Source organism: Alnus glutinosa, chromosome 5, assembly GCF_958979055.1.
Source record: "Alnus glutinosa chromosome 5, dhAlnGlut1.1, whole genome shotgun sequence".
Lineage (NCBI taxonomy): Eukaryota > Viridiplantae > Streptophyta > Magnoliopsida > Fagales > Betulaceae > Alnus > Alnus glutinosa.
Window position 1 is genome coordinate 23,889,304 of NC_084890.1, and position 144,179 is coordinate 24,033,482.

The following is a 144,179-nucleotide window of genomic DNA, read 5'->3' on the forward strand; positions in this document are numbered from 1 at the left end:
GTCTTTTAGAAATTTCTTCAGTACTACTGGGATATGCTCAAGATCTTTATGCAAATTCTCAAGATCCTTATGCAGATTTAGAATTATGAAGTCTTTTTTGAAGAAGCATTATGACATGAAGATTCATTATGACATGAAGACTTTTGAAGAACCATTTATGATATAAAGACTTTATGTATGAATCATTATCAGTTTCCCTTTGCAAGTTTTTCTTTGCCTAATTATCAAGCCTAACCTTCTAAGTTAAAAGCATTGGCCTATATATATTTGGCTTTATTCCTCATTCCAAATTCATAACCATCTTACCTGCCTTTTTTCTTCTCTTTCTTAAGTGCTTATTTTACATATCCCTTCATCTTTGTCTCCCATTTACTCTCTCTCTCTCTCTCTCTCTCTATATATATATATATTAGTTTAAGTTCTATATTATCCACGTTCTGTTAAACTATTGATTAAATGACTAAATTTAGAGAAAACTTTACTTACCATCCCTGATCTTTCATTACTTTTGCAATCATACCCTTAAACTTTAAAATTTGTCAATTTACTGTATTCATTTTTAAATTGTTTTCAATTTCACCCACCCGTTATGATTATATGTTAAATCATGTTAAAATTTTTAAAAGACTTTATTTTTAAAAAATTTACTAATAAATCTGTAAGATCCATATTGTGAATTTGAGAAAAAGTTTGACAAAAGTGGTAAGAATAACAAGTATCCTTTTTTTTTTTTCCTTTTAATAATCATCCCTGATTAGAATTTTTTTTTTTTTTTTTAAAAAAAAAGTAACCAAACTAGATGTTAATCATTGATAAGCCTGGGCTTATATCACAGTAGTAGACTTCCTTTCACATCAAATGTAGAGCCTTCTAACCCCCCCCCCCCCCCCCCCCCCCCCCCCAAAAAAAAAAAAAAAAAAAAAAAATGCCAAGACAAGACATGCTAGCTTATTGAATCTCAGCAAAAGCCTCCAAAGGAACAAGGGAAAACAACTTCCATGGAAGTCGCACGTCTGAGCCGCACTGAATTCAAGAAGTCTTACAGCTTGAATGACACCCTTAATTCAAGGAACCCTCAGCATAACTTAAACCAATGTGTATGTTGTTTAGTTGTAGCCTGCAAGTTCGTATTCCTATATATATTGAACTGATCGATCGAGCTGATCGAATGCTCAGTAATTTAGATAATTACAACCAAAACTCTCTTGGTGTCTTCACTCTAAGATCCCCTTTAAACAGCTTGTTTTGAACAGCTTTCCCGACCCGGTGGCAATCAGCCTCGCAGAGGTCCCGCTATACTCCACAATCGGCGCCAGCGTCGTCGACTACGCAGTGCACCGCTCCTCCATCATCTCCATCTCCGACTTCAACTCTGCCGAGAGACCAACAACAACGTCATGCCTTTCATTCACCAAAATCTCTGATTTCAAACGTCTTGTTTTCCCTGTATCTTGAACCAAACCTCAGCACACTGCTTGTGGGCAGCAGCCAAATCATCCTCTGAAGAAGGCATGTCCAGCAAATACATGAGTATTGAATGAGTGAGTACTACTCATATATACCGCTTTTCACTGCTTTACTTATATGGTAATTAAGGTGGTCTCTCATTACCTTTTGAGTTTTAAAAATAAAATAAGATAGGAATCACCTTGCCACGTAAGCATAATGATGAAAAGTGATATTTTTTTAGGGGAGTGATCCTTACACTCACACTACACAACAATAGCACAACACCAAGGCACAATGGAGTGGGATTGTGCCTTGGTGTTGTGACATTGTTGTATAGTGTGAGTGTTTTAATCATTTCTCATTTTTTTAAGTGGTGATAAATCATGAGGAGTGATCCTTGCACTCTTTGTGCACAACAATGGCACAACACTAAGACACATTGGGGTGGGACCCAATGTATGAGCCCCACCCCAATGTGCCTTGGTGTTGTGTTATTGTTGTACATTGTGAGTGTTTTGATCATTTCTCATAAATCATTATTCGTATTGAATAACCATGGTACATTAAATACTACATGTATTGCATCTTGAATGCTGGGCAGCAGTTGATTACCAATATCTTAAGAAGTATTTGAAAATCCTTCGCCCTTTCCGTCTTTTTAGGATTTTTTTTTTTTAAATGATTGGAAAATAAGATTGATGTGATATAAAGTTGAAATAATTTATATGGAAAAGTTAAAAATAAATAAATAAATTAAGAATATTTTGAAGTTGATATTTTTTTTGGAGAAGTGAAAATAAGGAAAGGAAAGAAGAAAGTGAATTTCAAACGGGCCGTAATGTGATCCTCCCAAATGGAATATGTTGGTGCATTTTAATGTTAAAAAATATTAATATTTGTTTAAATGGGTTGTTAAAAATGAAAATAAATTGATAAAATATAGAGTTTTAATAATAAATGAGGAGCTAGAGAGGAGTGTGTATTTTGAGAAAGAAAAGGAAAAAAAAAAAAAACTATAGTTGATTTAGTTATTACGCAGAAGTATTTGTGATGCATGAAAATATCTACATGAATAATATAAAAATATTAAAAAAAAAAAAAAAAATTGACTAACTCTTTGTGGAGTAATGGTACATATTATCTATTTGTCTTCCTTTTGTCCTCCCAAAATTGATGTGGCTCTTAAAATTACCATTGGATCAAAATCCAATAATGATCTATCATAAATTCAATGGTCATTTTAAGAGTCACATCAATTTTAGGAGGATAAAAGGAAGACAAATGGATGATATGTAGTATTACTCCTCTCTGTGAGTCCATGACCAGATTTATATAACTCTTACCTATCTAAAGAATATTATCTCAATTCTTATTTTTATTCTTTTTAAGTAAAGAATGTCCCAGTTATAAATAATATAACTATAGCACATATATATATATATATATATATATATATATATATATATATATATATATATATATAGTGCACAACAATGTTAAACACCAAATCCGATAAATAAATAAAAACAATGTTAAACTCCAAATATGTCGACACCCATGCATGTTAGATTTCTCTGTCTGAGTTACACATGTTGGCTTTCATCCTAACCATTTTTGTGCAATAAAATCTAGGGTAAAATACATTTTTGCCCTATGGTTTAACACTTTTATTTTTTGTCTCCTTAATTTTCATTTATTTCGTAAGTAGTACATGTGCTACAAGAAAAGACAAAGACGATACCTGTGTCCATTTTTTCGTCCAAAACTGATGGATTTTTAATGGTGCCACGTGTCGCTGATGTGGAACATCTTTTTTCGTAATACAAGTACTACTTATGAAAAATAAGAAAACTAAGAGGGCAAAAAATAAAAGTTTTAAACCACATGAGTATAAGGTATTTAACCCTAAAATCTGTGAAAACTTAGTCAACTTACACCATAAAATGACGCCCTACATCAAAGCATAGCATATCTGATTCAGATATGAGCAAGTTGAGGGCTTAGATTTTGAGACTAAGAGTGAGGTAGGACGGCGGTTGCTCTGAGAGGGGACATCGATGTAAAGGCATTGAGACTGATGCTCCATTTGTTTCGGTGTAAAATGATTTTCGTTATAAAATATTTACTAGAAGTCATTTTTCTATAAAATATTTTTTGCCGAAAACATTTTTCAGTGTTCGGCGCATACGAAAACTCACAAATATTTTTTATATTTTCATTCAATCATATTAACTTATAAAAATTAATTTTTATTCACAACATAAAAATATTAATGTAAAATTATATTAAAAAAAAAACTAAAAATTATGTTTAAGATATATACATTGACTAACAATAATTATATATTTTACAGATTGGAATTATTTAAAAAAAATATATATTTTTAAAGAGGTCGGAATCTAGTCATTTGTGCCGGATTCCGGCTAGTTGGTTGTTCCGGCCATTCTGGCATGATCCCGACTAGATGGTCAGGATCTGGCACAATATCGCTGGAATTTGGCAATGGTCGACTGCTTAAGTGTGAAAGTCGACTGCATCGTTTGAAAGAGAGGGTCGACTGCGTCTGTCGTCTGGGGAAAATGATTTACGTTTCATTTTTTAAAATTTACTAAGCATTTTTTATCAAACGAAAATCATTTTTTAGTTAACTATTACTTTTACCCTCACCAAATATCAAAAATTGTCAAACTCATTTTTTTAAAATCATTTTACGGCAAAACAAATTATACATAAGAGTGATATAGAGACGACTGCATGCGTGAGTGAAGGTTAAGAAGGACCCTACCTTTAATAAAATAAATAAATAAAAAGAATAATAAATCCAGCCCAGTTTATAGCGCAAGTGGAATAATAGAAGCTAGAGGGCTATACCAAGATCCAGTCATTCAGTCTCAGATAATAGACGTGGCCCTTTAATCATTGACAAGCCTGGGCCTTTTTAGGCCTCAGAATCTAAGTAGGCTGGGCATGCTTTATTCAACTCAACTCAGATTAATTGGGTCCAAATCTGAACTTTCAGGTGTCAATTCTTGACCCCAAAAAAAAAAAAAAAAAAAAAAAAAAAAAAAAAAAATAAACCCATGCAAAAAAAAAGTTTTAGACATGTTAATCAATATCTTGATCTTGAAATAAAATAAAATAAACACAATATATCAAAGAGAGGTTGAGGTATCATTCTTGAATTGCCCCTATTTTATACTTGTAGATTTGTGCATTGGATAATATAATAAACTACCAACAGGATCATTCGTAATAGATTTGTGCATAGGAAATAATCATTGCCCAAATGAGAAGAATAACGTTAGCACTGGCCACCAAGAGGATGGAGATTTCGTGCAATTAGACACTGTCTTACTGCACGTGAGATTAAGATTGCCTGAACAGAAACTCGCTGCGCTCTAATCATATGGACGGTTGTATTACACATATATGTACAGGAATAGAGTCATAAGTTTTTGTGGGTAGGGACTATGGCTAATTTATTTTGTTTGTAAGAGTTAATTGGCTAAATTTTAATTTTTTACCTTATATTTTTTTTATTTTTTAGAAAAAAAAAAAAAAAAAAAAAAAACCCGCCTTATAATTTCTTTATAGTTTTTTGACGTGTATTTTTACCACATTAGAAACTTTTTTGACGTGGCAAATTTTACCCTCTTTCTTGTGGTGCATGTATCTATGGAAAACTTCACTAATAATTCTTGAATTTTCATTACTTTTGAAATAAAATACTCAAACTTTAAAATGTGTCAATTAAAGTTATTTATCTTTCAATTTTTTTTTTCAATTTCAACACTCCATTAAAATTTTTCGTTAAATCTTATCAAAATTTATAAAATATTCGTGTTTTTTTTTTAAAAAAAAAAAAAAAATCGAACATTGGTATGAGTATTTTTACAAATTCTGTTAAATTCTTATCAATACATAAATTCTTATAATTTTTTTTTCCTAAAAAATTAAGGGTATTTTGAAAATTTTACTAAGATTTAAAGAAAAATTAAAAATTAAAAAAAAAAAATCTTAAATTAAGATCTTTTAAAATTTGAATACTTTGATAATTGTTACTATCTATCAATGACTCAATCATATCTAGTAAAGACTGTAAAGTACAAGTGAAATCCTGAAAGAAGGATAAGGTAACTTCGAGCCACAAAAAGAAGAAGAAAGAAAATCCGTAGATAAAGGGCAAGATCTTAAAAGTGAGTGGCATTGTCGCCTTGAGAAGCCTTTTGACAAATGACAGCACCGAAGTCCATATCTATCCATTACACCACTCATAATTCTGTCTCATCATCCATATGATTTTTGTTGATGGTCCATGTCTTGTCCTTCTTTGTCTACGTGATTTTTCAAAAAGGAGAGCAAAATAATGTAATGAAAAAAATGGAGAGGTAGTAACGTGTTAAAACACTTACATTTTAATATTAAATTAAACTTATAAGCTTTTACCTATAGTTTAACATTATTTAAACTTAACATGCGATATTTATAGCTGGTAATTTTTTATACAATTCGCGAATCCGACATTAATCCGACACGAAATTAGCGTGTTAGGGTTAAAAGGGTCTGACCTAATTAATTAAATGAGTTGTGTTAAGATTGACCTATATAATATTTATATACATGTCTTGATACGACTCGAATCCAATACGTGAACACGAAAAAATTATAAATTTATTATTTATTTAATACTTGAAAATAATAAATGCAAATCAAAATGGCCATCAAGCATTGCAACAATCGATATTGTCGTGAGGGCTGTATTTGTTAATGTGTTTTAATTGGAGGATTTTTTTTGTTTTTTTGTTTGAAAAAAGTGTTTTGATATGACGTAAATGTGAAAACTATTTTTATATTTCTATGAGTGTTTTGTGTTTGGATTGTTTTTTTTTTTTTTTTTTTTGAATAAAATAACTAGAACTATTATGAATTAATTTGAAAAGGACCGAAGGCAAATACAGTGAATATAGGCATATTGAGACCCTACACACTAAGCCAGAAAAACTGACTTGAGTGCTGCCTACAAATGAACAAAATTACAATGACAGATGTTTGAGCCACTTGTTAACAATAAAGCACCCATAACAAAGAAAAGAGTGCTGATCTAGCTAACAAGTCATAAAAAGTCCAGTAAAATCAGCAAATTTAATATGCAAACTTTTTTTGTTAAAAAACTACTATAAAAAAAAAAAAAAAAAAAAAAAAAAAAAAAAAAAACCCAACTATAGAAAGCACCCAACACAAGCCGACATCAAAAGAGAAATTGCGCATGTCTTGTAGAAACCGGCAGAAAAAACATAGATTTGGCCTCAAAAGTAAATGTAGAAGAAGAAAACTCAGCCAAACTTTCACCGGCGAGAAGGACGGAGTGGTCGCTTCCCTACGAGACGTCTCTTGTTAGCCTTTTTTGCCTGAAGAAAGCAAAAATAAGAAAAAACATAAAGTTCCATAGCCCTAAAATGACTAGGAGACCCAAAGTTCTATAGCCTTAAAAGAACTAAGAGAATAAAAGCTCTACTGGATCTAAGTTAGGAGAAAACAAAAAACATCTATAACCCTAGCAGGACTATGAGAGAAGCACTATTAGGGGAAGGGAGATGTTGAGCCTCCCTCTTCCTCAAACACCTATCTTCTTTCTTCTTTCTTCTTTTTCTCTCTAGGCCGGCTCTCCTCTCCAACTTGTCACCTATTGTTTGTTAATAAAGTTGATGAATTACAAAAATAGAGAGGTAGTTAGGTGTTAAACACTTATTTTCTTTATTAGAGAACAGCCCGATAGGGTTACATTGTGTTTTTATTAATTAGTATGATTGTGTGCAATGATCTATTTATAGAGCTTACAAATAATTTGAATAATTTTAATGAAATATAATTTTAATCGAATATCTTCATTTAGAATAAACAGAACATCATTTATCACATTGAATTTATGTTCGTATCATATATTATAACATCCTCCTAGTTCAAAGTTCAGGTGTAAGTCTGTGGAAGCTTGATTTGCTTGGGGTGATTGCTCGGGCCACCCCTTGACGGTGGGAGGTGACTGCCCTACTCTCCCCTTTTTTTTAATTTTTTTTTCAGCTTTTTTTTTTTAAAAAAAATATATATATATATATATATATATATATATATATATATATATATATATATATATATATATATATATATTGTAAGTTTAAGTACATTGTTTAACAATATAAAATGATTATTGCTATTATTTTAATATCATGTGGCAAAAAATGCCGACCTGGCTTAACGAGCGTTAGTTTTTAGACGAAAAACACACGGAATGATCCATTTGAAATTTGCGAAAAATCGAAGCAATCAAATTTAACTTTTAAAAAAATCAAGAAGTGATGAACGAATCACGCATTTACTTAACGACTTATTTTAGATTCACCATATATATATATATAAACCCATGACCTTAGAGCCGATTTTAAAATAGCTCCCTCAATTTTCAAGCGTGCTAAAGTAACCATCAAACTATTAAATTCTGTCAAAAATGACATTTTTTTTATTATATTCCTATAATAATCTTGTCACATGTCATATATCTCATTAAAAAATAATAAAAATATTAAATTTAAAAATTAGGGAAAAAATTAAAATATTAAAAAAAATACAAAAAAAAACTAAAATAAAAATCTAAAGGGGTGGCTCAAAATGGTGACACATGTCCTGGCTTTTATGCATTTCAGCCAACTCGAATTACCATCCCATGTGGCCAATGTATCGCATGTGATACTTGTGCTTTTAATGCCACATAGGATAAGAAAAATATAAATAAAAACAAAAGCAAAAAAAATACCTCAATTTTTTTTTTTTTAAAAAAATAATTTAAAGAACAAAAAATTAGGAGAGGCCGACTACCCCCATTTTGGACAAGGGGTGGCTCGGCCTAGGGATGGGTTTGGCCATTTCAGACTAGTTGGTCTGGGGGTGGCTGATGGTCCTTGGGGTGGTTCAGTCACCCTCAACGCCAACATTTCCATTTTTTCCTCCTTAAAGTCTTTTGGGGGTGGTTGAACCATCTCCAACGACCATGAGGTGAATTCAGCCATCTCCAATGGTCATCTCTCTCTCTCTCTCTCTCTTTTAGCCTTTTGGGGTTTGTTGAACATAGCTACCCCAAGCCAAATGAGAGTGATCTTAGACATGAGTTACCACTTAGCCATAATGGAGTGACTTTGTTCTTCAAATTTATTTTTTTTTCGTTTATTTATTTATTTATTTATTCTCATCCTATTGGAAGTATAAGTATTACCTGTTATATACAAATATCACATAAAACACTTCTCGAAATTGAAGTGACTTTTTGATTTCGAATCTTACTGCATACATCAATGAGATATTTAACCCTAGAATTTATTTAGCCGAGTTTGAATTTGTACTATTGAAGGCCTTGTTTGATAAGAAAGTATGAGTTAGAGCCTAGAGGTAGTAATAAAAAGTGATAGATGTAATATATAGTAAAAATAATTTGTATGAAAAAATGAAAAAAAAAAAATTATATTATAGCGAATTTTTTTTATTTAAATAATAATAAAAAAATCATCCATTTCTAGCTATAAACTTCTCGTAGCTATCGATTTCTCTTGTTCTTCACTCATTTAAGTCGAGAAAGTAGACTCAATGAAAGCGAGTCATGAAGCAACTTTTGATGGTGATTGATTGAGACAAATTCCTTCTAGTCATTCCTAACAGTCTAAACAAACCTTCAACCTTAATTGACAAGCTCATATCGATAGTCCGATCGAACCATAGCAGTAGGCTGTAGCCATCCCCAACCACTGGTGTTATGAATATATCTATTCCTCTTCACCTACCTTCACTTTATTCCCATGCATTGTGGCACTGATAGAATGTTCCAAGTTTTTGTTTATTTAATTGAATTTCAAATACGGGTCAAGTTTGAATTTATCATTGAATTAAATATTTTGTTCAAATTAACTCATTTAATTTTATTTCAAACACGTATCAAGATCGAACTTCTTAATTAACTTATTATTTTTTATATAAAGTAAATATAATGATTATTTATCTTTTCGTAAATCCATATCAAGCATTATAAGTTACTTAATTATTATTAAAATTTTATCATTTGAGTTAATTAAATAAATTAACTTGAATCTTAAATAATTTAATCTCGAGTTTATATGTATGTAAATAAATTTATTATGGACATACACATTCAAACACCTGCGTGCGCGCACATACATATCTATAAATACTTACAAACATACTCATGTACATAAAAATCTCTAAAACTAAATTTACAACAACAATAATTCAAGTTATATCTCTTACGAGAATTCCATTTTACTTAAGAGATGATATTATTAAATTAAAATAATAATAATAATTGTTTTTGTAAAAATGAAGCTATACGAGTTTATACAAGCTTAACCGAACCGAGTTGAATTTATACAAATATATCTAATTTAATATTCAAATATATTATTGTTTTCACGAACGATTTATGTATTATTCAAACTGAGACCTAATCGAATTTAACCTAACCGGGTTTAATTGTGCTGCATCCGGTGCCCTACTCTTTTACTATATATGGAAAATAATCCTGGTCAATGCATGGTTTTGACTTTCTTGTGTTAATAGATCTGGGTTTCTTGTTAATTAATTCAATCAGCCAGTAACGTTGAAGAATCATTTTTTCCATTGAATTAGCCAATTAAGGCTCAAGTTTTCTCCGCCGCCTATTCTGATCGATGAATAGAATATATACTTGTAGTTGAATGATTATTCTTCCTGTTCTGTAAAGCCATCCTTTTTCCATGAAAGTGTACCCTAATTGGCACACTGAAATTCTTATATATATATATATAGTTCTTAATTTGCTGGTCTTAAAAAAAAAATTGAAAACTTAGACCTACTTCGATATGGAAAATTTTGGTCAAAATTGGGTTCTATTCCGTTACCGGTAACGTGTACAATAATGATAAATAATATAGAATCGAAAATAAAAAGTAAGAGGAAATTAAGATACAGATTTACATGGTTCAACAATGTGTCTACGTCCACATGAGTGCGACTGTATTTCAATATATGATTTAGGGTTACATCATAACATATTTATAAAAAAACTTTAATTGTACGGATGTATTTTAGAAAACCAAAAAATACTTTGTATTGTACCGTAGGGCGTTGCCCCCGAACCCTTGTTTCAACAATATAGCTAATAGAATAGTCGTGCTAGAGTAATAGTATTCACGCTCTCACTTTTCTACACTTAACTTTTACAATTTCTTAGATTTTCAAAACCGTTACTAAATCCGAGATGAATGTTTATTGGATTTTAATCAAATTGTGATTTAAAAACCACCTAAGAAAGTATGAAAATAGGTGTGAGAAACCGAAAGTGTGTAGCATTACTCATTGTGCTATGTCAGGGTTAAATAAAGCAAAAAAATATCTAAGTTAATATATAATAATAAATTAAACATAATATCATTGAAATTGTCTAACAAATATTTTAAATTAAACATAATATCATTGAAATTGTCTAACAAATATTTTGCATACATTGAATTGTAACAAGAGTAGTGGTAGTTTATTTCAATCAATTGTATACTTAAGTAATATTCGTAAAGACCATAGGATATTTCACAAAAGAGATTCAAACAAACTTAATGTACACAAAAAGATGTATTGATTATCTTATTGGAAAAACCTTTTGCTTGATTATGTCTGATGTAGTGAAATCTTCAACCCTCCTCACTTGATGTTTAGGTTTTCACTATAAACTAGGATGTAACATGTAATGCTAAGTTCTAATTTAAGATAAACATATATTTTAAATATAATGTCCTAACAAGAATAATTATAATAATCTTCTAACAATTAAGAATAATGGACGTCAATGTTTCAGTAAAATTATGAACAACTAGATTTGTCGTAACTTTTTTTAAAAAAGAAAAGAAAAAGGAATCTGTCATAGGACATATCAGTTAAAAATATGATGAGTATCAACGGTTGGATCAGCCTCATCTTACCTACATCTGTCCAACAAAATAGGATGTAGTACGTAGAATTACTCTTTTTTATTATTTTGCCAAGAGCTAATAAAAAGTCATGTTCACTTAACCCCTCAACTACTTCTCAATTACACGTTGCCTCCACGAACTATCAACTGTTATATTCAACCCCATTCAATTACCAATGATTCACAAAAATTCCCTTATGTTAACAAAGGTCATTTAAAGGGATGGAATATTGATCACATATCGGTTAAGCGATAAGCGATAGGCGATAGGGGGCTATAGCTCCGCCACGGTTGGTGAAATTTCATTCTGACTAACTTAATTTCAACATTATTGTTACCATCATATCGGTGGGAGGTAATGCAGTAGTCATTTAAGATTAAGAAAAACATTACTTGATTGACCAAAATTATTTTATAAGCAGTGGCTAAAATTAAGAGAAAGGAGGTAAAAGTTGAAGATAATACTGTTGAAAATAATCTCACTTAGCCAGGTTCTACTCAAATGTCATGGGCCTCCGAATCGACATTGACCCAAAAAGAAGTATGGACCCTGAACCCATGCGGCGTATCTCCTGGAAAAGAGCCTATTGGAAAAATGCGTGATAAGTTACCCTGGTAAATGGCTATTCTTAGGGACATGTGATCGGCAGCATACTCGAATTTGATTTCCCCTACTTAGTCTCAGGAAGAAGGTGCTCCGGAAACCAAGCTGTCAACCTGGCCGTCGAGATGGAAGGAGACGGCTAGGTTGCAATCCTGGATATCTTATACGATCCCGAGATATTCAGTTAGGATCTTACTCTAAGACAAATAAGAAAAAAAATCAAGATTCAGGTCCTAAAAAAAAAATTCAAAGTCAAAATCAAGCTTTGGCAGCATTGCTTGGACATGTTGGGGACGAAAACCTTAATTCTAGTTTGCTTGTATCTCTTAGCCTATAAATAAACCTTTACACCAAATACAAAAACCTAGATTGAATTATTGTGCAATGAACATATATTTATTCAGAGTTTGACATAAACATCGAAGTGAGACCTGCTGACACTCCGACGAGTTCTTTTGATTTTGTTTGTTTTGTAGTGATCGTGAGAACGCGAAGAGCATCGAAAAATATGTTGTCCACACCATACTGTAAACTGCTCTAACAAATACTAAACGGTTAAAATTGTAATAATACTACCATTTTCCTTCATTTCATACCAACTAACGTACATAGTGTGTTTTAAGTAGTTTTCTATATCAATAACTTAAAAATAACAAAATAAAAATTACTTAAAACCAGTGGCGGGGCCAAGAATCTGTCTTAGTAGGGGCAGAATTAAAATAATAAAATATAATGATAAATAATTATTTTTGTTCTTTTTATATACTACATTTTAATTATAATATATATAAGTACGGTAATTACAATCACTCACGGCTGTCTTCAGCCTTTTCTTATTACTTTTCATATTCACTTTTTAGTTTTCAGTCACAGCCTACTTTTCTTCCTCTCTTTCTCATTTCTGTCTTCTTCTTCTTCTTTTTCTCTCTCTCTCTCTCTCTCTCTCTCTCTCTCTTCTCTTTATGTGGTGATACTCAAAAGTTCATAGTTTAAAATAAAAATCAGAGACAGAGAAACTCAAATACAGAAACACTTACAAGTTACATGCTTACAGTGTAGGAGAAGCGTAGCAGCTCGACCTCGGCGACAGGGGACTGAAGAAGAAGATTTGAGGAAGATTTACGTGTAGAGGAAGATTTGCTAGTACCGTAGTAGCGTGTAGAGGAGGATTTGAGACGCGTCGATCATTCATGGTGTCTAATTTTGGTTTTGAGTTTTGTTTTCTTAGTTCAATATCAGCCAAAATTTGAGGATAATTTTTATTTTTTAAAGGTACTGCTGCCGCATGGTTGGGGCTGGGCTAAGCTGTCTTGAATTTTATTTATTTATTTTCTTCTGAGCAAATACAGGAAAATGAATGTTTTGATTTAACTTTTAGGGGCTTGTAGTTTTGTAGGAGCATTATTATAAGGGCATAATAGAGTTTGTGTTAAAAAATTACATAGTTTATTTTTTTTTTTCCAGACATTTAGGAGGGGCGGGTTATCTCCGTCATTGCTTAAAACACGCCACACAAGCTAATGTAATTATATATATATATATATATATATATATATATATATTTTTTTTTAAAGCCAATCTAAAATGAATTTAATAAAATAAGTGTGAATAGTCAAAATTGCCATTTGCCACAATTTAGCTTTGACGTGGAATGAGTGAAACTTACTCCCGTTGTCTGGGAGAGTACAAAAGGTGGAGTGAAGGACATCCCCGTGAAAAATGCGTACTTCCAAATCGTCGGTCAGAATGTGAGGGGCCGCTCGTGGTCCATACTATTTGATCTAACCCAAAAAAATAAAAAAATAAAAAAAAAAATAAAAAAAATCCACATTAATAACAAAATAAATGTTTATTCTTTAAAAAATAATATTAAAGATGTTTCATTTATTTATTTAATTTTATTTTTAAAGTAACCCACAGAAATATTAACACATTATTATTAATTAAATAGTAATAATACTCTTCGCACTCATTTTACACTGAATAAATGTAAAAAATAATATTACTCTTAATTAAATACGGTATTGTGTTCTTAGTACTAGTACATGTAAATTGATAATATTAGTTAACATAAAATTCTTTAAACAAAGATTCTCTATATTAAATTGTTCGAATTACGTGCATTTCAAACGATCGATAATTGTTCGAAATATAACACAACCGGAAGGAAAAATTTATACATTTTATGCATCGAAATAAAATTTGATTGGCCTTATTTCAACTGCCTTAGCTCATGAGTTTTGAATGAGTATACAAAAGGAAAAAGAAAAAGAAAAAAAAATAAAAGCTCAAATCTAAGTCAAATAAATGATTAACCATTTCAGTGAAAAAAGAAGTATTAACCTTTGAAAAATGATTGTTGTATAACACTAATAACTGTTTTTCAAATTAATAATTGAATTTTTTTATTAGTATTCACAATTTTTTAAAAACAAATAAAATTTTATACAATTTTTTTAATTTTATTTCAGAAAGTCAAATCATTTAAAAATCTTTTCAACTTTATTATATCTCAAAATTCGAATAATAAATTATAATTAAATTTAAATTTTTAAAATTCGAACAACCAAACATCACATAATCTTTTCGCACTAAATCATCAACAAAATCATAGGGCACCTCACCTTTCTAAGGTACAGACCGCTCCAGCCAGCAACTATTGGCCACAAAAGAACAAAAAGACAACCCTACCCTCACCAACCCCTCCAATTCACATATTATTTACAGCAAGACAAACCCAGAATCTGAAAATCTCTCCCGTCCCAAAATCGTCCAAAACTCCAGAATTCCTGGCCCCCATAAATTACCTTTGGACCATAGCCTATAAATAAATAAACAAATAAAAAATAAAGTCTTCGATATTTTTTTTTTTTCGTCGTAAGCGGTGACGGAAGCGTACCGGACAACCCGTCCCTGCATATTGTTGTGGCATTTTTTTGGTCCCCGTTAACGAATACCAACAACGACTTTCTGATTCCAATAATTATAGCTTTTGGCGCCGCGAGAACCCATTCCAAATTCCGATCCCCTCTCCGTCACATTCCTCGGCTTCAGGGAAAGCAGGTAAGAGCTATAATTATTCGCATTCTCTTTCTTTCTCTCTTCCGCTGCAACTTTTCTAAACGGGACGTAAAAGAGAGCTTTTTTTTTGTTCGTATGCCTTTTTCCTTTTTGATCTGGGAAAATCGTGGACTGCGACGAAGTGTAATGCTTTTTTCTTTTTGTTTGTTTTGTGGGTTTCTGTTGTTTGCGGTGGAAAAGCAATAGGTATTCTTATTGCTTTTATTATGTATTTGTTGCGTATTTTTTTTTTTCTTTCTAAATTTAGCTATGTGTGAATAGGTGTAGTTTTTAATTTTGTTTTTAGTTTTTTTACTATGTATTTACTGTGCACTTTCATGAGCTGTAGTAGTTTTCTGTTTTTTGTTTGACTTCTGTTTCGTGTTGTAGTCGTTTGAAAGGGAAGTAGAACTTTGAAGTTTTCATTTCTGTTTTTCTTAATATATATATATTATTTTATTTTGGGTCTAATGCTCGGTTTGGCGACTGGGAAAATGAGCTAGAATAAAGGTGTTTACAGATTTGAATGAGATTGATTATAATTTGGGACACAAGATAACAGAAGCTTTCGTAGACTTTTAGTGTGAGGTGTTAATTTTCCATCTTCATAATTGATTGAAATGGGAAAGGAGGTAATCGTCCTTATTTTTGAATTTTCAGATTAAGACGCCGGTGGAAATTCTGACAGTTTCATTTTCTTTGAATTGAAATTCTAATATTCATGATTTAATTCGTGGTTGTTTTGATAAATTGTGTAGAAAGTATAGCAATATGGGTCTTACTTTTTCCTGGATCAAATTTTTATAAATCATCACAACTAATTGAGAAAAACTCAGGTAAAATATTCCAAGTACATGTGTGCTTGTACTAGGCTCAGTTTATTCGAACGTGTTTTTTTTTTCTTCTTCTTAATTTAGTTCGCTTTTTGGGGTATGGTTCTTTGATTGCTATTCTTTCCTTTGAGGCTGAAAATGTTTTAATCTTATTGCAGGAATAGCTTAGTGTGGAAACTTAGAAGCATCAAACTCATATGAGTTGTGAAAGACAAATCCATTAGGAAAAGGAGAGTATTGTGGATTATGTGCTTTTAAGCAAAGAGCTTTTCCTGGTGGAGGAGTAATAAAAAAAAATGGCTTTCGAGCCATTGGTTTGGTATTGTCGGCCGGTGGCAAATGGGGTGTGGTCAAGAGCAGTGGAGAATGCATTTGGTGCATACTCGCCGTGTGCAGTTGACACTCTAGTCGTCTGCATTTCTCATTTGATTGTTCTGGGTCTGTGCTGCTATAGGGCATGGCGAATCAAGAAGGATTTCAATGTCAAGAGGTTCTGTCTGAGGTCCAAGTTTTATAATTATGTGTTGGGTTTATTGGCTGCTTATTGTACTGCCGAGCCTTTATTTAGATTAATCATGGGAATTTCGGTCTTAAATTTAGATGGGCAGACTGGAGTTGCGCCATTTGAGGTGAGTTCATTTTTTTTGATTCTTTAATGGCTTAATCTTTTTTTTTTTTTTTTTTAATCCTTTTATTGTTTCACTTGCCACTCCTATTTGGCATACACAAAATATGCAATTTAAATGCAAGTATATTCATCAACTTGCATCTATATGAGGGGTGCAATGAAGCCTAATCTGTTTTTGAGTGAAGACAAATCAAATTTTTTGTGGGTATTTCTTTTAGAAAAAGAAATTATTATCTCCTACCTTTTGTTTCTGGGTTAATTTCTTAGAATGATAATTACTGTTCTTTCACTGTTGAACATTTGTTGTTCTTTCTTCTTGCTAAGCTATTTTATTTAATTGTTTTTTTTTTCTCGGGATAGTTGACCAAATATTACAGATTTTTACAATAATTGTTGCTATTGAGGCATTAAGTTTTTAAATGTAACATATATGTAAAATGACATTAAAATAATTTTTTATTAATTCTACTTTTTTTTTAAATAATTTTTTTTCCTGATAATTATTGCAAAAATTACTGTCGTTGAAGGTTCTATAAATGCATAATTATTTTATTCTGCTTGCTTGAACTTTTCACTTGTTTCCTTAACAGTTTCTTAAACATCTTTCAGGCTGAGACATGAGATACTTTGAGATTGATAACGATGATTAGTATTTTCTTTTTCTTAATTACTTTAGGTAAAAATGATTACGAGGCAATTTATTGTTAGAAGAATGGAATTCTTCTAAAGTTCTAGTCTTTCCCCCTCCTAATTAAAGAATAAATTCTACTAAAGTTGGCTCTATAAAAATTGGCTTTTAAATTGATCCACTAAGCGATGCTGTGAATTCTCCATGCAATTGCTTCAGAATTTGATTTGTTATGTACAATAAGAAATCAAAATTTCTTGTGTTACTACTCTCCATTGTCCAATGAACTATCAGCACTCTACTTGTAAAGAAATAGGGGAAGATTTACTTACAAGAAGAAAAAAGTAAACTGGGGAAGAATCTGACCTTGAATTCCAAGTCTGTTGCTGCTATTCCACTAAAGCTGTCCGCTACTATTTCCTTGGTTGGAGGAAATATGTCCAAGTATGGTAAGGTGATGCATGCTGATTGAAATAGGTGAATTCCAAGTTTTGATGAATTGAAATTATCGCAAAAGGAAAGGAGCCAGCGGCTTAAGTGCTAGCAAATGAGGTTCGACCTATAGATTGGGCACCAAAGGATGAAGCAGGAAAGGCACTTGTTAAACAATTGCTTATCAAAAAGTCCATTTGATGCTATTGAATCTACAAAGCTCCATAAATTATGGCGACGCCTCAATTTCCTCTAGGCGTAGTAAAGGAAAGGCTCGCATGTTGTAGGGTTGTACGCTTTGGTGGGTTGTGGGTATACTATCGGGACTGTGGGTTTTTTCTCGTGTTTGGTTAGGCTCTATTGTGGGTTGTTTTGGGCTTTCTTTCTTGGGTTCTGGGGTTCTTTTTCCGTTTTCTGTCAGTCGTTGCAGGTTAGCTTTTAGTGCTTCTTGTGTATACTTCCTGTGTACTAAGGGGCGCCTTTACGCATTTTTAATAAATCTATTCTTACTATCAAAAAAAAAGAAAAGAACATTTGATGCATTTTAGTTGAACCTTCACATACAAATACCTTTAACTCACAAGACCAGGAAGTTCAAGTCTCCCACTTTCTGGATATAGTCTTAACTGGTTAAGTCTAAAGCCTGGTCAAAGTCTCAGATTTTCACTCTCTCCATTTAGGCATATGGCCTGAATGGAGTCTGAATATTAAGGTTATCAAGTTTCCGTGAAACTTCTTCAATTGTGAACAAGGCCATGCTTCATAATATTAAAGTGGAAATTATATTTTTTTCCTTTTGGAACGCTTATTATCTATTTTTTTTAATAAGTAATGCAATTTTATTAAAAACACAGAGGGGCACAACTCTAGTATACATAAATTATACAAGAGAAAACCCCTTTAAGAAGAAATAGAAGAACAAAAATCCACAAATTTGAAGATGGTACTCTCTTTCTTCGAGCGGCTATATTCTATTCCGGTTCGACATGGAGAGGATGATAGGTTAGTTTGGAGCATTTCCAAAATGGGTTAATTTGAAGTTAAGTCCTTTTATGAAGTGTTAATTAGACAAGATGACCCTTCATTTTCTTAGAAGAGTATCTAGCGTGTAAAGGCTCCAATGAGGGTGGCATTCTTTGTATGGAGAATAGTATTAGGAAAAATTTTGACGGATGATAATTTGCGAAAGAGGAATGTCGTGGTGGTTGAGTGGTGCTGTATTTGTAAGAAGAGTGGGGAGTCCATTGAATATCTGTTACTTCATTGTGAAGTTGCTTGTGATCTATGGAGTTACATTTTTAATTTTTTTGGGGTAGAGTGGGTTATGCCGCGAAGGGTGTTGGAATTGTTGACTAGCTGGGGCGATTCGTTTGGCTGTGGTCCAGCTAAGGAAGTTTGGCGATTAGTTCTGTTGTGTTTAATGTGGTGTTTTTGGCAGGAGCAGAATGCTCGACACTTTGAAGATGTAGAGATATCGATGTTGGAGCTACGGAAGCGTTTGCTGAACACGTTATATATTTGGATAGCGGCACATCATAGCTTGAGTGTTGTTACTTATGCAGATTTTTAAAATTTATGTTCTGTTCTTTCCTTTTAGGGTTCTCTTATATACTTCATGTGTACTAAGGTTGTGCCCCTTTGCGCTTTATAAATGAAATGACATTACTTATATAAAAAAAAAATCCACAAATTCAGAAAAGTTAGAAAAATGTGAGATATTATACACCATTGTCCATGTATAAAGCGATTTGACCATGATATTCTTTAGATCTTCCCTTGAAATCTCTCGATCTTTAAAACACCTTGCATTCCGTTTTGTCCATATGCACCACATTAAGCACAAAGGGGACATCCTCCAAACGTCCAAAACTTCCCAACAGACCTCTCCAACAAGCCAACAACTCTATCACCCTTTTAGGCATGATCCATTCTACTTCGAATAGGAGAAAAATCAAAGTCCATAATTCTCTGGCTACTTCGCAATGGAGAAGAAGATGGTCTATGGATTCCCCGCTCCTTTTACACATACAACACCAGTCTACCATTATGACATTCCTCTTCTTCAGTTTATCCAAAGTCATAATCTTCCCTAGAGCTGCCATCCACCACTCTTATCTATTCGCATTCACTTGTAAGAAAATGTGATGTACTAAAATGATTTTGACTAGATACCTCTTGTATCATTGAAAGGAATGGTTACTTGGTTATCACCTGCTAAGTAGAGGAATAGGAAAAAACAAGGCATTGGGCTTGGACTCTCAAATGTAATCTTGAATTTCAACCCATAATTGAAGTTACTTATTAGAAGATTTCTAGCTATTATATCCGAAATATTTAAGTGAATCTAAATTATCTCAAAACACTTGCCCTATATTTGGATGCATTAGATTTCAGTTTGATTGTTAGTTTAATTAGGGTGCTTTATACATTGAAACTTAGATTGGTTGAAGAAGCCTTGAATATTTCAAGCAAATATGAGGTTTCTTAATTTTTTTTTCCCAGTATTTCTTAGTCAATTTCAAACTATCTAATTTCACCGTTTATTGGCAGACTGTTTCTCTGCTCATTGAGGCTCTTGCTTGGTGCTCTATGCTGGTCTTGATTGGTGTAGAAACTAAAGTCTACATCCGTGAGTTTCGATGGTTTGTCAGATTTGGGGTCATTTATGCTTTAGTTGGGGATGCTACAATGCTCAATCTGGTTCTTTCAGTGAAGGAGTTTTATGATAGGTTTGTGTTGCTTTGGTTACTTGAATTTGATACCTCCTTGGCTAGACATAGTATGGCTTTTTATTTTTCAAACTACCCTCTCTCTCACTCGCGCTTTGTGGCAGAACAGACTAGAAAATGTGTATATATAGGGACTTCTAAGCAATACCTCCTATATCTTTTGAGTTCTTACTCTTATTTCTTGTTGAAACTCAAACATACATTCTTGTTAAAAAAATTATGTATGTAGAGTATAAAATCAAATATTTGACCAGGATAACATGTACATAGTAGTGCAATGATATTCATACCTAGAAGAATGCATATGAAAATGATTGTTGCCTGGATGAAATCATTGGGTTGAAGAAGATCAATATCTCCTTATTTTTTTTTATTCAAAGTATATATAGATGTGTGTGTATTGGAAAATCTGAGTTCAGGGGTATAATTATTGAACATTGGTTGTGGGGCAAGACCAACTGACAGTTGTATGTGTTCTGTGCAGGTCCTTACTATATTTGTACATCAGTGAGGTTGTTGTCCAGGTTGGTGCTCAAGTTGTTTTTTAGCCTTTCCAATATGGTTACCTTTTGCTGTTTCAATCAAAATTTGTAGTTGCATTGCCTTTAAGAGCTTGTTAGTATTTGGACTTGGTCTGGTAATTGGCTTTGCCAGCTTGTTAATCATCCGACTTGAGTAATTACAAATTAGGGCTATGTTTGGTAATCTCTCTTAACACATTATTCTGTTTTCAAAACCAAAAACACGCCTTTCTCAAAACCATTAGCAAATAACTCAAAACACAAATACTTTTAATTTTTTTTTTTTTAAAAGAGTGGTCGTGTGGCCATCCTCAGCACATGAGAGTAGTGGCCGCGTGGCTACTACAACAGGTATGGGGTGACCTCGCGGCCACTTAACCAGATCGGGGTGGCTGTTCAACCACCACTTTCCTCCATTTAGGGTGGTCACATGACCGCATTTTATTTTATTTTATTTATAAGTAAGAAGTCAACTTTTTTACACTTGTTTCTGTTTTCTCAAAATAAACATGTTCAGTATTTGTTACTTTGGAAACACAACCAAACAATTTTCTTAAGTGGGCCCCACGAAAACACACTTCTTACCCACCAAAAAGTCTCCTCCCCATTATGTCACATCAAAACATTTTTTCAAACCAAAAATAAAAAATACTTTTCAAATTCATTATCAAACATACCTTAGATCTAGTCCATGAAGTATGTAGCATATACACACACAAGACAAAAATAATACATGCACACTAGACAAATAACACACACACACACACACACACACACACACACACACACACACACACACACACATTTATATATAGATATGCGTGGAATGCCCAAAGTACAGCCTTAAGACAGGACCTTGGAAAGACCTATACAATAGTCTTCCTTCTGTCCACTTCGTTGAACTTTCACTCTGGCCTTTCCTTTCCTTTGGGATAAAATTCACTTATAAAACTAGATATTAATGATTCTTATTATCATTATTTTCATGTAGGTTTTGTTTGGAATACTTTTACTTGTGTATGTTCCTCATTTGGATCCCTATCCTGGTTATATGCCTATGCGGACTGAATCAGTTGATGCTGCTGCATATGATGAACTTCCTGGTGGAGAGCAAGTATGTCCTGAGAGGCATTCCAACATATTTTCAAGTACGTATATATCAGCTTATATGACCTGAATGCCTATCATTTAGAAAATCTCAAATGTCATTACATGCTGATGGAGATAGAAATCGTTATTCTTAGAATAAGAACATTATAAATCATGTCAGCTGCACTGTGAATGGTCTGCCAATGACATAAAAGCACATATTGAGCCTGTTCAAGGTGATTTTTTATTCTATTTAATAGTAATAATCATGCTAAACGCATTACTATTTTGTTTTCAATGACCTTAAAAATCCTGTTTTAGTTACATTCATACTTAATTTTCTTAAAAAGTAGACATGGGGGAAATTAGATCTTTCCAGCTGTCTTTTACCTACCTTCATTCTCCTTTTGTTGCATGCTAGATGTAGCATGGGGTGATAACAGATAGTTTTCTTGAATTTGATCTGAATTAATCTTTTTATGGTTGAGCTATTTTGTTAACTCATTCTTGGTCAATTGTTTTTCTGTCAGGTATATTCTTTTCATGGATGAATCCCATAATGAAGCTAGGCTATGAAAGACCTATCACAGAGAAAGATGTCTGGAAATTAGATACTTGGGATCGGACTGAAACACTAAATAATAAGTTTGTGATTGTTTTATTCTCAAATTGGTTTTTTTTTTCATGAGTTCTTGCATATGAAGGTTGCATTATAGTTTTTATTTAATTTTGTAGGTTCCAGAGATGTTGGGCTGAGGAATCTCGGAAGCTGAAACCATGGCTTTTAAGAGCCTTAAATAGTAGCCTTGGGGGAAGGTGAATACTAAGATACACAGCTGATGACGATTGTTTTGTTTTATATCTGGTTATATACTTTCTCGTTGTATGCAAGTATATATTACAGATGGTAACTAATAGAGAAATGTATGTGGTATGAACAACACGAATTATTTTTGCTTACTCATTCCTCTCATTTTTTAAAGAATCATAAACCAAAAATGGGAAAAACATGCCTTAGAATAATTAGTTTCATAGTTCGTAAATGCTTCCTCATTGATATAGAAATTATGATGGTGAAGAATATTCAAACATGTTAAGGTGATTTTCCTTTAAAAAAAAGATGCTTTTGGCCATGAAATGATTTCATGAGTTTAGGTTATTAATTTGCATGATGCTGTTGTCGTAATGTTCATAGATAGGCTTACGAACCTTTAATATGATGGATGAAATGCATTGGAGGGTTGACTTGTGATCCTTTTATGGTTTAATTAATATGGTGGAAAAGACTATAAAGAATTGAAAATTTTATATTCTGGGAGTTGGAGTGCTAATATGGAAGAAATCTGGAAGAAATATGCCATGGTCAAAACAACAGTTCTCCTTTTATTTTTTTTGATAAGTAAGAAAATTTCATTAAATATGCTTCTTTTGTCGTTATTATGGATGGTCATCTCATTGATATCCTCTTTTTGTTTCTTCTAGGTTTTGGTGGGGAGGCTTTTGGAAGGTAACAAGCTTATGCTTTTGGAAAAATGCTATTCTTACTCCCATTTTATAAGTTTTAATTAGATCAATATTTTGTCAAGTTTACTGTTGGATTATATTTCCTCCATATGCTTATTATAGTTGCTAAATTTCAAAATTAATCTGGTATCAGTTATTGTATCATCTAAAACTCATTCTTTTAAGAGAATTGTAGAATATATAAAAAAACTATCATTTTGATATTTGGCAAGCATGATGAGCATGTAGTGGTCATCTAATCCGATGGCGGGTTGAAAATACTATTGATCTTATGAGAAGTTATTAAATGGTGTTACATTATTAAAGAGTTACATCTGGTGTAACTTAAATCCAACTCTATACACAAACATAAATACATATATACTGGTTGTAGACCTGTCAAACATTATACGAAGTTTTGCAGCAGTAAGGTAACATGTTTTTGTTTTTGTTATAACTTGTACATTTATATATTTGTTACATTTTTTAAATATATTTATCAACTTGTAGATTGGCAATGATCTTTCCCAGTTTGTGGGGCCGCTCATCTTAAATCAACTCTTACAGGTTAGTTTGTTGGGTTCTCTGTGGCATCAAACTCTAAGATTCCCGCATTGCAATTTACAATTTGGTTTGCTCATCAATTATTATTGGCAATGTCAATCCTGTTTATGAGCTCAAGTTGTAATAGTCATGTTACAATATATATATATATATATATATTTTAATTTGTTTATTTACTTTTTATGGTAATTTGGATCCTAAAATTGACTCTTCTACATTTGGAACGTGCCTTTGCATTAGCCTTTTTGAAATTGTATGGGCCTGAGTGGATTGCAGGTTTCGAGAATGAGAAGAGGAAACTGTTTTTGATGGTTCTTGATGTCAATGTGTTTGGAAGGAAATAACTTAAAAAGTTGTTTTCAGAAAATAAAACACTGAAAATTTGTTTGCGTAATGACATTGAAAAAAATGTTTAAAACAATGAAAACTAAAAAATTGGTTGGCTATAAGTGTTTTTGTGATAATTTTTTTTGTTTTGGTTTCTTCCTTTTTTATTTTTATTTTTACTTCAAACCTTGGAAAAATACTTATTAAAAAAAAAAGGCCTTGGAAAAATATCTGATCATTATGTACTGATAAGGAAATGTGAGAAATTTGAATTCAATCACTTGATTAACATTCCAACATGTAGGATAACCCCTTTTGAATAACTTGGTACCTAAAAAGGGAATGATAAAATTTTATTAAGAACTAAAGATCTCTGTTGAATTTATGCCTATTGTCTATGGTGAGCATAGTTAAAATCTTATTCTGATCAATGAGTTCTAAATTTATGACCCTTTTTGAAAGCTAACATGGCTTGAATTGTTACTAGAAAATTTATGATCTAGGCTGGCATACCAACTCATTGTTGGTTTAAAATTTTTACAGTTTATGAATAAACTATCCGCTTGTCCAGATGTGAGCTTCTCTTTTCACATAAAAACTTTGGATCTTGTTTATGCAAGTTGAACCTATTCCTGTGCTTTGCCCCTGTATTAAGAAGTCAGTAGGAATGAAGGATTGAGCATAGATGGATGACTAACAAGGGCCAAAATGGAAATGCTTTTTGCATTTTCAAAATCCGTTCTTTTTTCTTTTTTTTTTGATAGGTAAGCAAAGAAATATATTAAAAAAGCGTAAGGCGCCCCTAAGCATTCCATTTTCAAAAACCGTTCTCTCACTTGGCAAATGAAAATTCAATATGTGGTTATATTTTTTTCAATTAGAAAAGGATGAAGAATTTCACCACTCCTTACTATGGCAAGGCGGGTATCGCGATTGCTGTTAGTTAAATTAGTTCACTTGTTACTAGTTAAGATGTTCATTAAGTATGTTTTATTTTAAAGATAGTACTTCATGGTTGGATGTATACCCTTCTTTGGAGTTTTGTGACAGTGAGAAACTATTTCCGCACATATTAAATAGGTCAAATGTATTTATGTGACAGCCTTGTTGAATGATCTAGAAACGACTATAATCCTTTGAAACCTTGTTCTATCTCCCCAAGTATATAACTTAAATTTATTTGGTGACTTATCTGCAGTCAATGCAACGGGGGGATCCAGCATGGATTGGGTACATCTATGCCTTCTCAATATTTGTTGGAGTGGTATGACATGAATCCCTCTGTTTTATTTTTGGGGTTATCTATGCATGCAAAGATATTGATTGCCTTCAACTATGATGTATGCTTGTCATAGTATTGCTGCTTATAATCCATATGTGCATGATGCAGATCCCATGCCTTGTGAATTGACTGGATCCACTGTGCTGATTTAGTTTTTTTAGCTTTCTGTTTATCACTCTTGCAGGGACTTGTTAACGAGTGATCACAAACCAAATCAAAAGTTTCTGATCTAGTTTGATAATGGATGAAAATTTTCTGGACCAAAATTCAACTTTTCTTTTTTTGTTCACTGTTTTCAGTTTTTTCTCAAACTTCATTTTAAATAATTTGAATGTTATACATTTGAACATCTAGATGTTGGGGTTATCACATAACTTTGGATTTTGGAGATGCAACTTGTTATACATTTACTGCCTATGAGGTCTCTCTTTATATGTTTCAAAGTGCTAAGTTGCTGATGTATTTCATTTATGCAAAACTTTCTTGGAATTTCCAGTGCCTCTGCAGCAAAGCAAAGTTGCAAATCTGCTTGTCTTAAGCTATTCCTTTATCTCTTCCAGGGATCTCTCTAACTCCATTGACTAGGTTATCCTTACTAATGTGGAATCCATATGTTGGGAGTTTAGGCTTTCAATTTTATTGAGGCTATCTTCTATAGACTTCTGGAGGTTGTAGATTCTTGTAAAAAATTTTGTCCTTGTATCCCAAGGGGGAAACTCAATTGGCTGGGGACCACGCCTCATGGAACATCTATAGGTCACTAGTTCGAAATGAATCTCTCATTCCCCTACCCTTGGGGCTAATTACTTATAAAAATAAAATTTTCATCCGTGTAGTTCTTACTTGAATGATCATGGGCATTGCTTGCAGTTTTCTTCTTGTAAGAATCATAAATTAATGTTGCAGTTCCCTTAGAGAAGTATCTATATGGTGCTTATTTAATGTTCTGTTTTTTATTTTTTATTTTTTTTTTAATGTTACTTTCCTCACGATTGAATTGCTGTTTTGGTAATTATGTCTTGTACTTAACTTATGCCTTTTGATTATGCTTTAGAGTAAGTGGATTTATTTGCTTTTTACTTGTATTGGGCACATCTTCTTTCTGCCTGCACCCTTCTCATTATGTTGAAAGTTTTAAATGAATATTAAGAAGCTCATATAATATCTGACCTGTGTTATTTGCTCCAGGTTTTTGGTGTCTTATTTGAAGCTCAGTATTTTCAGAATGTAATGCGTGTTGGTTACCGGCTGAAATCAACCTTGGTATTTTTCTTTTCATTTTGTTTTTTTTGTTTGTTTGTTTGTTTGTTATTTTTTGTTTTGTTTTTCTCCTTTTCCTGATCCTTATGATATGCTTTTGGTGCTTAGATATTTCTCATTTAGATTTGCCTGTCTTTTGGAATGTGTTACAGGTTGACTTTAATGCCTTAATGCCATGATGTTAAGGGTGCGTTTGGGATTGCGATTTTGTAGAAAAAAAATGCGATTTTAAACCAAATTGCAGAAAATAAACCGTTTGGAAACTGCGTTTTTAAAAAATTGCGATTTGAAAACGCAGAAAAGTGCTAATTCAAATCGCAGGCAATGTGGTACTTTTTTGAAAAAACAGTATTTTAAAAGGCTAACCTGCGATTTTAAAGGCCAAACTGCGATTTTGCCAAATGCTTAACTACGTTTTTAAAAATCACTTTTTTCAAATCGTACATTTTAAAATCGCTATTTTGAAATCACAAACCCAAACGGACCCTAACTACTGTTAGAATATAAGTGATTAAATACATTTCTTCTTATCAGCTTAAGTTTTTAGGATAAGTGGTGATTTAACAACTACTAGTGACAAACATAACTGTATCAAACTGGAGTTTCTTTGCTTTCTTCTAGGCAAGAAAGGGTATTTGGGGAGAGGATGAGGACACAGTTGGGGTTTGGGTTGTGGTAGGGGTTGACGATGTGGCCAAAACGTGAAATTAGTTTATGAGGACTATGGTTTTCCTCTGCTGTTGGGTTTGGCTGACAAAGTGTCAACTTATGTCATGGGCTTGGTGGCATGGAAACCTAGGTGATATGAAGAAACCCTCATGGTTGGATTATTCAATGATAGATCCTATCTGTGAAATGATTAGATTCATTGACTTTGTGTTAGTTTCTGGGGGAAGGATATTCACACTGTGATCTGGATGTCTAGAATTTGGCAATAGAATTTGTTGATTTTGGTTGGGTGTAATTGGTAATTGTGTGTGTTTACTGTGAAGGTCTCACTGATTTATCTTTTCCTATTTGGGTTGGGAGGTCAGTTTTACTGGATTGCTGTGGGATTATTGGAGTCATGATATTTTGATCCTGGTTCTACTTATGCAAGGCAAAGTTGGACTCACATTCTTAAAGAGTTCCATGCCAGCAATGAAGGTGTTGATAGTTCCAGTATATTCACATATGGTTATTACTTTTTGTAGATTGCCGTTGTATTTCGGAAATCTTTAAGGCTAACTCATGAAGCTCGCAAGAAATTTGCATCTGGGAAAATAACCAACTTGATGACAACTGATGCCGAGGCACTTCAGGTTTTGTTTCTCTGTAACAATTAAGATTTGTATTTTAATTACTTCATAACTGATGCTGTAAAAAAAAAAACCAAATTCAGTTTTTTTATATATATATTTATATTTGTTATGTCACTATTTTCTGTAGCCATCGTGCATGTCTACATAAATATATACTTACCCAAAAAAACTACATAAATAAATCTGTCAGTATACATAAATATACATATAAAATAAATATAGGTGTGCAAGTCAACTTCATAAATGTTTTCATATGTCCAAAACGGTGTAGGGAATTACATTGAAAGCAGTCAGATCACCCAATTGTGGCTTTACAGGCTTTGACATGAAACGTGATTTTGGTGTGTCTTGACTTTTTAGTTGCTAATAAGCATATAATACTCTAATTGGTAGGAGTATGGGGTGTTGCAACTTTCCAGAGCTCATTTACCTGCCATTATTCAGAAAATTATAAATGCCCATCACCATTAATAACAGAAAATTCTGTGAATCATATGTATAATTTGATTTGCGATTTACTTTCCTTTTTTTTTTTTTGATAGAAACTGAGGTTAATAGAATATAAATGATCATAATTGGCTTTAGAGCAGCAAATAGTGGAAGACTATAAATTCTTGCAGACAAGACGTTGTGACTGAAAAAAATTAATGGTCCGTTTGGGTGTTGGATTTTTTAAATCAGAATTGAATTCTTATTTGGTATTCGAATTTCGAGGTAAGCTTCTTCAGTTAATGTGCTTGGTAATCAGCTTTGTCTCTGTTTTTACTCCAGAAAATGAGATGTTTTCTATTTATTTTATTTCTTATTAGTCTTGGGGACTGAATGTTATTGGGTTGGAAACTTGGAGGGAGTTTGACGACTTAAAATTAACATGTCAATTAATGCCATAAGGCTTTACAGTCTTATCCCAGGTAAATCATTGGTCTGTAGGAAAAGAGAATTGACCGGAGTTTATTTAGTTTAGAATTTAAAGCCACAAGTGTGTTTATTCTAGACGTTCGCCACGTAAGATGACTACTCAGTGGCAGCAAGTATCTCGGCTTCCGATGGCGCCGGTTCCTCAGACGGACAGGGGGGTGCGGACAGAGAAGACCGGTCTTTCACCGGGTGATGAGAAGGATAGGTGTGCTCCTAGGGTACTCGTGGCTGGGTCGTGCTCCAGGGGCTTGCCGGAAATGTGCTCTGAAACAGAGCACGTGTCCCGGCAACCACTGGCGCCAGTTTTTCAGCCGGACAGGGAGGCGCAGGTAGAGAAGGAGGTTCTGGCAGATGGGAAGGTCGGGATAGTTGAAGAGCAAGTGGCAGGTTTGAGTTCTCCGAATGGGCAGGAATCACGCACTGTAACAGGATCTGAGTGGGCAGAGGAGAGAAAAGAGGAAGATTTTATGGAGGAGACCGAGATGGAGGAACCTGGCTGTGAGGGGGTTAAGTCGGCTGGACTGGTGGCAGAAAATGGAGTTTCGGGTCTTCTCAACCAAGGTATAGGGGAAGATATGAGCCGCGTGGTTGTGGAAAAAAATATAGGAGAGTTGGGGATCAATGGAGTTGTAATCGAAGAACCTGAGGGGGAAAAGGATAGCCGTCCAGACCCGGTGTTCCAGATTGAGCCTAGTCAGAGGCTTGAACTTGAGTCGGGAGGAAGGAAGGGAGTTGGATGGGTTGGGGGGGAGGAATCTGCTCATGCATGTAATTCTAGAGAGCCGGAGGGCTTAAAGGAGATGCCATCTGATGTTATTCAGTCCGGTTTCAATTCTGAAATTGTGATAGGAGGAGGAGGCGAAGATGTGGAAGGTTTTGCCCCGATTTCGGTTACACCTTTGGCAATGGAGATGGACAAGGATTCCAATGTGAATGTGTCTCCTAGATGGGTGTTGGAGAGGGTGAAGGGCTATTACAAATTAGTAGGAGTCTCATGTGACCAAGTTGAAGATAAGTTATTGACATTGTTTGAAGAAATTGAAGCCATGAGGGCCCAATCTTTGGCTGATTCATGGGCCATGGTCACCACAGTCTCAGGGGCGAAAGGCCAAAGGGAGATTAAGCGGCTGGATTGTTCTATTAACTATGATAAGAAAGGGGAGCAGTCTAATAGAAGGAGAGGAAAGGGAAGGGGCGTGACGTGTGTTAATGAAGCCTAAAATATTCTCTTGGAATGTAAGGGGGTTGAATGAGCTGGATAAAAGATTGCGTATTAAAGGGCTCATTAGAGAGTGGAAGGTTGATTTGGTGTGTTTGATGGAGACAAAAATGGAAGTCATCAATAGAGCGGTGGTTCGCAGTTTGTGGGGATGCCAACATGTGGATTGGTGTTATATGGGGGCTAGTGGGGCGTCAGGTGGAATTTTGATTATGTGGGATAGGAGGGTCGTGGAGAAGGTGGAGGAATATGTAGGACGATACCTTAGCTCTTTCTTTTCGTAACGCTGAGGATAATTTTCGTGGGCGTTTGGTGGGGTGTATGGGCCTAATGATGATGGGGAGAGGAGGGTGTTGTGGGATGAGATGGCTAGTCTGATGAGTTGGTGGGATAGGCCGTGGTGTTTTGGGGGAGACTTCAATGTGGTGCGGTTTCCGAGTGAGCGATCGGGAGAAGGGGGTTTTACTATAGCTATGGAAGACTTCTCGGAGTTTATTCATGAGCAGAGCTTGGTTGATGTTCCTATGCATGGAGGGCAATTTACTTGGTCCAATAATCGGGGATGGTCTAAAATTGATAGGTTTTTGCTTTCTCTGGAGTGGGAAGAACATTACCCTGATGTGTCTCAACGACGATTACCTAGACTTTTATCGGACCACTTTCCTTTGCTGTTGGATTGTGGAACACACAGAGAAGAAAAAAGACATTTTAAATTTGAAAACATGTGGCTCAAGTTTGATGGTTTTGTGGAACAAGTGCAACAGTGGTGGGAGTCTTATGATTTCCAAGGCTTGCCAAGTTATGTGTTGGCGAAAAAGTTGAAAGCTTTAAAGCTAGATTTGAAGAAGTGGAATGAAGAGGTTTTTGGTGATGTGGGGAAGAAGAAGAAGGAGTTATCGGAAGGTATTAAAGAGTTGGAGGGTTTAGAGGAGTCTTGGGGGCTTTTGGAGGAGGAGCAGGTACGAAAGTCTGACATGATCATGGAAATGGAAAAAACACTCTTGTTTGAGGAGGTTAATTGGAGGCAAAAATCTCGGGCTTTGTGGCTGAAGGAAGGGGATAATAACACTAAATTTTTTCATAGGGTGGCAAATTCGCATCGGAGGTACAATCATGTGGGAGCTCTAAGGATTAATGGGGCTATGTCTACGGATCCGGTGGAGATTAAGGAGCACATTGTCAATTATTATGATACTTTGTACACCGAGCAGTGTTCGTGGAGGCCTAGGGTGGACGGGATTTCTTTCTCTTCTATTGATGCGGATGAGTGCCTCTGGTTGGAACGTGTATTTGAGGAGCAGGAGGTATGGGAGGTGGTGCGGGAGATGAATGGGGATAAGGCTTCGGGCCCAGATGGTTTCTCTATGGCTTTCTTTCAGAAATGTTGGGCTGTTCTCAAAAAAGATATTATGGAGGTTTTCTCTGAGTTTCATAATAGCTGCCAGTTCGAGAGGAGTTTGAATGCAACTTTCGTCTCCCTTATCCCTAAGAAGGTAGATGCGGAGGAGATTAAGGATTTTAGGCCTATTAGTTTGGTGGGAGGGGTCTACAAAATGATTTCTAAGGTCCTTGCTAACAGGCTCAAATCGGTGTTGGGGAATTTAATTTCAAGCTCTCAGAATGCATTCATTGGTGGTCGGCAAATCCTGGACTCAGTTCTTATTGCCAATGAATGCCTGGATAGCCAGTTGCGGTCGGGGGAGGCGGGGTTATTATGCAAGTTGGATTTGGAGAAAGCTTATGATCATGTGAACTGGGATTTTTTACTCTACATGCTTCAGAGGTGTGGGTTTGGGGAGAGGTGGAGGAAATGGATAAAATTTTGTGTTTCTTCTGTAAAATTTTCTATTTTGGTTAATGGTGCGCCGACAGGTTTTTTTTAGAGTTCAAGGGGGATTAGGCAAGGAGATCCTCTTTCTCCTTTGCTGTTTGTGGTGGTTATGGAAGCGCTAAGTAGGATGTTGAATGAGGCTATGCTCCAAGGTTTGTTGTCTGGTTTCTCAGTGGGCATCAGGGATAATGAAGCTTTAGTGGTGAATCATTTGTTGTTTGCTGATGATACATTAATTTTCTGTGGGGCACAGGCTGAACATGTTCGAAATTTGAGGTGTACCTTCTTATGCTTCGAAGCGGTGTCGGGGTTGAAGATTAATCTTGGCAAATCCGAATTGGTCCCAATTGGTGAGGTGGATGATGTAGAGTCTTTGGCTCATATACTGGGTGTAGAATTGGGTCTTTGCCGATGACTTATTTGGGTCTGCCGCTGGGGTTATTGAGAAGGTACGGAGAAGGCTGGCTAGTTGGAAGAAGATCTATCTTTCCAAGGGTGGCAGGGTGACGTTAATTCATAGTACACTGTCCAGCATTCCTACTTATTTTTTTTATCTTTGTTTCCCATTCCTGTAAGTGTAGCTAAGAAATTGGAGCGGCTTCAAAGGGAGTTTCTTTGGAGTGGTTTGGGGGATGAGACTAAATTTCATTTAGTCAATTGGAATCGGGTTTGTTCTCCAATCAAGGTAGGTGGATTGGGAGTTCGTAATATTATTAAGTTTAATCAAGCATTGTTGGGGAAGTGGTTATGGAGGTTTTCGCAGGAACGAGATGCTTTGTGGAGATTGGTGATTGAAGTGAAATATGGGAGTGTGAGGGGAGGGTGGAGTTCTTTACCGGCGGCGGGGTCTTACGGTGTGAGTGTTTGGAAGTTTATCCGAAGGGGATGGGATAATTTAACCAAGTACTTGCGTTTTGAGGTGGGTGAGGGGTCTCATATTCACTTTTGGCATGATTTATGGTGTGGGAACAGGCCGCTCAAGCTTTGCTATCCAGATTTGTACTCTATTGCTCGTTTTCCGGATTCTTGGGTGGTGGATAATTTGTCTGTGGTAGGAGGTGTGGCTCATTGGAATGTTCCCTTTACGCGCTATGCTCAGGATTGGGAGGTGGAGATGGTGATGTCCTTTTATGAACAATTATACTCTATACGGATTCGGCACGGAGAGGTTGATAGGGTGGTGTGGAATCCTTCTAAGAAGAGGAATTTTGAAGTGAAGACTTTTTATAAAACTTTAGTTGGTCATGAGGCGAATTATTTCCCTTGGAAGGGAATTTGGCGTGTTCAAGCTCTAAAGCGGGTGGCGTTTTTTGTTTGGACAGCAGCTTTAGGAAAGATCTTAACTCATGATAATTTACGTATGCGTGGTATGGTGGTGGTAGAGTGGTGTGTTATGTGTAAGAAGCATGGGGAAACCGTTGATCATATCCTTCTTCATTGTGAAGTGGCGCGGGTTGTTTGGAGTTACTTTTATAGTTTGTTTGGGGTGGAGTGGGTTATGCCTAGTAGTGTTTTGGAATTAATGAGTGGTTGGGGCACCTTGCTGGGTCGTGGTTCCACTATCCGTATTTGGAAACAGGTTCCTTTATGTGTTATGTGGGGTTTGTGGTGTGAGAGAAATTCTAGGTTCTTTGAGGATGTGGAGGTTACAGTTGGGGCTATTTGTAGAAATGTGCTTCAGATGTTATATTTGTGGGTGTCTGCGCATAGCCCGGGTCGTAAGTCGTTTGCTGATTTTTTACTTTCATGTTCATTTATTTCCTCTGACTAGGGGCTCTTTTGTATACTTCCTGTGTACTTGGGTTGCGCCCCTTTGCGCTTTTTTATGAATTATTACTTATAAAAAAAAAGAATTTAAAGCCACAAGTGGGCGGCTAGAAGCTGATTTCCAGCAGAAATTTTCCTTTTTCCATCATCTCATTTGGAGCTTTCTTTTTTATAACATATTTCTTAAACATTTTATACACAGTATTCTTGAATGAAAGAGTGTTAAAGTAATTAATGTAAATTTCATTTCTATGCATTGTTATCTCAAGCTGGCAGTGAAGTAGATCTCATTGACCAACGGCCAACTAAGAAGTAACTATCTTTAAATTTTCTATCTTACCCAACATCTCAATATGAAGAGCACGAAACTCCAGTTACTATGTATGTGGATGCTTTTTATTTTTATATTTATTAGGAGGAGGAGAAAATCTCACGTACACGAAAAGTATACAAGAGAAGCAACCACCCTATTGGGGTCGAAAATCTAAAAAGTTAAAAGTATGTGGATGTGGATGCTTTTTGAGGGGGATTTGTTCTTGGAAATGACCATTTCCTCACCACAATTACCTCAATTTTCTTTTTAATAGTCTTTATATTTTATTAAATAAAGGTGAAGCCTCAAGTTAATGCATTTATCAGTTTGTTCTTAAACTTACAATCTAAATTCAATTTAATTACATTAAAGGAGAAAATGGTACTGTAGTTCGAGATCATATACTTGATGTAACTTTGGAGTACATTTAGGAGTACTATTTTAACTTTTGTTAGTGCTTTTCTCTCTTTGTAAAATAATTTGTTTGATTTGTTAATAATTTGTTGTTTTCCTTGTACAGCAAATATGCCAATCACTTCACACTTTGTGGTCAGCTCCATTTCGTATTGTCATTGCTATGTTTCTTCTTTACCAGCAATTGGGCGTTGCTTCACTTCTTGGTGCAGTACTGCTAGTTCTTTTGTTCCCCCTACAGGTCCAAGAGTTATCCTCACCTTACTTTGCCTTTTATCTTTGAAAGAAAAGTGTCCATATTTATATTGAATGTGGTTTAGCTAATGAGGTTTAGCTCAAATGATTCTTCCTCCCCTTATAAGAATACGGTAGAGGGTGAGGTTGTGCGTTCCTTACCAATCGAAAAATAAGTCATTTCTTTTGCAATTTATATTTGTATTTGGTGTGCCCTTGTCTTTATGTAGTGTCCCGATGCCATACTTGTAATTTGTTTCTGTTTCATCTTCTTCCTTTACACTGATCTCCTGATATTGTAAAGATTTATTTTAAGAGGTCAGCTCGTGAGAAATATATGGGAATTAAAAGCTTCTAATAAAAACAGGTCCCAGAAAAAATATAATTTAATTTTGGTTAACATTTGGTGTAGTAAGATAATAGTGGCTAGAAATTGCCTCCTGTGAATATTTGTTACTTTGGCATAATCACCCATGAGCTAGGGAAATCGAACATGCTGTAAAAAAGTGGAGTAAGTTCGGACTTTGGTACAGTTAGTATAACAGTGTTATATAATAGAAATAGCCACTTACAAGGAATGGAGGACATTTGTCTTGATGTGCACCTTGCTGTTCAAAATTCTATGTAGTCAAGATTTATGTCCTGAAGTTGTGCTAAACTGAAATATTATGTTGTAAAAGGCGAAAAACGAAATGAAAAATTTGAAGTTATTGTTTGTGTCAGAGTTTGACATGGCAATAATTGGAGACAATATGAGATAAAGTTGGTTGAGATGGTTTAATATCCGGCCATGAAGAACAATGACTGACAAAAAGGACTGTTCATGTTACGTGTGGATGCACTAGGGAAAAATGAAACAGTAGCTTGATGGAGTGAAAAACAAAGATGATATAGTGCCGTCCCACTATCTGGAAATGTTGCCCAATTGCAAAAATCTGATTTGTGTAGCTAGCCTAAAAATTGTTAGGGCTAAGTGCTGTGTGCCATGGCATAAAGAAAATAATGGCTTTAAATGGATTAGTACAACTAAAATGGGTTCGTGTAGCTGTGACTTCAAACAGTTGGAATTTGACTATGTTGCCATGCAATGTTGAATTTACTTTTGGGATTTTATGTTTGTATTTTTCACTTCCAATTCATCTCTTGGAACTGTAATTCAGCTTTTGAGAACTAGATAACATAGGATTGGAAATAAGCTAGTCACCAGTTGTGTAAATAATATCTTGTACTACAACTTTTAGTTTGTATATATTGAGACTGTTCTCCAGTTGTCTCAAATGGAAAAATCAGTTTAGAAGTGAAAAACTACATATCATTTGCGAAAACAGTCATTTATCATCAAGAGGGATTGCAAGAAGATGAGCTTACCTGCATGTTCAATCACATGCAGTAATTGATTGGTGCATGGTGAAGCTTTAATTAAGTTGGTGCAGATGCAGAATTCATCCAATAAAAATAATGATGAGCCCATGAATCATCAACAGATTCTTAGGTTAGGTAAATCAGCTTCAAGTTGATTGTTATCAAAAATATATTGTGTTTGATTGACCTGCAGTCTTTATTCTGCAATCGTGAAAATTAAAATTTGTAATTGTGAAAGTGTTAATTAAATGATTAAATTTACATCTTCCTATAAGCTTAAGCTTTTGGGATAAGTGATGATTTAATATGGTATTAGAGGAGTTCAAACTTTGCCTTTGTCAATTCATACCCACTTAATTAAAAATATTCCACATGATGAGCCTCACCTATTAAAAGGGAGTTTGAGCCTACACGTGAGTAGAAGTATTAAAGTGTTAATTAAATGATTAAATTTACATATTTCTATAAGCTTAAACTTTTGGGATAAGTTGTGATTTAACAATAAATTACCAATAACTTTGGTTATTTAGTTTAGCAGAATGAATTGTCCTCATTTACGTCTGTTTGCTGTATAATTCAGCAGCTTAGAAAAATAGTTCAGCACATTCCAAATATTTTACTCCTTTAATGACCACATTTCCCTGGCCAAATTTCAAGCAGCTGGATCATGTACTTCGGTATTACCCATAAGAGACTATTGGGGAAAAGATAGACAACCAAATCTTTCTTTCCACCAAATAAATGAGTCAAAGGTGATCATTTACTCTCCATTTCTTTTGCATATACGACACCAATCTATGAACATGACGTTTTTGTTACAAAGATTATCTACTGTAAAGATTCTTCCCGAGGTTGCTGTCCAATTGAAGAAGATCAACATTTCGGGGCACCTTAGCACCCAATATATTCTTCTAAGGGAATTTCACACCAATAGACCCGCCCAAATCATCACAAAACGGCCAAACCTCAAATGTTTCCGTACCATAATGATAAGAAGTGAACTTTTTTTTTTTTAACACCAAGGGTTTGGCTCAAGTGGTAAGGGCTTTGGTCTTGGTGGCATTTCCATCAGGTTTAAGGTTCGTATCCCCTTGGGTGCAAACAATTCCTTAGAGCTAGTTTGCCGGCAAAGCCAGAATATTACTCGATTTGTGTGGAGGGGGTGCTTTGAACAGGTCCGAAGTTTAACCGACGGGTGGATATACGAAGTGGCTCTGCTTTAGAGGGGTTACTCGTCATCAAAAAATTGTCTTTTTTCTTGGGTTGTCTTCCTCAGTGTTTCTTAAGAATTTTTTTTTTTATTAAAAACAAAAAGATAAGGCCCAAGGAGCATGGGGCGTTACAGTATATAAATAATCTTCTTAAATGTTCGCTGAGAGTTGCTGTCTATGCCGGCAGACCCAGATTACCCTTCCAGTCTGTACAGGTCTTCTGGCAGAATCAATTGTTCTGACATTTGAAGTGTTTTAAACAAAGGAATTTGCATCTTAAAAGTTAGAAAAATAGAACTTTTTATATGGGCTTCAGTAGAAAAATTGAAAAGGAATTGTCTCAAATGTTTGCTTCCTTTTATAACTTCTGTGATATTCTATCATCAAATTTGAAAATCTTTCACTTTAAGGGGCAATAGATCATGTCAATGTTGCTTTTTGGATCTAAAAATCTTGGTGGTAGGTAATCCAAAGTCTATTAATCTGACTGTGTTCTCACTGAATCAAATTTATAGTTATTTGTTTTGCTTGTTGTTTTGATGGTATTATGGCTCTATTTTGTTTCACATGTCCGCATCTGACATTACTTATTTAGTGAAATGGACCATCCATAATCTTTGTAGTTATTTTGTTGGAACAGACGTTTATGATAAGCAGAATGCAGAAATCGTCGAAGGAGGGGTTACAATATACAGATAAAAGAATTGGTCTCATGAATGAAATATTGGCTGCTATGGACACTGTGAAGTATGATTTATTTTTAGTACAGTTTTTGTGACTTTTTGTGTGATATAGGCATTTTAATCATTTTGATTGTCTATGCTGAAATGGTTCAGATGTTATGCATGGGAGAGTAGTTTCCAATCTAAAGTACTAAGTGTTCGGACTGAAGAATTGTCTTGGTTTCGTAAAGCATCTCTACTAGGAGCGGTATGTCGTATGATGTGTTCTATAATTACTGTTTGTTTTAATATAACAAGAATGCAAATTGTATTAGTATGTTCTGCTTTAGTATTATCTTAGATACACTTTATGTATTATAGTTGATTGATTTCTTTTTCTATTTAAGAAGAATAACTACTTGGCCAATTGGTAATTATAGAACTGTAGTCATGTTTTCCTGTTGCATGGACAAGTCCCATGTATTCCTGCCTAGCCCCCCCCCAAAAAGGAAACAAATGGATTACATACATGCTCATGGTCACCTGGATTTCTTCTCCTACAATTTTGACACAGGTCAAGATTTGGGGGAAAAAATGTTTTCATGGGTATTGTCAACAGTACTGTAGCCATGGCTAGATGTCTGTGTCTGAAATTGATATGAAGGGCCTGAAATTTAAGCTTGAAAGCATACTAAATAAATCACCATTTTGTGTTGGCATTGAGACAGGAGTCTTATAAAGCTTTTGTGACCATTTTCCTGAATGGAAAAGAAAAAGAAAATGATAAAAACTGAAGGGTCCTTGTTTCATGACCAGAGCTGTTAATAGTGTGTAGTGCTTAGTTCAGATGATAACTGATCACTACCTATGAACTTTTATTTATTTATTTATTTTTTCAGTTTTGTCATGTCTTTTAACATATATGAATATTTGGTTATGTTTGACGAGGCTGGTCCATCTGTTATAGACCCCTAGTATTTGGGCTTGTGATTGGCAAGTTTTACGTTGACATTAGCTGTTAGTTAGCTTGATAGTATTCTACTTGGGTCTTCTCTATGAAAGATGTTAAAATATTGGGACCATGTCCATGCTATGTTTTTCATTTTACTAACTCTTTCCCTTGTTTTACAGTGGAATGGATTTATACTAAATAGCACGCCAGTTGTGGTTACTGTGATTTCATTTGGAATATTCACTTTGCTTGGGGGGGATCTGACACCTGCGAGAGCATTTACTTCCCTTTCTCTGTTTGCAGTGCTTCGCTTTCCCTTATTCATGCTTCCTAATATAATAACTCAGGTTCTGTCTTCTTCACCTTGGTCCATATCTCACATACTACTCGAATATGTTTGTACGTTGCTTTCATGTGTTGGCAGGATAGATAATGATGGGAGTCATTTGACTGCTTACGCATTTTCTGCTCCTTGTCCCTTAATCTGAGTGGTAATGTATATTGCTTAGGTACATTGAACTGGCAGATCTTTAGGAAGATATTAAGTATAACTGTGTAATACTTTCTTACATTGCATTTTTTAATAATAAATGTTTAAAGAAATGCTTCTACTGATCAGTTATTGGAATATGAAACCCCAAGGGGTTGGCTCAAGTGGTAAGGACCTTGGTCTTTGTGGTAGTCCCATGAGGTCTAAGGTGAATCCCCTTGGGGCCAGCCCGCCGGCGAAGCCGGAGTATTACTCGATTCGTAAGGAGGGGGCGCTTTACCCGATCCGTAGGAGGCGGCCGTGAGATATCTCTTTTGGTTGTCATTTACAATGAAAGGATCTCTCTATCTTTTTAGCTCTATTTAAACAAGGGCATTGTATTCATATCCTACGTACTGCCTTTTAGCCATCTAAACAAGGAAGCTTGTGGGAGAGGCAAGTTTGTCTAACTATTATATGTTTTCACCAGATTCTAATTGTAATTTGGTGGATGGGATTTCAAATATAAGAACTTCATATGACTTGCCCTACCCTACATTTCAATAAAAAATTCTTATATATCATATATTTCGAAGTAACATTTTGCCAATGAGTCCAGCTCAAGTGGCATCTTCTCCTTGTTAGAAAAGGGTGGAGAGTGTGGTTGCAGGTTAAAGGCCCACTGGGAATTTGTATAACTTTCCAATAAAAATATTAGTGCGTTAAATAATTGCATGGAAGTTTCTTCTTCAACAGCTTACTTAAACTGCTCTTGATTTTTATTTTTTGTGCTTCTAGTTAGGCGTTTCTATTGTATACTTCTTGTGTACATGGGTTGTACCTTTGCACTTTTTTAATAAATTTGCGTTTACTAATAAGAAAAACAATTTACGGAAGCTGGTTGTGTTGTTTTTCCTGCTTCTAATGCTTCCTTGGTTTGGCAGGTCATTAATACCAATGTGTTGTTTCCTTGCTTCTAATGCCGACTTAGTTTGGCAGGTGGTTAATGCAAATGTATCCTTAAAGCGTCTTGAGGAGCTACTCTTAGCTGAAGAAAGAATTCTTCTACCAAACCCACCTCTTGATCCAGGACTACCAGCTATCTCAATCAAGAATGGATACTTTTCTTGGGATTCTAAGGTCAATTTTAAATGTAATTGCTTTTATCTGTTATTGTACATGCATACATTCTCACACATAAACACGTCAATATACTACCATGATATGTATGTTTCTAATTTATCCTCAAGGTCTATTTCTCGCTTATGAATCTCAGAGTCTTTTAGTTTTAAGAACCTTTGAAATAATTCATGCAACTATAATGATTGCATTTAAGAAAAACTGGCACTCAGATGTTCAAATTTTTTTTTTTCCCTGAAGCTCCCAGGTTAAAAGAATATTTTGAATCCTTTCAGCAAAATGGTGGGTAGTTATTGGTAGATTGACACTTCAAAATGTTCCTAAGTAGAGAACATTATAACATGAAATAAGTAGGGTAAAAATCATGATTTCTGATAGCACTATGGTACAAAGACGAATCCCCAATAAATCGTTTTTGTGCATTTGTGCTAATACCCTTTGTTTCTTGATAGTTGCTTGCTTGTATGATATCTCTATGTTGTCTTGTACTTTGTGAGAATTTGAGTACTGGAAGCTTTCTAGGGTTGCTTCTTTTTTCTGAAAACTTGCAGCCCTTGAAGTTCTTGTTTTTTATTTTTTCCTTCCAGGCAGAGAGGCCCACTTTGTCAAATATCAATTTGGATATACCTGTTGGTAGCTTAGTTGCAATTGTTGGCAGTACTGGAGAAGGGAAGACATCACTTGTTTCTGCAATGCTTGGAGAGCTTCCTCCAGTCTTAGATACCAGTGTTGTTATGAGAGGCGTGGTTGCTTATGTTCCACAAGTTTCATGGATTTTCAATGCAACTGTAAGTTGCAGAAAGCTTATATTTTGTACCAATGTGTATTTTCTAATATAAATATATGAAATTGCAAAACTTAATGTCAACCTTACAAACCTTTCTATTGATAATTCTGTTTGTTGCTTAAACTAAAAGGCTTAGGGCAGCTTTGATGGATAAGATTGGCTCAAGTGGTCATTTCTTGTTATTGTTTGAATTTGGTGATTTTCATAGTTTTTTTCTTCTTAACTTCACAGGTGCGTGATAACATTTTATTTGGATCTGCTTTTCAATCAGCAAGATACCAGAAGGCAATTGATGTGACTGCATTACGGCATGACCTTGACCTACTCCCTGTAAGTGTTTCACAATGTCTTATAATGGAAGTGAATTTTAAGGATGTTTCTCATACAGTCGCATATTATTTAACTGTTGTAACCTGTCTTACCTGCTTAATGAATAGGGAGGTGATCTTACTGAGATTGGTGAGAGAGGGGTCAATATTAGTGGTGGGCAAAAACAAAGAGTGTCTATGGCTAGAGCTGTGTACTCTAATTCTGACGTATACATTTTTGATGATCCCTTAAGCGCTCTGGATGCTCATGTGGCTCGACAGGTAACTGTTCATCAATGGATACACACACACACACACACACACACACACACACACACACACACACACACACACACACACGTGTGTGTATGTACGTATGCGTGTATTTATGTATGTGTATATGTAAACTCACACGCACACATATATGTGTTTGTAATATTATGACTTTGGTACTAATTGGATGAACATATATTTGTTATGTATTTTCTGTTCTTTTTTTTTTTTTGATACATTTTTTTTTGTTCATCTCTGACTATGTTGTGTGTATCTTGTAATTTCTTTTTCGTTTCCTTTTATTTTTCTGGACATCTGAATAGAACAATACTTGGCTTTTGAAAATTTTTAGTTCAACTGTTCTTTAATATTTTTTTTTTAGTGTTCTAACTTGCATTGTTAATAATCTTCAGGTTTTTGATAAATGCATTAAGGGAGAACTAAGAGGAAGGACCAGAGTCCTTGTCACAAATCAGCTGCATTTTCTGTCACAGGTCGATAGAATCATTTTGGTCCATGAAGGTATGGTGAAAGAAGAGGGAACATTTGAGGAGCTTTCTATTAACGGCGTACTGTTCCAAAAGCTAATGGAAAATGCGGGAAAGATGGAAGAATATGTGGAAGAAAAGGAAGATGGTGATAACATTGACGATAAGACCTCCGCAAAACCTGTCGCAAATGGGTTGGTGAATGATTTTCCAAAGAATGCAAACCATACAAACAAACCAAAAGAAGGAAAATCTGTTCTTATCAAGCAGGAAGAACGGGAGACGGGTGTTGTTAGTTGGAATGTCTTGATGAGGTAAAAAAATGTCACCTTCATTTCTATGCTTCAGTTATAGAACTTCATGTGTAATTCTTACTTTATAGAAAAATAAAAGTCAAATTTGTTCTGAGCATCAAAAGCATCCACCTCCTAATCGTGTGCCTCTCTAGTAAAGCTCACGTTTCACTGGTTGGCACCGCCCAATAACTTTAAGTTGTCCGCAACAGAGGCGTCCTACGCTCGAGCAATACCAAATAGGCGTTCTGCCGTATTTGGAGTCCACCACTACTCTCCACCACGCATTTCTCTCAGTCCTATACTGCCACAACCATTTGCCTAGAAGAGCGCGGTTAGACATCCTCAAATTTTTGATCCCCAGCCTTCCCTCAAAAATTGGAGAGCAAACCGTGGCCCAATTAACTTGATATTTAAATTCTTCGTGTATCCCTCCCCATAAAAGGTCTTGTTGAAGCTTCTCAATACGATTGGCCACACAAGCAGGAATGGGGAAAAGAGACAAGTAATACGTAGGCAGATTGGAAAATGTGCTTTTTATAAGGGTGACCTTGCTGCCTTTAGACAAATACATCATTTTCAAGCTTGCCAATCGACGCTCCATCTTTTCCACAATGCCATCCCAAATAGACTTGGCTTTGAAAGAAGCCCTTAGGGCCATGCCAAGATACTTCAGGGGCAGAGAGGAAGTCTCGCAATCCGCGATGTCAGCCAACTCAACCACATTATCCACATTTCCCACAGGAACCAAGACAGATTTGACCAGATTAATTTTTAAGCTAGAAACAGCTTCAAAACAAAGTAAAAGGGCACGTAGATAGCGAAGATGATCAGGGTTGGCCCCACAAAAAACCAAAGAATCATCCGCGAATAACAAATGAGAGATGTTAACCATGAGGAGCCTAGATATTTTGCTAGGCTTCTATGACCCCACTACAAACAGAAGGGGAGATAGAGGATCGCCCTGTCTCAGCCCACAGAAACTACTGAAGAAACCGGACGGCGAGCCATTGACCAAAACAGAAAAGCGCATCGAGGAAATGCAACGTGCTATCCATGAGACCCATTTCTCCCCAAAGCCACATCTACTCGACATGTACAATAAAAACATCCAATTGATGTGGTCAAAAGCCTTCTGAATATCCAGCTTGTATTTATCAAAAACTTCCAATTGTATTTATCAAAGGGCGGGTGGTTAACGTTGATCAAAAGTACTATTTCGAACTTGCCCACATATTATTTGTCCCTCTTCCCTCTTCCCTATTCCAGTGAGAGTGGCTAATCGTTTAGAAAAACTCCAGAGAGATTTCCTTTGGGGAGGTATTGGAGATGAATTTAAGTTCCATCTAGTGCATTGGTCAAAGAATCTGAAGGTCTCAGTGGGGTTAGGGGTGAGAAACATGATTCAGTTTAATAGAGCATTTCTGGGTAAGTGGTTATGATGGTTTGCTATGGATAGGGATGCTTCGTGGAGAAAGGTCGTGGACATCAAATATAGTAGTATGATGGGTGATTGGTGTTCTAAGGAGGTAGGGGGGACTCTATGAAGTGGGAGTGTGGAAATGTATTATGATGGGGTGGGATGGTTTTGCACATCATGTGTGATATGAGGTAGGAGATGGTTTTAAAGTGTTATTTTGGCATGATGTGTGGTGTGATGTGGGGAAATACCTTTGAAGAATCTTTTTCCAGAGTTGTTTACTATTGCATGTGGTAAGGATGCATGGGTAGAGGAGAATATGCAGACACAAAATGGTAACATTCTTTGGAATATTATGTTTACTTGACCTGTGCATGATTGGGAGGTGGAAGTGGTTTATCAGTTTTTTGAGTTGTATTCTCATAAAGTAAGGTATGAAGGAGAGGATTAAATTTGTTGGATCCCTTCGAGAAGGAAATCATTTGAAGTGAAGTCTTTCTATCAGGTTTTATCTACTTCTGTACAATCCACTTTTCCTTGGAATAGTATTTGGAAAGTTAAGGTTCCCCTGAGAGTGGCATTCTTTGAGTGGACGGCTACTCTAGGAAAAATTTTAACTTTGGATAATTTACGCAAGAGAAATATTATTGTGATGGAGTGGTGTTGTATGTGTAGGTGGAGAGTCCATTGATCATTTATTCCTGCATTGTAAGGTTGCTATAGAGTTGTGGAGCGCGTTGTTGCATCTTTTTGGTGTTGTGTGGGTTATGCCTCGAAGGGTGAGCTAGTTGTTGGGGAATTGGAGGGGGCAAATGGGCAACCAGTTTTGGAGAATGGTTCTATTGTGTTTGATGTTGTGTCTATGGAGGGAACGAAATGCACGCAATTTTAACGATTGTGAGAATGACTTGCTCAATTGAAGAAGTTGGTGGTACAAATCTTGTATACATGGACAGTGACATTGACTACTTTGTTTGATTTTTTCGATTTGTGTTCTTCTTTCTCTATAAATATGGGGTTTCTTGTATACATCCTGTATACTTTGGGTTGCGCCCCTCTGCACTTTTTTGAAATATACATTATTCTTTCAAAGGGGAGTTGAGATTGAAATAAAGTTCTTTAAAAAGAAGGTAGGTATAATGCTCGTAGGCCAAAAAGGTCCTAAACTTGATCGTTCTGGTCGCACTTTTCTGACCATCGGTCTTGATCACATCTCAACAGTCTTGGAAGAAGGCCATAGAAAAGCCATCAGGACTTGGAGCCTTATCTCTATTAATACCTTTCACCACCTCTAAAACCTCCCTTTCCTCAAACAGAAGCTCTAACCGATATAGGCCTCCTCTGCATCAAAGGAGTTGAAAGCAAGATCATCCAGTCTAGGCCACCAATTATATTGTTATGAAAATAAGGTCTCATAAAACTGAACAATATGATCTCTGATAATAGGTTGATCTAAAGAAACTGAGCCGTTTACAGACAACGACTCTATGAAATTGTATCTCCTGTTCGAGTTTGCAATCCAATGAAAGAACTTTATGCATTTGTCACATTCTTTTAGCCAAAGAACTTTGGATTTTTGTTTCCAACTAATTCCTTCTTGAAGAATGATTTTTTCCGGATCACTGACAATCAGGCTTTTCCTCAGCTTCTCTTCAGAATCTAACCACTCTCTTCCTCAAGACTATCAAGAGCGTGCAATTCTTCAAGCCAACAGCTAGTATGCTAAAGTATTCAATCTAGTTAATATCGGTATGTCAAAAACCATAATATAAAAATTCAATCCTCGGGAAGGGCCCATGAGCTTTTAAGGAATATTTTTCAAGGGGAATTCCCGTCTGGATTGGAAGCTAGAAATGATTTAGATAGAGTTATTGAGAAAGAAATTGATGAAAATAGAGAGTGAAAGATGAAAGGGAAATGTAAGATGATTGAGATCAAGATATTGAAAAAAAGGAAAAAGAAAAGAAGAACGATGAAGAAATAGGGTTGAATGGAGAATAAAGGTTGGATATCTTTCAGGAATGATTGAATGAGTTTAAGTATTGTAAAACATAATCTGAATGAGTATCTATTTTGACATTGGCAATTTAACTAATCCCAAATTTAGGTATGATGACCTATCAGCTAATCCTGTTCATAATGGCTCTTGTTTCTTTTTATTTTTACTTCTTTTGATTGCAGATTTTATTGGATTTTGTGGGTACAGGTATAAGGATGCTTTAGGAGGGCTATGGGTGGTTGGTATACTCTTTTTATGCTATATCATGAGTGAAGTTCTACGAGTTTCAAGTAGCACGTGGTTAAGCCATTGGACTAATCAAAGCATGTCGATGGGATACAATGCTGGTTACTACAATCTGATATATGCAGCTCTATCATCTGGTCAGGTATGAGTACAGTTAAACGATAATTGGCTGAAAGTTTTTAAAGTAAACTTTCCTATTTATTCATCTGCACGCAAGCTCCCTCCCTTCCGGTGGCTTAGGTGCCGTATTTCATACTATTTTGAGAAGTTGGATGTATAATGCATATTATAATTGTTGTGATTTCAGCTGAAAAATCTTGACTTTAAAACTCTTTGCACACCAAACCTATCTGGTTTCAGGTTTTGGTGACATTGATAAACTCTTATTGGTTGATCACATCAAGTCTTTATGCTGCCAGAAGGTTGCATGAGGCCATGCTTAGCTCCATACTAAGAGCTCCAATGGTCTTCTTCCAGACCAATCCACTTGGACGGATCATCAACAGATTTGCAAAGGATCTAGGGGACATTGATCGGAGTGTTGCTCCATTTGTAAATATGTTTCTTGGCCAAGTATCACAGCTTCTTTCTACTTTCATCTTGATAGGAATTGTGAGCACAATGTCTTTATGGGCCATAATGCCACTTTTGGTTTTGTTTTATACGGCCTACCTATACTATCAGGTATGTCGAAGCTTATGTCCCTGTTCTTCATGCCCTTCATTTTTATGGGAGTCAAAAGTTGTATTCATGTTGCATAAATTAGGAAAATTTTACTTATGTCCAAGGAAAGTTTAAGTTCATTGGCTACAGAAAATAGTTACTGCTACAAATGTTTCTTTGATTCTATCTGTTAGAGTAGTTTATCTTATCTTAAATGTAAGTGTGGGTAAAGGTGAAAAATGAGGTGTCAGTTTGAGAGTGTAAGTGTGTTTTCCTTCTTCTTCTTCTTCTTCATTTTTTTTTTTTTTTTTTTTTTTAATTTTTTTTGATATATATATATATATAAATCAATTTGTAGTTATTGAAATCTTTTTATTTCATAGTTGGCACAAGCACTTTTTTTAGTGATTTTGTAATTTTCCAAAAGTTCATATTAAGTTGGAGTCTCTCTCTCTCTCTCTCTCTCTCCTTTGATCAAAGCTGTAGGAGTGGGCTAGAGAATGTGAGGCAGCAATCCCTCTCCACGAATCCCTACCATGGTGGAGTCCATAAGTCTGCACCCCCCCCCCCCCCCCCCCCCCCCCCCCCCAACCTCTCTCTCTCTCTCTCCCCCATGTTGGGCAGAGGAACCACTTGGCTAGAAAGACTGGTGGTGATTTGGAGTTCCTCGCAGACCTTGATAAATTGGCTGTTGATATGTATTTCTACTGGCGGCCATTGTATTCTTTTTCTTTTTTTTTTTCTTTTCTTGTGAAGCACAATAGGTGTTTTTTAACGTGAGCATCATTTTTGTTTCTTTAGAGCACAGCACGTGAAGTAAAGCGCTTAGACTCCATCAGCAGATCTCCTGTTTATGCACAATTTGGAGAAGCACTGAATGGTCTATCAAGCATTCGAGCATACAAAGCTTATGATCGGATGGCAGACATCAATGGAAAATCTGTGGACAACAGTATTAGATTTACCCTTGTGAACATGAGTGGAAACCGCTGGCTCGGAATTCGTTTGGAAACATTGGGAGGCCTCATGATCTGGTTTACAGCAACCTTTGCTGTCATGCAGAATGGGAGGGCCGAAAACCAGCAGGCATTTGCCTCCACCATGGGTCTTCTTCTTAGTTATGCTTTAAACATTACAAGCCTGCTGACTACTGTACTAAGACTTGCAAGTCTGGCTGAGAATAGTTTAAATGCAGTTGAGCGGGTTGGGACGTATATAGACTTGCCTTCAGAGGCTCCACCTATTATTGAGAGCAACCGCCCCCCTCCTGGATGGCCTTCGTCAGGATCCATCAAGTTTGAGGATGTTGTCCTCCGTTATAGGCCTGAACTTCCTCCCGTCCTGCATGGGTTGTCTTTCACAATTTCTCCAACTGACAAGGTGGGAATTGTTGGAAGGACCGGGGCAGGGAAATCTAGCATGATCAATGCTTTATTTCGTATTGTAGAACTGGAAAGAGGAAGGATCTTAATTGAAGATTATGACATTGCAAAGTTTGGACTGAATGATCTACGTAAAGTTCTTGGAATCATACCACAGTCACCAATTCTCTTCTCAGGTACACTGATCACAATATTTCTTTAAATTGGGATGACAGCTGAGTTGCAACTGGCTCTTCCACGATTATTTAACTTAACATGGTTTTCTCTTTTTCTTATTTCAAATTGGACAATAAGTTAAGGAAGCTGGAGTTTCTCTTATTATTATTCTTGGGCAATAAGGAAGCTGGAGTTTCTATGACTACACTCATTAAGTGACTTGGTGTGTGTTTGGTAAAGTTTTTGAAAAGTGTTTAGGGCTTTGTGTTTTGAAAAGTTGAAAATTGAATAGTGTTTTCGGTGGGGGCCAGATTTGAAAAATGTTGTCTATGGGTCCACAGAAGAAAATTCGTTTGGTAGAATGAATAGTCTTTCTAAAAAGCGAAAGGGCTTCTTTCTTTGTTTGGCCTTAGTTTTAAGCTTCCTAAGAGGATGCTTCATACCTAACCATGATATAGATGCGGAATGGGTTTAAGTCCAACTCATTAATCAGCGTACTTTTGGGCTATTTATATTTCAGTTGTTTTAATTTACTCATTGTGTCATGGATTCCTCCAACTTTCAACTCTACCGTAGTTGATATAAGTATGACACAGTTTCATCACTTATAGGAGGCCATATTTTTATTGTACTTATAGGAGTCTTTACTTTCCTAGTTGGTTGTTATAATTGATCACAATACATGAATGAAGTCTGATTTATTCTAATCTTGAATTTAATTTCACTGTTTAGGGTCTGTGAGATTTAATCTTGATCCTTTCAATGAGCACAATGATGCTGACCTTTGGGAGTCATTAGAGAGGGCACATTTGAAGGATGTCATCAGGAGGAATTCTTTGGGTCTGGATGCTGAGGTGAATTTTAATTTTTCTGTACTGCATGAATTGGGTTGATGGATGAAAAACTCTGCCTCATAATTAGTCCATTCTGGATGATTTAGTTGTTTGATAAGTTTAACCCCTCCCCCTCCTTTTCCAGCGATAGATTGTCTTGGCATAGCATTGATTGAAATAGCCTCAAATCTATTAGAGGCATTGCTATAATTATCAACAGAAGTCCCTTATATTACTTTTCTTTTTTAATATTTAAAGCAAAATGTAACTGTTAGCCGAGAGTGATAATGACTTATTAATTAATTAGATTTTGTTGTATTTATTGTAACTGTTAACCGTTAGCAAAATGTACCTTGTATTTTTTGTAATAATAACTTATTAATTAGATTCTTTTGTTCTGGGAGCTGAGTAAATTCTCTCTCCTTTTATTTTTCACCAGATGATTTGGGTTGATTGGTGAAATGCTCTACATCATAAAATTTGTCCGTTCTGGATGATTTTGTTGTTTGATAAGTTTACCCCCTCCCCCCTCCCTTGCCAACAATAGGTTGTCTTTAGTATTTTCATTTGATAAAACTAGCTTTGACTCTGTTACGAGCCATTGCTATAATTATCAAGAGAAGTGCCTTATGCTCTTTGCTTCTTAACAATTTCAAGAAAAATGGGTCTGTTAACTGAGAGTGACCTTGTATTCTGTGAAGGTTTCGGAAGCAGGGGAAAATTTCAGTGTTGGACAGAGGCAACTATTAAGTCTTTCTCGAGCACTGTTGCGAAGATCAAAAATACTGGTTCTTGATGAGGCTACTGCAGCTGTTGATGTTAGAACTGATGCTCTGATTCAGAAAACTATTCGAGAAGAATTTAAATCATGTACAATGCTTATTATCGCTCATCGACTGAATACCATAATCGACTGTGACAGGATCCTTCTGCTTGATGCTGGTCAGGTATGGCTTCAATGTTTAGGGCTTTTGCAGCTCATTTTTTTCTTCTTCTGTTGTTATCGTCCTTTTGTCGCTGCTTTTGTATATGATGAATAACTTTGTTTGATGACAACTGCAAGTTTGAATGAGTTAAACTTGAGAGTCCATAGTCAGATTTTTTAGCCGATTTGGCTTGGTCTTCAGTCTTTAGTTTCATGTAGTTTTCTTTTTTTTCTTTTTTGGGTTGACGTGAAATTTTTGTGCCTTTCAGGTTCTAGAATATAGTACTCCAGAGGAATTGCTATCAAATGAAGATAGTGGTTTCTCTAATATGGTTCAAAGTACAGGGGCTGCAAATGCACAGTACTTACGCAGCTTAGTACTTGGAAGAGGGGAAGGAGAAAACGAGTCGGTAAGAGGAGAGAACAGACAGTTAGATGGACAGAGGAGATGGCTAGCCTCTTCCCGATGGGCTGATGCTGCCAAGTTTGCCGTTGCTGTTAGTCTTACCTCATCACAGAATGATCTTCAACGTCTGGAAATAGAAGATGAGAACAGTATCCTAAAGAAAACAAAGGATGCAGTAATAACTCTACGAGGAATTTTGGAAGGAAAGCATGACAAAGTAATTGAAGAGTCGCTTGATCAATACCAGATCTCTAGAGATGGATGGTGGTCATCTCTTTACAGGATGGTTGAAGGTACATTTGAAATCACTGGTTACATCATCCTTTTTACATGAGCTCAACCTGAGGTATGCCAAAAGAACAATTTACTCCTTACAATCAAATTCCGTCCACTGAATTAAAAAATTCTGATACTGCGACACGTTAAAGCCAATAAAATTATGACACATATCCTATTTAAGTCAGTGTCACACTAACGGAATCTGTTAATTCAGTGGACGAAATTTGATTGTGAGGAGTAAATTGTTCTTTTCGCATATGTTAGGGACATCTAAGTTCATTTTGATACCACATAGAGCAAAATGCAAATCGGGTAAACCACGTGGACTAATTTTGCATTTTTTCCTATGTTTTAATAAAATTTTACACATTGCATGATCTTGTTATCTGTTTTGAATAGTATCTCTACCTCAAATAGTGCACTGAACCTGGAAGAAATTCATTCCTCATTGTGTTTTAGTATGGCTCAACTCTATCTAATATTTTTATTTCCCTCATTTCCAGGTCTTGCTGTGATGAACAGGTTAGCTCGGAACAGATTTCAACGATCAGAATATGATTTTGAAGACAGATCTATTAACTGGGACCATGTTGGAATGTAGTCACTATGTCTGTTTTAGTTAACAGGCTTCATACTCGTACCAATGCCGACGCATTGACACGCAGCAGTGACTGCAATCACTCTATATTTTTGTTAAGTATCTTGATATATCTCCCAAGGCTTAAGATGCAGGGGAGAGAATTGCATGGCATTATAAGGCACACTACGTTTAATGGGCCCTTCGGTTCCTGACTTTAAATATATACATTATAGATAGGATGTTTTGATGAGTTTGGATTGCCTTTTTTCTATCATGTAATGTTGGACTGTAAAGCAAATTACTGAACTGATTTGTTCAAATTCAAAATGAGCCATGAACAGCTCTGCTTGTAACTGGAATGTTAACAGCACAATGAGTTAAGCTATTCTTATCAAGTAGTGGGCGACATGGAGGAGCTGCCAGTTCCTCAATACTGTTGATGAATAATTGCACATCAGGTTATGGCGTTAAGGAAAGGCCATTATCATCATGAATTCCAATTCCTTGGCAGCCAATGGCGGATCAGATTTTGCCATCAAAATTGCGGAATTGAAAATTAATCATGTTTTTTGAGTGGCCAATAGAGTGACATTTGATAGTTTGGGCATACATCTTACAGTTTAGAGTTCTGAAAAGCTTTCTTGTTTCAAGATAAGCTATTGGCTAGAGCGAATCTTTGTTGTTGACCAAGGAGAAACAGATGTGATAGACCATAAAGGTAAAGATTCCAAGGGGTAAAGACTCTTGGAAAGTGATACTCAGATCTGGACTATCACTTTAAAAGGATCAGGCAATTTAAAGTTTTTTTAGAATCACTTATAAAGTTCAATTTCACTTAGTATATGAACAATGCGAGAGTTAGAACTCATGAGTGTTTTTTTATAAACTGTCTACTTTATTTGGGCTATTCATTTTTTTAGTACGGGACTAAGGTGTTACAAAAAGGGCAACGAAAAATAATATTGAGGTGAAAAGAAAGAGTAATGTTATTCTTTATACTCATTTTATACTGGTTGACATTAGTTGACAAGATGTATTTTAAATGGCTTTTTCTTAGTCATTTAAAAGGAACAAAAAGGAAGCCCTAGCTTGAAAGTCGTGATAAATGAATGTACTATTGTATTGTACTGACGTGGTATTATTAATCTGTCCTTAGATCAATTCAAAAGAAAATAAATAAATAAATCAAATTAAACACTAAGTTGACAATGCTATGAGAATTATAGAATTAGTCTTCAAAAGAATCCCTAAGATTCTGACCCAGCCTTTCCAGCCTGTCCACATGCTTTTACAATGGCAATAAAAAGACTTGACACGCAAATGACGCAATACATATATTCTTTTTTTTTGTTTTTTTTTTTTTTTTTGTTTTCAAATTTCATTACATGCATCCCTAGTACCACCAGTTCAGACTGGGAGTATCAATATGTGATTCCTAATTCCCATTTGGTGTACTTGAAGATATCATTTTTCTTTCAGCAAAAATATAAAATCAGTCTAATTTATTCCCTGCAGTCAAATTCTGTTGACTGAATTAACAGATTCTGATAACATCACGTCATAGTCAATAAAATTATGACACGTCTTATTTAAGTGAGTGTTACACCAACAGAATATGTTAAGTCAGGAGACGGAATTTCAGTATAAAGAGTAAATTTTTTATTTTATTTTTGTTGTTATCATACCTCACCTCAAGTACTTTTGAGTTCATTTTGATATTACATGGAAGCTAATTGCAAATCAGTAAAACTTATTTTGCATTTTTTTTTTTTTTTTTGTTTCCTTTCTTCTGACCTTCATGTTTAGCTGCATGTTTCTTTTGCAGAACAAGAACACTCCTTTCTGCAACTAGCCCTCGTGACTCACGTCTTTATTCTTATTCGAATTCGAGTAAAATAAAGTCTGATACTTGTACCTCGTGACTAATTAGGCAGTGGTTGACGATTTGTCTTGAGCTGCTTTCTCAAAAAGATTTTTAATAATGAAAAAAAAAATAATTCTTGGGTGGGGAAGCAGCCAAATTGGTAGGGAAGATAGCATTTTTTTCAATAATATAGTTGTGGCTGTTTTATTTCATGTCCTTTTCATAGTCAGGATGTCTTACGTCAGCCGCGACGTTTGCAATCCTAACTTTTCCGTCTTGTCTCTCTTGGAAAGAGTATATATAACCAAATTCAACCATGCATGCCATAAGCTGCTGATATCATCTCTTCTGTGTGTCTGGTCGAGTTCATTCTTGTTCTGAAGCTGTAAAACATGACGATAACTCACAGTTAGAGGTAAATGCTCTAATAGTTATGGATGTTCTTCTTCAGAATTCACTGATATTGTTGCTATTCTTCTTGTTTTCACTACCTGTTATCTTCTCTCTTTGTTTGCTTAGGAAATATAAAAAGTGAGAGGAATTATAATAGTTGGTCTTGTCTTTCCCCTTTTCTCTGTTGTCCATTCCTTGATCAAGTTAGATTAGTATTTGCAGAATAGAGGTGGCTTTGTGCTGTTTCATGTTATATTGATGGGAATTTACACACACACACATATCCGATTCCTTTCCTGTTTGAAACACAAGTATGGTTTGCTCTTGTTGCAGGAGGTGCATTGTGAGCCAGTGAGTGGTTGTGGAGTAAATCAGAAAGACCAAGTACCCACAAAATTCTATCAATCACCCAAGAGATTTGCCTAGAAAGAAAGTGTGTGTGTGTAATGTGGCCTCTCTACTGAAGATTTGTGAAATAGGGATCAAATATGGCCTTTGAACCTTTGATTTGGTATTGTCAGCCGGTAGCAAATGGGGTATGGGCCAAAGCAGTAGATAGTGCTTTTGGTTCATACACACCTTGTGCAATTGATTCTCTAGTAATCTCTATATCTCATTTGGTTCTATTTGGCCTTTGCTCTTATCGAATATGGTTGATAAAGAAAAATACCAAAGCCAACCGGTTTCGCTTGAGGTCGAATTACTATAATTACATGTTGGGGCTGTTGTCTGGTTATTGCACTGCTGGGCCTTTATTAAGGTTGGTGATGGGGTTTTCAATCTTTAACCTGGATGGACAGATCGGCTTTGCTCCTTTTGAGGTTAGTTTTCATGTTTTCTTTATTATGTTGCTTTCTATCTTCGTCAAGACAATGACAGTTTGAAATCTTAGCATGTATGGCTTCAATTTGGTGTGAAAAGTTTGATGTGTAAACGTCAGTCTGATAATTATTATCTCCAATTCCGGCAGAAGGCAATTCTGATAATTTCTCTTGATCAATAAATATGACTCGAATGTGCAAAGTGACATTTCTTTCTCTTGCAGATAATTTCTTTGATCATCGAGGCTCTTGCTTGGTGCACAATGGTGATAATGATTGGCTTGGAAACTAAAACCTACATTCGGCAATTTCGGTGGTATGTGCGATTTGGAGTCATTTATGTTTTGACAGGGGATGCCGTGTTGCTCAATCTTATTCTTTCAGTGAGAGGTTATTACAGTAGGTTAGTTTTTCTCCCATTGATCAAGTGGAAAACTTACAGAATTTTACACACACACGCGCGCTTATATTTATGTTAGGTATAAAACATGTAGTTAGGAGACATGTTAGCAGCACTGTTTTATGGAGTAGGATACCTTTTGTTCTTGTAGAATGTTCAGCGCATAGTAACAATTTTATTTTACTCATGCAGATCTCCACTGTTTTTGTACATCAGTACAGTTTGCTGCCAGGTTTGTTTCCTTTGTTTTTTTTTTTTGTGCATTTTCAGTAACAGTTATGCTGGTTCATAACTTCTTGAATTAATTTCCATTTGTGATGTTTTATCCTATCACAACTGTAAATGGTCTTTGATCAAAGGCTGGGAATTGGCTATTGAAGCTTTGTACGGTTCTTAGGCTCCATGTAAAGGAATTAATAGTCACTAGCCAACACCTTGGAAGGCTTTAGGGACTTGGGCCTGGGACTAAGGAAATATACTTTGAACGACTATATATCTTCTCTAAATAAACATAAAATGAACAGTATTATTGTAAATCTATGATGGGAATGTGTAAATATGAACTTTGTAACAAGAACATCAACATTGTAGCACTCCTTGCTATGCTGCACTTAGAGTGCATTTGTGAGAAAAATATTAGCATGACCATACGCATAATCTGGCTGATTTCTGAAGGTAGGTATTGGGTACTTGGTGGTTGGCATCCTTGTTACCCACCTATAGCATGGGGCTGAGATTGGCAGTTCCAGTCTGGGTCATGAAGCCAAGCTGACTTGCATATCTGAACCTTGTCTTTGAAATTCTCATAAGAAATCATATGCCCCAAAAACTTAAGTTAATAGGAAATGGGCCATTATATTTGTCTAAAAAACTTAAGCTATTATAAAGTTGGACAACAATGTATATTGAGCTCAAGTAAAGGTGAACAATAATATTTACTCCACATATTGGCCGGCCCAAAAAAAAAAAAAAAAAAAAAAAAAAAAAAAAAAAAATGAGCCTTGCACATGCAAACCAGAAAGGATGAAGCTAACAGAATGGTTGTCAGAAAGATTTGAACTGAGGATCTCACACACAACCTAGCTTTAGAAACCATTTTCTAAAGTGGACCAAAATAGATTTTAACCTCAAATACACACTAATTCTGACAGGACTCTAGACCTGGACTAGTCATGATTTTATATTTAGTAGGCCAGTGCAACACCTTGTCCTCAGCTACTGTAACCTGGGCCAAGATTTGGATATTAAGATGTCGTATCTTTGTCAGAATAGCACAATTATGTCAGAATAGCACAATTACCTTTAGTAGATATTTTGAATTTCAGTTTTTTCTTTTTAACTCATTTCAAAGTATGTCAATACATTTTGATTTGTCTGTGTTGTACTGGTGTAGGTGTTATTTGGAATTCTTCTTGTTGCTTATGTTCCTAAGCTGGATCCTTATCCGGGTTACATTATGATGCAAGCCGAATCTCTTGACAATGTCGAATATGAAGCACTTCCTGGGGAAGAGAAAATTTGTCCTGAGAGGCATGCCAATATATTTGCCAGTAAGTACTTCCTAAACTGAGGGGTCTTTAATGCCAGGAGTAATACAATTTTATAATGGTTCACTTCTTGAGTTATTGTGGCTGGAGATGGAGCAAATAAAAGTACACAGTATAGACTAAGAGTGGCATACACTTTTAAATTTAGCATTGGTTGTGTTTGTGAATGATTTATGTCTCTTGATGTTCTATTTGATGTGCTAAAAAAAAAGAATCTTTTCCAAAATCCCACACCCATTACGATCCTAGTTGCCTACAGATTTCTTAAGCTAGAAGGTAGGATTTCCTCTGAACAGTCATCCCTTGTGTCCTGATGAAAGATCAAACCTGCAGTATTTTACACAATTGGGTATTTAATTGATATCCTTGACCTGCTTACCCTTTAGTGCCATTTCTGTAGGAATATATTTTGGGTGGCTGACTCCACTCATGCAGCAAGGTTACAGAAAACCTATCACAGAAAGGGATGTTTGGAAGTTAGACACATGGGATCAGACCGAGACACTTATTACAAAGTTAGCATCCCGTTACCACCTTTTCAAATGCTCTTCATGAATCCATAATCATTGTTAAACATGTATAACACTATTGATTTTGCAGGTTCCAGAGATGTTGGATCGAGGAATCTCAAAAGTCAAAACCATGGCTTTTAAGAGCATTAAATAATAGCCTTGGTGGAAGGTATGACCTACATTTTTCTTGATGTTTATTATCCTTGTCTAAATTTTGATTAGACTCTATGCTTTCAAGCATATGAATGTACTATAAATCTTTTCTGTAGGTTTTGGAGGGGAGGCTTCTTCAAGGTAGTGTGCTCATTCCCATGTTTGTGCCCTCTTAGTTTGTCTACAATTGTTCATGGTGGCGTTGTTGCTCATAAATCGTCATCCGCCTTATAGTATCCCTTGCAATTGGATGTCTGTGGTCTACCGTTTTGTTGAAAAAAAAAAATCATCTTCCTTCAAAGTTTGAAGGTCAAAATCAACTTGCCTGCCTTAATCTGTTAATTCTCTTTTTTTATTTTTTTGGGTACATAAATCTGTTAAATTCATTGTGCACAAATGTGATTTCAAAAACTGAAATCATTGAAAGGATCTTGGTGTGCCATCAATTAAATATTACTGAATAGGGACTTTTCTATAGTAGCTCTAAAGTTTACTATGAGCAGATATCTGGTTCTTATATTTTGTATGTGAAAATAGAAGTTCACTAAATGGGAACTTTTCAATACATTATCCACGTGGATATTAATGCTTGGACATCTGACTCATATTTTTGTGGATTATGTAAGAGTGACAGCTTGGAATGCAAGTAGAAAGATCTAAAGGGAACAGAATTTCTGAAGTGCTACATATAAAAGATAATGTTCACTTCTCTATTTGATCACTCTTTGGAGGCTTATAAATTCTTCATTGAACATCTTGTAGATTGGAAATGATCTTTCACAATTCGTGGGACCAATTCTATTGAACCATCTCTTAGAGGTCAGTGACTTTCTTGCGACAGTTTTATTGATAAATGGTGTGACCTATTTCATTTTATTTTGTGTGTAAAAGGGGTGTTTTTCTTCTATTTAATTTAATGAACTTTCATACCAAAAAGCCAGTGTGTTCAATTTCTGAAGCATTGAATGTTGTTCCATGCTTGTTTGATCAAATTCAATTGCATAGACATTATATCACTTGACCAGCTTTTGAGATCAATTTATAAACCTTAGTTTCATAATGAAGATGGAAAAGTTGAAGATATCATTAAAAAAAAGGAAGTTAGAAGCAAGGATGATATTTACTTTTTGAAGGAAAAATAAAATAAAATAAGGAACTTCATTTCCTAAGGAAATTAATTCAAGGTTTTTATATCTGTTTGTAATTGTGAAATGATTGTTAGAAAGATGGACTGTAACAAATGCAGACCAGAAATTATAGTCTCAGAAGCAGGCTAGAGAAATGAGTACCTGTTACAGAAGCAATTTAGCAACCAGAGAGTATGTTTCAGCATAATCCACTCCATAAGTTTGTGTGTAGCCTTGGCAACAAGACTGGCTTTCGAACAATCAACAGTACCATCGGGTCTGTATTTAATAATATAAACCCAACGACAACCCACAGACTTCTTATTAGAAGGTATGGGGACAAGATCCCATGTCTTCTTATGATGCAAGGAAGTCATTTCATCCTCCATAACATTTCTCCATCAATCATGAGATGAAGCATCTTTAAGACATGTAGGAACATGTGAAGCAGGGAGATTGGTTATAAAACAGGAATAAGGAACATATACAGCATGATAAAGAGGATGATGAGTGACACAGAATCATGTACCTTTTTGTAAAGCAATAGGTAACTCAGTGCATGTGTGGGGGGCAAAATCTGCAGATGAAGAAGATATTTATGGTGGCATGGACTAAATGGTCTATCTCTGACGTTGTAAATCCAGCACTCATATTTCTATAAACTTGTTGAATCAAATATTGCTGCATGATATCTTTCCAAATAGGATCAAGTATCATCTTTTTATTATAGGAAAAAAAATATTGAAGTACATGAGTCTTCATCAAAATTGGTCTATGGGGAATTTCATTGAACAATTGATATACATCATAAATTTGATTAGTGTTCTAACCATTGTTTTCTTGATAAGTAATATTTATTCATTCAAAGCACAGAGGGGCGTAACCCTAGTATACAAGGAGTATACAAGAGACCCTCTAAATTATATAAAAAGAAGAACATAACTCCAAAAACTCAAAAAAATTAGAGACATTCACACTATTCCAAGCCACTTTCCATGTATAAAGGGATTGTAGCATCATCTTCTTTATCTCTAGCAATCCACTCTCACGATCTTCAAAACTCCTTGCGTTCTGCTCTTGCCAAAGACACCGCATTAAACACAAAAGAGCCAACCTCCAGATTTGCAAAGCATGACGATTTCCCAATTGTCCCCTCCAACTTCCCAAAAATCATTAACCCTTCGAGGCATAACTCAATCAACACCAAACAACTGAAGAAATGCACTCCACAATTCTGTTGCAACCTCATAATGAAGGAATAAATGATCAATAGACTCCCCACACTTCTTACAAATACATCACCACTCCATCACAATAACATTCCTTTTTAATAAGTTATCCAAAGTTAAGGCATTCTCTAAAGCCGCTGTCCAAACAAAGAACGCCACTCTCAAGGGTGCTTTAACTTTCCAATATTCTTCCAAGGGAAATTTGACCTTACATTGTTAGATAATACCTGATAATACGACTGAACTTCAAATGTTATTCTTTTAGATGGAATCTAGCAAATTGTATCCTTGCCTCCATGTCTTACTCTTTGAGAATACAACAACTCAAAGAACCCATATTATCCACCACTCACACATCCTTACCACAAGCAATAGTGAATAATTTCTGAAATGAGACTTGCAATGGTTGTTCTCCACAGCAAACATCATGCCAAAACAGCACACTAGATCCATCTACTACCTCATATCTCACATATTTAGCCAAACCGTCCCACTCCCACACCATAGGGCCCCCCAAACTCCTTAGAACACCAATCTCCCCTCATATTATCATATTTAATACCCACTACCTTTCTCCACAAAGCCTCTCTCTCCGTAGCAAACCCCCACAAACACTTACCCAAAATGGCTCGATTAAACTGAATCGTATTTTTTACACCTAAACCTCCTGAAGTTAACGGAGTACATATAGTCGACCATTTCACCAGATGAAACTTAAACTCATAACCAATACCCTCTTCCCCCCCCCCCCCCCCCCCCTCTCTCTCTCTCTCTCTCTCTCCCTGGCACCCCCACAGAAAGTCCTTCTGGAGTTTTTTCAATTGATTAGCCACTCCTACCGGAATAGGGAAAAAGGGACAAATAATACGTCGATAAATTAGAAAGAGTACTTTTTATCAAATTTAACCTACCTCCATTTGACAAATAAAGCCTCTTCCATCCACCAACCTATGCTCCATTTTCTCAATAATGCCACTCCAAATGGTGGAAGCCTTATAGTGAGCACCCAAGGAAGACCCAAATACTTCATCGGCAACGATGCCACACCACACCCAAGAATGGTAGCCAAATCCGCCACATCCCCCAAATTGCCTATGGGAACAATCTTTGACTTAGACAAATTTGTCTTTAACCCTAACACTGCTTCAAAACATAAGTACAAACATCTCAAATTTCAAAATTGTTCCACATTAGGCTCACAAAAGATTAACGTATGATTTGCAAACAAGAAATGTGACACTACCATTGCCTCATGATTTCTCAATCCCACCGAAAACCCAAGTAGAAGCCCTCTATCCACCGTAGCAGATAGCATCCTACTTAATGCCTCTATAATAATCACAAACAAAAGTGGAGACAATGGATCCCCCTATCTTAAACGACATGCTAAAGAATTTACCTCCAAAATATTATCATCATGTGAGGGTTTTGCTTCAGGCTCCGAAAGTAACTTATCAACTTCCTGGCTTTTGCTTACTTCAAGATTATTCTCACGGTAAAGAATTGTTTTAATCACTTTTACCATGTTTTCATTTTTCATTACTTTTGACTCTTTTAAAGACCAATTCAAAACTCTCTTTTTGCACCAAATTTGGATTTATTTGAAAAGGATATTGTGTATAATTTGGCTTGTAGTAGTACTAGAATTCTATGTTGATATGTTGAGTTAGTTTCATTCTTCAATTAGATCTTTTTGGACACTGCAGTTCATCAATCTTGACGTTATCTGCTGTGATGATGAGATAGGTTTAGGGATGTTTAACTGAAGTATCATATCCATGAATAAGAGGGGTTTTTTTTTTTTTTTTTTTTTTTTTTTTTTTTTTTTTCTTAGTGCTTAATTCTGTTACATTTTAGCCATAAAATGAACCTACTATATGAGGTCTCCATGGCTTGTTTTTGGACCATAAAAGTTAATAACTTTCTGCTTACTGCCTGCAGTCAATGCAACGAGGTGATCCAGCTTGGATTGGTTGCATGTATGCCTTCTCAATTTTCGTTGGGGTGGTATGAATTCTACCTCATATTATCCAATTCATTTCATGTTTTTGGATACTTATATATGAAAAGTTTCTCTTTTAACACCTAATTTTTCCTCGGAAGTTAAGGCTGATCATCCACATCAGTCAAAAGGGGCAATATGTGGTATAATAAAAGGAATCCTGGGAATGATGTTAAATGAATTATGTGAAGGGTACTTTCAGTACGTGAGGGGTGTTACTAGATTTACATTTTAGGATAGTTTCTTTAAGTTGAGTTTATGATTCTTCTGAAACTATTCAAAATGTTGAGGAGCATGTTGGAGGTAAGGAGTTACAGGGAGGTTTTGGATTCATGTGTAGATTCTTCTGGTAAAGCAATAGCATGGTTATAATTCACATCATGTAATGATCAATTGTGGCTCTTCTTTCGGTAAATAATTTAGTGAAGTATGTTTCTTTGTGGTTTGTTAAATTTTTCATTACCTATTGAATTAAGTGTCTATTACACATTGATTTTTGTACTTGCATTCACCAAATTATGGCCTGGAAAGAAAAGATGACATTTTGAAATATTTTATGTAAAATAACAATAGAAATCTCTTCTGCTTTCTCTTTGAGAAAGATATGAGTTTTTGTCTTTATGAGCATTATTTTATAATTGTTCGACATTTACATTTAAAGAAGATTGACTGATTCTTTTATCTATTGCAGTCACTCGGTGTGCTATGTGAGTCTCAGTATTTTCAGAATGTTATGCGTGTTGGTTTTCGGCTGAGGTCAACTTTGGTAAAATCATTTCTATGTCAGCAATATTTAGATATATGTGGTGCTTTTGTTGATGTATCACTTTAAGTCTCAATTTTTTTATTTGGGGTTCCTGAATGAGTAGGAACTTTCTAGGGTAAATTGGATTCTCCCATCCTGATCTATGAGGTCAGTTACAATGTCCCTCCTAAACTTAAGTCTGAGAAATCAGCCCTTTAAACTATAGGATTGGTTGTAATATTTCCCTATCGTTAGAGTTTCTCTAAATTTGTGTTATATGTAACCTTAAAACTCGTGTATTTAATTATCACAATATTATAGATTACATGTTTATTTTTCTTGCATGCATTCCAAGGTCATGTCATAAGCATGTGGAATTAAGGTTAAATATGATGCAAATTAGGGAAGTTTTAAGTTTTTAACAGTGGAGGGGCATTGCAACTAATCACATACTATAGTGGGCTGATTGCTAAAATTTAGGGTGGACATTGCAAATGTGCCAAGTGTTTAGGTTTGGAACCTGCTATTTATCCAAAGTTTCAAAGTAGTGACTGTTTCTAGTTATAGGTGGCTGCTGTATTCCGCAAATCTTTAAGACTAACCCATGAGGGTCGCAAGAAGTTCTCATCTGGCAAGATAACCAATATGATGACAACTGATTGCAATGCACTACAGGTATCTTCTAACTACAGTGAATATCAAAGGCCAAATAAATTATGCATTCATTTTTATAGCCCTATGTAGAATTGCTTTTTCCTTTTGTCTTTTTCTTTTGAAAATCAATGATGTTATTTTTCATAGGATGAATTCAGAAATATTGTAAAACATAAACCATACTTCAGTCAACCAATAAAGTTTAAAGAATGTGAAATCTGTTATACATGGCAAAGTGCCTTCAATGAAAAATTTCATGCAATAGAATTTTGTTGGAGCAAATGAAATATTCTATTGTCATATGCTTCAAAAACTACTGTATGGAAGCCTTTGAACTTAAACATTAGGTTGTTTCTTAAACTCTTAACGATGTGGCAAGAGCAAGTTTTTAAGATTACTGATTCAGAATGTGATAAATATTTATAAAAGAGCTAAAAGTAAGTCATCAAAAGTTGAATTAAATCATAGTTCATTCAATGGTAGTGCTGAGAAACTGTGGTCCATTGTACTATGAAGCTATTAGGTTTCTATTCACTGGCTCCATTTACATATTAACATGTGAAATATAATTTTATGGGATAAATATAATTTAAATGCTATTTATATTGTTCAGCTAATCTGTCAACAACTTCACGGATTATGGTCAGCTCCATTTCGTATCATCGCAGCTATGATATGAGATTTAGTAAACTTTTCAGAAGTCATTAAAAAAAAAAAAGATAATCTAATCACTATGCTGCTTATGCTCAGTCATGTATCAGGTCTGATGTCTTAGATGGGGAAACAGACAAATTGTCTACAAATCTTAGAGTAGTCATTGGAAAAGAAGATTGTAATAATAGCATTCTAGTTGTTTTTGGGAGCCATGTAAATTGGATCCTAGGGTTTTAATTACGTTGTGTCAAGTATAAATGATCGAGAGTAGCACTTATGGTAAGATTTATTTTGTAGAAGAATCTTTCTTGTGAAGGTTCCAGTAATATAGTGCCTTCATTGGTACTTTTGAGCACAATAAGTGATTCATTGAAAGTGCATGTATGCATGAACATATCAATGTAGTATCATAGACATTACTAATGTAGATGGAAGGACATGTTTGTTGTTGCTTTAAAAAGACTTGAGACTTTCCATTTATGACATGGGTGGTTGATTTAAGGTCAATGAGTGATGCTAGGAGTACTACAATTTAATTACTTGACATGGTCATTTGTGATGATGCCAAGTACAATGTGTGGTCCCCACCACCTGCTCACAAGGATGGATGAGTGATAAACATGGCTTGACAACTCGGCAGTTATTTCAGTTTGTAACTGTTCTGGAGTAAAATTTGTACTACTCAAAGCATTTGTCTGAATCAATTTTTTGTGTTGCACTTTTGAAGTTGACTCTGAGGTGCCTTTAAATTGACTCAGAGGTGGGCGTGACTGAATCATCACTAATATGCTATTTATATTGTTCAGCTAATCTGTCAACAACTTCATGGATTATGGTCAGCTCCATTTCGTATCATCGTAGCTATGCTCCTTCTTTACCAGCAACTAGGTGTTGCTTCACTTCTTGGATCACTAATGCTAGTTCTCATGGTCCCCATGCAGGTTAGGGTTTTTTTCATTTTTGCCTTCTTAATATTCATGTTCTGAAAATATTTTTTGGTAGTAATTGCTCCATATTCTAACTTCAGCCTTACCGAATTGTTTAGTGTCAATGATGCAGCCCCCAGAGGCTGCTGATTTGTTGTTTATGAGAAAAATGAACAAACTCAACGCCATGGACAAAATAAATTTAATTTATGGGAAGAAAAAATGAGGATAATAATATTTACTGCTTATAAGGTACTTGACATTGTTTCAAATTTTTATGAACTTCAGTTTGTTGTTGCTCTTTCATGTTTCTAGCATTATTATGGATAATAATATTATATTGGATATTGAGTTTGTATACTTTTGATACTTGAACTTTAATTCTCGGATATTTCAATTCCCCTTTTTAAATTATGTTTAATGTCTTAAAATGAAATTGATCAGCTTATGTTTCATGAAACAACTTGTGAGAACAGGCCTTTGTGCTTAGCAAAATGCGGAAACTGACCAAGGAAGGACTGCAGTGGACTGACAAGAGAGTTGGCCTCATGAATGAAATCTTGGCAGCCATGGACACTGTGAAGTATGGTCAAATTTAAGAAAGGTTTCCCTTGAACATTTATATTGTTTCATTCTTGAAATTTTTTGTTTTGATATTATGCTGAAATTTTTTCCCAGATGTTACGCATGGGAGACAAGTTTCCAATCTAGAGTTCAAAGCATGAGGGATGATGAACTGTCATGGTTTCGCAAAGCACAATTACTATCTGCTGTATGGCCTCAAAACATAATCTTGAAAATTTACTTCTTGCTTGTATATATTAATTCGTGTATTTCCAGAGCATGATGATGTTAGTAGTTGATATTTAAAATTCCGCATCATCACTGTTGACATGTAGTGTATTTACAACTGCTTTGAGTTGCCTAGCAATCAAATTTGAGTGACTGCACTGCTATTATGAGCGTTGTAGGGGAAGTTTCATATTTTGTCTGGCTGCAAAATATGCTTTCACGGCTTGTGGTTCCACAGTGGCAAGAAATAATATTACAGCCCTTAGCCATATCAGTTTGAGATTAGAGTGCAGTGAAATTGGTCTTTATGGTTGCATGCTTGCCTATTTTTATTTATCTAGGCTTCATACTTCGCGCCACTTGATAGATTGCATTTGCAAATATCTAATGTACTACTTGAAAAGAGTGTAATGTTTTGGAACACTTCATCTTTACTATCGTTCAGAAAAAGTTATGGTGTTTATGTTACCATAATCTGTTTCTCTTGAATGCATCATGTACATACTTGATCTAGATTGGTAAAATAGATTTATGATGAGTAACTTCATATCCTATGATCAATATAGAGTAGGTAGAGAATAATAATGACGGAGGAGAGAAAGAGAATAGTATTCTTATTACTTGATATACTTTCATGCAGTTACATAGGTTAAAGAGAAGAGACTTACGAACTAATATGGAAAGAAATAATGACATATAACAATAAGATTAAATCAGAATAATAATAGGCATAAATCAAGGAGGACGAAATCGTATAGATTGTTTCCATCTCCAACATATAGAACCAAGACAAGGGGATTTGAAGACCAGCAATGGCATATTCATTTATTCCTTTATATGGTGAACTATAAATAGCATTGCGTGCAACATAAGATATGGTCCGCTTCAAAATCTGTATAGATGAGCTTATAGTCGATAATCAGATATCTATTATCCTAAAAGTATTCAGTATAGATAAACTATGCTTCTATATTGCCATAAAACTATCTCAGTCTTAGCTTTATGTTTTTCTTACTGGCTAAATGGCTTCTTTGCAGTTGAACAGTTTTATACTGAACAGCATCCCAGTTGTTGTAACGGTGACCTCTTTTGGGTTGTTCACTTTGCTTGGTGGGAATTTGACCCCAGCACGGGCATTTACATCACTTTCACTGTTTACAGTGCTGCGATTTCCTTTAAACATGCTTCCTAACTTATTAAGTCAGGTCTGTCTATTGCACCTCTGTTAAGTTTATGTATATTCCTGTTTGCTGTCAAAACCACATTATTTTTCATTACCTCATTTAGAATGGGTATAAATTTCATTTTCAGTTAATAGAATATTACCCTTGTGTGTCTTTCTTAGGTTAGTGTGATAAGTACCCGAGTTTGGGTAGTGACATGAGATGGGGATTTGATAGCTCCTTTCAGGTAGGAGAGACCACAATGATAGATAATGAATCCAATTAGGGCTGGATACAAACCACAAAGACAATTGTTTGAATACAAATTCAATAAATGAACCTTGCTCTCATTCTCATGTCTTATACTAACTTAAGAAATATAACTATCCATGTAATAAACAAACAACTTCCTATACAAGGACTCTACTGCTGTAGTGACAGCAACCCAACTACTCACGTTGCCTCAATTGTTGTAGTGGCAGCAACCCAGCCTATGATCTTCACGTGTGCCCCTCTCATGCGCCAGCTTTGTATCCACTTCCTTTGTATCAACTTCCATGGCCAATTAATGTGGGTTAGCTTGGTGTGGACGTGAAGTCCCCCCCCCCCCCCCCCCCCCCCCCCCCCCTTAAGAGGAACCATGTCCGCGAGGTTCATGTGTGGAAATTGATGAGGGGTTCAACCTCTTCAGTTCCACGCTTACCTTCCACAATTTCAATGTCGCCATCTACGAACTCCTCAAACCTTTCCTCCGTTGCAGAAATCCAATAGAGAATGCTTGAGGTGTTTGGCAACGATGCCCCGGTGTGAACTTTTCATTGCAACCAAAACACAGGCTTTTCTCCCTTCTTTTCTACGTCTCCTCCCACGACAGTTTCTTGGCAGCACCAGATGAATATGGGCGTGTAGTATTTGTTGGTACTCGGCTGAATATGTCGACATAGTTGAGTGGTTGTGCTTAGGGAAGCTTTCAGTCTGTTGTGGTTTCGGCCCTTCACCTCTTGCGGTCTTCGGGTCTCTAGAGAGATTATCATCTCTCATTCGTGCTAGCTCAATGGCATCACGGAGGGTTTTCGGTTTGAACATTCGGACGGCAGATACAATATCCTTTTTAAATCCTCCAATGAATGTTCCCATGAGTGTCTTTTGAGGCCATCCATCCGCCTGGTTTGCCAATTGCTCAAATTCTTGTTGATATTCCTGCCATGTCCCTTCTTGTTGAATTCTTGAGAGTTCCTCGTCATAATCTTCGACTTCGGTAGGACCAAATTGGATCAATAACTCCTTTTCAAATACTTACCATGTAATGGGCAACTGGCTCTCCTTGTACACCTTTGTTATGGACCTCCGTAACGAGGGATGAACGATGAATAGTTGGATAGTGGGTGCGTGTGATAGTAGGGGGAATAATATAAATGCATAATAGCCAATTCTAGGGAGAATATAATTGCCTACCTAAAATCCCGCTACTTAATAATGGGAATATGAATCCCTTATTTTTTGGGGAATATCAATCCCTTATTTCTCTCCTTAAAATTCTGCTCACTTTAATGGGAAACAAGTCACTTATTTCCCTCCTAAAAATCCTGCTTTTATTCTCCTAGTAGGATCCTACGTTTACAATGGGTCCTCTTGCCTTAGTCAGCCACTTTCTTCTCCATGCACTATTCTTTCATTTTTAGCCATGTTGTGCAGCTCAAGACTTTCCTTGGTAGGCATGGTATTCGGTAGCTCACTTCTTTCCTTCTTAGCCATATTGTAGACCCGTAACAGTCTTCTTCATTCATTGCCACCATTGATTGGCCTTGCTTTCTAAATGAAAGGCAGCCAATGACACCCTCTAATCTTCCGATGTTTGCTTGTAGTCAAAGTATTGAACTACCCAGTCCAACTAAACTGTGGGATCATCTCCCAAATAACGGGAAAAATCCAGTTTAGCAAAACCATTTGACCCCTTGGATCCACTCGAATGCCTGGAGGAATTTTCTCCCGACATGTGAGTTGAGACCTTCTCCTTGGTCGTAGACGACTCGCCCTTCTCAAGAGACTTGGAGAACATATCCTTCAGCTCATGAAAGTTGGCCTGTGAGTCTGTACTCAGTTTTTGCATTCTATCTTTCAAATCTTGTAATTCTAACTCCAATTTCTCGATACGATCCTTGTTGGTAGCGATGCTCTGATACCAAGTTGATAAGTACCCGAGGTTGGGTAGTGACGTGAGATGGGATTTGATAGCTCCTTTCGGGTAGGAGATACCACAATGATGGATAATGAATCCAATTAGGGCTGGATACAAACCACAAAGACAATTGTCTAATTACAAATTCAATAAAATGAAACTTGCTCCCATTCTCTTGTCTTATACTAACTTACGAAATATAACTACCCACGTAATAAACAAACAATTACCTATACAAGGACTCTAATACTGTAGTGACAGCAACCCAGCCCATGATCTTCACATGTGCCCCTCTAATGTGCCAACTTTGTATCAACTTCCACAGCCAAGTAACTTGGGTTAGCTTGGTGTGGACGTGAATTCCTACGTGAGACTCCATCATAGTGTGTCAACTCAATGGCCCAAACATGGATATGTGTAAAGAGTGGAAGTAAATCAATCTTTTCCAAGTGTCAAGAGTGATGTTTGGTAAATTTCAGGGTTTTTTTTAGCAATACATTTAGGCCAATGGAATTGATTACATGACCACTACAGTGGCCTGTTGGAGATTAAGGACAAATCAGAGCACAAGGACCTATAATGCTAATTGATTCCAAATGGAAATTTTTAGAGTCCACCCTTATATTTTTTTTCTTCTTCACTATGTGAAATTGAGTATTGATTCCAAACGATGTCTAATTTTGAGGACAATGCTATGCTGATTGATTCCAAATGATGTCTATATCTTCCAAATGGAAATTTTGAGGACAATTCCCTAAGAAATAGGGTAGAGTGAATGAAGTAGAGAAGTGTATATGAGTATTATGTAGTTGTATAATACTTTAAATTTAAACGGGAAGTTTTACAGGATTGTTGCAAGACCACTGCACAATCCAGCCAAGGGAAATTAGTTAGAAAGAAGGGATTCATGTTCGTGAACTCCAACTACTTAGGAAGGTGTTGTGGAGTCGGGTTGAGTAAAAGAGGAGGTATTTGCAACAGTTTGAGATAATATATATTGAATTTATGTAGTTCTTTTTTTACTGATAAGTACTTGTGAGTAGTTGTGAACTTTCACTATTCTGATGTGTACTATACCTTATTTCTTTATTTTATTTTTTTTTTTCTGGATACAGAGCGTAAACAAAAATCGTATTTTTACATGGCCAACATATCAGCAGTAATTCTTAAAACGATTTGGCAATTCTTTGAATTTCTCATGCTATTCTAGTTTGACAGGTTGTAAATGCTAACGTATCATTACAACGCTTGGAGGAACTATTCTTAGCTGAGGAGAAAGTTCTACAACCAAATCTACCTCTTGAACCGGGGCTTCCAGCTATCTCTATTAAGGATGGCTACTTTTCATGGGATTCAAAGGTCATATTTTAATATTAGATTTTATTTCGTTAAAATTTTAACTGTTAATTCGTTAACATTTTTCAACTATGGTTTTAGTATTTGATATGGCAAATGTAGACTCCCTTTTGACACCGAAGGCAGCATTGCCACCCGTTTCCATTAGATCTTCTCATTTTTGTGATTCTCAAATGTGCTTCTTTCCTATTTGATTCAGAATTCTTAACATCCCTATTCTATCCAGGCAGATAAGCCCTCATTATCAAATATCAATTTGGACATACCAGTTGGCAGCTTAGTTGCAGTCGTTGGCGGTACTGGAGAAGGAAAGACGTCATTAATTTCAGCAATGCTTGGGGAGCTGCCTCCTTTGGGAGATACTAGTGTTGTTATCAGAGGAACAGTTGCCTATGTACCGCAAGTTTCATGGATTTTCAATGCTACTGTGAGTTGCAGCTTGCTTGCTTTCTGATTGATATTATATTTCTTATCTATCTACTGCTTTTAAACTTCTCCTTGCTTTATACTTGTAGCAATCTCATACGACTATTCATGCTATTGACTTTCAATACATTCTGACAGGTGCATGAAAATATATTGTTTGGCTCAGAATTTGAAGCTGCACGATACTGGAAGGCCATTGACGTAACTGCATTACAGCATGATCTTAACTTACTTCCTGTTAAGTGAATTACAAAGTTATATCTTTGCATTTACTTCTAACTAATGATGTGCGTCAGTCTTATTATGAAATGGAATGTTTCTGTTAGTTACCACTCACATCTTTTCTCAGGGCCGTGATCTCACAGAGATTGGTGAAAGGGGGGTCAATATTAGCGGTGGGCAAAAGCAGAGAGTTTCCATGGCTAGGGCTGTCTATTCAAATTCTGACATATACATATTCGATGACCCTCTAAGTGCTCTTGATGCTCATGTTGCTCGACAGGTATCATATTATGTTAAGTGGTATGAGTTCACCCTTAGGTTTACTTGTATTCCTACTCAATATATCACTATAATCAGCAGTAGTTCTTTAATCTAGTTCTAACATTTAAGCTATCCCGTTAATTTCACTTTAAATTCTTTCATTTAGGATAATATCATTATAATCTTTGGTCATCTCCAGGTTTTTAATAGCTGCATAAGGGAAGAGCTGCGAGGAAAGACCCGGGTTCTTGTCACAAACCAGCTACATTTTCTCCCTCATGTTGATAGGATTATCCTGGTCTCTGAAGGCATGGTCAAAGAGGATGGAACCTTTGAGGAGCTATCAAAAAATGGTGTTCTATTTCAGAAACTAATGGAAAATGCTGGGAAAATGGAAGAACAAGAGGAAGAAAAGGAAGATGGTAAAAACTATGATCAGAAAAGCTCTGAACCAGCTTCGAGTGGGGTAGAGAATGAGTTTTCAAAAGATGCAATCTATAAAAAGAAAGGGAAAGGAGGGAAATCTGTGCTTATTAAACAGGAAGAACGAGAGACAGGTGTTGTTAGCTGGAATGTTTTGGTGAGGTAATATACTTATGCTACTTTAATGCTTCCAAATTAATTGTAGATCTTCAATTGTTTTGACAGATATTTTATGATACAAACAAAACTGAGCACAAAATTGTAACATCTAATCCACCCCAATATAATATTCATATCTGTCAGTGAAGCCATTTCTAGTCCAATTTAGAACCTTGGATGAAACTTAATAATGAAGTATCACATTTCACTCTAGGTCATGTACTTCTGGAAATGGAGTTGTATCAGTATTGAATGCATGCTAGACTCTGCTTGAGGGTCAAACAAAAAGACTTTGTCTTTCATGGATTACACCCAAATCTGATATGCTGATCCTAAAGTTCCCTGAATAAAGTAGACCGAATAACTGGAGAAACGAAAGCTATACTCCTCTAGTTGAAAATTATTTCTAAAAATGTTACAGTAAACCTTTGGTATCCACCTGTATATATCAGCCCAAGAGCAATAATCAGAAATCTAAGCTATATTTTACAGAAGATCTGGCCTGTCAAACACATGGTAGATCTACTCAGACAATGTTAAAATCTATGGAATACTTATTTTAGTGATAGATACAATGACTTAACGAGCGGAGCGTCAATTATGTAGGAGGCAAGGGATTATATATGTATGTGTTTATGTATGGATGTATGCAAGTATGTAGATGTATGTATAAAAGAATATTCATTAGGAAAGAAGAGAAACGGTGTGAATAGGCTGAGGAGAAGTGGGAGATGAGAAATGGTATCTGTACTGACCAGGATATATATCTTGTGCTTCTATTTATGCAACTTAGCAGTGTCTGCTAATTTTGGGACTTTAACTCTCCCCTGGATCCTTCCAAACCAAATTTCAATCATCTTCTATGCTCCATTTTCTGTTAGTTTGAAGCAAAATAGGATATCATACGTTAACATTATTTCTTAGGACATGGGTCAAATGTTTTAGAAAAAGAAGTATATTTAAGCAGGTTAATGAGGTAGGCAACTTCAAAACATTAATTATTTACCTTTTCTGGACCAGCAGTAGCTAGAAAAGCATGAGCTAGAATTTTACAGCTATGCCCCTTCTCGAGAAGAATGGTGGAAAACGATTCATGTGGCCTACCTGAAGTAGTAAGTTATGGGTTTCTTCAGTTAGGTAGAGATTGGATGCAGACTCTGAAACGATTCATTATTTAGTTTTTTCTGGATTTTCAGAAATGCGTGAACTGGAAATTTTCAGTTATGCCTGGTAATAGAGAAGAATGGTGGAAAAAAATTTCTATAGCCACTACCAAGAAGTTAGCTATGGGTTTATTAAGTTGGGTTGTGATTGGATGCATACTCTGAAACCATTCTGCTGTGATGAGACCTATTTCCTTTCTGGGTTACCCAAAAGGCCTTGGAAGTACTTTTACTTAATACAGCCACACTAACCATGCATCATGAGTCTCCTTTTCACAGGTTGATTTTTGTGTAAACTAATTTTATGGCCCTTCTTTCAGTCATTTTATGACTTGATATGTTTACGTTGCTCCTATCTGCAGGTACAAAAATGCACTAGGAGGCCTATGGGTTGTTTTGGCACTCTTTATGTGCTATTTGCTAACGGAAGTTCTTCGAGTTTCGAGTAGCACATGGTTAAGTGTTTGGACAGATCAAAGTACTTCCGAGAATTACAGACCAGGCTACTACATTCTTATTTATGCACTTCTTTCATTTGGCCAGGTGTGTCTCCAGTTAGTGCATAGTTGGAAACTATTTTTTTCTTTTAGAGTGAAATCATTCTGCTGCAGGTATTGATCTTACTGTCTGTTTTTTAACTTGTTCTTTAACTATTCCAAGAATCTGAAGTTTTTGGGAAGAGTCTATGTCAGTCTTGATAGGTAAAAGAAAAACCACCTATGTGAAAACACGTACAATGAAAATCATATCATTAACTCCTATACATTGGCAGAAAATGTATTGAAACTTTAGTGGGAAGGAAGCACTACATCATCTTTTCCTTTTTCTGAGTGTTCTAGAATTTAGAGCAGCAGAAAAAGTAGCAAATGAACAAGAAGAAGAAGATTTAAGTATCTGTAATTATTATAAGTTTAAAGCCGTACTTAACATTTGCTGGATTCAGGTAACTGTGACGCTTGCAAACTCCTATTGGTTGATCATTTCCAGTCTTCGTGCTGCCAAAAAATTGCATGATTCCACTCTACATTCTGTTCTACGAGCTCCAATGATATTCTTCCACACTAATCCAACTGGACGGATAATCAATAGGTTTGCAAAGGATCTAGGTGATATAGATCGCAATGTTGCCAACAGTATGAATATGTTTATGGGCCAAGTGTGGCAGCTTCTTTCAACTTTTGTTCTGATTGGTACTGTAAGCACCATATCCCTGTGGTCCATAATGCCGCTTCTGATCTTCTTTTATGCAGCCTATCTATATTATCAGGTATGTTCAACATTATACTTTTTTGATTGTATCCTTTGCTCTTTCACATTGTCTCACTTTCTAAACCTTGCTGTATATTGTTTTCTGATATGTATAAATAACATAAGACCAACTTGGTTCTTTTCTGCGGAGATTATTCACCATGGGTTCTTAATAACTCTAAGAGAGTGACAATTTTGAGTCTCCTTATCTAATGATCCTAGTAGTTCTTTTTAAAATAAAAGGGGGAATTTCATCAAAACTCTCTGGTTTAATAACTCTAAGAGAGTGACAATTTTGAGTCTCCTTATCTAATGATCCTAGTAGTTCTTTTTAAAATAAAAGGGGGAATTTCATCAAAACTCTCTGGTTTTCACTTGATTTCAATTTACTCCTTGGGTTTTTAAAATCGCATTTTAAATCTTTAAGTTTTTCACCCTTTTCATTCACTCATTCTGTCCAAAACTAATTAGCTGGCATTAATGGGGTTAATATCACACAAGCAAGTTTGTCACGTCTCATGCTACATGTTAAAAAATACCATAAAACTAAATAAAAGAAAAGGTGGCTCACGCGGCTATCGCAAACTGAGGGGGTGGCTTGCATGACCACCCCAAATATAAGGGATGGCTTGTGTGGCCACTCGCAATGGAGGGGGAGGCTCCCGTGGCCATTGCAAACTGAGGGGGTGGCTCACACAGCCACCCCCAACAAAGGGGTACCCGCAATGTAGGTGAATAGAAGGGGTGGCTCACGCAGCTAAACTATGTTCCAAGAATCTGAAATTCTTGGTTGGACATGGGAATAGATTCTATCATTGGGGATCAGCCACCTAGTACATTGTCATTGGAGTGTAGACAATATTCATTGTCTAATTTCAACTTATGATAATGTGCATATTCATGTAAGCCCAACTTATTCTGTTGTAATCATCTACCAGAAAAAGGAAAGAACTAAAAATGCTGCCAAATATTTTCATCACAAGCTAGATTGTGTAAGAGCATTTCACTTTCTCCTCGGAAATTATTTTTGACAAAATAATGGGAGATAGCAACTAGCCTTGGTAGCAAAGCTTTATTGGCACGATACTGCAGCCTGGATGCAAACTTGTCTTCATACTATTGCTGTAACATCTAACCATTAAGTAGCAAGAAAAGTATATTTTATATATTTCTATCAAATAAAGAATTCGCTAAACATGTTTCCAATTCCACACAATTTTTGTGATCATATATTTTTTCTGACAGAGCACATCCCGTGAAGTGAAACGCTTGGATTCCATTACCAGGTCTCCTGTTTACGCACAATTTGGAGAAGCACTAAATGGCTTGTCAACTATACGAGCATACAAAGCATATGACCGGATGGCCAACATTAATGGGAAGTCTATGGATAATAATATCAGATTCACCCTCGTGAATACTAGTTCAAATCGTTGGCTCACCATAAGGTTGGAAACATTAGGAGGCCTCATGATTTGGTTGACAGCAACCTTTGCTGTCTTGCAGAATGCTAGAAAGGAAAACCAGGTGGCTTTTGCATCTTCGATGGGTCTACTTCTCAGTTATACTTTGAATATAACAAATCTGTTGAGTGGTGTTCTGAGACAAGCAAGTAGGGCTGAAAATAGTTTAAATTCAGTTGAGCGTGTTGGCACATATATAGATTTGCCTTCTGAGGCTCCAACTATCATTGAGAGCAACCGCCCCCCACCTGGTTGGCCTTCATCAGGATCAATTACATTTGAGGATGTTGTCTTGCGTTACAGGCCTGAACTTCCTCCAGTCTTGCATGGATTGTCCTTTACAGTTCCTCCAAGTGAGAAGTTGGGAATAGTTGGAAGAACCGGTGCAGGGAAATCTAGCATGCTTAATGCATTATTTCGGATTGTAGAAATGGAAAGAGGAAGAATTTTAATTGATGCTTGTGACATTGCTAAGTTTGGACTAACAGATTTGCGGAAAACTCTTAGTATCATACCACAATCACCAGTTCTTTTCTCAGGTATGCATACTTTGACAACCCTATATTGCTCTTTTGATGGTTTGACATGATTTTATTTCCTCTTTTTGTGATTACTTTTTGCTTTTCAACACGAGAAATTGCTTACCTAGTAAACTTAAATCTTTGACGTAGAAATTTTAGTGAAGTTGTTGCCACTTTGGTCTTCAATATGGAATTATATGATGTCAATAATATTCTTAGCCTTCATTCTTTTCTTTTTCACGTGCAACATTTATGACAATGCAAATATAAATGTGGTAGACTTTTTAGAAACATTTTATGCACTTTTCAAATAGTTATTTATATGGTGCAATACATGATTGCATTCCTCTTAACCACTAATGAAGTCAGTTAATGTGTCTCTATGTGCTGGTGCATATGTTTGTATGTCTAGTCTCTAGATGCATTTTGTTACACATATATGTCGCTTTTTTTACTTCTTGGATTATTATTAAATTGATAATAAGATGATTAAATTTATTTTTTCCTACCAGTATATGTTTTTTGGGACAATTGTTGATTTAACATGGTATTAGAATAATGTTCTTAACTTCGAATACTGACTCCATACTTTACCTCATTTTTTCAGTCAAATATTCTATTTATTGGATCCTCGTTATTGAGGGAGAGGTATACACATAAGGGAGAGTGTTAAAATATTAGTTAAATAAATAAATCTATTATTTTCTATCAGTTTAAGTTTTTGGTATAACTGGTGATTTAAGAAGACCATCTCTTGTTTTGGTTGCTAATAATGCACGACATATATTCATTCTACACATTTTGGAACCAGCCAAACCATACTACTAGCTAACAAGAATTAGGAAGCAAACTTTGTTGCATGATCTCTTTTTTTTAAATTTCTGAGAAGTGTTATTGTAAAACCTCCAAATTTGGAATGCATCATTGTAATAGTCTTTTATTTTGTCTAGGAACTGTACGGTTTAATCTTGATCCTTTCAGTGAGAACAACGATGCTAACCTTTGGGAGGCTTTAGAAAGGGCACATCTAAAGGATGTCATAAGGAGAAATTCTTTTGGTCTGGATGCTGAGGTATAAACCTGATTATCCTTAGTTAATTTCAATGATCAAGGTTTATATGGTTGAGTGCTGGTTAAAAGCAAAATTTTGGTACAGAAATTGTTCATGGAGGTATCACTACAAGTCTACAACTAGTAAATGATTTTCCAGTCTTCCTACTTTTTCGCCATTCATGCAAGTGTTTATAGTATCCAGAAGTTCTTATGATTCTTAGGACCTAGTAATTGATGCACTTTGGTCTAAGATATGCCTTAAATGGGGGCCATTAATTGCACTCCAAGTTTTTGTGCTTGTAAACTTCTTGTACTTGTAAATGTCATGATATATTACCTTTCACTTTCAACAACCAAATCATGTTTATATGCATTTACTGGACTGTTACCTTGTACATTTAAACAAACTCTTGTAGTTGGGGATGGAAATACTAGCATACCAGCAAAAACCCAAGTTTTACAGGCTACCTTTTAGTCAGATTTCAATGAATCATTAACATGTATTTTTTTTTTTTTTTTTTTTTTCAGATGAAACCAGTTTTTTTGAATATCATATAAACATAATTTTTAAAGAAAAAGTGGTGGCAAAAGTGTCTAGTCAATTTTGTTTTAAGTTATCTTGAAAACACCAATTTCATTAAGTGAGAAATTTATTCGAAGTCAAGGGGACATTTTCATTTTACCTTTTTTCTTTAACTACCGTACGTAGAAATAAAAGAAATATGACTAATGCTAACCAGAAAAGTATTTTATCTTGAGTTGTGCCAAGGTCTCAGAGGGAGGAGAAAATTTCAGTGTTGGACAGAGGCAGCTGTTAAGTCTTGCCAGAGCATTGTTGCGAAGGTCAAAAATTCTTGTTCTAGATGAAGCTACTGCAGCTGTTGATGTTAGAACCGATGCACTTATCCAGAAAACCATTCGTGAAGAATTCAAATCCTGCACAATGTTCATTATTGCTCACAGGCTAAATACAATAATTGACTCGGATCGAATTCTTGTGCTTGATGCTGGTCAGGTATTCCAATAAGTTTAATGCCATTATTGCATAAGTTCTCTTTCCCACTTGACAGGAATATTTTGGCTTGTACAAGAGCATTAAGCTTGCAGCTTAATAGGATCCATAAAACAAGTTTGAGCAGCCAAACTCAAGAACCGGCCAGAAGATCACTAGCTGACATAAATCTTGATCCCTGATTTATTTCTGTTCAGTTAATACTTTGAACCATTCATTTCAGGTTTTAGAATATGATGCCCCAGAGGAACTTCTATTAAATGAAGGAAGTGCATTCTCTAGGATGGTCCAAAGTACGGGGCCCACAAATGCTCAGTATTTACGTAGCTTAGTACTTGGAGGTAAGGAGAACAAGTCCAGCAGAGAAGAAACCAAGCAACTAGATGGGCAAAGGAGATGGCTGGCCTCTTCCCGCTGGGCTGCTGCCACTCAGTTTGCACTGGGTGTTAGCCTCACTTCTTTAGAGGATGATCTTCAGATTCCACACATGGAAGACAAGAACAATATCTTGAAGAAAACAAAGGATGCAGTTATAACCCTGCAGGGAGTTTTGGAGGGAAGGCATGACAGAATCATAGATGAGGCATTAAATGAGTACCAGGTCCCCGCAGATAAATGGTGGTCTGCTCTCTACAAAATTGTTGAAGGTACAGTTATAATACCTCCTCAGCATACACTCCATCTGGGGATTTAAAAGCTTTCATGTTTCAATTTCCTTTGTGGTGTGAATAATGTTACTCTTCACACTCATTTCATACCGGCTGATGTGCCGTATTTTAATTAAAAACAAAAAACAAAAATGTTAGCCACTTAAAACACACGACGTCAGTCGGTGTAAAATGAGTGTGATAAATGTGTGAAGTGTAACAAACTCTTATGGTGCTTATAGAAATTGCATGAGAGAGAAAAAAAGAAAAGAAAAAAGAAATCCATCTGCCTTTCATCATCTGATGTTGGCTGTTTTGTTGCAGGTCTCTCTTTGATGAGCAGGTTAGGTCACGACAGGCACCAACAATTAGAATATGATTTTGAAGAAAGATCCTTGGATTGGGACAGTGTTGTAATGTAGAAACAATGAAACAACTTGGTACTTACAATGTCTTGTTGATTCAGAGAAGAGGAATCAGTAATATAGAAAGCACTGGCATTATTTATGTAGAATATGATGCCTGCCACTATGAATCATTTATGTAACAGTCTTATCTGTAAATGTAAATTCTAGTACTGAAGAATGGAAATGAGATATTTCTCTACTGAAAACAGGCATTTGAGGTGCCTGGCCTCATAGTGCATTCGAGGTGCTCAACCGCCTCTTTCAAAGTAAACTGATTACAAAAATGAATGAACAATAGATCTCTTGGAACTTGTTTATAAGACCCTTACAACTACTAACCAAAGGTCCAAAACCATCCGGCTGGGCTACATAACAGATGGATCCTACCAACTATAATATGGATAGAACCATTACAAACCAAAGGCCAAGGGCCCACTAACCTAATGTACCCATTACACTAGGCCTCTGAGCTGGAGAATAAAGAAATTAAGTATAAAAATCACATGAAGATTGATTTCGTGTCAGTTAAAGGGAGTGTGTGAATTTGAGACCTACCTAGGGGAAGACAAAAAGATAATGACATGTGATTTTAATAACTATGAGGTGGTGACTTTGTATTTACAGAAGGATTGAATTGCTTATTATTAGAGGCATTTGTTAGAAAAAGTAAACGAAAGCAGAAAAACAGAATGTTACTAAGGCGCGTTACAACGTCGCTTTCCTTAAGAAATTATTTGCTCCCACCAGAAAGGTATACAAAGGGTTACAGTAAAAATTTCTCCAGGATACAATGGAGCCTAGAATCCTCTGTTTGTTTAATTGCATTTTGCACTAACTAAAATTAAACTCGAACACTTTTAGATTTTTCTATTATATCAAGAGATAGACAAAGACTTTTTAATTTTAAATACAGAAGGTATCAGAAAAAGCACTGAAGATAAAAAAATTTTTTTTGTTATTTCTTTTTATTAAACATTGTACAGCAGTTACTTCTGTATAATATTGAAATAATTAGATAACAGTCATAAACTGCTTTAACAGACACTTAAATCTGACCATCATATCAAATAACTGTCTATGATTGATTAATAATAACCATTAGATCGTTATTAATTAATCTCAACCATTAAATCAAATGTGATTTGACCTTACAGTTTATTTATTTGATTGTCCAGTAAATCCAACCACTGGATTTACCTAAGAAGCATCATATGATTTAGATTAAACCGCTGGATCGATTGATCATGACTATCCAAAATTGAAAGGTCATGATTAGATCGCTCCGAGCAAAGTGCCAAGTGCGCCATCAAAGCGCCACTAGCGTCCACTGCATCACGCGCGTGCGCTTGTGCGTCCGGTGCTTCGCACCGTAATAGAGTATACATGTTAGAGTATACAACCAAGCATTACTTTAAATGCTTAAAGTGTGTTGGGCTTTATAAATGCTAACTTCAGTTTCTCTTTTTCCCATGTGGGACTATCTTCATTTAATGCTTTTTAACACATTCCTTTTAAATCATTCCCAAAACACAAAATAAATATATATACATATTAATTTTGAAAATACTTTAACAGCATTCTTACATATGAGACGTCAACACTAGACAGGAACTAAAGCTTGGCATTTGCTGAGTAATATGACCCACTTTTCTTTCTTTTTTTGTTGTCTTTTCTGACTTATAAGGAACTTAACCCACTTAAAAGTCTGGAATTTATATTGTTTGGGGTGTATCCCACCCCAAGTTCTTGTCTTCTATCCTCAAAGAGCTTAACTTTGCATGATGACAAAGTTTCTTGCCTATAAAGCAAAGAGGGGAAAAGACAATTTTAAAGTGTTCGATATTTTGTTATCTGCAACAAGATAACACACTCATACTAAAGAAACTTTCTGATCCCTAAAAGGTGCTCCCCTTGCATATATGTTTATTTTTTATTGATCCTAGAAGTGAGTATCTAGGATCGACCACATCAGTGGCTTTTCCGGACTCCTTAACCAGAAACTTTGCAGGGCAGGCAATCAACATGTTAGGATCTTTGTGTCCCATATAGGTTAAGTTTAATCTAAATTATGTGTATATAAGCTTTTGGGTAGAGGTGAAAATGTGGACAGATAATAACCCCTCGCATCCGCTATTTGTTATCCGCATATGCGGATGTGGATAACTGTTTTAGGAGTGCGTGGATGCAGTTAATAAACGCATTCGCATTCCCTTTATATATAATATATTAAATATGTTTAACTAAATTCACTAAAACGACGTCGTTTTGAATTTGGTAAGTTTAGGACCTTTAAGTTATATTAGGTTTTTCTCACGATCATCTTAAAATTGTACCTCACTACATTTACTTCTCTTTTTTTTTCTTTTTTTTTTTTCCTTTTCGTTTCTTTGGGTAATCCAAATCTCGATTACCTTATGAGACAATGACCCTCTATGACTGATTATCGTGAATTGTGTAACCAATGAAAATTTATTAAGCTTACATATAGAAATAACCGCATTATTTAATCTTGCATATAGATTTAGATGGTAATCTAAAATGCTCATGACCTCATATGCAGATAGTGCATAATAACCGCACGGATACAGATAGTAATCGCATGATGCGGATAACTAAAAGTGATAATCACATTATGTGGACGCGGATGTTGTTAATAACTGTATATGCATCCACATTTTCATCCCTACAGTCTTGGGCGCCCTCCCTTTGTAAGCCGGTTTTTAAGGGTAAGTGAGTTCTACCCAAAAGTTTGTATTATTTGGCATCAAAGTTAAAACACCACATTAAGAGTTTGAGTAACGAATGGAGCAACCTATTGGCTGGATTAAAATACTCAGAAATGGATCTGAACATCCATTGATTGGCATAAAATCAATTTTGATATGGCTATTAGGGACTCTTTCTCCAGTCAAGCAGCCGTTTGCAGAAATCATCATGGCCAAATCATCAAGATGACTTCTCGAAGTCAGCCCAACTACACCCCAAATAAAGGAGAGGCTTTAGTAGCACGCCTGGCTACTTCTCTTGCATCCTCCCTCCATCTCAAAAAATTTATCCCCGAAGGTGACTCTCAAGCAGTTATCCTCACCTTTCAACAACCCACTATCATCCAAGATTGGCACATTATTGATATTATACAAGATTCTTTAGACTCTATTCCGTCTGACTCATCTTGGTCAGCCCGAAAAGTCAACAGAAGTGCAAATTTCAGTGCCCATTATGTGGCATATTGGGCCACAACTAAATTTACCTTTAGCAGCATTCCCACCTCTTACACCCCTATCTCTTCTATCCCTGTTGCCAGTGGCAACGATCCACCGAGGCTTGTTGATCTAGCTTTAGCTTCAGATCGGGACTTTCATTAGTTCAGGCTTTAGCTTCAACTAGTAGTTTGCTATTTTTTATTTTTTATTTCCACTATCGCCTTTTGGCATGGTAGTTGTTGTATGTTTTAGCCTTTGCCTTTTGGCACAGCTTTCTCTGTTTCTCTTTTGAATGTATTTAAAAAAAAAAAATACTGATAGGTAAGTAGAGCCACCAAAAAAGAAAGGACTATCATCAGGTCGGTGTTAATAGATAGAACCGCCGTGGAAATCGGCTGCGGAAGCTTGGTTATATGTTATGATCCTTGTGTTCCAATTGGGTTAAGTTTAATCTTAACCATGTGTATATAAGCTCTTGAGCATCATTCCCTTTTAAGTCGGTTTTCAATATGAGTTCTACCCAAAAGTTTGTATCACAACTCTGCACAAGAGATCGTGACACCCAATTCAAATGAAATAGTTGGTGTTGTCTAGTTTTACGCTTGGTAGGAAAAGTGCAGAAGTAGCGGAAACATTAGAGGCGGAAGCCATAGGATCGATGGTGTTGACCGTAGGCTTTGGAACCATGAAAAAATATAGACAAGAACTGGAAATTGGCAGCTTGAGTTTGATTAGCTGCCCTGCGTGTATTTACAAACTGATTATGTAAAATTTGAAATGCTAAGGATAATGGTAAAGAATTACAAGATCTAATCTTCAAATACAGTTGAGACTAATTGATATTACAAAGTATTCAAATATGAATGAAAAAGTCGACATAGGCTTTTAAATTATCATTCAATTGACAATGTTTCTCCCAAACTTTCAACAGATTGCATGCTTTCCTTGTTGCATGTCCTCCTCCAAGCCTTTCACCTCCGGTTGTAGAACTTGTTATTGCTGCAGCAGACTTCCAGTGGGATCTTGCTCGCTTGAACATTACTAATCCTGTCAATGTTGGGGTCGATGCAAAAGAGCTGTTCCAGAAATACATAAGCATTTGGATTCAAGAGACGCGCCGCACTTTGCTTGGGTTGTGCAAATCACACAAGGTAAGAAAATGGTCAGGTGTCAAAAACCAGCACTCAACAAATGCTTTTGTTGAATATATGTACGATCGGCTGAAGGGGATGATGGATGAATATGAAGTCATCATTTTTCACTGGCCAGAATATAGATATCATTTGGAGAAGGCTATAGCAGATATTGAAAAGGCAATTGTCAAAGCCTTGTACATGCAGTATGCTGATGTTTTAACACCATTGAAGGGCAATCCGACATCCAAAATAAATATGGCCTCAAATATGTCAAGAAAATTGCCAAACGAAGTGGCACCTATGTTGTCCCAGATGGGTTCGGAATTATTTTGAATTCCATGAGAAGGATGCCGGAGATATTGAGGCCAGAAATAGAAACAAAGCTGATTTCCTGGAGTTCTTGCATACCCAATTACAAAAACACCACCAGAGAAGATTGTTTCATTGAAGTAACTGTGATGCTCAGAAGTTACTTGGATGCAGTTGTGGAGAAACTTGCAGAGAATACGAGGCTGCGGGGTGAAACAAAATTGAATAGCAAAAATCGCACACCTATAATAATTAAAAAAAAAAAAAAATGCCATATCTTTCATATAATTAAAAAAAAATGCCATATCTTCCATATAATAATAATAAAAAAATGTGTTATCCCAACATGCCATATCTTTCAAAACAGAGCAAGGAATGCAGTTCCCTAATATTTGGCGGCGGCTCCAAATCTGTCTCTTGCAGCGCATTCCCAAGCAATTTCTTCATCTCCAAGGCAAATACATCATCCAAAATAGAAACTGTAAATCGCAAGCCTTTATCTGACATGTTCTTCTTTCTCCTATTTTCTGAAAAACTCAATATCTCCTGTCCCATCCGGTCCCAGAAACTTCGGCATATTGCCATCAATACATGAGGTTCAACGACAGTATGGAGGTGATCCATTGTGCATATTAGCATATCCCTCAGTGGCTGCATTCTGCTTTCTACATCAGATTTTAGCACATCTTCTTCCCTTAAATTCTGAACAATTTTCTTCAATTTTGTTTCACCCCGCAGCCTCGTATTCTCTGCAAGTTTCTCCACAACTGCATCCAAGTAACTTCTGAGCATCACATTTACTTCAATGAAACAACCTTCTCTGGTGGTGTTTTTGTAATTGGGTATGCAAGAACTCCAGGAAATCAGCTTTGTTTCTATTTCTGGCCTCAATATCTCCAGCATTCTTCTCATGGAATTCAAAATAATTCCCAACCCATCTGGGACAACATAGGTGCCACTTCGTTTGGCAATTTTCTTGACATATTTGAGGCCATATATTTTGGATGTCGGATTGCCCTTCAATGGTGTTAAAACATCAGCATACTGCCTGTACAAGGCTTTGACAATTGCCTTTTCAATATCTGCTATAGCCTTCTCCAAATGATATGTATATTCTGGCCAGTGAAAAATGATGACTTCATATTCATCCATCATCCCCTTCAGCCGATCGTACATATATTCAACAAAAGCATTTGTTGAGTGCTGGTTTTTGACACCTGACCATTTTCTTACCTTGTGTGATTTGCACAACCCAAGCAAAGTGCGGCGCGTCTCTTGAATCCAAATGCTTATGTGTTTCTGGAACAGCTCTTTTGCATCGACCCCAACATTGACAGGATTAGTAATGTTCAAGCAAGCAAGATCCCACTGGAAGTCTGCTGCAGCAATAACAAGTTCTGCAACCGGAGGTGAAAGGCTTGGAGGAGGACATGCAACAAGGAAAGCATGCAATCTGTTGCGGAGATCCCCACAATAAATGGCAGAAGAGATATTTGGAAGGTCTATTAAACTCGGAAGCAAGTGCTGATTCTGGAGTTCAATGTCGGTGAAAATTTCATTTTTGATATTGCAAATAAGAGATTTCATCTTGTGATAAGAAGCTGAAAGAGTCACAGGATCCACCAATCTGCTCCTGTTACTTCTCAAGATAAGCTCATTTGTTTCTGCCAAGTGCCCTGCTGACCTCTTCTTGACAGCAGTCTGAAAATATCTGCATAATTTCAAGTGAGCCTCAGGACTTGAAATATCATGAAGAAGGCTGTATACCTTCAGGGCAGACACCAAAGCAGGAGCTACCATCCCAGTAGCTGGCTTGAAAACATCCAACATCCCTGATGGTGAAGATTCATCCAGAGACTTGTAGTTCTCAAAAACCAATGCAATGATCTGCTGAACTTTATCCTCAATCACCGCTAGAATACGATTCTCCAGATGGCTCAAACCACTCATGCCTTTCGTGATTAATACAGGCAGTAGCAAATCATGCACCAGGGCTAGACAGTCATCAGTGGGTGTAGCCACATCCATGACATAGGAAAGGTATCTTAATTTGGTGTATGAATCTGATACTCCATAAAAGGATGCAAACTGGGTTACTAGCCACTTCCATTGGCCGTGTAGCAACAAATTTCTCTCCTTAATGTCTTGAACTTTCATGGCAACTTCTAGCACAAAGTCATACGCCACAGTTTCTGCAATAGAAGTACACTTGAGATGATTATTGCCAGATTTTGGAGAAGCTCTCTCACTGGTCGGCTCTGGAGATGGTCTTGCCAGTAGTTCTTCTTCTGACTGTAACAATACTTTCCGCAAACTGAAATAATAAGGAGAAAAAGATGAATAATGAAAATAAAGCCAATTAAAAGCAATAAAAAAATAATAATAAAAAACTTCACTTTTTTAAACAAAATAGCGTGCGCTATCATTAATACTGCAAACAGCCCATATGCTTACAACTTGAAAGTAAGGGATAGGACCCCCCAACTCTCTAAGCCAGAAGGATCTGGCTTAGTAAAACAGCTGCTAAGCAAAAATACAAACTTTACAAGAAGAACACTTAAGCTTCTCTGACAATAACACTCATTCTCTAAAGAAAGATGACAGATCTAGCACTTTGCTAACAAATAATCCCATAAAATTTGAACCAAAACCACAAGCAGGATGAGACCGGAGAAACAAAAGAGAAACACCCAAAACAAACTGCTGCCAGTGGGGGAGGAGCCGACATGCCAGACGGCGGCGCGTGAAGGATACGTGCCGTCACCGGGGCCACCCAGGCAGAGAACCAACGCCGTAAAACCCGATGCGGCCGAGCATGGCCAGAAAAAGACGGAGCGTGGCTCTCACGCGCACCACAAAGCAGAGAGCTTCTAGGCGCGTGGGCGCCACGCGTCGATCACCGACAACCGTCATGACTGGAGCTTGCAGCGGCAGGGGCGGAAGACGCTGGGGAACATGGCTCGGGGGCGCGTGGTAGTGAGAAAACAGCGGAAAAATGTAGATCTGGCTTTCAAAATCAAAGAAAAAAGTGAGGAAACCGGCCAAAAAACTCCCCGCCGGCAACACAATCATACGCCACTCCAAAAAAGACATCTTGAGATGAAAGTTCCTGCCAAAATGAAAGAAATAACAAAAAGAAAACAAGCCACCATAGTCCAAAGAGGCTAGGGGAAATCAGCCACCACCGGATCTAACCGGGTGGAACAAAAGCTCCACAACCCTAGAGGTTAGGATAAAAACTAAACCCCACTGGACCAACCCAGGGGAACCAGAAAGAAAACACTACCGGGAGGGGGAGGCGTGAGGCCACCCCCTCCCGGTGAAAACTATGCTCACAGGGGAGGAACTCTAGAGAGAAAAACAGTTATTTTTCCTCTCTGTGGGTTTTCAGATCCTGGTGCAGTATCCAATATAAAAAACTTCACTTAACCACCTTCAATCATTTATCACTTTTCAATTATAACCTTAAACTTTAAAAAATATCAATTTAGTGTATTCATCTTTCAATTTTTATTTTTTTTCAATTTCAACAATCAATTTATATTTTTCGTTAAATTCTATCAAAAAATTTTAAAATACCTTTTTTTAAAAATAAAGAAATAATTTTTTTTTCTTCAAAAAAATAGACATGGTATGTTTGCAAATTTTGTTAAATTCTAACAAACACCTAAATCCTTGCAATTTTTTTTCCTTTTTTTTTCCCTTAAAAAATATGGTTATTTTAGGAATTTTGACACCCAAAATTTTAACGAATCGGTGAAATTGAAAAAAATTGAAAGATTGATACATTAAATTGACACTTTTAAAAATTCATGGGTATGATTGCAAAAGTAATTAAAAAAAAAAAAACCTTCACTTATCACGCCGATCTTTCATTACGTTAAAATCATACCCTTAAACTATTAAAAGTGTCAATTTAGTATATCTATATTTTAATTTTTTTTTCAATTTCACTATGCCGTTAAGATTTTTTCAGTCAAAATTTCTAAAATACACCTGCTTTTTCTTTTTTAAAATATTAAAAAAAAAATCAAATATTGAAGCATGAATATTTTTGTAAATTCTATTAAATCCTATCCAATACTTAAAATCCTTTAAATTTTTTTTTTTTTCCTAAAAAAAAATAAGGTGTATTTTAAAAAATTTGACACCCATCCGTTAAGATTTAACAAAAAATTCTAACAGATAGATGAAATTGAAAAAAAAATAAATTTAAAAAGAGACATGAATAAACTAAATTGACACTTTATAAAATTTATAAGTACGAATAGAAAAGCGATTAAAAAGAAATTCAAAATAAATAAATAAATAAAGGACTCACCCGAATGCCTCTCGAAGTATTGCACATTCATCATTCAAGAAATAGGGAGCTTCCATGCAACGATCCTGAGCCCACGAGCGAAGGCAGAGTCGACAACACGCATCATAAGAAACTACAGCGCACCAAACACCTTGCCCGCTTGCATGAAATGTGGGGAGCCGAGCAGGAGAAGGAATTGCAGTGCTAGAACTTGTGGAGGATTGCGCGAATGAAACTTGTGAGCTGTTGGCCGAAGAATCCAAGAATTCTTCTGTATCTGAGCTAGAGTACTGATCGCAATGATTGGCACCCACAGCCATAGCTGTAGCTGAAGGCGAGAACCCACGACCGACTCTGCCCGGAGATGGCAGCCGATTGCCTGCATTAACACTTGAAAACATCGTCATTCGTCGTCAAGCTTCTTCAAACGAAACTCTGTTCAGAAAGTACGTACGCTGTGCGGTACGGCTCTCCTTTTATAAGAACAAATTAATGGCGGTTTAAGAAACCAATTAAACTTCTAAGTTCTAATCTAACCGGAAAAACAACTTCAAATCCGTCCGTGATAATATATTAATGAGATCAAAAGGCAGTTTAAGAGATAGCCTCTACGTGGCATGCAGTGAGATGCAATACTAAATTACTTTATATTTTTTAGATTAATTTTTTATGGATAATTGTATCAATATTAATATTAGTCCATCAGATTAGTCTAAATTTTAAATTACTCCTTGTGATTTAAAAAGTTCATAGAGAGTCCTTGTATTACAAATCAATCTTTGAACACGTTTTTCATCCACCAAGTTAATAGATTCCGTTAATTAATCACGTCACATCCAATAAGAAGCTGATATGTGTCCATTATAATAAAATAAAAATATAAATAAATAAAACAAAAATATTTTTTTAAAAATAAAAATAGTGACCCATTTGCGGGTGGCCGCACGCTACTCCCAAAGGTATTTAAGGGTGGCCTGAAGGCCACCCCCAGCACTTGGTATTGTGCACCACCCCTAAACGTGATCAGGGGTGGTGTGCAACCACACCTTTAGTATTTCTTTTTCTTTTTTTGAAAAAAATAAATATTTGTTTTATTTATTTATATTTTTATTAGATTTTATTCATATTTTTATTGTAATGGACACGTGTCAGCTTCCTATTGGATGTGACGTGACTGACTAACAGAATCTGTTAACTTGGCGGATAGAAAACGTGTTCAGTGATTGATTTGTAATTATAGTTTACCACAAGGACCCTGCATGAACTTTTTAAACCATATTAAATAATTTGTAATTTATGTTAATTCAGAAACTAATGATGCAATTATTCTAATTTTTTATATAATATTGTTTTCGGTTTAGACATTAAAACTTGGACATCCTAATAAAAATATCCTTAATTTGAGATTAGAGGGGTGTATGATATAAATTAATTAATTATTTATTTATTTTAAATCTAAGATGTTACTCCCTACACGTAGCCTCTTATTATTTGATTTGGCATGTAAAAATTAATGCCTAACAAACCTCTTACAACAAAAATTCCCTCTATTAGAGAAAATTCGTTCAATATTATTCTATTAAAAATGATATTTGTCTTTAAAGCATATATTAAGATCTTTACATGTATTTTTAATAAGATTAACATAATATGTGTATTTTTAAAAATGCAAGTAAAAATCACGTGGACGAATAGCAATTTATTATAATGGGCTCAAAGAATTTTTTTTCCATCCCAATTTGAAAGAACATTTTGTCCATTTTGTCCTAACCTTTTGTTAAGAATTGGACAGAAGAAGCCTGAAGGGGCACTAAATTTCCCTTCTTTTTATTTATTTATTTATTTTTTAAACAATACATGGGGAAAACTAGGAGTGGGGGAACCCTTTCCTTGAAATAAATAGTAATATTATTTAATAGACTCTATACGGTTGTTGTATAACTTGATGACGTAATAGTAAAAATCAACAATTGAATCACACACTCGTAAAAAAGAAGAAGTAAAGATTGATTTTCACTGTCACGTTATCTCAGTTATATAACAATCTAATATCAGTCTACTAAGACTTTTAAAAGCTAGTTTGTAAGAAACTCCTATAATCTATTAATCTAGGTTGTAAGAAATTAATAGGAGAAACACAAAACCCTTCTAAACTTCCACTTGTTTTGAAACTACCCCCTAAAGTTAAAAAATTTTAAAACTTCTAATTTGATGCAATGTCCTCCTTTCGTTAAGGTTTGACGTTAAATCAGGGTGAAATGACTTTTATGCTCCTGAAACTTTTATAAAAATTCTAATTTACCCTTAATTTCAAATTAAAAATTAAAAAAAAAAAAAAAGAAACTTTGATTTATATATATATGACCCACCAAACCCCATCGTCGGTCTAGATTGTGACCCAACTGTGGGTCACAACACCACCAGATCCACAAGTCAGAGCTTTTTTTTTTTAAAAAAAAAAAAAAATTAAATAAGAAAAGTAGTAATAAAAAAAAAGTATTTTTGTCATTTTTTATACATCCGTTAGGATTTTTCTAACGGAAGGGAGACATTGCAACTAATTCAAAGTTTAAAGATTGAAATTAAGACTTTTTAAACTTTAGGGGCATCAACCTATAGTTCCATCAATCTCATTGTTAAAGCACTCGGACTCTTGTCAAAGAGTCCGAGCGCTAAAGGTCTCTTATCTTCAACCGAAGATAAGAGATAACTTCTAAAGTTTGAATTGTAAACAAACCGGTTAGACTTAGACTAGAACTCTAACCGGTTATATTTGTTTACATCAGAATAAGTTTAAATTAAACCTATCCTTTAGTGTAATCCTATTTCTATGTAAACTCTCCTAGATAGAAACCTTCTCTATCTCTCAAACTTTTGTAATCAGATTCTCTATATATACAAGTGCTAGCAAGTAGCAACAAGTGGAAATCACAGTTGAAATACAATTCAGATCAATCTTTTACTCATTATAAAACCTGTTATTCCTCATTCAGTGGATCCTGTCCCCACTGTCTCAGATTCCTCTAGATTCCATCAATCTCATTATACGTGTAAATGGAAAATAAGCTGATGCCTCTTCAAATGTTCCAAAATCAAAGCATATGTGTATGGGCACCTCATTTCCATGAGATATACTCTAAGGCCCTGTTACATGGGCAGAAATCATGCACAAAATTCATTACATCATTGCAACGGAAAGATACCCTCACATTCTTCTATAGTATCCTCAAGCAAGCACAATTACATTCTGTTTATCCTCAGTAAAGCAATTATATTTGAACTGTGATTTGATCAACATCCTCAAGTAAATATTATCCTGGAACAAGGTCTGTCCAATTTTCACTTCATCTTGTAATCTGGAAAAATATTCAACTTCTTGGTTTTTGTTAAGCAACATCACAGCTATCTCCCGGTTTGACATGGCTGTGAACAGCCGCCTCAATTGCCTGAGCAGAAGCACTTGAGAATCCCATTAATGCCTGGAATACAATGGGGAGGCTTGTTTTCAAGTTGTTTACTGTCATGGCCTTCGTAACGTGGACTGCATTCAGATATTTGGCATTCTCGCCGTCCACTTGCTTCTTTAACGCTTCCATTTTGGCACGCTTCACCGATACAGGATGCTTAGGGCTCAAATCGGAGAGTGTATTTGCAGCACGAGAGCTTCCCTCAAGTTTTATCTCCATCTCGGCTAGTGAGTGTAACTCCTTTTGCAATCTTTTGTCAAGTTTATCAGATTTCTTCTGCAGCTTGTATTCCTCTACCTGTTGCAGGAGTACAGAGTGGATGGCAGACAAAAGTCCTTTAATGGCCTCTGAGGCTACCTACAATGGAGTATCAAAGATATATATCATTGTCATTATCATTTTCTCATTTCACGACATGTGTAAGACACAAACAACCTGATACAAATTACTAATTTGTTGATTCGCCAACATGAGAATTCTGTGACCAAAGAGGTGGTGAGCTTAAACTGTGTATATAAGTTTGAAATATATGAACAGTATTCATAATAATCACTCGAATCTGAGATCATCAGTAAACTCAGTAACATCCTAGGCAAGATTCAGCAGAAGTACCTTATCAGGTAATTTGTCAAGGGAAAGCTGCCAAACTTCACATAGGCTGCGGACTGCAGATAAGTAACCACTGTGTTGATGGTCATCTTCGAGGCGGTCAATGAGTTTAATCCACTTGGAGAGGGTTCCTACATACTCCCTTTGAGACTTTATGAGTTTGCAGAAGCTGCTATACCAGTAAGTGACCTCAGTTTCAAGCTGAGCTGCTGCGTGGCGATGGTAATCTGTACTGAAGTCCGTGCTTGGGTTATCATGAAGATGATTCAACCGCTGGGAGATAAGATTCTGAACTAGATGACACTCGTTCATTGTCTTCCACATTTGCACAAGCCTGCATAAGAATTCAAGTATAGAAGATAATTTTAGGGCCAAAATCATGATCTCAATATGACATACTAGGAAGATATAGGGATCAATATTTTCACTAAATTTACACCCAAACGTATTTAAGGCCTGTTGAAAATCTCGTCACAAGGCAGGGGAACGTATGATAGCTAACCTATTTTTTGATAAATTCCACTACATTTGGGTTGAGGCTTGCCATTTTTCTCTTTTTGAAAAGCTGGAGAACATACTTTGGCAGGTAATACAATGTCTTGTATCCAATAGAAAAGGTCTGGAAGCTTTTAAAAATCCTGGTAACCCATTAAAACAAATACAGAACCATATATATTTATCAAAAGACTGGCAATATTAGATAGATGTCTACAATCACTTACCCAGAAGTCAGCATAACCAGCTGAGGGTATAGCTCGTTATCTATGAGCTCCAACATAGATGAACAGATCCTACTAATTGATTGTTGCAGACGTACTATTTCAGCCTCCAAACTCTCAACAGTCAATCGAGTTTTCTCAGTCTTGGTCCAGTCGTGGTTCTCATCCTCCTGTTTTTGCAGTAATAAGGACTTCCTCGCATACTCTAGTTTGGTCATTTCTTCCTCCTGCATAATGTGATGATTAAATCCATCATAAGCAAGTATAAATTAAAAAGAAACAACGAACAAAGAAAAGTAAGTATAATCGCATAGGAATTTCTTTAACACGACGTGTATCTAAGCCTTGAGAATTGCTGAATATTGACCCCATATTGAAATTTTCCAAAAGTATATCAAACAAAAGAATAAGAGGGCCTCAATCTTCGTATCAGCCAGATATACACCTAACAAGTAATATAAAACATCTGATATGTACATTTAAGAACCATGCACACTAGAATGATGCTTTCCAGTTGTGAGAAAGAGTCATGCCAGTATGGCAGTAAATATAGGTCATTTCCTTTAGATTTATAATTTCATCTTCTGTATGTTCATGGTCATCAAACAACCTTCAAAAAAGGAAAGGAAAGGTTAAGAAAGGGGAAATTTCCAAGTCATTTCATGCCAGGGTACCCACAACCGCCACAGAACACTCATAGAAATTTTATTTATTTTTTATTTTTTTGGGTAAGTAAGCAAATAAGTTTATAAAAGCGTAAAGGCACCCCTAAGTATACAGGAAGTATACACAAATGACACCAAAACAGGAAAAAAGAGGGAAGAGAAGAAAAACACCCGAAAAACACAAAAACAGGAAGAAACCCAAACACCCCAACAAAGCCAGCCCACAAATCCCAGAGAAAATCCCAGGAGGAAACCCAGACCACTCATAGAAATTACGGAAAATAACTCCAACAAATTCACACTACAATGATTCCAGATTAGCAGCACACTGGGATAGACCAATTAAAGCAATAAACCTTTTAGGTAAATGGCACCAGATTCTGACACAGGATACACACATTCTTACTAACACACTGTTGTCCAATGATGATCTTACCTTCACTTCCTTGTAAAGTCTCTGCTCTGCAGCATAAATTTTTTTAAGTGTAATGCAATGAGCTCCAGGCCTGCATGGTTCACTAGAGCCACAAAGATCAACAACCTCTTTGGTTACCAGAAGAGACTTGGAAGACCAACTCCATGACAATGCACTAAAGACCTTTGCGGAGTTCTTCCCTGTAAATGGTATGGTAATAATAAATTCCATGAAGAACTTGATAACAAAAATTATCAGCAGAGTGCTTAACAGGAGTATATTGATTCTTTGAGCAGAAACGAATTACACCAGAACAAGGTTTTCTAGAGCAAACTATTCACAAATGATCATATTAGGCGCCAAGTCAGTAGACCGGAATTGATGCTTAGATCTCAGAACCAAATAGAAACAACAACAATAGTGATGATGATCTAATCAATTAATTAATAATACATAGAAAATATTAAGGGACCAATCCCTGGTTTAGTGCCATGCTTCTGCATACGAGACAAGAATGAAAGAAAGATCAGGGGACCAATTTCAGAACCAAATCGATTGCAATTGTTGGTAAGAACCAACATATTTTATATGTTGACATTCCATAAGTAGGCTGTAATGGTTTTTGGTTGCGCTAATAAACACGAAGCGAACAAATATGAGATTGACAAAAAGAAATGGGCCTCTTTGGCTGTGTTTTCAGAAATTAGTCTCTTAAAACTGTTTTCAAAGAAGTAGAGAACAAAAAGACAATCTATAAGCATGATATTTTCAACGGTTTAGTTTGCCTTCAACAATTTATAAACATTATGTTCCCTCAAACAGTTTTTGAAAACCACTTCTGGTAGCACATTTTTACACTGCTCTTTGTTTTGTGAATTTAAAAAATAGAAAACTATCAACAGGCCATTTCCTCCCGGTGTCACTGAAGCAAAGATATAATAGTCCAACAACCAAAGAAATAACAGTCATCAATAGCAGAAATGTTCTGTGAGTTATACGAAAATTCTGACACATTTACATATTAGGATCTGAGAACCTAAAAATAATCACCCACATAAGGAAAGTGTCTATGACAGCAATACATTTCAGCCTAACATCCAAATACCAACTAATGAGTGCAAAATATTGCATATTTAAACCCCTTAATTTACATTAATTAATTCTTTAGCTGTGTCTTAATCTAATGTTCTGCCTTAGATTTGTGTTTTTAGTGTTTTGTAGGTTGCTAAGGGAAAACGGCAGCTTTAAGGTGAAAAATGCAAAGTTTTGAAGAAAGCACACTTTGAGAACACCTAGATGATGTGGTTATGTTTAACCAAATCACCAACAATTGAAGGTCCAGAATTATGCAGCAAGTGAAGTATGGAAACACTTTAGCACGATATTTTAATAAATCAACCTGCAATGATGGCTAGACTGCCTAAATCATTCAAACTCAGAAGGAACCATATTTCAATTACTATAATGGAATAACAAATGCCTCCACAAAGGCTGGAGGCTTGAACATATTGCATAAACAATAACAGAAGCCACAGAGTCCTTTATAGAGATGTCATTACATTGGGAATTTTCATGTAATTAGAACAATAAGATCAGTGGTAAAAAGATTTTAACAAACATCATGAACAACATTATGAAAAAGATACAAACATTATGAAAAAGACAATGTTATCAAGTGAAACTTCCACTCCATAAGTACTTACTAAGTTTCAAGGGAAAACACTGGAAAGTATCAGACAAAAATGCTAGATGAAAAGAGATAGTATTTACTATTGTTTTCTTTGAAACCCTGTGAGAGAAAAGTGTGCCCTCCATTAATGTCCACAAGAACAGCTATTTCCTTTCCAACAGCGGATGCTTTAAGGAAATAATCATCTAACTCCCTCATAATACCCTCCAATGTCTTCTTGCCCCTCAATACTACCGTGGGCATATCTGCGGTGTCTTTAGTGTGCCCACTCATTGTTGATGAATTATCATCATCAACCCATTCTACAGGCTGTGGCTTCTCACGAAGTGGATTTACAGCAAATTTCACAATAGCTTCCTCTTTATGATCTTCTTCAAATTCTGTCTTAGTCTCTACCCACTTCTCATCCTCAACTAGTTCTACAACTTCACTCTTCTTGTGATGATGATGTGGTGAAGAAGGCGTAAAAGGTTCCCAAGGGTAGTACCACGAGCTCTGGATTGGAGGAGGCAATGGGGTATCATCATCATCCTCTTCAATCTCTATGCTTCCTTTTTGGGAAGCTTCTTCCTCCCGATTATTTTCATCGAACTTTCTCAAATCAGGGCTAAAAGGAGGCGGTGGAGGAGGGGATGGAGGCAATGGAGGAGGTGGCGAGGGAGGCAATGCCAGGCCATAAGGGGTATTGTCAAGATCCAGTGACTCCAATGACTCCGACTCAGTGAACTGCCGAAGAGTTACTCCAGTATTCTTCAATGCTCTCAAATAAGCCAATAGGGCATCTGCAAATTCTCCCCTAAACCCAACCAACTGTTTCATTAGCTTCTTCCTCTCCTTGCAAATCTGCACCCTCTCATCCTTATCAATCGTGGATGCAACACAGCCCATTTTCCTCGATCTCTGGGACAGCAAAAGACAGTTGATAATATCTAGATCAACAGAAGAATATAAGACAAAGAATAAACGTAATGCAGGTCAATTTAGTCTGCTTCTATGCTCAGAAAATACACTAACTTATCAAAGAGGACAGCCTTGCAAATTTATAATGCATATCACTTCCTGCAAATTCATGATGTCTAGCACCTTTTCAGGTTGTTCCCAGCTCAAATGATCATCATATTGTACGAAGATAATCTTTAAAATCCTCCACTTCCAAATTCTAGAGTTCTTGCACCGAATGCACTTACACTTTTTTTGTGTTCCAAGAAAAACTCCCAAACAAGATGATAAGTAAACAAAAGCACCCACTTCCAGAATTTTCATAATTCACTAAACCACAAATCTGAAACAAAAAGTACATAAATAATAATCCAGACAGGTTCCTTTTATCATTGGTCTTTTTAGGTTTGAAAAGTTGAATTAGTCTTCAAAACCCAAAAATTCTATGTTCGCACACTACATGCCTAGCTAATTCTGATCATTCAATGACCTCAAATAAGGCCAAAACGTAGGCAAACAAGAATAACCATTTCCAAATATTCGAAAAAGCCACATACCCACAAAGCAGCAGAAGATAATCACGTAATGGTTGGTGCTATGGTCGCCGATTTCCCAAGTATACGAGAGCAAAACTGATCTTCACCCCGACATATCAAAACCCCAGGACATCTACAATCCTGAATCTGCTACTGCCGCATCAAAGACTCAAAAGAAAGGACAAAAAGAACACCAAACAAAAATACGCAGTTCCAAAATCTCCACAGCTCACAAAGCAACAAAATCAGGAATAAAAAATTATATAGATTTCATTTGTTTTTTCGATTCAACTGGGTTTCCAAGTACAGTCTCACAGAAGTTTTCCGATATGTTTAGCTTTATTGAAAAAATTAATCGAGACATGAAAACAATGGTTCTGACATGGAAACTGTGAGGGACAGAGACAAAAAAATATTTTGCTCAGCAAAGCACAGGAAACCCACGACTACAACTACCACTATAATGGCTTTGTATTGAGTATGAAAACACCAACCCAGAAAGGGGAATCTTCTCCAGGAAGAAAAGCCTTCCAGATAACCCCACTCCTTTTCATGCTTTACATATAGGGAAACATCATGAATAGAGAGAGATGAGTGAGCTCGAGACCCAAGAAGACCAAAGAAGCATCCAAAGAAGAGAAGGTGCATTTTAGCACGGAACCAGACCGGAGACAAAAAAGCAGAGGGAAGTTATGTTGGACCGTTTGGTTCTGTTATTTATTTATTTTCAAAAATAATTACTCCAATTTTATCTCCCGAAAAATAAAGAAAAACCATTGACAACATATGTGGAAACGTAAGCCCGAAGACTAATAAATGTTTTAAAAAATATTTTTAAGATTTAAGTAAGAGAAATGATCCATACACTCATTTCTTACAACAACTCCACAACAAGCTGACGTGGCTAGTAATATTTTATTTTATTTTATTATTATTTTTTTTTTTTATAAAAAAATAATAAAATTACCAGCCACGTCAGCTTGTTGTGGAGCTATTGTGAGAAATGAGTGTATGGATCATTTCTCATACTAAGATATGATACGTTTACAAATTCTGTACAACTATTGTACAACCTTTTTTTAAAAAAAAAAAAAAAATATCAACTATTGAATATGTTTGACTCACATTTAAGAAAACAGATCCAATGGTTGGTTTGAAAAAAAATTGTTGAAGTTATACATGAATTATATAAAAGTTGTAAACGTATAATACTGAATACTACACTCCCATCTCATCCTTATTCTACTGGACTGATAAATATTGTCACATTAATCTATAATAAGTGCAAGATGAGAGAGTAATATTCAACATTACTCAAGTCAAGTAACATAACTTGGTTTTGTTCTTTAGATATAAATCTCTATTCTTAAACTCAAAAACAAAAAAATGTAAAACAAACACAAAAAATAAGTTAGAAATATGTTTTTGCATATATGTGTGTGTATGAAAACATAATATTACCAAAAAAAAAAAAAAAAATTGATATGATATTCTTTAGTTTTTTTTTCAATCCATGGTTCATGAAATTCCAAACAAAGAAAACAAAACAATGTATTTCAAAAATTTGTCATTCTCTATTAACAACTTTCAAAAGCATGTTTTCTAAAACACCCTGGATAAGGTATAAAATTTTAGAACCGCAATTTTTTTTTTAAAATAATTCTACACACTCTCACTTTTTTACATTTATTTTCACACGCTCTCTTATGTGACTTTTAAAATTACTTAAAATTACTGTTAAATTTGGAATGATTTTTATTGAATTTTAATGGAATAATAATTTTAAAAGCCACCTAAAAAGAATGTGAAAATGAATGTGAAGAAATAAGAGTGTAGCATTAATTTTATTTTATTTTTTCTTGCGTGGCTTAGATAAAAATATTTTAGATATTGCATTGTTATCGAATAAAAAAAGAAAAAGAAACAGCAATATCATTTTTAATTTTGTTTAAATGCTGGTTGTTATAAAAACAAATTTAATAGAAACAATTAGATGAAACATATCTCTAAATATATATTTTACAGTTGTTTTTTGTATATATAATTCTTCCTACTTTCTAAAAGCAAAAATAAAAATCTCTTTTCTGACTAATAATTTTGGGTCCAGAGTGTAATCTACTTTCCCTTGTTGGCTTTTCTGTCAGTTTATCTCAATGCTTTTTGCTTTTCTCCACTTTTTCTATTCCTTAGTTTTCCAATCACACGTTACCATCATAATTCACTTTCATGTGTATTTTATACATATATGATACATGATACATGATACATGATACATGATAGAACCTGCTGATTTTTTTTTTCCATTTTTTTTTAAATCTTAATTTTAAATTTTGTAAATTTAAGATTCAGATTTTGATTCTTTCTAAGTGGAAGACGTCAGTCAATTTTTCAGTCAAAATACAGACGTAAAGATGCTAGCATGGCCATAATTAAAGATAAAATATGATACGTTTACAATTTTTATATAACTCAAACAATTTTGATGTTGGTTTTACATATTTAATAATTAATTTTTTTTTTTAATGCTGATTCAATGGCTGATTTTAATTACCACATCATCTAATTATATAACAGTCACATAAGAATCTATTAAATATAATTACGCTTTGTTTATTATTAATAATACTGATGTGCCACAGTGACAATTTCGTCAAACATTTAAACAAAAGTTGGAAGTAAGAATATACTTACCAATGAATGAGTGCAACCACGATTTTCTGTTTTTCTCTTAATTTTATAAGTTGATCAAACGAGCATCACAAAGTTGATCGAACGACCATAAATAACATACTACTTTGATCGTATGGCATCAATGGCACTGCTTGGATGATGTGGACGTCATTTTAATTTGTTTTTCTGCCACGTCAGACAACAGATAACTATATCCTCTATGAAATACGATACATTTACAACTTTTGAATAACTTCAACAATTTTTTTTTAAAAAAAAATAAAAAAACAACCATTAGATCTGTAAGACCCACATGTAGGAAAACAAATCCAATGGTCATTTCGAAAAAAAAAAAAGAAGAAGAAGAAGAAGAAGTTGTTAGAGTTGTACAAAGATTGTAAACGTATCATATCTCTATCAGAGACCTTCCTGCTTGCTCTCATTACTTGGCCTGACAGTCTGCTACTCTCCCCTCTCTTTAGCTTCCTCTTATCTCTGGATGCCTTAAAGGTAATTTTGATGAAGCCTTCGGTGACAACTTTGCTGTGGCAGCTACAGTTATTAGCAATTTTTCTAGAGAAATCTTTCTTGTAATGACTTAAAAACTATCTCTGATATCCTAATAGGTGAAGCTTTTGCGGCTCTTCTTACTACTCGGCTAGTAGCTTCTACAGGTATTGGAGATTTTATGCTTGAAGTTGATGCTCTTTTAGTGATTTTAGCTGTGAATCAGCCTCATCTTTTTTTTTTTCTTGGCATTTTGCTCCCTTTATTTCAGCTATTAGACTAGATCTCTCTTCTTTTCTTAGCTGGAATGCTACGAAACTCTCTAGAGGTGCCAATTTACGTCCACATGTTTTAACTGAAAGAGTTGCTATCCACCTTGTGTTTGGTAGCATTCCTATTAAATCTTCTATTCTTTATTTCATCAGGATCAAGAACAAGAAAGATCCACCGGAGCTTCTGTAACAATTATAGTATTCCCATATAAAATCACTTTAATAACAAATTTGTACCGAATAAAATGAAATTCACACTTTTCAGATCCCCATCATTTCTCGACCAAGTCATGGTAGCCAATTTAAACCCCCCTCCCCCCCACCCCCCAAGGAAAAAAAAAAAAAAAAAACCCAAAAAGCAAAGCGCCTCAAGCTCGTCTATACGTGAGACGAGGGTCTAGTTTTCTTTCGACCCTCGTCCACGTGGCACCAGGTATAATCTTTTTTTAATATTAAAAAAAAAAAAAAAAAAAACACTAGATTTAGACGAGGCAGCTTCTCTTTCCCCCTCATTTCAATTTTTTTTTTTTCTCCAAATTTCAAAAAATCTCCCATCCAAAGCTGCTGCTCACCACCACCCTTCACAATTGGCCACCGTCACCCTTCACAGCCGCCCACCACCACCTGTTGCTGTCGCCCACCGCCGATCCCTCCTCTCTCTACGGTCTCTTTCTCTACGATTCAAAATTTTCTTTTTTGTTTTCTAGATTTTCTCGGAAACCAAACAGAGTTGTAGGACTGTAATTTTTGGCGATATGATGTATTACTATTGAGTTATATGATTATTATTTTTTTCTTAAAAAACTTAATTTTTGCTATTTCATTGAGATTTGTTGTCTAACTATTTATATACACAATACAAGACAAATGGAGTGAGACCCATTTGAGTGAGAATCACCATATGGGTTCCACCCAAAGTGTCTTGTGTTGTGCACCAATCACTTCCTTTTAAAATATATTATTGACTTATTTTGTTGTGATTTCTCCTCAAATTTTTTAGAGTGCTTATAGGCTTCTATTTTTTGGTGCCATTCTTAAAATATCATCGTCTTGAGAAGCTTGTTTTTTTTAAAAAAAAAAAAATTCTTTTTTGAGAGAGCTGTTGCTTGCCCTCTAAGTGCAGTATATTTGATTTTTAGCTAGGATTCTTAGGTTGTCCGTGAGTGCCCGTGTTCTGAAATGGATATGGACCGTAAGAACCAACAGCTTCACGTATAGATGCAGAAACACAACCGTGGCTTTTTGCATCTTTTAGTGAATTTCTTACTTACACTGAATATCCTTCAGCCCAACTTTGACTGAGGACAGGAGTTAGGTGTAGTTGTTGGAGGGTGACTTCTTTGTGGTGATTATTTCAATGAAGTCAGCTTCTCAAGTTGAATGTAATTGACTAACTAAATTTTTTTTATTTTTAATAACTTTTATATGGACTTGTGACAACCGGCCTTGATTTCATAATGCGAAGATGATTGTTCGTTAACACATGAACATCTTGATAATGTTGTGCCTATCGAAATGGACCCTCAAAATGGTATGTTGAGCATTTCATTCTTACTTTTAATTTTTGTAACATATCTTTAAAGTAAATGTTATTATTCATAGTTGGGTTCTCTACACTACGTTTTATTCGTCTTGATATAGATAGAAATGAAACTGTAATTGATGAACAGGTGAAAGATAGTGTTAACAATTGTCGTTCCAAGCTCATAGATGAAGTTAAAAATGTTAAGGAACCTAAGGATGTGATTATATTTAGGTCCATAGAGAAACTTCATGAATATTATAGAACTTACGCAAAGTAAGAGGGTTTTGAAGTGGTGCAGAAGAAGAAGAAGAATAAAAAATGATGAAAATAGAGATGCACATTACATCACTCTAGGATGTGCTCGTCAAGGTAGCAAACCATCCGGCTTAAGTAATAGCTTTTGCAAACCTAGTAAAACAATCAGAACAGAGTGTAAGGCTACTTTGAATGCAAAGTTAGTGGGTACAAAATAATATGTGACTAATATAATTATTGGTCATATAATCATGATTTAAGCTCAAACAAAGTGAGATGTTTTAGATGCCACAAGAATTTGGATCCTTATACAAAAAGAAAGCTTGAGATAGATGATAGAGTTGGAATACGTATGAATAAGATATATAACTCACTAGTCATTAAAACGGGGGGTATGAGCATCTTGCATTTGGATAAAAAGATTGCCGTAATTATATTGCGAGGTCAAGACATCCTCGCATTGGCACAGGAGGTGCTGCAGCACTTCGTGACTACTTCAATAGAATGTAGAAAGTGAATGATGATTTCTATTTTAATATGGACGTGGATCATAAATGCAAGTTGAAAATTGTGTTTTGGGTTGATGCACAATGTAGGGCATCGTATGAAAATTTTGGGAACATGGTTACATTTAACACAACATACTTGACCAACAAATACGAAATGTCATTTGCCCCTTTTGTGGGAGTAAATCATCATGATCAATCAATTCTTTTAGGGGTGACATTAATTTCAAGTGAGGTTACAACAACATTTGTTTGGTTGTTTGAAGCATAGTTGAAATGCATGAAGGGCTGAGTGCTACGGGCAATTATTACAGATCAAGATAGGGTTATGAAAAGTGCAATTAATAAGATTTTCCCGAATGCCCGACATAGATTTTGTTTATGGCACAAACTGAAAAAACTTTCAGAAAAATTTGGATCACATTCATAGTACAATGCTATTAAGAGTGCCATACGAAATTGTGTGTATGATTCTCAAACATGTGACGAGTTTGATGCAAGTTGGTAGAGTCTACTTGAGTGTTATAATTTGGAGGATAATGCGTGGCTGCATGGTTTATACAGTGAACTGACTTTCTGGGTACCGGTATATTTGAATGGTGTATTTTGGGTCGATATGACTGATCTAAGAATCTCAGTCTTCTCTTTGTTCCATGTCTCTCTCTTACACTTGAAATAAAACTCCACTTCTTTTTATAAGAGCCAAAGACACATTTTTCTTTTTGGTTTGTCATGTAATAGTATTAGAATGTTTATCCAATTCGTGGGTCCAGCAGTTTGGTTTCACCTCTTCTTGTTTTACACATTGGACTCTATCTTGAGCATAGGATAGACTTCTTCTTTTGACCCACATCTAGGCTTTTACTCTTTGATTTCTTTTGTAATTCTTACATAACACAATTTCTTGCATTAATATATCATTTAATCTTAATATTAATATTTGAACAATATTCCACAATTAAATATAAAATGCAAGAATTAAATTATAATAAAGTATGATAATACTTATTTTAATAGGAAAAATAAGCACTTTTAAGCTATTATCAATGACTACCACAAAACAGAGTGAGTATGAATGCATTTTTTTATGGTTTGTGCACTCGTCCACCTCATTTTGAAAGAATTTGTAGATAAATACGATAATACTTTGCGTAAGAAGGTTGAGAATGAGAATATTGATGATTTCGATTCTTTTAATCCCACAATTTCATGTGTAAGCAGGCTTCCCCTTGAGAAGCAATTTCAAAAAATTTACACCCATGCAAAATTAAAAGAAGTTCAGAAGAAGATTACAAGTGTTCTGTATTGTAGTTGCTCTCTTTTAAAAAGTGTAGGTTGAATTAGTACCTATCAAGTGATGGAACGGGTATAAATTAATGATGCCTACATGAAAAAAGTATGTTTTACTGTTTATTATAATGAACTTTCATGTGAAGTTAATTGCAATTATTTTTGGTTTGAATCAAGAGGAATTTTGTGTAAACATGTGATATCTGTACTGACCACACTTGAAGATGTGGAATAGTGGATGTGATTATTTTAAATTGTCTGATGTATTAATTAGAGGCCTCATAAAATTGGAGCCGCCTAATAAAAAATATCAATTGCCTAATATTTTAGTTTAGGGAGATATTGAAACAATTGATATTTTAAGAGGACAATGACAATGAAATGGTAGTTTGATGAGGGAGGTTATGTATACTTTTCTCCAAAAAATAAAAATAAATCGAAAGCAATACTAAAAAAAAAAAATTGAACGAAAAATCTGAGTATTTTATTGATAAAAAATCATGAGCATAAAGCTCTTATATCACAGAGCATAAAGCTCTGCGAAATCATAGTCACAAGCTATGAGGTTACAAAATCATAAATACAAACAAAATTTTTACAATAAAGTGTTATCTATGACTTTCATCTTCCGCTAACCTATGTACAAAAATAGTTAAAGAGCAGATCTACTCCGAGCGGACTAGTCCTAAGATAAGGGTAGTCAAATATTCGAGAAAAATTTATTTAAATTGGCCGTGAGAGAAAACTCTTTACACCTAACTAACTTTCATCTCATAAATCGTCAATGAGGGTAAATCTAAAGAGAAGAAAATTATTATTCAAAGTAAAAATACTACCAACAAACATCAATAGCGGTCAGAAAGGAGATGAACGACACAACACAGAGGTAGATATACAGATGCATAGCGGATATGCCAAAATTGCCTATTGCTAATCTGGTCGGAGAACACCAACAAACAAAAGAAAAAACCAAAAATAGGAGGAGAATAAGAGCGAGTAGAAAAGCTACTCTCTCCTTCTCTCAGAACTGTTTTCTAAGAAGTGAAGTCTAGGGCTTGCAAGCAATACTAAAAAATAAAAAAACAACTTCAACAAAAGGTCAATCCGGTCCATATAAATTATGTTTTATTATATGCTCTTTATTTTCCTATGTATATCACACTTATTTCACCAAAAATAAAATAAAATTGTAGAGCACACTTATTACACTAAGGTAAAACTTAATTAACGGTCATGGAGTGTTGACGCAACACACACACATACAAACAATGTGCTTGTTTGGGTAAGTTCCTTAGCTTAATTGTCTTTCCTTTGCTTCTTTTGGTAAAATTTATAATTAAGGCCGCGAGTGAGTGTTTGTCGTTAGAGAAGTTTAAGGTGGTTGTTGCCGATATATAGTTTCACCACGGACATGGCGTATGAATCCCATTTTTTGTAGAGTTTGCCACCCACACTGTCCCCAACAACAGACCGATTTCATGGTCGGACAACCAGACCAATTCCATGATCAACCTCTTTCACCACTGGATGGGACACCAAAGATGGAGGAGACGAGGTTGTCAACGACAAAATCCTCTTTCTATAAATTCTTCTCTTCTAGTCTTTCCTTTGTTTGAGAAAACAATGATGTAATTAACACATGGTTTCAAATTGTGCATGAACTACATTTCGCCATGGCAGAAGGCTGTCGTTATATTATTAGCCTTTTCTACTCTCAAGGTACGTAAAATATATTGATCACTTATATATATAGACTCTATTTTTTGGGCATATCTCTTCATTGCGATTCACACCAAACACTAATTAGATGAATCAATCAGGTTTTAGATGAAATAATATGCTTATGATCTCCTGACCAGTTTTCATAATACGAGTACATGAACTAGAGACTACATGCTCTATGCAAGCATGAGATTTGTAATGTAGTATATGGTTCATGTACTCATATTATGAAAACTGGTCAGGAGATCATAAACATATTATTCCATCCAAAATACCTGATTGATTCATCTAATTAGTGTTTAGTGTGAATCGCAATGAAGAGATATGCCCAAGAAACAGAGTCTATATATATAGGTGATCAATATATTCTCGAGTACATGAACCAGAGACTACATTACAAATCTCATGCATGCATGCATGAGAAACATATGCTAAGTATATGCATGAGAAGCATATGCTATGCATGCGATTTGTAATGTAGTCTCTAGTTCATGAACTCTTATTATAAAAACTAGGAGATCATAAACATATTATTTCATCCAAAACCTGGTTGATTCATCTAATTAGTGTTTGGTGTGAATCACAATGAAGAGATATGCCCAAAAAACAGTCTATATATATATAGGTGATCAATATATTTTACGTACATTGTGGTGGTGAAACTATATATCGGTAACTACAACCTTAAACTTCTCTTCGGCCAAGATGTATGTATTTATAGACAACTTGGGAACAAAGCGACTGCTCAAAATACATGAAGCTGGCGTGGTGTAGAGGATATCAATTTGAAAACGACAAACACTCACTCGCGGTCTTAATTATCAATTTTACCAAAAGAAGCAAATGAAAGATGATTAAGCTAAGGAACTTACCCAAACAAGCACCTTGTTTGTTTGTGTGTGTGCTGCGTCAAACTCCACGACCCTTAATTAGGTTTTACCTTAGTGTAATAAGTGTGTTCTACAATTTTTTTTTAATTTTTTGGTGAAATAAGTGTGATATACATAAGAAAATAAAGAGCATATAATAAAACATAATTTATATGGACCGGATTGACCTTTTGTTGAAGTTGCTTTTTTAATTTTTAGTATTGCTTGCTGGCCCTAGACTTCACCTCTCAAAAAATAGTTTTGAGATCTGCTTCCTCCTCCTCCCCATTTCCTTTGCTACTCTTCGCTCCTACCCTCCCCCTTCCATTCTAGTTTTTTCTTTCGTTTGTAGGTGTTCTCCGACCAGATCAGCAATTTTGGCATATCTGCTATGCATTCGTTCATCTACATCTGTGCGATTCATCTCCTCTCTGGTTGCTGGTTGGTGTTTTTGCTTTGAATAAGAGTTTTCTCTTTAGATCTAACCTCATGTACAATCTATGAAATGAAGGTTAGTCAGGTGTGATGTGTTATCTCTCACGGCCTGCTATCATTATTTTTCTTTTAATTTGATGATTAAAGAGATTACATTTTCTAATTTTTAATAAACAATGCAATTTTTACTTGTGCATATTAAGGAATGAACGACTATTGGCTAATGTATTTTATGTTTTATAATATATTTTAGGAAAACTTCTCTTTTAATTTTCATTTTTATCGAATAAAATATTAGTGGGATGACAGTCTTAAATTATTTATTGCAGGCTCCAAAACAGCCACTTCCCCAAAGACAAACTCGCAAGAGGGTAACATTTCTATGATACCCAATGGCTCTGCATGCCAACAATAACAAAACCATAAAAAGCGTAGTACTAAGCTTATTACAGCAACCACGACCACAAGACCAGAACAAATAGCACCTATCTGCAAGTCCTTCCTATCATTATTAGTGGTAAAGTGATACCAACACCCTCATTTTTATTTTATTTTTTTATCTCGTCAGTCCCGTAATAAGAACAAAGAAACTAATGTAGTAGATCATCCCATGAGCCTGCTATAAATAAAAACATTTTATTTATTGCAGACTCATCGAATCATCTACATTAGTTTTTTTGTTATTGTTCCGGGAGCCACAGGATCAAAAAATGAGTGTCTTGGTATTACCATTAATAATGATAATAAAGACTTGCATATAAGTTCTATTTGTTCTGGTCTTGTGGTCGTGGTAATACGCTTAGGACTACGCTTTTTATGGCTTTGTTACTGCTGCCAGGCAGAGCTATTGGGTATCATAGAAATGTTACCCTCTTGCGAGTTTGTCTCTGGGAAGTGGCTAGTTTTGGAGCCTTGAATAAATAATTTAAGATTGTCATCCCACCAATATTTTATTCAATAAAAATGAAATTAAAAGTGAAGTTTTTCTAAAATATATTATAAAACATAAAATACATTAGCCAATAGTTGCTCGTTCCTTAATATGCACAAGTAAAAATTGCATTGTTTATTAAAAATTAGAAAATGTAATCTCTTTAATCATCAAATTAAGAGAAAAATAAACGGGAAAGTGGAGAGAGAAAGTGAGGGAACTTATTATCAAAACCAAACCAAAAAAAGTCAATTGAGTAGTTAGAAAATAAGGTAGTTGTACAAACTTTTGTGACAATATCGGAAAATGAAAGATTACCAATGTTTAAAATAAATTAGTCATTCTATTGTACAGTTTTGTATATAAAAAATCAAAGTTTATTTCCCTTGGCTTATATGTTTTTCACATACCAAATCAATCCTCTAGGATGTTGTGGGCTTTAGCGAAGGCTCTCCTCCCCATGAGGTACGATTATTAGCAACACTCTGGTTGATAGGATTATTTCTAGAATTAAGAGTTGGACCTATCAGTTTCTCTCCCATACTAGGAGAGCTTAGCTAATTAGAACTATATAGGTCTATTGGTCTTCCCTCTTCATTCTGATCCCTTAGGGGATCATTAAGAAAATTGAGCTAGTCTTGAGATACTTCTTTGTGGAAGGGTGATGATTCATATAAGGAGTTGTAAGGGCCTTGGCACTCTAAGTACACCGACAGTATACAAGAGAAAGCACCTAGCTAGAAAGAGAAAAAGAAACAGCCCAAAAAGAAAAATCCTACGAAACACCCACAGGGACCTAAGTCCTAAAGCACAAAACCCACTAAGAGCACTTAGAGCAACAAAAGAAAAGCCCAAACATACCCACAAAGACCTACCCCAGAAATCGATACCCACTAGGAGCACTCAACGGTACAGAGTCTGAGCTTTTCCTCTCCTACTCTTAGAGGACCCGCTTGCATCGCCGTAGTTGATGGAGCTCCTCAGATTCTGCAACTCTCTCCTCCCTATAGTCTTAAGCCGCTCACCCTTATTACCCCGAAGAAAATCATCTTCAATGGCATCCAACAACGCGAAGGACGTGTCAACATCCTCAACACCATCCGAATCCCAATCTAAAGGCATGTCGTGAAGACAAATGCCCAAGGGGTTAAGAAGAGTCTCCTTCCTCCCCAACCCAACCTTCATCCCCTTGATCCCACACAACAATCTCCCCAGACAGGCCAAAACCAACCGGCCACTCCTGAGATTGGATCAAGCCATCCGATTTGAAGATTACACCCTTATCAACAGTCGAAGAAGCACCACCACTCAAGGGGCACGGAACACTCAAGAGAAGGAATCCACACCGAAGAAAGCTAGACGGAGGAGGCTTACCCACTCCCCCACCTGGCTTCCACAAGGACTGGACCACGATCCCCCCCAAAACCTGAGAAGAAGCACCCAAACACAGCGTTGTCGGAGCACTGAAAGCTGTCACTGCCTCATCTAACATAAAAACATCCATCAGAGAAGTATTAGTGTTCGAATTTCGGTGATGTCTCAGGAACAATTTGGACTTGGACAGGTAGATGGGAGCCCCACTCTCCGACATCACCGGAAGAGAAAGGCGAATCCTCTCTCCCAACGCAGCCGTCCCCAAAGAAGAGAACACAAACCCCTTTGAATCCAAAACCGGACCCCCAAAGGTAACATTCACATTGCTGGAGGAGAGTAAAAGAGTCAAGACCATCGACCATGCACAAGCCTGGACCAACAACCAACGTCGTGCACAAGCCAGGATCAGCACCTTTAGGAGGAAAGGAAAACACATCAGCAAGTACAAACAACCCGCCACCCATGCCATCCGTCGTTGCCACCTCCTGTCGAAGCTCAACTTGTCAAACCAAAGTAGGTTGATCAAAAGACATCAGAATATCCACTGGAGAGGCGAGAGAAGAAACCCCACTGACAACGAGTATGACTTGGAACGCCGGAAAAGTACCAGTCGAGCAGTCCAAAGCTCCCCCAATGGGCACGACTACCTTCTGACAAACTAGCGGAAGATAAGCCTCCACCGACAGCGAGCCAGACTTGATCGCCGGAAAAGACTTAGTCGAACTGTCCAAAGCTTTCGGTGCTAGAGAACTAAAACCCGAAGTATCAAATTCCAAGCCTGCTGGGTAACCGTTAGATCCACAACCCGGACCATATCTCATCTTTTTAGCCTTCTTAATGTTGGGCTTAAAGCCCAATCTCCTGGAACCAGCCCAAAGACGGAGCCCTCTAAGCACAAAATACTTATAGACTCGGCCCAAACCCATACACTCCAATAACCGTCTCAGCCACAGAGGAGGTCCTGCTCCTGCTCAAGTTTGAAAAAATCTCACTTACCCAATCCAGTGAAACACCAGACTGCTAGAGAATCTTCCTGAAGAACGTATCTTCGCAATCCCTGGACCCCATCGAACACACCACCCTGCAACCTCTGCATCTTCGAGCACAGGAACCATCAACACAATGGTCTTTACCCAAAGGATCAGCCTCCGCCAACGGGACCATGGTATTAGTGGCATTCGCATCAGGTCTAAGGTTCGAATCTTTTTGGGTGCAAACAATTCTTTGGGCCACGCCCGCTGGCGAAGCATGAGTCTTACCCGATTTTTGTGGAAGGGATGCTTTGCACTCTGGGGTTTACCTGACAGGGTTGGGTACACAAAGTGGCCCTGCCTAGGAGGGATTTCCAGTCATTACAAAATAAAAAAATGCTGCTTGGGATAGTGTTTGTCTCCCTAAGAAATAGGGTTCCTTGAGTTTAAAAAAACATGAGGATTGGAATTGAGCAACCATGGTTTGGCACATCTTGAATATTTTTTTGGACTTCGACCAATCTAGTGGGTCTAATTGGGTCGGATCCTACCTTGTTAAAGACAGCAACTTCTGATCTCTGAGGCTTCCTAATGATTGTTCGTGGACCTCTTATAATTGATACATGACTTTCAATTAGTGCAAGTAAAAGTGAATAAATCTCAAGTCATTTGCTCTTGCAGTTTAGTGGTATTTCTCCATCTTCACAATTGGAGGTCATAGGTTTCACCCAGAGTCTTCTATCATTTCACCAAAAATATATCTAGATAGTCCTAAAATTATATTGTCCCAAATTGCATCATACGTGCTTCAAAGTGCAAAGGAACTCGACCCAAAAAATAGAGGATTCTCACTTTGAATGCATGGAATGATAAAAGAAAAAGAGAGAACATACATAAGCATGTCTAATTTTTTTTTCCAGTAAAGTATATTTCAAAAAAATAAATATAAAAAAACACCGAGGGACGCAACCCAAACTACACAAGATGTATACATGATACCCCCAATTCAAAGAGAAAGAATAACACAAATCTAAAAAATTCAAATAAGAACACTTAGACATAGACTATAACGTCACTCTCCTCATAAACAATCATAAAAGAAAAAGAGAGAACATGCACAAGCCTGTCTATTAACTACATGAAGTACAAGGCATTTCAACCTGAATGTTTAGGGTAGGGATCCATATTCCAATTCGCCCTAGATGGTAGAAGCAATACATCATGGAGAAAACTATATTACTCTTGTAAGTGGATCAACAAAGACACAGTAACAAAGAGGCAAAAAATCATAAAATTAAGATGCATGTCTTGTATGGGATAATTTTTTTTTTTGATAAGTAAGAGAATTTTATTAAAAAGCGCAAAGCGCAATCAAGTATACAGGGAGTATACAAGAGAGACAACTAAGAAGAAGAAGAAAGCAAAACAAGGAAATCGTTATAACTAATCCCTAGAGGTGCGAGATACGCAGCCGTCCAGGAGTACAAAGAATGAATAAAAAAGGAAATGAGCTCCTCTATTGTTCTTTCTTTGTCCTCTATTGTATGGGATAATTTCATTAAGATTGATGAGAGAACTCTCTGGATGGGAAGTCTAAGTGGCATATTCTCCACAACAAGGAAAAGCAGCCATTTGTTCTCTGGTATGATTCCTCACCATGTCATAGTCCTATGATTTGCAGTTAAGGGTAGATTGAATACCCTTGATAGATTGGCTTCGTTTTGCATTTCATTATGGAAGGTGACTTTTAATGTAATTTCTGCCCTCCACATAACGGAAATAATTAGTGTGACAGACAAATTGAACCCATAATCAAGGATGCACTTAATTTTCTAAGTTCATCGCAACACCAATTAGTTTACGCACAACTTGCCTAGATGGGCCACCTCCACCGACGTGGTTGGAAGCATTCCCATGTCCTCATTCCCCTAGTTATTGTTTCTCTCAGTCATATGAAATACCTATGATCAGCTTCTATCTGAGCCCCCTCCCTCCCTACCTCCCTCTCTTTTTTTTCCTGTGTTGCTTCCTTTCCTGTGCTCTTGTTGTGTTTGTTTCTTGTTTGTGTCTCTTGGTATTTTTGTTTCAGTCTCTCAAGTACTTGTATATGCTCTAAAAAATAAAAATAAAAGTCCAAAATACTGTGTTTCTTACAAATCAATACAAAACCTTATTTTTGTTTCTGTATATCAAGTACTTGTAACCACCACTTTCTATAATTTATGGTTCCACAGTTTCAGAATAACAAAGCTAACATTCCTTATTTCTAGTTCCAGAAAATCATTAACAAGAACAGCCAAGAAAACAACCTGAATTTTTTTCGTAGGTAAAAAGTTTGACAACCAACTGAAATAATGACATTTAAGATGAACAATGAGAAGAAGAGACTCAACCCACCCAAAAGCATCCCGTAATAGAGCACATTCATTTTCCAAGAAAATTGGAGCTTCCATGCATTCCATTTCCAGAGAATTGCACGCACGCTCTCCATTTCCAAAGATAACCTAGTAAAAAAGCACAAAAAAAAGAAAAAGGATATATGATAACAAATGAAGCAACTGCAGACTACACAATTTTCTTTTTGACAAGTAATAAACCAATCTCATTGAAAGCGTAAGGCGCCCCATAGTACACTGGGAGTATACAAAGGAAACACCTAAGTAGAAAGAGAAAAACGAACTGCGGCAAATACAAGAGTCTCCACAAAAATGATAGTGTTAGACTTGGGCAACTACAAGAGTCTCCAAAAAATGATTTGTGCCCAACACGAATGATATAGATAGACCATACCTCATTCATCGGCATCAAAATCTGAGGCAATATGATTTTGTCCTGCTATTAACAATTACATTTAGTAAGAACCAAAAAGAAGATAGTGACAAATTATTCAGAGAACCATTGCAATTTAGTCACTGATTGTGTCTTCCTATGAATATTGATTACAACAAAGAAACTGAAACTATATAGCGCAAGCCAGACATCAATTACTATACAGAATAAATATTGTGACAAAAAACAGAAAAAGCCTCAAATTTATAGAACTAAATCAACAGTAGTTGTCTATGTAGAAAAGTAAAAGAAATAATGTTACTTTTAAACAATACATTTTGATCCCAAAACAGTTCACACAGTCCACTGAAAGTATGATGATGCTAGATATTATGGGGGTGAAAATGCAAGAGGATCCTACAGGGCTGAAGAACCCAAGTAAACTCATTTGAGAGGACTTTTACAGCAACAAAAATATAAGCCGTTAGATAATAACACAAGAATATATCATGCAAGTAATAATGAATGATGGATTTGGAGAAAATTTTTCTTTATGATCAAATTAAACTGGCCCACATTGTTTGCCACCTCCATTAAAAACCAAGCATATAATTCTACTGGAAATTATCACTACTAATACAGGTAAAGGAACACATTTGCAGCTGTGGATTACTTTAAATGTAACCAGTCACCACTGCCACACAACAATGATTTTTTGTTACATAAACTACTAACAGAACTGTTATAATTTAGTGTCGAAATATAAACTTAGCAAAAACCCCCCCAAAGCTCACCACCCCATCACTCACCAGAACTTGCACATAGCGTGGCCCAGAGTTACATGAGGCAAATCTCCGGGTGCCCATCAGCTTCAGTTCCAACTGCAACCATAAAATCCATTTCTTTTCTCATGAATTCAAAATTATTATCACTCAAATAGTATTTCTAAAAAGTATCAATCTGAAACCATTATAGAACTCTATACAGTAGCCACGTTCTACGCAAGCTTTTATTCATGTAACCCTTATTCCGCTAGTAGTTTTTTTTTTTTTTTTTTTCAACATACAGGATGAAACAGATAGCATACTCTAAAAATAGCTTACAAGCACAATCAATGTAATAGCGAACAAATACATATAAAATTATCTCGAACTCAGATTTTGGACTAGATAAACTCCAACCTAACATGCCATTTCTATCAGAAGTACGCCTAAGCAACTATAAGAAGCAAATTGTTTGTAAGCAAAACAATAACAGTCCTCTATTAATCGAAAAATCCCTAGTAAACCTAAAAAGAGGGTACCTGATCCTATGATCTCCTTCAAATCTACTGAGGAAGGGCTGGTGTTGCCTCCGAACACGGCCAACAAGTACGCAGCGACAACCTTCATTTCTGCTCAATCACACGAGAAATCCCAGCCAATCACTATCAAACACAGAGAGAGAGAGAGAGAGAGAGAGAGAATACTTGAGGATGCTTGGGACATTGAAGGAGTTTGTGAGGCAGCAGCGTAGCGGCTACGGCTTGTTCGTTATGCGCAGGGATGTACAGAGGTTGAAGATGGTGTGAACGAATAAGAGGCGACGGAGAATGATTTTCACGGTTTACTCGAGCGTCTGGATGAAGGCCACGTGTAAAGAGGCCATCAAATCTTCTGCGTCCATTGCGTGAAGTCAGGAATCTAGTTGGAATTCAATTACTTTTCATTAATGCTTGTATTTGATTAGGTTTAAGAAAATCCCACTTCAACTACAAATTTAAAAAGAGGATTAATGCTTTCCTCAGCTTATTATTCATTATCAGAATCTTTTATAATTATTTGTTTAAATTTAAAAAAATTTGAATAGTTATAAGAGAATATTTATGAGATCCATTTGACCTAATAAGTAGTTAGATAATCAAATTTTTAGTTAGTCAAATAAATATAAATAATTATAGAAAATTTTAATTCAAAGTTCATTCCTAATGGATCAATATCTTCATTGAGTTCTTAACTACGGAGCTGAACTTTGGAAGATTTTTTTTAGTCTATATTTTATAATAAAGCGTTAAAAATATCATTAAATTATCCCTAACATAACCCTAAAGTATGGTTAAAAATATCCAAATAGATGTTAATATGATGTTGACGTCACTTTTTGCAACTTCCTTGAGATTTATTCTCTTATTTAAATGTAGGAAAGAAATTCAAAAAGACAGATGCGACATAATCTTTATACATTTTCTAAACATTTTTTTTTCAAAAAAAAAAAAAAAAAAAAAAAGTAATAGAGCAGACTTTATTAATAAAGACAAATTAAGCACAACATTTTATAGAGATAATATCAACAATACAATAAGGAATTCCCTTAATAGAAACCGTTTCTCGCTAAATAAAAATGACTTCATTCTCAAGACAATGGGCAGCCTCATTGGCAATTCACTTTGACATGAGTGACCTTCTAGTACTGTTGGAGACAACAGTCTATAGTACTACTCAAAGTTTGGCTAACTTATTTTTGCCATTAAGGATTGTGAACGGAATATATGAAGTCGTTTTAATAATAAACGAAGTGAATAAAAGACAACTGTTATATTCATGTCGTTTACATAGCAAAAAATGACGTGTATATTAATGTCGTTTTAATAAAAAAAACGACGTTAACCTAATGGTTCGTAACTCGAGCGTTGCTTTCCCACCTTTTAGTACTCTTCCACCTCTTTCACCTTATTCCAGCCGCTCTATCTCTCTCAAGAATCATGCATGCCTGTCTCCAACAAAGCAGCTTTTCTCTGTCACTCTCGAGGATGTTCGATCAAGGTAACATTCTCTTCTCTCTCATTTTTTATTCCCCTATTTCGTTTAAACTAGTGGCGAACTCAGACTTGGACAATTTGAAGGAGCAAAATTGAAAGAAAAAAATAAAAATTAGGAGGGCTAAAACTAAAAAATAAAAAAATTAGGAGTAAAATTATGTTGTTTCATACTAATCATAGTGTGAATTATTCTTCCTTTAGGCCTTCATCTAGTGGCAAAGAGAAATGATTCATGCATAACAGTTATGCACATATTGTGCAGGAGTGTAGATACATGAGGTGGGATCTATGAAGTAGCCGGTCTTACCACATGAGTCCGACTCCATATGCTTACAGACATGTGCACAACTATTGTGGAAGGAACACTGCTAAGTGAAATAAAAATAGGATCCCTATATATACCAATCACAAACTAGCCAAAACTTCAACTCCATAACCCTAAACTTTTGTTACCAAACACGTTTTTCCGGAATTCTTAAACCAAGTACGTACATGTTGCATGTAAACAAGAAGAACGTACATAAGAGAATGAAAATAAGAAGCTTCTTAAAGATAATTTACAGTGCACCAATGTTCTTAAGGCCAAGAACAACCCCAACCCCAATAATGTGACCCACACTCCCACATGCCAAGGTATCTGCAAGAGTGAAGCCAGCTGGGTCACCGGTCTGCAGCCCTGAGTCCCTCACTTCAAGCCTTAGTCCCGCCGTCGACTTCCGGTTTGCCGATGGTGCCAACCCAAACCTTCCGGCAAACAGCATCAGGGTTGTAGAAGTCACCATTATCTGTCCCGCAAATAAACTTCCAAATTAGACATATAGAAGTAGTTGATAGAAAAGAAAACTTATTCTTGAGGTTAATGGTCTCATATATTGGATAAATTGTAGATTCTACTTCTCAAATCCTTACCAAGTTTGTGGGTGAACCAATGAAGTCGCAGCGAGCACCCAAGGCCCCCTTTCCCTTACGCCTCATTGGTTGAACTGCTGCCTGAATGATGGGAAAATACTTCAGATTACAATTGATCAAAAACATTGAGTACTGTGGGAGAGATGAATGCCTTCCCTACGGCCATGCATATGCTCTATGCAGCTGACACGATACATGATTCACGAATTTAACATGAATCCAATATAAAATTAGTGAGTCAAGATTGAGCAATTTGATTATTTAATTCAGGTAAACGTTGATATTATGGCTGACAATTTTTTATACGACCCCGAACTATGTGTGAAAATGCAGGTGGATAATAACTGCCCACATCCATTATCTGCATATGTTGATGCGGTTATCAAAACTCATTATCATGAATTGTATAACAAGTGAAATCTTAATTTATTTAAACTTAAATATAGTAACAACTGCATTTAGATTTACATAGTAATTCGAAAAGCCATTATCTCATATGCGGATAGTAGATAATAATCGTATGATGCGGATAGTGATCGCATTGTGCGGATGCAGATATTGCTAATAATCGCAATATTAAAACATTAAGATTGATGGATCTGACCTGTTTAATTAAATGGTTCGGCTTATGATTAACATATAAATAGTCTTATACCATTGATATGATTCAACATACCCAAACCTACCACGAGACATAATGACAGGTAATTTTTGACATAGTCGGTGAACTTGACATGAACCCAATACAAAATTAGAGGTTTATAAAGGTTGAGAGATTTGACTTGTTTAATTAAATGAGTCAGGTTAGAGTTGATCTATATATATAATTTTATACACATACCTTGACAAGACCCGAACCCGACACGCAAATAGGAATTGTCATCCCTAAGACATATATAACATTATAATTATGCCTCAACACAACCAAAATCTAACAGCCAACATTTAAAACCAACAATTTTTTACACGACCATAAACAGTAACAAGATTAAACAGGAGACCAACCCAACTGATACACTGTACTCCAGTTCATTATACTAGGAAGAAGAAGATCAAACATAATCTCTAGAAGTATTAATACTTGAAAAGGCCAGCGATTAGTTTATCAAAAGGAAAAACAATTGGAAATGACCCAATCGACAGCTTAATTAGATTGAGAAAATTCATTAGAATTAATAAAGGGAAATTAGGGAAGCTAACCAGACTTCGAACAGGAGCTGCTGCTGCTGAAACTTTGGGACTCAGCCCATTGTATTGTGGGAGAGAAGTCACGACAGTTGTTGCCATTTTCCGACGCCAAGGCAAGTTGATATCACAAGCCTCTCTCAATCTCTCTGACTCTCGATCTTGAAGTTTTATTATTTTCCGAATTTTTTCCCGAGTCCAAAAGTATTATAAACTACTCAATAATAAATGATCCGCTACAGCCACATGAGCAATTTGTGGCTTCAGAATGCGAGCCTTGGATACACTTAGATACTTTCTGCTCACGTGGCTCCGTGCCATTGGACTTATCCATTTTGGATAAGGTTTTTGGGTGCCTTATATCAGTTATATGTCATATATGACTTACAGCTGAAATTTCTGAAAAATATGTACGAAAATCCCTTTGTTTAGCTGGAAACGACCCCGTATTGGGGGAGATCCAGTGCTCTAAGTACCCAATGAAATCACCCTGTATTTTATTTTGTTTTTTATGGCATCATGTAGTTATAAAGATTCAGAACCAATTAAAAAAAAAATTCAGGTCCCACATGTTAAAATCCTGCCCCCTTTTTTATTTATTTATTTATTTTTTTTTATGTGTATTAAACATGATGTTTTACTAAATATCTAAGAGACTATAGGATTAAGAGAAATGTTATTTAATAGACTTTTATTTGATTTTCATACAATCGAGATGATATGACAGTGAAAACATTTTACTATAGCGCAAGTATTTTTTTTTTTTCATTATACTTTAATTTTAAAAAATTTTATAATAATTTTTTATATATATTAGTATGATTGTAATATATCATAGTAAATTATGGCTTCAATTCACAAAAATCATCTTAAGAGGGGTAAAAAAACATCTCAATAAAATGGGCAAATAATAACAAATAACATAGCTACGGGAGTTAAAAATATTTTGAAACTTATTGACACATGACGAAATGTTAAAGTTTAAAGAAAACCTTATAACAAATGTCAATGTTTGTCTCTATTATAATAAGTGAAAAATATAATAGACTCTAAACCAATTATAACCAAACAATTCATCAAATATGTAAAGCAGTAAAGCAGTTGACACATATATTTGGATACGAAGTGGAAACTATTTGAATTCAAAGAGAAAAAACACTTCGGGGCAGTCAAACTCAGGAAATCAATTATAACAAAAAAACCACGAATTACAAGAACTTAACAATCACAAAACCTTTACAGTCTTCACTCTTTTAAATTATAACAAGCGATCCATTTGTCTGCTTCTCTCCCAAAATGTCTGGAGAGTTCTTCTTCTTGATCTTCCTTAACTAGAACTCCAATTGGCTTCAATTGTTCAATGGTTGAAGATTGAACTAAAACTCTAAGAGAGATATATCATAATTCTATTAAGGTCTAAAACCCACTCTTAGCACAATAAATTCTATACTAGAATCCTTAAAGAAAGACTGCCTAGAAACCTCTTTAAATAATCTCTGGAAACCCTACAATAAGTCAGGAACATATTCCTAGACGGCGGTATCCAAATAGGCTAATCGCATGTCCGGACACCAAGCAAAAAGATACACTTTCTGTGACTTCTGTCCAGACAGGTAACCCTACTTGTTTTTGGACACATGCATGAAACAAATCTTCTCGGAAAGTTGTATCTGCTGGGTGTCCGGACACCTTGAAGAACAAAGGCTCTCGGGAAGTTGCCTCCGCTGGCTGTCCGAATATCTGGAAGAACATGATCTCTTTGTAAGTTGTGTCGGGACACTGCTTTTGGCTGTCCGAACAATGAAGAAAAACTTGTACTCTGAAGACCAATTTCTTCACCAAATCAACAACCTTTTGTCACATGTATGTAGCCAATAATAAAAAACTAACAAACTCCCCATTTGACCATTTTGGGACAAAAATGTGACAACAAAAAAATACTCCCCATTTTTGTCACAAAAGGACAAAGAGTAAATAAAATAGTCCACAAATCCAAGTCAAAAAACGTAATCCAGAAAGGAAAAAAGAAAATGTTCAACAAAAACAACAACAATCTTCATGGCGTTTCATCCCATCAATCTTTTGGAAGAATGTTGCAGAGAATGGTCCGAACGTTAATCTTGATCTGTGCAAAATTTGTCTCAATGAGTCGCATATGTTGATCCATAGACCGAAGCATGTCAGTCATGTGACTCAGTTGACTCATAACCTCAGCATTAGATGGCGCAGAAGAAGAAGATGTCGAAGGAGAGATAGGAACAGGCTCATCAAACACCTGAAACCGTTGAAACTGAGCATTGGATTTCATTACTATGGCCTTCCCAAAACATCCTTCAGGCATTTCAACAGGTTCAGAGGGAGGAATGGAGGGCAAATTCTGCTTGAGGATCTTAGTAATCTGTCCTCCAAAAGGCAAAGCAATGTTGTTAACTGCCTGTAGCTCTATCATGGTCATCACCATGTGCGCAATAGACAAAATGGAACCCTCTGGGTGATGGCAAAAATCAGCTGAGCCTGATCGAGTGGAACATCACTATTGCGAGAAATATGGTAGATATTTTGCATGACAATCCGAGCTAACAAACGTTCTACAGCTCGCAGATAACTAACAGGAATCTTGTTCCTATGTTCCTCCCACTCATACGCCCCACCAGGATTAAAACATTCCATAAGCTCTGCCATGGAAGGAGGAGTAACGAAATTTGGATAAGGCATGGTAATCCCAGAAGGGAGTGGAATGCCAGTGACCTCACTGGTGACCTCGAGAGTTACGATCAATTTGGTGCCGCACACTTTGGTGTCCACATATGGAGTATCATAGCGACTATAGGGTTTCAAGTTCATGTAAAACTCATGAACAAGCCGAGGATAGATATTCACTGCATTAAATACGCTCAGCCACCCATTCTATTGAAAAATCTGATAAATAAGCTGGAATGGAGGAACCCTAATATCGGACCTCAAAACCCCACGTTCAATCACAATCATACGATGACGAATGCGTTCCATAGCAGCATCAATTTCAGGTTTAGATCGCTTACGACTAGACATGGCCTGAATTACACAAAAAAATATACCACAAACAAGCAATACCATTATGAAATCAATAGTGAATCACATAAAGAGGCAATGGATCAAAAATAAACCAAAAACAATGCCAAACATACTATGAAACTTGACTTAGGCATTTTATCAAACACATGGTGTGCACAATTTTTTTTGAAAAGAACAAAACAATGTGACAATGTAGAAATTTTGAAAAATTACATGAATAATTCAAAAGAACCAGCTGTAGCACACAAGAATAGTAAGAAAACCAATCAATCTAGCAACAAAAAAAAATTAGGCTAGAAATTCCAACAACTGAAACCATAGCCCTAGAAATTCAAAAATACAAATCCAAGAACCAAACAAGTAAATCTAAATCAAAATATGGAGAGGGCACATACCATGATGAGGGAAGAGAGAAGAAGCTGCAAAGAATCGAGGAAGGACACTAAAACAATCGAAGAAGAGCAGCACAAGAGAACTAGGGCAAACCAAAAATCATAGGAAAGGAAAAGAAAGGGCAGTTTTTAAAACAAAACCCGACGCGTGTCCGGACACAAGGAAACTGCGTTCGGACAGGAGTTCCCGAGAGCAGTTTTTGACACGCGTGTTCGGACTCAGAATAGAGCCGTTTGGACACTACACACAAAAATAAATTTTATGGCACACAAAGTGATTTTTTCAATGAGAGAATCAAAACATACATGTATTTAAAACTAAGAAATCAATCAAATAGCAAGGTAAAATATCCAAAAATATATATGAGAAGTAATAAAATATGAGCAAAGTTGCTCTGCAGTGAAATGAAACCAAAAGGTCATTGCAACTCATGCCATATGTGTAGTGTGTGAAAGCCAGCCAAAAAGAAAGAAAGAGAGAATACCAATAAGGTAATAACATCTGAATGGCCTGGTAAGAGAAAGTACAAAGTATGGCAAGCCAAAAATCAAACCTTATCTTATTAGGGCCTAGTCACCCTCATTTGATACACTCCCCCTAAGATACAGCACAATCTTTTACTTAGTCTGTAGTGACCGTCTGTTTCCGCAATGATTTGGTCACTGACTATTTCTTAAGGACAAGTGTAAGAATTTTAAAAGCATATTCAGCAGTGGACTTTTTTTATCCATATATTTCTAAAAATCAATTGCTTGTGATCTTGGTGCTATAGCCTAGAGAGAATGTCAGAATTTTTAGGTTTTATGTTCTACTAGCGAGTTAGTCAATTTGACTACCACACTAAAAGATTCTTTTAAAAGAACATCCAAATTAAAACTAGAGAAAAAAAAAAAAAAAAAAAAAAAAAAAAAAACTTAAGGAAGCTTTGATAGTGCACAATAGAGATAGCATGAGAAGAATGAACCAACAAACTTTAGATGCAGTAGAAAAACAGAGCAGATATCAAATTAGATCATCTCAAGTATATGCAAAGTAATTCCACAAAGCACAAAGACTGAGAGATCAGTTAAGAAGACATGAGATATTTGATAAATTGTCAAAGATAAAACATTCTCTAATCACCCTCCTTTTTTTTTTGGGAGAAAATGACTTTAAACATATGTGCTTAAATCAGATAGAAAGAATGCAAGAATTTTTAGGTTCTAGGTTCAACTAGTGAGTTGATCAAGTTGACCGAAAAGCTAGTCGACCTCCCTCACATGGTTGCCTAACAAACATCACCCTTGCAGTCAGGCTTAGCTCAAATAAAAGCTTTAAAGTGTACAAAAGATTAGTGTATGAGAAGTGTACCACAAAAGCTCATGCTTAGGTAAAGAATTTAGCCCATTAAAAGAATAATCAACTCATGCATAATAAGCACATTCCAAGAGATAATTATGAGTTGAATTCAAGGAATACACATGAAAAATTAATGAACTTTCAAGATGCAAAAGCCAAAGTTAGGAAGTAGGCAACAAATTTTTAATATTTTTTTTCAATTTTTTTTTTAATTTAATGAAAACTGGAAATAAAATACAAAATTAATGCAATGCATATGTAAAACATAAATTAAGTAAATAAATAAAAAAAAATGTAATGCAAAGAACTCTACATGCTCTCGGATATGAATATGCATGAACAATGATCCTAGACACGCCATATGACCACCTAACTCTAGGTGAGACCACTACCACTCCCCCTCAAATGGTAAATGGTATCGACCTTCCTAACCCAAGCCTTCTTACCACTAGGTGCAACTTTGTGACTCATGGCCAACTCATCTAACTTAGTTAAAACCACCCTCATCATGTTGCACATGTCCCTCATAGCTTTTCCTAGAATAGGAACTATCATACTTATGCTCACAAGGTTTCAGTTTGAAACAGCTAGATCTGACATGACCAATTTTGCCACAATGATGGCAAGTAGGAACAAACCTTTGAGAATGTTGTCTCCTATGGGGAGGGACATATTTAGACACAGAAGACTCTACAACATCTTTTTCTTTCTTAAGAGCATCCTTCTTATTCCAAGGTCTTTGAGATTTCAATTGACAACAATTTGGCCTAATGTGACCAACAATCCTACAATGATGACATGTAGGAAAAAACATAGCTTGAATTTGTTTCCGTAAATGAACCTTGAATTTGAGCTTCACACAGTTATTCACGCTAGAATTTTTGCCCTTATCTAAACAGACTATATTGGCCTTCGCTTCTTCAACTTTCATAGGCTTAACAAACAGTCTTTCTAAAATTAGAATTAGAAGCATGCGAAGTAGAGGCAACCAAGTTCTCAACAATCAGACTAGGCTTGTTAGAAACATGTTTTTGAACACAAAACAAGTTTTTCAGGTTATCACTAAAGAGTCTATGTGAGAGTTCCTTAGAGCCTTTCAATTCATTCTCAAGTGATTGATTATTTTCAACAAGCACAGTAATTTTAGATTTCAAAGAGTCAACTAAGGCATGTGATTCACACAATTTAGTAACCAAAGACTCTTTTTTCATGCTCAAGATCATTAAGCTTTTTACGGAAAATTTTATTGATTGTCATCAATTTTATACATTCCTTATAGAGCTTGTTATAGGTCGTCTGAAGGTCATACTCATCATCAGAACCATCTTGGGATGACTGAGAAGTATTCATAACAAAAGGAGTCAAAGATCTCACTCAGGAACTTAATCCAAACAAAGTGAACCTGCTCAAATACCAATTGAAAAATATAATAAACAACGAAACATTCACAACAAAAAATTCACCAAATATCTAAAGCAGTAAAATAGTTGACACATATATTTGGTTACGAAGTAGAAACTCTTTGAAGTTAAAGAAACAACTCCGGAGCAGCCCAACCCAGGAAATCAATTATAACGAAGAAACAACGAATTACAAGAAGTTAATACTCACAAAACCTTTGCAGACTTCACTCTCTTGAATTATAACAAGCGACCCACTTGTCTACTTCTCTCCCAGAATCTCTGGAGAGTTCTTCTTGATCTTTCTTAACTAGAACTCCAGTTGGCTTCAATTGTTCAATGATTGAAGGTTGAACTGAAACTCTAAAAGAGACACATCATAATTCTATTAAGGTCTAAAACCCTCTCTCTCAACACAATGAATTATATACTAGAATACTTAAAGAAAGACTACCTAGAAACCACTTTAAAATAGGCTTTGAAAACCTTGCAACAAGTTAGGAATAGATTCCTAGGCGGCGACGTCCGGACAGGCTAATCACGTGTCCAGACACCAAGTAGAAAGATACACTTTCTGTGACTTCTGTCCGGACAGGAAACTCTATTATCCGGACACATGCATGAAACAACTCTTCTCGAGAAGTTGTGTTCGCTGGGTATCCGAACACCTTGAAGAACAGAGACTCTCGGGAAGTTGTGTCTACTAGCTGTCCGGACACTTTGAAGAAGAGGGACTCTTTGGAAGTTGCGTCCGCTGGCTGTTCGGACATCTAAAAGAACGAGATCTCTCTGTAAGTTGTGTCCGGACACTGCTTCTGGCTTTCTGGACACCGAAGAAAAATTTGTACTCTGAAGACCTTTCTTCATCAAATCAACAACCTTTTGTCACATGAATGTAGCCAATAATCAAAAACTAACAATATGAAAAAAAAAAAAAAAAATTATAATAATACAAAAAAGTAAATACATTTTTTTCATTGAAACATTGAAGATTTTTTTTTTTAAAAAAATGTTGATAAAACTATAAAGAAATACCTTTTCTTTCAATCCACATACTTATTGATCATAACAATCAATTTGTAGTAGCAAATTAAAGTGTCATTTGTTATGTAATACTCCAATGGTAGTATTTGCTATGTGATGTTTGTTTACTGTAGGTTCGAATCAAACGCACCTTATTCAGTGAACTTTTTAATTTATTTTTTTTTCAATTTTTGAATTGGTATTATTTTATCTTAATTTTTTCGAAATAATTATTTTATGTTAATTGTTAGGCAAACTCATGTATGTGTCTTAGGTAGGAGTGTAAATCCAGCCGGTTATAACCGGCCCGTAACCGAGTACCAATCGGTAACCGAAAAATCGGTTTGGTACCCGGTTGGAAATAACCGATAACCGGCTCTACCGGAGTGGTTATCGGGTTTAGCATTTATATATATCCGGTTATAACTAATAACTGTGTATATATATATATATATATATATATATAAATATATAAAATAATTAAAATATATATTAGAATTAAAATATCAAAAATTAAAATTACTAAATTAGCTCTGCCGAATCCGCCTCACTCATTCATTCGCCATTCTGCAACTGTGCCTAAGCCCTCTTTCCATCATGAGCTGAAGATCCCATAGGATCTGATATTCTTCCGTGCCTCATGTTTCAATGGATGACACTGTACTTATAAACTACAAGGGATCAAGTGGTTGGCAGCCAAAATCATCGGATGCTAACAATAAGAAGATGATGCATCGAGAGATGGAGCGGAAAAGAATAAAGGAGATGGCTAAAATACACGCCTCACTTAGATCTCTTCTCCCTCTTCATTTCTCGTGTAGTATAGTAGACTAGTGAGGTGTCAAAGTGTGGAGCTGTTTCATTTCAGCCTCTCAAGGGCCTCTACCACCATGGGTGTAAAGAAGGCTTATGAACCCAATGTTATCTCAATTGGTTTGAACCACCATGGCGTAGAGCGTCTACAAGCCATGGAAAAGCTCAAACTGAAACTCATTTGCCGCCTTTTTAACCAAAATGTAGTCAAATTAGATATACTACTCGGAGGAAATCAAACTTAAAAGTGACAAATTTCTCGAGATGATGCTAATTGATGGCTGTTTTATTGTTGGGATCCTTAGAGAGGTATGGCGGCATAAATCCGGACACCAAATACCTTTCATCCAAAGGTGGATGTTGCCCACTTTTTGCCATGATCTAATCATGTTTGTAAACCAACTCCCATTCTTTTTTCTTTCAGAATTATTTCAAATGACAAGTAACAATACTCCTGTAGACCCACCACCATCTTTGCAAAAGCTTGCCCTTCACTTATTTAATCCTCTATTGTAAAGAGACTCATACACAGCACCCGCGAAGATCATAACAACTGAAGGAATTTTTTGCTAGTGTTGTGTCCGAGTCTCTTTGTAACAAAGAATTAAGGGGTAATTACCTTTTCCCCCATGAACTATCAACTTTTGCGCAAATCCCCTATGAACTATCAACTCAACCAAAATAGAGCACAACTACCAAAGTTACAGGTTTTCTCCCCTTCCGCCAGTCATAAGGGTTAAATCCAACGGTCAACGCCTCATGTGACTATCAAGTTACAGGTTTTTAATAAATTTTCTTCCTCGTTTACCCTTAGCTCTCTCATTAAAAGATTCTGAAAAAAATACAAAAAGAAACAAAGCTAGTGAAACGTTCATGGTTACGGACCTAAACAACGTCGGACCAGTCTTGGGAGCACTAGACTTTGCACTGGTTCTTGAACCGCCATACCTGCTTGGCTTGGAGCTTATTGCCAAAGGTTGGTCGTCGAAAACCAACAGCTCTTGGACCCATTTTTGCTGACCTGTTTTTTAGGCTAAGGATGAAGATGATGATGACTCAGCAAAAGATTATGACTCTATAGTCAAACTAGATGAAAGCATAGACAAGAAACCAAGGAAAAGGAGAAACATGTAGGTTTTCTTTCCTCTTAATTGAAGTGTACCATTTTTGTTTTTTTAAATGTTCATTGATCTTTTTCTTTCCTCTAGCACTTTGTTTGTAGGATGAACTGTAAGGGAGAGAGAGCCTAAGGTTTTGGACACCAAAACAGGGGTGAACAGAGCAACCTGGAAACACTACTATTACGAAGGTTGAAGAAGAGGAAGGTTGAAAACGTCACAAGCTTTGTTTGTTTTTTCTCCAAAACGTATGACTTAACTAATGTTTCCAAATGCATCATTTGATCGAACTTCCAGGTTTCAAGATCAATGTAGGTTGCGTGAATCCTAAAGTGCCTTGTGACACGTGAAGATTGTTGCACCTCATGCAACTCCCCCATGCCAATATACCTTCATTAATCAGATTATTAATTCTTGAAGAAGCCTCGCCACCAACTTCCGCATTAGGTTCCTAAGATTCAGTAAAAAGCTCTTAGCCTTTTTATTGAGTGAGTTTTTTTTGTTGAGTGTGTTTCTCCAATTATTATTCATTTCTGACAAAAAGTTTGAATATCTTGAACCAACCCCATGTGCACCTACTACCTATTCGGCCAATGGCCTGAAAGAATCAGACGCAAGAAAGAGAGAAGAAAACCATTCTATAAAGAACTATAAAACCATTCTCCTCTTCTCAAAAGAACTATATAACCATTCAATTGAAGATTATTGTCATCTCTTTTACATGGATGCAGTCAGTGTAAGTGAAATAGAGGTGCTTTATGAGCTCTTTCAGAAGATTAGTAGCGTCGTGATTGATGATAGGCTGATTAATAAGGTTTGTATGTGTCTTGTATAGGCCATTGGACAACTTATCGGGACTGGGTTGCCCGAAGCGGAGGTGATTGTATGCGGAGGTTCAAGTTTGTCCTTGACAAGTTCATCAGACTTGCTTGTGTACTCTCGAGAAAATTGCAAGAGGTATGGGAATAAACATATAAGAATAGAGGAAGCAAATAAGACAGAAAGTATTGTTGAGAATTGATGTGCCTGAGAGTGAGAGAAGGATTTTCGCTCTACTATCTTAGAACAGATAGCAATTGCCGGAAGACCAATTGAGTGGAGGAGCTGGAAATATGTTGAGCGCCAAGGACAACAATATCCTCCTTCCTAGGTGGCTCTGTTATGCTCTGTTTATAGAAGCTAAAACAAAGGAAGATAAAAAGCTCTGTTTACACTATGGATGTTCTTGCGTTGAGGGATAGGTGGTATAGACATGAAAACAAAGCCGGTGAAGGATGGAAACAGTCCAGAACATACAAATATTTATTGAATAGAAAAAAAAATTAAAAAAAAAAATCCTACTGTAGTGGATGGCTTATAACCCATCCCACTCCTTGTCTCTCCTCAGTTGAGCAAACTTTCAGTCAAGAACATACAAATATTTATTGAATAGAAAAAAAAAATTTTAAAAAAAAATCCTACTAAATCATAACTCGTTGTTTTCAGTGTTTTTGTGTGAGCTTTCGTTGTTGATCAGCTATGGCAAAGAGCAAGGGGCCGGCGATCGGGATCAATTTGGGCATGACATTGAGGCAAAAGAGAGACAGATCAAGGAAGAAGACAACAGATTAGTTACAGACATGAAGAAGATAAACAAGAGAGAGGGATAGAGATAGTTGCAGAGATAAGGGCAAAATAGGAAGAAAAATTTGTAAACAGCACGTCACCTGCACCTGAGCCATTGACCGTTGGATTTAACCCCTCTAACTGACGGAAAGGGGGAAAACCTTTAACTTTGGTAGTTGGATGCTCTATTTTGGTAGATTTGGTAGTTCATGGGGGATTTGCGCAAAATTTGGTAGTTCATGGGGGAAAAAGGTAATTACCCCCAAAATTAAAGAAGTGAAGGGCAAGATTTAGCGATGGTGGGCCCCGCAGCTTGCCATGGGCTAACATTGCCAGAGTTGCTTGGGCAAACAACATCAAAAAAATGGCCGGACCCATTTCTACTGTAACGGAAAAAATCAGTAGTATTTTCTGTTAAAAGGAAAATGGGAAAGGCAAAAGAAAGAGAGAAAAAAAATGTTATTTTGCACAGAGAGAGAGAGAGAGAGAGAGAGAGAGAGAGAGAGAAACATCGGTTGGGCTTTGCTGTTTCTCTTTTGTGGAGGTTCTGAATTCTAAGGCCAGCTGAGGCATTGATTGTTTCTCAATAAGTGTTTATGTAATAATAGCCTGCGTTACTGAAGGAAATTTGCTCTCTTTGGTTGAGTTGGCCACTATAAATATGTGAATAGTCATTCTTTGTATGGTCTACAGATATTTCCTTGCATATTTTTGAGGACATCCTTCTCTACTGTTCAGCTGCACTATATTTCTTACCCAATACTGTTTCTTTCTCAACCCTGACTGTGAGGGCAAAATAGGAAGAAAACTGAATAAAAATGCATCTGATCCACATGTGATGCGTGGACCTTATGATTTATCAAGGTTGACTAACAAAAGGAGGGTTTTGGTAAGTAAATGGCAGTTCATGCGGTGGGGCGGTGGGAGTGTTAGTTCATAGGGAAATATTGATGGTGGCTGGTAGTTCATGCGGAAAAAAAGGTAATTACCCCAAGAAATTATAATCATCATTTTCATTATTGTTATGAGAAATGGAATATGAGGTGTTGGAGATGTGTATGAAAGATGTAGGAGAATCATTTCTCTATTGTCATTATTATTTGATAATCTTATAACCTCTATAATCAATGCAGTTGGTATGATTTACGCTGGATAATTAATACGTTTTATCTTTCTTCATTAATGTCATTATTATTTGGTAATCCAATAAATATTGTAATTAATACAGTTTGCACATTGAGGTTGTACAATATTTATGTTTTACCTATCTGCCTTGTAATGCCTTTGCTTATATGCATTTTTGTTTGTGTGTGTGTTTTCTAGGATATATATATATATTTGTGTCTATGCGCTTTAAACCTACAAACTCATATGTGGCAAAACTATTTATCGTCCATGGCGGCAAGGGTGGACTTAATAGTTTTCTTCCTGTGCTTTCTCCATCTTAGCAACAATCTGGTTGAAGCGGATTGGGGATTATCTTTAAAGGAAGAATTGAAATTCCAGAAGCGACTTATAAATCTTAAGAAGTCTGCAATTAAAAGCATTCAAGTAAGATTTTTGGAAGCTATTCTTTTAATTCTTCTATTCAAGTAGGTTTTTTAATATTTTGCATAAGATATTGAACTTATGAGTATGACTAAGCTAATCATAATAAAAATCAAACTCCCTATCCTAAAATCTCTACATAGGAGATTGAGAGTCATGCATGGGCTTAAAGCCATGCTTAATTGTAATAATATAATTTAATGCCATATACATAATTCATATGTCCTAGTTTGTTTCATGTTATTAGACTCACAATATGTTTGAAACCTCTTTTAATTTATTGGCTAAAGTAAGGCAAAATAGGCATTTCAAATCGTAACTAAATTGTTATGAGATCCAACAAACATACACATAAGTTTGATTTGATTTGACATCTACAGACAAGAGATGGAGATATATACGACTGTATTGATTTCTACAAACAACCTGGCTTTGATCATCCTTTTTGGAAGAATACCACATTTGAGGTTGAACTGTTAATGCAAACCTTTTCTTTTTCAATGCTAATTGATACAGTTGATATAGTTCTAACTTCTCAAGAGTGTCATTACAGATGAAACATAAGTTGTTTGTAGAAGGAATGAGAGCCAAAAGGAATTTACCATTAAATATTGGGCTGAAAGGTGCAGGTTGTCCTTATGGAACAATTCCTATAATAAGAATCAATAAAGACGACTTGGCAAGAGCCAAAAAGTTTTCAACAATATATTCTTCAAATATAGATGAAGAACCTGGACATCATGTAAGTATAATTTTTTTATGCTCGGAAAAACAGTATTATTTTTTTTGTTAGTGAATCTAACCTAGTATTTGTGATGCAAGTGACTTAAGAATTTGATTATCTCATGCAGTATGCAATACTTCGGACAAAAGCTGACCCCAATAGGAAGCTGATTGGAATTGAATCATATTTTAGCATGTATAATGCAAAAGGAATCACTGGATCTCAGTATAGTGAATTCCGGATGACATTTTCAAATGGTTTTGACACCATAAAAACAGGTTTAACGGTAATTCTCTAATTTAAGATAGCTTATCCTTTGTTAAAGAATTTTCCTATATCCTAGCAGACTAAAATACTGAGCAAATTTACTTTTAGGTAAATCCTTTACTATTTAAAGACAACCAGACACGGCTATTTGCTCACATCACGGTGGGTTTTGTAGATTCTATTGAGTAATTTCATTTTTGTAATTATTTGTAACAAATCAAAGGATTTATATTTAATATTTTCTATTGATAGAAAAATCTTTTATTTCATGAACTCATTATACCAGATTGATGGAAGAACACAGTGTTTCAATCAACATTGTCCTGGATATGTGCAAATAAATTCTCAAATACCTCTAGGTTGGGCGATAGAAAACACATCTGTTGTAGGTGGAGAGCAATTTGCCATTAAATTGCGAATCAATAAGGTATGAAAATGAATATGTGCATTTAGATGTTCATTAAATCACTCAACAAATTCATGGGAAAAAAAATAAAAAAAATAGGCCACAAATATATGTTCTTATACTTGTTTACACTATATTTTGTTTCATTTTGTCTTACTATCACGTGGTAGGAAATACGTGGCGGGCCAAATTCAACAAAATTTGTTTGGACATTATACTTTGAGGAAGACAACTCTGTAGTTGGTTTTTGGCCCCCATCATTATTTGGCAAATTGAGTGAGTTTGGCAATCAAGCTGATTGGGGAGGAGAAGTTTATAGTCCACTAGACCAGCCTAGCCCCCCTATGGGTACTGGGCTTCCTCCTGCATACTGGAGGACATCTGGATATACCGCTCATAGTCGACGAATTGCAGCTGCGTATGAGAATGCAAAGTTTCATTTTGTCAATCCAACTGATACAGAGGTGTATGCATCTAATCCACATGCATACAATATTCGAGATTTAGGATATTACAACGAATATTTTGGTCGTTTTATTTGTTATGATGGTCCTGGTGGAATCAAAGGACCTTGAAATTATAGTTTAACTGTCCATTTTAATAATAATGAGTTTTCTGAAGTTATCAATATTCAGTGACTAAAATTAATTTGTATTAATCGAAACATAAAATTCGAGAAAAGTTGATCTATATATATATGTGTGTGTGTGTGTGTGAGAGAGAGAGAGAGAGAGAGAGAGAGAAGCAGGACCATTAGCGTCTTTATTTCTTTCATTTTTTTGGTTACAATAGTTGATTCTATAATTTCATGTAACATGTGCACGAGACTTATCTCTTTCTCTTTACTTCACCTTTTCCTCAATCCTCTTCAAAATGCCAATATTTATTGCAATGTGTTATTTTCTTGCAAATACAAATATATACCATTCCTTTCTCGACCACTTTTGTTCTTCTTTCACTGTTGCGTTTGAAACCCCGGAAAAAAAAAAATACCTCATTCTTTTTCGCTTTGAGAAAATAAAAAGAAGATAAAATAAAAGTGACGCTAGCATTACTTGAGCTAGCAGTGAAGATCGCCAAGCTTTCCATGTCTGCCATGCACCCGTACAATATTCGAAGCATTAGGAAAGACTAAATGACAAACAAGTTTGTTGTCGGTATGGAAAAGTCCAAAATGTTGCTCTACACCTTCCAATTTTAGATCTTCATCGAACATGGCATAAAGGTAACCTTCATTTAGAGCATCTCCATTAGAATAGGCAAATAACTTAAAATAGTTAAATTTGATTATTATGAACTATTTTTCTTCTAAAGTAGAAAAGCTATTTTAACTTTTTTATTTTTTATTTTTATAAAATGAACCGTAAAGAGGCTCTTCTACCTATTTACCGTTCACACTACAAAATTTTTTTATTAATTTTTTCTCTCCTCTTCTTTCACTATCTCTCTTCCACATAGTCGTTGGCCGCAATCTCCCTCCTCCTCATCTTACCCATTCATCTCTTCCCCATTCTCTTCTACAATTTGAACCAAGATAGTAAGAGGTTGAGAGAATGGAAGATATTAAAGCTATAAAGAAAAAGCGAGAGAGAGAGAGAGAGAGAGAGAGAGAGAGAGAGAGAGAGAGAGAGAGAGAGAGAGAGAGAGAGAGAGAGCCCGTAAGAGAAGGGGATTTTCTGGCCTTGGGTGGTGCGGTTTGGTAGCAGTGGCGGTTGGGCCACCATTGTCGTGCGTGGGTAGCAGCTGGAGTGGCGGATCCCAGCCCTATTCTGGCGAGCTCTGCCTTTGGTTAGTTGCTGTAGCTTTTCGGTGTCGAATGAAAATCGTCAATGTTGGAAATTTCTAGTAATTTCATTTGTTTAATCTTTGTAGATATAACTATTTTCTGTGATTTGTGGTGGGTTGCTGGGTGCGGTTGTAACTTGAGAAAAGTTGAATAGCTCGGATTTTTGGTTCGGTTGTAGATTGATTTTTGGTGGGTTGAAGACGAGAGAGAGAGAGAGAGAGAGAGAGAGAGAGAGAAGAAATCAGAGGGAGAAGTGAGAGAGAGTGGAAGAGAGAAGTGAAAAAAAAATTGGAAAATAATATTTAAAGAAAGCAAATAGCGGAATATATAATCTGTTGGATCTTGTGTTGAAAAATGGGTAGGTAAAATAGAAAAGAGAATAGTCTATGGCATACTCAAGAATAGTCTCGCAATCATTTTTGCCCCCGATACTTTTTGGCATATTGAGTGAATTTGGCAATCAAGCCGATTGAGGAGAAGTCTATAGTCCACTAGACTAGCCTAGTCCCCCTATGGGCATTGGCCTTCATCCACATTAGAGGACATCAGCATATGCCACTCATAGTTGGCAAATTGCACCTGCGTATGAGAATGCAAAGTTTCAATTTGTCAATCCAATTGATACTGAGGTATGACGACTCATTTTTTTTTATAAACAAAATAAATCATCACAATGGCATGACAATTAGTTATAAGCCAAAATCTACACAACACATCTTATAATAAGTACATAACATATCAGAAATAATACATGGCATCAGAAGATTAAGATATTAAATAATAAGAACTATGTACAACACACTAAGCAAAATTATACATCTCTATGATTAGAGCTGGAAACGACCTCGTATTTGAGGGAGATCCAATGCTCTAAGTACCCAATGAAATCACCCAGTATTTTTTATTTTTATTTTTTTTTTATTTTTTTATGGAATTATGTAGTCATAAAGAATAAAAAAAAAAGAAAAAAAAAAAAGAGAGACCAACAAGTAAAATCCCGCTTTTTTTTTTGAATTAACCATGATGTTTTACTAAATATCTAAGCGATTATAAGATTAAGAGAAATGTTGTTTAATAGACTGTTACATGATTTTCATACAATCGGGAAGATGTGCCACTGAAAACATTTTACTATGGTGCAAGCTTTTTTTTTTTTTCATTATACTTTAATTTTAATTTTTATATATATTAGTATGATTGTAATATATAATAGTAAATTATGGCTTCAATTCACAAAATTCATCTTAAGAGGGGCAAAAAAAAAGTCTCAATAAAATCGACAAATAATAATAAATAAATAGCTACGAGAGTCAAAAATATTTTGAAACTTAATGACAAATGACGAAATTTCAAATTTTAAAGAAAACCCTATAAAAAATGTCAATGTTGTCACTATTATAATAAGTGAAAAATAAAATAGACACCAAACCAACCACAACCAAGCAATTCACCAAATATGTAAAGTAGTAAAGCAGTTGACACAGACATTTGGTTACGAAGTGGAAACTCTTTGAACTCAAAGAGAAAAACCACTCCTGGGCAGCCAAACCCAGGAAATCAATTATAACGAAGAAACAACGAATTACAAGAAGTTAATACTCACAAAACCTTTGCAGTCTTTACTCTCTTGAATTATAGCAAGTAACCCACTTGTCTGCTTCTCTCCCAGAATCTCTGGAAAGTTCTTTTTCTTGATCTTCTTTAACTGGAACTCCATTTGGGTTCAATTGTTCAATAGTTGAAGGTTGAACTAAAACTCTAAGAGAGATACATCATAATTCTATTAAGGTCTAAAACCCTCTCTTAGCACAATGAATTCTATACTAGAATCCTTAAAGAAAGACTGCCTAGAAACCTCTTTAAATAGGCTTTGGAAATCCTAGAACAAGTTAGGAATGGATTCCTAGCCGGTGGTGTCTAGACAGGCTAATCGTGTGTCTAGACACTAAGCAGAAAGATACACTTTCTGTGACTTCTGTCCGGACAGGTAACCCTATTGTCCGGACACATGCATGAAACAATTCTTCTCAGGAAGTTGTGTCCGCTGGGTGTTCGAACACCTTGAACAAGAAAGACTCTCGGGAAGTAGTTGTGTTAGCTAGCTGTCCGGACACTTTGAAGAACAGGGACTTTCTGGAACTTGCGTCTGCTGGTTGTCCGAACATCTGTAAGAACAAGATCTCTTTTCAAGTTGTGTCGGGACACTACTTCTGGTTGTACGAACACTGAAGAAAAACTTGTACTCTAAAGACCAATTTCTTCACCAAATCAACAACCTTTTGTCACATGAATGTAGCCAATAATAAAAAACTAACAAACTCCCCCTTTGGCCATTGTGGGACAAAACGATTACAACAAAAAAAGTACTTCCCCTTTTTTGTCACAAAATGACAAAGAGTTAATAAAATAGTCCACAAATCCAAGCCATAAAAACATAGTCTAGAAAAGAATAAAGAAAACGTTCAACAAAAACAACAATAACAATGGTGTACAAATTTTAATACTCGCAAGCGCACGAATCGTTTGCAATATAGTGTGTGCAAGTGCGAGATCGTATCCACAGGGAATTGCGTTGCAAAAATTAATTTCTATTTAAACTAATCCTATTTTAACCTAGTTCCAAATTTAGGGGTTTTTGATAAAAGAAAACATAAACAAAAATACTGAAAATAAAGGGGTCTAGGGTTTTGGAATCCACACTCACCAAATCACAACAACCTAATCTCATGCTCATCACACATATTTTGAGGTTCTCACATACAAATCTTAGGTATGCTCTACATTGCTTCAAAAATCATTTAAATCATTCAATGAATCCGTTCATTGCACAAATCACAAAAGATATTAGGATTAAACCAAATCATCAAATGTATTAGTCGAACGAAACACAATGAATATCCAATGTTTTGATAGATGAAAAACCAAGCAATCGATTTAATGAAACTTATTCCACATCATCACTTGTATCCGGAAACCACAAGAGACATCAAAACATCATTTCAAAAAATCGAAGTAGAACAATGAGAAATTAAAACCCATAAACTCAAATAGCATAAACAAGCATGAAACTCAGTTTCTCTTCAATGGTGAGGTTTCATCCTCAACCCTAAACGAAAATATTAGCTACCCATGATAAAATAACTACAACCTAAACATTAAATTAAAAGCATAAAAATTAAACACTTACAAATAAAAAATGGAAGAACAACTAGAAGAGAGACTTGGTGCGTGAGGGATGTGCCCCATTCCACACACTCCTTCCTACCCCTCCTTTTTTTTCTCTTTTTTCTCCCCTTTTATGTCTCATTCTGCCGGTTGGGGAAGGGAAGCAAACATGCATGTTCCCACGTGATGTTGCTGTCCACTTGCTGCAGGTTGGAATGAAAGTGCTGCTGTCCAGCAGGTTTGGTGCCAGGTGGCGTGGAGATGAGGAGAAGCTGCTGTCCTTGTGTCTTGATGTTGCTGTCCAGAAGATGCTGCTGGTGAGGTGGACAGGTGCAGCCCATGCTGCTGTTCAGCAGCGTTTCTGCCCTTTGCAGGTGCTGCCAGCTGCTTTGGAGGATGGTGCAGGTCACATGTATGTGCTGCTAGGCGTGGACTGCTGCATAGAGAGAAGGTGCCGTGTGGTTTGTTGTTTGCAGGAGCTGTCTAAGTAGTTGGAGATGTGCTGGCAGGCGTGGAGAAGCTGTCCAGCAATTGCAAGTGCTGTCCAGGTGAAAACAAATGTGCTGCCCAGCTTTGGGGAGACAAGGAATGGGGCAAAAAAATAAAATAAGAGAGATGGACAAACTTCTGGATTTTCGAGATGATCCAACGACTAAAATTAAAACAGCCATATCTTTTTGTATGTATCTCCAAACAGGCTGAAACTTGTTGGGTTGGAAAGCTGACATCTTGAACTTCAATTTAGACCTAAGAAACTCTCAAAACGGATAGCATTTGGTCTGACATGATAAGTCTAAATCTAGTAGTCTGCTGCATCCGAATTTCCTTGTATTTTGCTTGAATTATATCATTTCTCTCTTATTGTCCTACAAAACATAAAAAATACTAAAACTAACCAAAGCATCAGAAAATAACAAAGCTAAAGGTTTATTAATGTAAATTAAGGGGTCCAAATATGCACTTTTTGGCACTCATCAAACAACAACAATCTTCATGGCGCTTCATCCCACCGATCTTCTGGAAGAATGTTGCGGAGAGTGGTCCGAACGTTAATCTTGATCTGTGCAACATCAATCTCAATGAGCCACATACGCTGATCCATAGATTGAAGCATGTCAATCATGCGAGTGAGCATACTCATAACCTTAGCATTAGACGGCCCAGAAGAAGAAGACGCAGAAGGAGCGGTAGGAACAAGCTCATCAACCACTTGAAACCGCTGAAGCTGAGCATTGGATTTCATTACTGTGGCCATCCCAAAACATCATTCAGGCATTTCAAAAGGTTTAGAGGAAGGAATAGAGGGCAATTTCTACTTGAGGATCTTAGTAATCAGTCCTCCAAAAGGCAAAGCAATGTTGTTATTCGGTTGTAGCTTTATCATGGTCATCACAATGTGCTTGCATAGACAAAATGGAACCCTTTGGATGATGGAAAAAATCAGCCAAGCCTGATTGAGTGGAACATCACTGTTGCGAGAAATAGAGTAGATATTTTGCATAACAATCCAGGCTAACAAACGTTTTGGAGCTCGTAGATAACTTATAGGAATCTTGTTCCTATGTTCTTCCCACTTGTACTCCCCATCGGGGTTAAAACATTCCATAAGCTCTGCCCTGGAAGGAGGAGTAACGGAATCTGGATAAGGCATGCTAATCCTAGAAGAGAGCGGATTGTCGGTGACCTCACTGATGACTTCGGGAGTTATGCACAATTTTGTGCTGCACACTTTGGTTTTCACATATGGAGTATCATAGTGACTATAGGGTTTCAAGTTCATGTAAAACTCATGAACAAGCTGTGGATAGAAATTCACTGCATCAAATACGCTCAGCCACCCATTCTCTTGAACAATCTAATAAATAAACAAGAATGGAGGAACCCTGATGTCGAACCTCAAAACCCCATGTTCAATCACAATCGTACAATGACGAATGCGTTTTACAGAAGCATCAATTTCAGCCTTAGATCGCTTACGACTAGACATGGCTTGAATCACACAAAAAATATACCACAAACAAGCAATACCATTATGAAATCAAGAGTGAATCACATTAAGAGGCAATGGAGCAAAAATAAACCAAAAACAATGCCAAACATAGTATGAAACTTGGCTTAGGCATTTTATCAAACGCATGGTGTGCACAAATTTTTTTGAAAAGAACAAAACCATGTAAAAATCCAGAAATTTCAAAAAATTTCATGAATAATTCAAAAGATTCAAACGCAGCACACAAGAATAGTAAGAAAACCAATCAATCTAGCAAAAACAAATTGGGCTAGAAATTCCAACAACTCAAGCCATAGCCCTAGAAATTCAAAAATACAAATCGAAGAACCAAGCAAGTAAATCTAAATCAAAATATGGAAAGGGCACATACCTTGATGATGGAAGAGAGAAGAAAATACAAAGAATCAAGGAAGGACACTAAAACAATCGGAGAAGAGCAACACAAGAGAACTAGGGCAAACCAAAAATAGGAGGAAAGGAAAAGAATTGGCAGTTTTTAGAACAAAACCCGACGCGTGTCTGGACACAAGGAAACTGCATTCAGATAGAAGTTCCCGAGAACAGTTTTTTATATGTGTGTCCGGTCACAGAACAGTGCCGTCTGGACACTACACACACAAAAATAAATTTTAAGGCATACAATGTGATTTTTTCAATGAGAGAATCAAAATATGCATGTATTTAAAACTGAGAAATCAGTCAAATAGCAAGGTAAAATATCCAAGAATATATATGAGAAGCAACAAAAAATGAGCAAAGTTGCTCTGCTGCAAAATGAAACCAAAAGATCCATGCAACTCATGCCATGTGTGTAGTGTGTGAAAACCAACAAAAAAAAAAAGTAAAAAGTAAAAAGTAAAAAGAGAACAACAATAAGGTAATAACAACTGAATGACCTAGTAAGAGAAAGTACATAGTATGGCAAGTCAAAAGTCAAACCTTATTTTATTATGGCCTAGTCACCCTCATCCGATATACTCCCCTTAAGATACAACACAATCTTTTAGTTAGTCCGTAGTGACCATCTGTTTCCGCAATGATTTGGTCACTGACTATTTCTTTAGGGACAAGTGTAAGAATTTTAAGAGCATATTCAGCAGCGAACTCTTTATATCCATATATTTATGAGAATTAATTGCTTGCAATCTTGGTGCTGTAGCCTAGTGAGAATATAAAAAATTTTAGGTTATAGGTTCAACTAGCGAGTTGGTCAATTTGACTATCATACTAAAAGATTCTTTTAAAAGAACATCCAAAGTAAAACCAAAGAAAAAAAAACTTAAGGAAGCTTTGATAGTGCATAATAGAGATAGCATGAGAGGAAAGAACCAACAAGCTTCAGATACAATAGAAAAACAAAGTAGATATCAAACTAGATCATCTCAAGTATATGCAAAGATATTCCACAAAGCACAAAGACTGAGAGATCAGGTTAAGAAGACATGAGATATTTGATAAATTGTCAGAGATAAAACATTCCACCTTTTTCTTGTTCTTTTTCTTTCTTCTTCTTCTTCTTCTTCTTTTTTTTTTTTTTTTTTTTTTTTGGTTGTTGAGAAAGTGCCTTTAAACATTGGTGCTAAAATAAGATGGAAAAAAGAATGCATGAATTTTTAGGTCCTATGTTCAACTAGCAAGTTGATCAATTTGACCGAAAAGCTAGTCGACCTCCCTCACATGGTTGCCTAACAAACATCACTCTTGCAGTTAAGCTTAGCTCAAATAAAAGCTTTATAGTGCACAAAAGATTAGCATATGAGAAGTGCACCACAAAAGGTCATGCTTAGGCAAAGAATTTAGGAGCATCCTTCTTATTTCAAGGACTTTGAGATTTCAACTTACAACAATTTGGTCTAATGTGACCAACAATCCCATAATGGTGGCATGTAGGAAAAAACTTAGCATGAGTTTGTTTCCGTAAATGAGCCTTGAATTTGAGCATCACATAGTTATTCACCCTATAATTTTTGCCCTGATCCAAACATACTATATTGGCCTTGGCTTCTTCAACTTTCACAAGCTTAACAAACACAATCTTTCTAAAATTAGAATTAGAAGCATGCAAAGTAGACGTAACAAAGTTCTCAACAATCATACTAGGCTTGTTAGAAACATGTTTTTGAACACAAAACAAGTTTTTCAGATTGTCACAAGAGAGTCTGTGTGAGAGTTCCTTATAGCCTTTCAATTCATTCTCCAGTGATTGATTATTTTCAACAAGCACAGTAATTTCAGATTTCAAAGAGTCAACTAAGGCATGTGATTCACACAATTTAGTAACCAAAGAAACTTTTTCATGCTCAAGATCATTAAGCTTTTTATGGGAAATTTTATTAATTTTCATCAATTTTATACATTGCTTATAAAGCTTGTTATAGGTCGTCTGAAGGTCATACTCATCATCAGAACCATCTTGAGATGACTAAGAAGTATTCATAACAAATGGAGTCAAGGATTTCACTTAGGAATTTAATCCAAGTAGAGTGAACTTGCTCTAATACCAATTGAAAAATATAATAGACTCCAAAACAACCATAACCAAACAATTCACCAAATATGTAAACCAGTTGACACAGATATTTAGTTACGAAGTGAAAAATCTTTGAACTCAAAGAGAAAAACCACTCTGGGGCAGCCAAACCCCAAGAAATTAATTATAATGAAGAAACAACGAATTGCAAGAAGTTAATACTCATAAAACCTTTGTAGTCTTCACTCTCTTGAATTATAACAAGCAACCCACTTGTGTGCTTCTCTCCCAAAACCTTTAAAGACTTCTTCTTCTTGATCTTCCTTAACTGGAACTCCAGTTGGTCTCAATTGTTCAATGGTTGAAGGTTGAACTAAAACACTAAGAGATATACATCATAATTCTATTAAGGTCTCAAATCCTCTTTTAGCACAATGAATTCTATACTAGAATCCTTAAAGAAATACTGCCTAGAAAACTCTTTAAATAGGCTTTGGAAACCCTACAACAAGTCAGAAATGGTTTCCTAGGCGGAGGCGTCCAGACAGGCTAATCGTGTGTCTGGACACCAAGCAAGAAGATAAACTTTCTGTGACTTCTGTCCGGACAGGTGACCCTACTATCCAGACACATGCATGAAACATTTCTTCTTGGGAAGTTGTGTCCGCTGGGTGGCTGGACACCTTGAAGAATAGAGGTTCTCCGGAAGTTGTGTCCGCTGGCTGTCCAGACACTTTGAAGAACTGGGACTCTCTGGAAGTTGCCTCCCTTTGTTGTCCGGACATCTGGAAGAATAGGATGTCTTTGTAAGTTGTGTCCAGACATTGGTTCTGGCTATTCGGACACTGAAGAAAAACTTGTACTCTGAAGACGAATTTCTTCACGAAATCAACAACCTTTAGTCATATGAATGTAGCCAATAATAAAAAACTAACAATAAGAAAAAAAAAATTATAATAATACAAAAAATGTTAATACATTTTTTTTTATTGAAAAATTGAAGATAAAAAAAAAATGTTGATAAAACTATAAAGAAATACCTTTTCTTTCGATCCACATACTTATTAATCATAACAATGAATTTGTAGTAGCAAATTATAGTGTCATCTGTAAGGTAATACTCCAATGGTAGTATTTGCTATGTGATGTATGTTTATTGTGGTTCCAACCAAACGTACATTATTCGGTGAACTTTTTCATTTTATTTATTTTTTATTTTTTAAAACTTTTGAATTGGTATTATTTTATCTTAATTTTTTCAAATTAATTATTTTATGTTAATTGTTAGGCAAACTCATGTATGTGTCTTTGGTACGGGTGTAAATCTGGCCTGTTATAACCGGCCGATAACCGGGTACCAACAGGTAACCGAGAAACCGGTTTGATACCTGGTTGGAAATAACCGGTAACCGGCTCTACCGAAGCGGTTACCAGTGTTAGCATTTATATATATATCCGGTTATAATTGATAACCGAGTATATATATAGAAATAATAAAATAATTAAAATTAATATATCAAAAATTAAAATTACTAAATTAGCTCAGCCGAAGCCGCCTCACTCATGCATTCGCCATTCTGCATCTATGCCTAAGCCCTCTTTGCACCTTGAACTCAAGATCCCACAAGATCTGATATTCTTGCGTGCCTCATGTTTCAATGGATGACACTGTACTTATAAACTACATGGGATCAAGTGGTCGGTAGCCAAAATCATCAAATGATAATGATAAGAAGATGATGCATTGGGAGATGGAGAGGAAAAAAAGGAAGGGGATGGCTAAACTACATGCCTCACTCAGATCTCTTCTCCCTCTTCATTTCTCGTGTAGTATAGTAGACTAGTGAGGTGTCAAAAGTGTGGAGCTGTTTCATTTCAGCCTCTCAAGGGCCTATACCACCATGGGTGTAAATAAAGGCTTATGAACCCAATGTTATCTCAATTGGTCTGAACCACCATGGAGTAGAGCGCCTAAAATCCATGGAAAAGCTCAAACTGAAACTCGTTCGCCGCCTTTTTAACCAAAATGTAGTCAAATTAGATATACTACTCGAAGGAAATCAAACTTGAAAGTGAAAAATTTGTCGAGATGATGTTGATCGATGGTTGCTTTATTGTTGGGATTCTTAGAGAGGTATGGCTGCATAAATCCGGACACCAAATACCTTTCATCCAAAGGTGGATGTTGCCTGGTACGCGAAGTCTATACGACACGATACGTGGATTTTAAATTTATAAGTTTACCACTCGCAATAGTACGAATCAGTTGTACTATAGTAAGGGTGATCGAACCACAGAGAAATATTGGTTGTTTTGCATAATAGGATATGAGAAGAGCGTATCTAACTTAATTTATCAACAAAAGTAAAAACAAAAGTTGTAGAATTGAAGCTACAACGACAAGGTGAAAGAAATGAAAACGGAAATGAAATTAACTTAAAAGAAAACTTAGGGTGTTGATCATATCCAATCCTCAACCTATGCAATGCTTAAAGTCTATATGGATCTTCCTAACATGCTTGATATGAGCACGTAATGGGCGTCAACCATTACGACGACCTCGACATGAAAATACTTTCGTTAAGACGTAATCATAAAGCACCTAGATTTACGTTAATCAACTCCACATAAAGATTAAACTATAATTGAAAACATTTTACTCTACCAAAGGTGTGGAGTGATTAACGTGCCCTAGCTTACTACTCTATAACACATCCTAATAAGTATACACAATACACGAAAAACCCTATTTAGGCCACAATGATAAGATATCTAGTTTCACACCAAATCATTCCACATAAAATTAAACTACAATTGAAAG

The 144,179-nt window shown here is 35.8% G+C and overlaps 7 protein-coding genes across 14 annotated transcripts; 3 read left to right on the plus strand and 4 right to left on the minus strand.

Annotated features, from left to right (window-relative positions):
• Positions 1 to 14,943: 14,943 nt before the first annotated feature.
• On the plus strand, positions 14,944 to 52,171 carry LOC133869903 (ABC transporter C family member 2-like). 3 transcript variants are annotated; one of them, XM_062306996.1, is made up of 29 exons: positions 15,687 to 15,745; positions 15,872 to 15,949; positions 16,105 to 16,575; positions 20,185 to 20,363; positions 20,848 to 20,887; positions 21,876 to 22,032; positions 22,504 to 22,618; positions 22,709 to 22,789; positions 23,456 to 23,480; positions 23,987 to 24,043; positions 25,566 to 25,631; positions 26,838 to 26,912; positions 28,103 to 28,210; positions 34,779 to 34,913; positions 38,120 to 38,226; positions 38,316 to 38,409; positions 39,273 to 39,440; positions 40,562 to 40,702; positions 41,290 to 41,490; positions 41,721 to 41,819; positions 41,927 to 42,079; positions 42,484 to 42,872; positions 46,478 to 46,658; positions 46,877 to 47,200; positions 47,981 to 48,737; positions 49,450 to 49,571; positions 50,252 to 50,497; positions 50,745 to 51,174; positions 51,664 to 52,171. In XM_062306996.1, exons 3-29 carry the CDS (start codon positions 16,243 to 16,245, stop codon positions 51,759 to 51,761), a joined length of 4,881 nt encoding a protein of 1,626 aa, XP_062162980.1. In that variant the 5' UTR covers positions 15,687 to 15,745; positions 15,872 to 15,949; positions 16,105 to 16,242; the 3' UTR covers positions 51,762 to 52,171. The 3 variants fall into 3 exon arrangements, with proteins under 3 accessions (XP_062162979.1, XP_062162981.1, XP_062162980.1); XM_062306995.1 differs by lacking the exons at positions 15,687 to 15,745; positions 15,872 to 15,949 and adding an exon at positions 14,944 to 15,116; XM_062306997.1 differs by lacking the exon at positions 15,872 to 15,949 and having other exon boundaries at positions 15,617 to 15,745.
• Positions 52,172 to 53,870: 1,699 nt separating this feature from the next.
• LOC133869796 (ABC transporter C family member 12-like) lies at positions 53,871 to 79,533 on the plus strand. Of its 3 annotated transcripts, none has more exons than XM_062306868.1 (28): positions 53,871 to 54,019; positions 54,331 to 54,818; positions 55,043 to 55,221; positions 55,411 to 55,450; positions 56,612 to 56,768; positions 57,166 to 57,280; positions 57,366 to 57,446; positions 57,547 to 57,571; positions 58,193 to 58,249; positions 61,728 to 61,793; positions 62,480 to 62,554; positions 63,101 to 63,208; positions 64,648 to 64,782; positions 65,244 to 65,350; positions 65,446 to 65,539; positions 66,597 to 66,764; positions 70,120 to 70,260; positions 70,484 to 70,684; positions 70,822 to 70,920; positions 71,033 to 71,185; positions 71,366 to 71,751; positions 73,274 to 73,454; positions 73,855 to 74,178; positions 75,405 to 76,161; positions 77,094 to 77,215; positions 77,966 to 78,211; positions 78,432 to 78,855; positions 79,180 to 79,533. In XM_062306868.1, the coding sequence occupies exons 2-28, from the start codon at positions 54,486 to 54,488 to the stop codon at positions 79,275 to 79,277; spliced, it is 4,872 nt and encodes a 1,623-aa protein (XP_062162852.1). In that variant the 5' UTR covers positions 53,871 to 54,019; positions 54,331 to 54,485; the 3' UTR covers positions 79,278 to 79,533. The 3 variants fall into 3 exon arrangements, with proteins under 3 accessions (XP_062162852.1, XP_062162854.1, XP_062162853.1); XM_062306869.1 differs by lacking the exon at positions 53,871 to 54,019 and adding an exon at positions 54,115 to 54,135; XM_062306870.1 differs by lacking the exons at positions 77,094 to 77,215; positions 78,432 to 78,855; positions 79,180 to 79,533 and having other exon boundaries at positions 77,966 to 78,201.
• Positions 79,534 to 84,246: 4,713 nt separating this feature from the next.
• LOC133869123 (uncharacterized) lies at positions 84,247 to 88,617 on the minus strand. The gene is made up of 2 exons (XM_062306088.1): positions 88,232 to 88,617; positions 84,247 to 86,224 (listed from the first exon to the last, which is right to left on the minus strand). Exons 1-2 carry the CDS (start codon positions 88,615 to 88,617, stop codon positions 84,247 to 84,249), a joined length of 2,364 nt encoding a protein of 787 aa, XP_062162072.1.
• A 2,621-nt stretch (positions 88,618 to 91,238) lies between these two features.
• On the minus strand, positions 91,239 to 97,909 carry LOC133868325 (protein ALTERED PHOSPHATE STARVATION RESPONSE 1). Of its 2 annotated transcripts, none has more exons than XM_062305171.1 (6): positions 97,272 to 97,909; positions 95,856 to 96,675; positions 94,107 to 94,285; positions 93,009 to 93,232; positions 92,290 to 92,620; positions 91,239 to 92,034 (listed from the first exon to the last, which is right to left on the minus strand). In XM_062305171.1, the coding sequence occupies exons 2-6, from the start codon at positions 96,661 to 96,663 to the stop codon at positions 91,597 to 91,599; spliced, it is 1,980 nt and encodes a 659-aa protein (XP_062161155.1). In that variant the 5' UTR covers positions 96,664 to 96,675; positions 97,272 to 97,909; the 3' UTR covers positions 91,239 to 91,596. The 2 variants fall into 2 exon arrangements, with proteins under 2 accessions (XP_062161155.1, XP_062161156.1); XM_062305172.1 differs by having other exon boundaries at positions 95,856 to 96,704.
• Positions 97,910 to 102,377: 4,468 nt separating this feature from the next.
• LOC133869197 (uncharacterized) lies at positions 102,378 to 115,021 on the minus strand. Of its 3 annotated transcripts, none has more exons than XM_062306157.1 (5): positions 114,650 to 115,021; positions 114,156 to 114,227; positions 113,368 to 113,412; positions 112,975 to 113,081; positions 102,378 to 102,632 (listed from the first exon to the last, which is right to left on the minus strand). In XM_062306157.1, exons 2-5 carry the CDS (start codon positions 114,210 to 114,212, stop codon positions 102,611 to 102,613), a joined length of 231 nt encoding a protein of 76 aa, XP_062162141.1. In that variant the 5' UTR covers positions 114,213 to 114,227; positions 114,650 to 115,021; the 3' UTR covers positions 102,378 to 102,610. The 3 variants fall into 3 exon arrangements, with proteins under 3 accessions (XP_062162141.1, XP_062162139.1, XP_062162140.1); XM_062306155.1 differs by lacking the exon at positions 102,378 to 102,632 and having other exon boundaries at positions 112,704 to 113,081; positions 114,650 to 114,739; positions 114,815 to 115,003; XM_062306156.1 differs by lacking the exon at positions 102,378 to 102,632 and having other exon boundaries at positions 112,704 to 113,081; positions 113,368 to 113,409; positions 114,650 to 114,997.
• A 1,535-nt stretch (positions 115,022 to 116,556) lies between these two features.
• On the minus strand, positions 116,557 to 118,444 carry LOC133867753 (photosystem I reaction center subunit psaK, chloroplastic). Its single transcript, XM_062304519.1, has 3 exons — positions 118,253 to 118,444; positions 117,053 to 117,133; positions 116,557 to 116,928 (listed from the first exon to the last, which is right to left on the minus strand). The coding sequence occupies exons 1-3, from the start codon at positions 118,337 to 118,339 to the stop codon at positions 116,701 to 116,703; spliced, it is 396 nt and encodes a 131-aa protein (XP_062160503.1). The 5' UTR covers positions 118,340 to 118,444; the 3' UTR covers positions 116,557 to 116,700.
• An 11,932-nt stretch (positions 118,445 to 130,376) lies between these two features.
• Positions 130,377 to 132,501, plus strand: LOC133869125 (protein neprosin-like). Its single transcript, XM_062306089.1, has 5 exons — positions 130,377 to 130,532; positions 131,083 to 131,271; positions 131,381 to 131,539; positions 131,807 to 131,947; positions 132,097 to 132,501. The coding sequence occupies exons 1-5, from the start codon at positions 130,377 to 130,379 to the stop codon at positions 132,499 to 132,501; spliced, it is 1,050 nt and encodes a 349-aa protein (XP_062162073.1).
• Positions 132,502 to 144,179: the final 11,678 nt, after the last annotated feature.

Coding starts and splice junctions, on each gene's coding strand:
- LOC133869903 (XM_062306995.1), top strand. CDS start 16,243: ATGGCTTTCGAGCCATTGGTTTGGTATTGTCGGCCGGTGGCAAATGGG. Junction 28,211..34,778: donor CTGATGCCGAGGCACTTCAG/GTTTTGTTTCTC, acceptor TTCCTTGTACAG/CAAATATGCCAATCACTTCA. Junction 49,572..50,251: donor CTTTGGGTCTGGATGCTGAG/GTGAATTTTAAT, acceptor TATTCTGTGAAG/GTTTCGGAAGCAGGGGAAAA.
- LOC133869796 (XM_062306868.1), top strand. CDS start 54,486: ATGGCCTTTGAACCTTTGATTTGGTATTGTCAGCCGGTAGCAAATGGG. Junction 63,209..64,647: donor CTGATTGCAATGCACTACAG/GTATCTTCTAAC, acceptor TATATTGTTCAG/CTAATCTGTCAACAACTTCA. Junction 74,179..75,404: donor CAGCCTATCTATATTATCAG/GTATGTTCAACA, acceptor TTTTTCTGACAG/AGCACATCCCGTGAAGTGAA.
- LOC133869123 (XM_062306088.1), bottom strand. CDS start 88,617: ATGACGATGTTTTCAAGTGTTAATGCAGGCAATCGGCTGCCATCTCCG. Junction 86,225..88,231: donor ATACTTCGAGAGGCATTCGG/GTGAGTCCTTTA, acceptor TTATTATTTCAG/TTTGCGGAAAGTATTGTTAC.
- LOC133868325 (XM_062305171.1), bottom strand. CDS start 96,663: ATGGGCTGTGTTGCATCCACGATTGATAAGGATGAGAGGGTGCAGATT. Junction 92,621..93,008: donor CTGGTTATGCTGACTTCTGG/GTAAGTGATTGT, acceptor ATTCTTATGCAG/GCTTGTGCAAATGTGGAAGA. Junction 92,035..92,289: donor TTGACAAATTACCTGATAAG/GTACTTCTGCTG, acceptor ACTCCATTGTAG/GTAGCCTCAGAGGCCATTAA.
- LOC133869197 (XM_062306155.1), bottom strand. CDS start 114,212: ATGGGCACCCGGAGATTTGCCTCATGTAACTCTGGGCCACGCTATGTG. Junction 113,413..114,155: donor CACGCTATGTGCAAGTTCTG/GTGAGTGATGGG, acceptor AATTGTTAATAG/CAGGACAAAATCATATTGCC. Junction 113,082..113,367: donor TTTTGATGCCGATGAATGAG/GTATGGTCTATC, acceptor CTTTTTTACTAG/GTTATCTTTGGAAATGGAGA.
- LOC133867753 (XM_062304519.1), bottom strand. CDS start 118,339: ATGGCAACAACTGTCGTGACTTCTCTCCCACAATACAATGGGCTGAGT. Junction 117,134..118,252: donor CAGCTCCTGTTCGAAGTCTG/GTTAGCTTCCCT, acceptor CCCATCATTCAG/GCAGCAGTTCAACCAATGAG. Junction 116,929..117,052: donor TTGGTTCACCCACAAACTTG/GTAAGGATTTGA, acceptor TTTGCGGGACAG/ATAATGGTGACTTCTACAAC.
- LOC133869125 (XM_062306089.1), top strand. CDS start 130,377: ATGGCGGCAAGGGTGGACTTAATAGTTTTCTTCCTGTGCTTTCTCCAT. Junction 130,533..131,082: donor CTGCAATTAAAAGCATTCAA/GTAAGATTTTTG, acceptor GTGTCATTACAG/ATGAAACATAAGTTGTTTGT. Junction 131,272..131,380: donor ATGAAGAACCTGGACATCAT/GTAAGTATAATT, acceptor TATCTCATGCAG/TATGCAATACTTCGGACAAA.